The following is a 139991-nucleotide window of genomic DNA, read 5'->3' as shown; positions in this document are numbered from 1 at the left end:
CTGGCTTGGGACTGCCCTGCTTGCTGGCCGTGGAACAGCTGACTGTGCTGAGGCAGCCACATCCCTTCACTAACGCTTTCCAGCTCCATTCTCCACTCCACGTGCAGGACGAGAAAAGTAGACTGTGTGCCTATGGTAAAAAAAAAATCAGAAAATACCTTCCAAGTTCTCGCAAAAAAAAAAGAAAAAAAAATCTCGAGAAGTTGGAAGTAGTCCCACAAACTACTTTTCTTGCCCTGCACGTGACAGTGGAGAATGGAGCAGGAAAGCAGGTTAGTGGAGGGATGTGGCTGCCTTGGGGGGGGGGGGGCGGTAGGGATCTCTCTCTTACACACCCACACACCATCCTTTCCTTGGGGACTCTGGACAGAAGCAGAGAAGGCTTCGGATAGAGCAGTGTTTCTCAACCTTGGCAACTTGAAGTCCTGTGGATTTCAATCCACAGGACTTCAAGTTGCCAAGGTTGAGAAACATTGGGATAGAGTATTTGGGGGGCTGTGCGTCTGCGCTGAGACCCCAAGGAAAGAACGATTGCCAGGAAAAGGGGGGAGGGGATTTTGCCTCTTAACCTGTTCTGAGTCTGTGCTGAGCTTCAGAGCAGGGTAAGAGAAAGTAAAATCTCCCCTCCACATTTTCAAGCCGTTTGCAAAAATGCCCCATTCCGATCCTTCAAATGCTGCAATCCTGGAATATGCTGAAGGCTCGAAATGGGGCATTTTTTTGCGAACGGCTTGAAAATGTGGAAGGGGATATTCCTGCCTCTCCCCCTGTTCTGAAGGTCAGCACAGACTGAAAACAGGATAAGAGACAAACTCTCCCCCTCTCCGTTTTCAAGCAGTTTGCAAAAACGCCCCATTCCATGCCTTCAATCCTGGAATCCTGGATTACGTGAAGGATCAGAATGGGGCGTTTTTTCAAACCGGTTGAAAATGGGGAGGGGGGATTTTGTCTCTTATCCTGTTTTCAGTCTGTGTTGACCTTCAGAACAGGGGGAGAGGGCGAGAGGCAGGAATATCCTTCTCCACATTTTCAAGCCGTTTGCAAAAACGCCCTGTTTCGAGCCTTCAGTAGTGAGAAGCCACCTCTTATAGGCATGAAAATCCATACACTTGGGACATTGGAAGAAGCCCTGCGAGGAGACGCTGCTGCCGAGTGCAGGAAATCTCCCCTCCCCCCCTGCAGATCGTCCTTTCAAAGAGGAGTTTCACCAGGACGAAGAGGTGGATGAAGGCGACGTTTGTGTTGCCTTCACCCTGGTGAAACTCCTCTTTGAAGGGACGATCTGCAGGTGTGGGGGGGGGGATTTCCTGAACATCAGCAGCAGCGTCTCCTTGCAGGGCTTCTTCCGATGTCCCAGATGTATTAATTTCCACACCTTCTTTTCCCGTTCCGTGGATGGAATTGCGAGCTGTGACTGTCACCATTATGTAAGGAGGGCATTTGGGTTGTGTTGCTTGGCCTCTGGCTTCTTTTGCAGCCCCAATTGGCTGCAAAAGCGATCGGCCTTTGCTGGAGGCAGGAGGCCTTAGCAGCACCCGTGAATCAGCTGTTTTGTGAACCAGCTGATCCTATTAAGGAGCCAAGAAGCCGTGAGGTGATGGGGAAGGGAAGGGCTGCCCCCTGTTCTGGCTAAACCCACCCCTTCACTAGGGTTTATTTTCAGGGGAAGGTTTATATTTTTGCCCACCGCGAAAATCTGGCATGGCCTTAGTTTCAGGACATGTTGCATTTTTGGGGAACACGGTATCACTCAGCTCCTGTTGTGAATCCATTTTTTAAAATTATCAGAGCAGGCTGGGGTGTCTTTTTCTTCTTTCTTTTCAGTGTAGGTACTCGTAATCTGTTCAAGAGCCTCCTAGTTATCAGCCACACCATGGAACGGCTTCACAAATTGTGGTATGCTGTAATCTGGATTAGTTTAACATGTGACACAAAGCACAGTAAAAGCAATTGTCACTTGTAATTTGTAAAGCAATTGCGCTATTGAATGCAATAGCTGACTCTCCAACTTCATGTTTTAATGTCGTGTCATTGTGATAGAATATCTCCCCCAACCCTTATCTACTTCCCTGAACATCACAAGGCCAGCGCAACGAGGGGGAGGGAAGTTGTGTCAGATGCATTCTTGATCTTTTAATCCCCCTCCCAAAACACATTCAATGTTGAAAAGCAACAATGAATTAAACACTTTATTCTGCTTGTTCCTTTTTGGCTATGCATGTAAAATAGGGCAGTAATAGCAAAGAAATACTAAACTTCAGTGTTTCTTTATCGGGAATATCATTTATTTATTTTGACTTCTGAATACACAGTATTTTAATCTTACATGAGAACAATATAATGATTTATAATATAAATTGGTGAAACAAGCATAGAAAAATGCATTTATTTTGAATGATTTAGTCTTTCCAATCACCCCATTAATTTAATGGTTGGAACTGCAATCCCAGGAAAAAACAAAATGTATCAGATTGAACAGATGCAAATAAATTTTTTAAAAATCAATTTATAATGCAATTCTATAATTAAGATTTTGTTTGAGATGTAACATTGGTAGAAAAGTAGGTACCAGAATTTGAGTTATATTTGTTCAACTACAAATTCTTGTTCTGTTTCTACTCTTCTGCAAGGGTAAAAATTGGTATTAAATTCATAGTGCTACCACATCTTCTAAGCATTTCCCCACAAGCCCAATACCCAATCTTCTCAGTCTTTTTCCACTACTGCTTTTTAAAAATGTATTTATATCTCACCTTTATTATTTTTACAAACAACTCAAAGTGGTGAACATATCCAACACATCTTTCTCTTCCTATTTTCCCCATAACAACAGCCTTATGAAGTGAGTTGGGCTGGCTTTCATGGATAAGGCAAGGCCTGAACTCATGGTCTGCTGCTCTCTAGCCTAGTGCCTTAACCACTACACCAAACTTTTGCCAATCTTCTTGATGGTCCATAACCCCAGGTTCTTAACTTTCCAGTGTCTTTAATTTCGGAATTTACAATAACTGTAAATATTGTATGTTTCGTTGAATTTGGCACAGAATGTCAACGTATGGGGGGAAATGGTACCTGTAAATTACACTGAATTTATACTCTCATCCTATACACATAACTGCAGATAATCAAGGAGACCATCATCAAATGATAAGGCACACAACTGGGTATTAGGTATCTCAATTCCCATTTCATATTCACTTACAATACAGAATGGAGGACAACAGAAACAAACAAACAAAAAATAGGGAGTCCTGCAAACATCCAGCCATAAATTTAGACTTAGACTTTCATGCAGGCCTCTGCTGCCACCTAGTAGTCATCTAAGGTTTTGCAGTCACAATCTGAAAGCCCTAAAGGAAAGACATTTGCCCTTATTGACTTCCCATTCAAGAACTTGAGCTATCACTAACATCTGATCTCCTAAAACTTTAACATAGATTGTCAAATCACTCAAGAGACAATTGAAGAACTACAAGCCTCACATACACAGTTGGGGATGCTTAGACACAGGCATTGCTCAGGAGCAAATTCATGTTCCAAAGCAGAACTCTTAAGTGGAAACTTGAGGGCCATTCATGTAATCCTTGACTTACAACCATTCATTTAGTGACCATTCAAAGTTACAGTGGCACTGAAAAACTGACTTATAATCAGGTTTCACACTTATGACCGTTGTAGCATCCCCACGGTTATGTGATCAAAATTTGGGCACTTGCCAACTGGCATGTATTTATGACAATTGCACTGTTCTAGAGTCATGTGATCACCATTTGTAATCTTCCCAGCCAGTTTTCAACAAGCAAAATCAATGAGGGAGCCAGATTCACTTAACGACCATGATTCATTTAATAATTGCAATAATTTGTTTAACAACTGTGGCAAAAGAGGTCATAAAATGGAGCAAATCTCACTTAACAACTTCCTGGTTTGTTGCTGGTTTTGGTAGCAAAGTGTCATGAACAAAAAAACACAATATCTTTCCATTTGGGGGGAAAAGAAAGATTCAGAAAGGGTTTTTGATGTTTAAACATTAAGAAACCAGAGCCTCCCAAAGCCAAGACATGCCATCCTCATTTGTTTCCACGTGATAACTCCTAGCTCAAAGTTGGAAGATTGCCTGCTGCTTATATCACTGTTGTAACTCTTCTCCATATACCCTATATACTCTTGCTGTATTTGATAACAAGTGGCCTGACCCATCAGAGAAACTTTCTTTTCTGCAATATTGCATGCATAATACCGAATCGTAGATCTCGAGAAGCAGAATAGTTTTGAGACTGATTGGAAGGACCTGTGTTCTGAAAATTGCTTCTCATTGCCAGAATATCATTAAGAAATACAAATCTTATTCAGAGACGTGAATATGGAGAAAAATTCGAAGTTAGGGGAGGATGGATAACATTCAACCCTGCCCCAATTTCTCCAACTGACATGCATGCTTCAGGTGATAGGTCTGAAAGGGAGTTCTAATGTTTACTGAAAGGCAAATACAGCTGTCAGTACAATCTGGACTCCCTTTGATTTAGGTCCTGGATTATGCAGATCTGTACTTGCATTCAAGGAAGGACAGGTTCAGTTCCCTTTCAGATCTCTTAATTAACGAGGAGGTTGGAGAGCTCTCCAGTGACACAGGAAAATGATTGAAAGGGATTTTGATCTTGTAGAACTACAGCCGAATGTGAAATGTAGAATTGTCATTATTAGGAAAAGGACAAGGATTTTTTCAGTTTCTGAACGAATGGGATCTGCTGCCAAAGTAAATTAGCAGTTAGACTTATATACCGCTTCATAGGGCTTTCAGCCCTCTCTAAGCGGTTTACAGAGTCAGCATATTGCCCCCAACAACAATCCGGGTCTTCATTTTACCCACCTCGGAAGGATGGAAGGCTGAGTGAACCCTGAGCCGGTGAGATTTGAACAGCCGAACTGCAGAACTGCAGTCAGCTGAAGTAGCCTGCAGTGCTGCATTTAACCACTGCGCCACCTCGGCTCTATCTGCTAAATTCACTGGCTGGCAGCATTATTATTTTTTCCCAGGACTCCGGAATTTAAAACAGTTCATTTAGTGACTGGATGGCATCAGGATGGTTATATTCTAGAACAGTGGTAGTCAACCTGGTCCCTACCGCCCACTTGTGGGTGTTCCAGCTTTCATGGTGGGCGGTAGGGGTTTTGTCCAATACTAAAGCACTTTCTTTTTTTAAATTTATTTGACTTCCCTACTTTATAAATCACTATTATGGTGGAACTGGGTGGGCAGTTAGAAAATTTTACTACTAGCAGAGATACAAAAGTGGGCGGTAGGTATAAAAAGGTTGACTACCCCTGCTCTAGAATCTCTAGCTCTCTATCTATTAGATTAGAAGTATAATCTTCTGTAGTCTAGCAAGATTTTTTCTATTACATGTAAGCAAATAAAGAATTGGAGTCAATTGGATTTCACTGTGGGCTTTGGGCTTGGGCCTGACACTAAAGAACAATAATGTTTTCAGATAGCAAAGAAGGCTCCAAACCACTTCTGGTGAGAAGCCCTAACAGTTTTAAACTTTGGACATTATGCACATATAACCCAGAATTATTTAATGTGCACAAAAGAAAAGGGATGATCAGTGCCACATAGCTTCTCTATTATTTTGCAACTTAAGAATTTCTTTGTGAACATTCAGCACAATAGTTTTGATTTCTGGGGCCCCTTTTCTTTTGCATATAATGACACTATTGTTAGCTAAATCACAACTATTTTCTTCCTATTCTCATAGAGTTCGTTTTGCTGCTCCTGATTCCAAGCCTTATGCTCTAGTCAATGCACTTTTACAAAAGTTCTGGCTTCCTTACTTTTATCACTCTCTTTGTATGACCAAACATTATTTCCATTGTTTGAGAAGATTTGTGCCACTGTGCTCCATGCTACCCCCTTTTTTTCCTTTTGGTGGGTAAGTAGAGCAGTGATTTTCCATCAACTCCTAGTTGGACCATTCCTGAAGACACCTTGGAGTGAAAGGCTCTGTTGTTGACGTCCTTTTTAAAATTTTGTTAGGTAGATTGAACAATGCACAAAGGTGTCTCCATCACTTCCCAATTATTACCATACAACTGCTGCTATGTAACTCATAGCTTCCAGTATGGCCATGGATGCTCGCACTTTTCCTTATTTTCCCATGGCATTCTTCCTCCTCTTTCATGTCTGTGAATGAACAGGATATGGTGCACAATATTTATCACGTAGTATAGCTCAAATACAATTGATGCATAAGACTGTTGCATCAGGTGGAAATTTTATGCTCACTGCAAACCCTATGTTCTCAGCAAATGGGCATAATTTCTGTCTCTCTGCAGTGAAGTGAAGTATCAGATGAGAGACCTCCAATGCTTTTAATTAGGTACTCATTGCCCCTTTGGAAGCCACCTATAAGAGAAACCAGTTAGTGTGTATACAATATTTAAGCAAGGTAATAGTGTACTTCTATGGTGATGGAGGGCTAAAAAGAAAGGAACTAAAAAGTAATTTGAAAAAAGCTTTTATATATGTTACTGAAGTTCTCTTTCCTTCTCTATAGCTCCAAAATCTTGCATCTCAGATAGTTTCATGAATAAAATCTTTAGTGTCAAGAAGTTCATTAATAATGGAAATCAATTGCATAATGTGTCTTTTCATTATGTTTTACTATTTACTATGTCTGCATCATAGGTTTTCTATAAACCACACATTTTTCTATTACTCTATGAAAATATAAAATAAATAATTCTATAAAGGCAACATACTAATCTAATTTTAAAATTAAAAATCATAGGAATAGCCACAGGTAGAATGATGAACTGTATAAGCTATTCATCATCATGCTAATTCTGGTGGAAAATTAAATATGTATCCAGAAAAATTATTAAAAATATATAGTAACTCTAGGTGCTGACTGGGCCATTCCAGATAAAAGAAAATTTTCTCAGCTTCTTTTGGGGCCAATATTTTATCTGGAATCATTCAGAAGACACATAATACACTCTCCAACCTATTCTCCACATGCTATTTTCATTCACATTTTTAACTCAGCAAATATTGCTACGCAGTTATGGCACCTAACACATCAAATGTGGGAACTTACAGCTTTGTCTTTATTAGCTTACATTATCTAATATGCAGATTAGTTTTCCCTAACAGGAGTTCTCTATACCAGCCATTCCAGGAGATTCTTACTACAAAATCATCAGTGGAACAAACTGAAGTTTCATGCAAGATGTAACCAGAACTCCTATGCTGTACACAGTAATTGGAAAAAGATGCTTGCTTACTTTCCTCCTCAATAGGCGATACAGATTTGGAATTGTTCAATTGTTCAAACTCAAGCTTAAAGGGTTGTTGGGCTATAATTCCCACCATGTCTAACCAAAGTGTTTGTACTCCTATAAACCCTTTTCAGGATTGTTCATCTTTATCCTGCCCTCACTTTATGAAAGCAGAAACGCTCAACGAGGTTATGAGAGAATCTCAAGCTGAGGAACATCACTGTTATGTGGCAATTTACTGTTAGTTGTGCCTAGTGAAACAATTTTTAAAAATCTCAAATCTATTGAGTTAGCAGACAGAAAAGGGCTAATCTGGCATGCCAACGTAGCCCTGATATAAATACAGGAAGTCTATACTCAAATTACCTTTTCTAGATTGTTGCTATGGAATCTACAAACCCGAAGGTAATCCAAGCAGTCTGTGAGGTGGCATACTTTGGGAAGGAAAATGTGTCGTTAGAAATATATATTTACATGATCTAACTTTATATGATTAATCTAATTTTTTTCCTTTTTAGTGCACCTTTGAGCAATTGAAAGTAATCCATATATGACTTGCTATAAGGAAACTTTTCAAAGGCTGCAAAGGCCTAACATCTGCTTAGAAAACTGAAATAAGATTGGTACAATGGAATATAACAGAACTTGCTATTCCTGAAGAGATGACTTTTGATATTTCACAACAACTTATTGTTGTTGCTCTGTGATTCTTTATGGCTAATACATACAGAAATATACCTGAACTAAAATACTGTAAAAAGGGAACAAATAGAACAAAAACTTCGAAACCAGTTTTCCTACTGTGGCAAATGCTTGACTTACGTGTGTGATGCATTAACTGGAATGGGCAGATTATGTACTTCAGATGGGAAACCTTCCAGTTGTGGGCTATGGCCAGGTTGCAGAACTAATGGCCACATGGGGAAACCACTTTGAGAAGGAATAACTGGTGCTCCTAAAGATGTATAGTGATGATGATGTACAGTTGATGGTCGTGATTTCTCCACTCTTGTTGGAATAGGAGCAGTAAGCTGCAGATAATTTTTTAAAAATAAGGAAACTATATTAAATACATCAAGTCAAACAATGCCATGATTTTGATACTGGATTGAAGCTTATGGTTTAAAATCCATTTTTCTCCTTTGTTTCAGACTCATAAAATACATTAATTAATCAGTGACAAACTCACTTCCCATCATAATAAACTCCACTGAGGGAGGGCCAACGTTTCATGTTGGAATAAGCACAAAACATTTCATTCTATAGTGCTTTCAGTTGTTTTGATTGGAAATGCTAATATACTTTTGAAGTTTGCAAAAACTACTATGCAGTTGTCTATGCAGTTTCAGTACTGAATTTTTAAAGTATTGTAAAGCTTAGGTTTCAAATTGGGGGGGGGGGGAAGGTGAAAAAAGGATCAGATACAGCAGAAATTGCCTACAGAAATTGCTACCCTCCCCCCAAATCACACAGCAGAGAGAATGGAGTGGAAGGAATTATAAAAAATGAGCAGGCACACAATGGGGAATACAGCAGGCTGTTTATGTAGTACACTCATGACTCAGTGTTGGAATTCAATTTTTTTTTACTACCAGTTCTGTGGGTGTGGCATGGCTTGGTGGGTGTGGCAGGAGAAGGATACTGTGAAATCTCTATTCCCTCCCCACTCCAGGGGAATGTTACTGCAAAATCCCCATTTCCTCCCAATCAGCTGGGACTTGGGAGGCAGAGAATAGATGGGGGTGGGGCTAGTCAGAGGTGGTATTTACTGGTTCTCTGAACTACTCAAAATTTCCACTACCTGTTCTTCAGAACTGGTGAGAACCTACTGAATACCACCTCTGTCATGACTCCTGGTGTCAGTGCATTCCTTTGGATGTATATTTCCCATAATGTGCCTTCTTACTTACTCACATGTAATCCCTTCCTCTCTAATGATTGTAACTAGAAACATGAATTCCCTTCTTGCTAATTTATCCCAGTGTCAGGCTGAGCATTTCAGAGGTGAGGGAGTGGAGAAAAGGGAAGTGTAGTGCCACTTGTGTGATTTGTCTGTTAGCCACCACTCTGCTTAATGACAGAGCTGCCAGTCCTAATTTTGATCCCTAAATGGGAACTATCTGTACACTATAATCCAGCCTTTTAAGAATCTCAATTTGAATAACACTGACCATTAAAATGATTAGCACACATAAATGTACAAATATCACTCAGACTAAATAGTTATTACTGAAAGTCCTTTAAAAAAATAGCTACCTATTTTTCTACCTACAATGATAGAAAAAGAAAGGGAGAGAGGAGGAGAGAATGAAAGGAAGGCGGGGGAAAGAAGAAAGAGGTAAGGAGAGGAGGATGGAAAGGAGAGAAAGAGGAGGAGAGAGGGTAGAAAGGGGAAGAGGAAGAGCAGGAGCAGGAGAAAGGTACGGGAAGAAGGAAGGGGAAGGAGGAAAGTAGAGAAGGGAGGGAGGGAGAAAGGAAAGGGAAAGGAAAGGAGGATGGAAGGGAGAGAAGAGAAAGGAGAGAGGGTAGGAAGGGAAAGAGGAAGAGTAGGAGCAAAGGAGAGGTAAGGGAAGAAGGAAGGGGAAGGAGAGGAGGAAGGAAGAAAGTAGAGAAGGGAGAGAGGGTGGAAAGAAAGAGGTAAGGAGAGGAGGATGGAAAGGAGAGAAAGAGGAGGAAAGAGGGTAGGAAGGGGAAGAGGAAGAGCGGGAGTAGGAGAAAGGTACAGGAAGAAGGAAGGGAAAGGAGAGGAGGAAGGAAGAAAGTAGAGGAGGGAGGGAGAAAAGAAAGGGAAAATAAGGTGGTATTATAACAGGAGGAAGGGATGGTAAACAAAGCAACCCAAACTGTGTATTATAACCTGTTAAATGAAATAATAAATATATAAGAATGATAAATGTTAAACACCTGTAACCAAACGACATGCTGTATGTGATGATGGTTTTTTTTTCTTTTTTCTTTTTTTCTTTTTTTCTTTTTGTTTTTTTATTGTTGTGTGTATGTGTTGTCTATGTAATTAAAATATTTTTTTTAAAAAAAATAGCTACCTGTTGTCCTTGTTGAAGCATAGGGACCCCGTACCCACTAGTTGGTGAATATGTTGGTGGTAATGATTTCAGCATCATGTTCTGCATAATGATTTGATGCATCTGTGCATTTTGCATTAGCATCATTTCTACCATATCTATAAAGGATAAAGAACAATTCAAGACCATCCTATGGTTATAATGGAGAACATAATGTAATCCAAAAGGTGAAGTACAGCCATTTGAACAGCATAATCTCTCACATCAACGCCTTTTTAAAAAACAAGCAGTCTAGTATTAGCTGAGCTGCAAAATTTATATTTTAAAAGCATGAACAATAACACATGTTAAGAATTTGAATATGTTACACAGTGGATGTACTACAGATGTACACAGAGTTCTTCAACAAAGAAGGAAATAATTAGTTCAACAAATCCTTTATTTTCAAAGTCTGCCCAGACAGAATCGAGGAAAGGACATCATAAATCTTTCAATTGAATGGAAAAAAAATCAAGCAGGTTCTTAGCTACTTGCCTACATTATATCAAAGTAATATATGTTTATTTAGAGTATGCAGAGTGCTCAAGTAGCATCTTTTGTAGCTCCTTAAAGCAGCCACATCTTTGGCAAAGTTTTCTCAGCTATTCTCTGCACCTGTACTGAGATCCCAGGCTGAAGACAACTGCCCCGTGCATGCCATTATGGTAGCCAATTTGGTCTAGTGGTTAAGACACCAGGTTAGAAAGTCCTGCCTTTGCCTTGAAAACCACCTCACAGGATTGTCATTGTGGGGAAATAGGAGGAGGAAGGTTTGTTTGATATGTTCATGCATCATTATGTAAAAATAATAAAGGTGGGAACTAAATAAATTCTCAATTCTGCCTTATTGCTTATGCCTGCCATTTTGAGGCTGTTGATCCTCTCTGTAGACATCCCTGCCAGTATAGTAAAGTTGTCAGGGAAAGTGCCATGAAGGGTTTTATTTCTTTTCAAAGCTACATTGGTCAATGGTGTGACTGAATCTTTTCTGTCCCTTTATTTACAGTATTTATTTGGATTGTCTGATTATAATTTAAGATTAGCACTTGTGTGCAGAATTAGATTTCTGTCACTTAGTGCCATTATCTTATTCACAAGTCCTTGTTTTGTTGCATGTATTAAATTTATCCAGTACATAACACAAACACACACAGACACAGATTAACAGTAAAGGAAAGGGTAAAGAAAGCTCCTCTTATTCAACCAGACTTTCCGTAGCTACTCTTTACTTTTTAAATTGCATCCCCAAACCTCATAAGTGAGAGAATTAAAAAAGAATATTTGGCATTCTCTAGGTCATTTTACTTAAAAGTTGAGACCCAGTTTAGTCCAGTGGTTAAGGCACCAATCTAGAAACTAGGAGACTGTGAGTTCTATTCCTGTCTTAGGCCCAAAGCCAACTAGGTGATCTTAGGCCAGTCACTCTCTCTCAGCCCTAGGAAGGAGGCAAGGGCAAACCACTTCTGAAAAACCTAGGCAAGAAAATCCAGGGGCTTGTTCAGTGTCTGAGAATCAAAAACAATTGAATGGAAGAAATAAAATCATATTCAGTCTTCCTGAATCCAACCGATCTTACTCTTAAATTTGTGTACATAGATAGCAGTCCTATCAACAATCCTGTCCAAGTTCTGTCCAGTGGGCTTAATTCTGAGTCAATTTGCATAGGGTTATAACTCTGCAGCATACTGTAATCTTAGATATATTTCCTAGGACTTGAAGTTAGTTAGAGGTGGTTTGCTCCCGGTTCGGCCTGGATCGGGCAAACCAGTAGTAGTGGTGCCGGGAGGATCCGCCCACCCACCCGGACGCTTCTGTGCATGCCCGAACCAATAGTAAAAAAAATGGCAACCCACTACTGAGTTAGTTCTACTATATTAAATGAGAGTTATTCCTACAGTGTACACATAGTTATACTTTTTGAACACAAATACCTTCTTTAATACTCCCAGATCTGGGTACTGAAAAGGACTGTGGCGATGGAATCTGTGTAATGAGTGGTGGCTGATATGAAGGTATTTGTTGAATTATGGTTGCTGGTTGCTGTGGTAACTTGCAAAAGAAAAAAAATAATAGTTAAAATGTAAACCATAGCTCCATTCCTACTGAATATCTGCAGCTGAATGAAATTAATGGACAACGTATTAAACAATTAAAATGTTATTCTTACATAGAATTCGCTGAGCAAACAAATAGTGAAAGATAGGAAGAGTTTAATGAAGAGAAGAGAGGCTAGCAAAGTTGTATGTTCTGAAGAATTGCATGTTGATTCACGAAGATTGAAAAGATCATCATAGAAGACGATAATTACAAAGAAGTGGGGAATGACCGGGACAAAAAATTAGATTAGATTTAATTTAACAATAGAGGAAGAAATACAACACAAGCATTTTAAATATAACACTTATGTTGTATTTCTTTTTCTGTTGTTTTAATATTTTGATAGCTGCCCAGCATTGTATTTGTAGCAGCCATATAAATTGATTTGATAATACAGTATGTAACATAACAATATAAATGCTTATGAGTATTATTTTCCATGTGTTTAATCAATATTCCATTAAAAATTACAGTTGTTCATGATTGGTACAATTCTAAGAGTCGTATCTAGGGTTTTGGGATCTCAGATTATGCTACTCAAATTGAACATAAAGTTTATTTAAATCTCCAATATTAAATAGATCGTACCAATGCTAAAGTGCTTTAATGTCTACACTGTTGGACCATTCACCAATTAATATGTGGTGTCATCTTCAGGGTAATTTGTTAAGGGTTAGGGTTAAGGAATTGAAATCTGCCCCCAAATTTTGTTCATCAAGAATTGTCATCTGATCAGGGCACAACAAAGTAACTCAGCCTTCTTGATATGTAGAAACCTGCATAGCCTACCGTAATATGCAGAAATTAGATAGTGAATATATTACAGATATCATTAATATCTCTAATCAAGTTGCTGGTTATAAAATCTGGAACCAGCCCAATAATACCCCAAGAGATCTTATGAAATCATGGTGTATGGAAGAAATGATGTTCCAGACTTGTCTTATAATGATTTTTTGCTGCCCACGATAGTTTTTGCTTGGATTAGTTTAGGGGGGGGGGGGTGTTTCTCCTTGAAATAAAGCAGAAAACACTTACTGTTTGCTGTATAATTCTTGGTTGTTGAGGTAGAGGGGGAGGAAGAAGAGGAGGAGGAGGAAGAGGAGGAGGAGAAGGAGGAGGCAGAGGAATTTGGTAGATATGATGTGGCTTCAAGGGTTTTTTATGAATTCTTGGTAAACATTGTGGTACTGAAATCTCTTCCAAAAGATTTTGTTCCTATAATACAAAATATAGTTTTTCTAAATTCATACATTTGCTTAAAGAAAACCAACCTGTAACAAGACAAAAACTGAAAACATTTCCAGTATATAGTCTTTTCTTGCTAAAGACATTAGCAAAAAAAAAAGAACATTAAACTTTTCATTAACTGTATTCATCATATTGGAGGGAAATAGATGTCATACTGCATAACTCCACCTCCCAATTTTATTAAACTTTAAAAGTACTATAAGAGATTTTTCTTTAAAAAAAAGAATCATGATGCAAAAATGGTTTTCTTGCCTCTCCTCCCAAATTTACCTACTCAACATTACTTTGTTTTCCCTAGAATTTTTTTAAATAGATATTTTATTGAAAAGTTTTTAAAAAAAGATAAAAAGAACAAATATTTTTTGCAATTTCCTTCTGTACAATATTTCTACCTTGGTATACATCCATTGTAAATGTACTTCTCCCCCCCCTTACTTCAGTTTCTCTTTGCCTATACATATGATGCTATTAAATTCAGTCCTTAATTTACAATCCTTCATTCCATTTATACATGTTTGTTCATCTCTATCTATACATTGTTAATTTCTAACTCCTGTGTCTTCTTTATTTAGACTTTCCTTAAGCTTTAAACCTATCCTCTAGCCATTTGTACCACTCATTCTATACCATTTAATATTCTGTTTCCTCCTGTTTCTGTTTTTCACTAGAATTTTTACTTTTCTTAAATTCCCAGTACACCTTATCTAAACTGATAATATTATCTGGCAAAGAACTAAACTACTCTGTGTTAACATTGTATTAACATAGTAAAAAGTGAGCAGAAGAAAGTGTATTTTATTCCATTTTTAAAAGAAAATGATAAGAATTAGAGATATCATACTCTGAGCTGCTGTAAAAGGTCTTTCCTTCTTCTCAGTGCGCTTTGTAAGGCGTAGCCATAATTGTCATAATTCCCTGCAAAAAATATGGGTGACATTAATATGCCATTTAAAAAGGAGTGAAGAGAAAAAAGTGGGCAAAACTGGCATATTACTCGCCATGCAAAACAACTTGAACAAACATTTGCTCCTTAGGAGGCAATGGATATCCTGAGCAGCTTGTGGAGGCTTTCTCCATTTGGCAAATACAGGTTGGAATAAGACATGAGCAAATGTGTTGCTTCTACCTGGGGGCAGAGGGATCTAAAAGGCTCCAATTCTCCTCAGGGCCCATTTAGAGTACTTTTTCATTTGTAACTTGTCACTGCTTTGTCTTGGCTGCTGGGAAAACTCCAGAGGACCTGTCATATATGGTGATGCTCTACAAACTGTAGCAAGATGGGATAATAGCATCTACAGTCACTTGCATCCATCCTTTCAAGGTGGGAAGTTCTAAACACTATAAAAATGGCTGGAAACAGGATGTTTTTTTTCTTCTTTCATCCCCACATCCTCCTTAGAATAAGTCAAAGCAGCTACTGCAAACCTGCAGAATTCAGAAACTCACCACTCCACTTAAAGAAGAAGCTGGCATTGCAAGCAAGAGAAAGAACTGGAAAAGGAGGGTCATATTTTGGGTCAGAGCTTTTGCAACTCAAGCCAATCCAGGTTTGTTATTTATTTATTTAATAATATTTGTAATCTACCCCAGATCAGATGGACTCCCAGCAGCTAATAATAAAGTATGAACACATTAAACAGATAATGAAAAGTAATAAAAACAATATACATACTTAGAAAGAGGAAAGTACTGCCATATGGAGATTTCAGGACAGCTCTGCAAGTAGATATACAGTCTACTGCAATCCTAGATTAATGCTTTTGTTAACACTGATATTTTTAACTTTCATCCTCCATAAGTGTAGCAATTTATTAGGTAACCGGATCAATAAAACTTTGTGTGATAAAATATTTTAGGCAAATATTAAATCCAGATGGGATTAGTTCTGCAGAGTTCTTTATTGCAATCCATGACGACATCATACATAATTCTAGTACAAATATGCTTTAATTGCTTACTTGTAAAGGGTGATTCAGAGTCGTCCAAGTTTTCACATTCATTTTCTAATTTCTGTGGAAAAATATAATAGAAGGATTCTTTTTTTAAAAAAGCCTGTAACTTCTCACATTAATTTTAATCCGCTAAGTTTTTATTGTAAAAAATGTAGATTCTTAAGAAAAGGAATCTGCGGGAAACAATCAAACTTTAGACAAATGTGAATTATATAAAACTCAATTTGCTATTGTACAGCATTAGAGTAGGTGTTTATCTTAGACTGATAGCATCAATGTTCTCTGACATCCATTTTCTTTCTTCACAACTTGCTTTATATCTTAACCCTAGCCAGCAATCAGTGTAAAATTGTCCTTAGCTACACCAGTGTAAAAGCAGGGTTTCCTCCTATATTCTAACATGTTTCTTGGGCAACTTTTCAAGTGCCTGTGTAATTTTGTCACTTGGTGCCTCCAAAGTAGTTTACGGAACACAGGCAATAAAAGCAGGATACGGCTTGGCAATAGGACAGTAAAGTTTATGACAGTAAGACTTTCTGATAGGCAGGTAGGAAATCAAGACAAATTTGGGAAAGGCCCAAAGTATCAGGAATGTTTGACTAAAGGTGCATACATAGCATACTTGACATGATCAGTAAGACAAAACTAACTGTAATGCAAACATCCCCATTTTAATTGCTAGATTTCCCCCACCCCCCGTCCTATTACTGGATAATTAATGCTAGGATATAATTGTAGAAAAATCAGCTTACCTTTTCAAGGAGTTTGAGCTTCAGACGAGTCATGTGATCAGCCACATCAGATTCCATCGCTGGGGGAAAATTCCAAGGTAATAAGCTACATTATTTTGAACATGGGTCAACTTTCTCTCTCTCTCTCCATGTATTTTTTCCTCAGTAAGAGCTTCAGGCTGTGGTTACAAGGAAAACAGAAACTTCTCATATTGCACCGGGTCTTTTGAAATGTACACTCAACATGGTTGCTAAGATATTGTTTTACTAGAACAATAGAAATATTCTTTAGGGCTGCTGACTCTTCCAGTGCAAGTTCAATGTGCCCAACCCTGTGCGTTGCTAACACCCTCCTCTGAATAACTCTGTTAAGCCTAAGGAACGAGTTAGCGTCACATTTGTTAGTCATAACTTAAACAATATGTATTTCCAAGGATTAGTACTCACCTGGCTCATACAATATTTGGTCATCAAAGAAAGAAAAACAAACAAAAAATATGGCTGAGGCTATCCATTGTGATTCTATAAATTAAAATTTAAAAATGTTTCCAAACTATAGTTAAAAATAATTCCTGAAATCTCATACTATGACCAATATTTGACAATATAAAGCACCAACTTATGTTCATTAAAATCATGATTTCAGAAATCAAAGAAAAATAGAATGAAGATTGTATAGTTGTGCTGAAGATTAATCTAAAGCAGACTTGATCAATAACAAATAATACCCCGTTTTCCCAAAAATAAGACCTCCCCAGATAATAAGCCCTCCCCAAAAATATTGCAACATAGCAGCAGCCATTAGGCCACTTCCTGTACCTCAAAAATAATAAGACCTCCCAAAAAATAAGTCCAAGCGCATTGTTTTGTTTTTGGGAAAACATGGTAATATATAGCTGTATATCAAGATCATTGACTTAGGTCTCCTAATTTGTTTCAATTTGTGGCCAATCAAAGATAAAATATAAAGAAATCCCAAGCAACAAAATGTACCAATTAATAATTAAGATTGTTGCTTCAAAAAAGATACTGTCTCATATGGCCTAACGTCGTGATGGCGAACCTATGGCATGCATGCCACAGGTGGCACATGGAGCCATTTGTCAGGGCAAGCAAGACTTTGAGGCCGTTTTTCACCCTCTGGAGGCTTCCCTGAAGCCTCCAAAGTAGAAAAACCGGCCCTATGGGCAAACCGGAAATTCAGGAATGGACTTCCGGTTTGTCCATAGGGCCGATTTTCACCCTCCGGAGCCTTCAGGGAAGCCTCCTGAAGGTCCTTGAAGGCGAAAAATGGACCTATGGGGAACCCGGAAGTTCGGGAATGGTCATTTCCAGTTTACTCGTAGGGTCAATTTTCGACCTCCGGAGCCTTCAGGAGGCTTTCCTAAAGGCTCTGGAGGGCAAAAACTGCCCCTAAGAACAAATCGGAAGTGCCTTCCAGTTTGTCCATAGGGGCGATTTTTGACCTCCGGAGCCTTCAGGGAAGCCTTCTGAAGGCTCCAGAGATTCGTTCTACAAACAAACCGGAAGGCAACATTCCCAAACTTCCAGGTTCCCCGTAGGTCCATTTTTCACCCTCCAGAGGCTTCAGGGAAGCTCCTGAGGCCTCTGGAGGACGTCCGTGAGGAGCTGGGGAAGCTGTTTTCGCCCTCCCCAGGGTCCTAGAAAGCCTTTGGAGCCTGGGGAAGGAGGAAAAACCGCAGCAAAAGCGGGTTTTTTTGCTTATTGCACGCATGTCCGTGCGCTGGGGGGGGTGCACACATAGCATGGGTGTGGCACACCGGCGCACAACTCCCCTGTGCTCCCCCTGCTTTTGGCACAGCAGCCAAAAATGGTTTGCCATCACTGGCCTAATGTAATTCTTTTAAGCCCAGGACTGGTTTGGCCGAATGGGTAGTAACTTGGCGGCCTTGGTCGCTGGAACCCCCAGGCCTGCCACACCCCCGAACTGGTTCTCAAAGCGGTGCCATAGGTGCCATCTTGTTTTTTGCTTCTTCACATGCACAGAGCAATTTTAATTGCACTGCACATATGCGCACAGCGCGTGGCACATCCCTGAGTGAACTAGCAGCACTCTCTGCCGGAACCCACCCCTGGTACAATACTTTATATACACGGCCAGGGAAGATATATAAGTACTGTAATTTCTCCTTAATTTCATGATGAAAGCCTACTTAAAATTCTGTTTGACAGATAAAATCAGTTTGATCACTGATTTTTTCAATAAAAAGGGGTATCAAAAATCCACAATTAAGGCCATTGAAATAGTGCAAACTATTTCAAATTGGTAGAGAAGCAGAATGCAGCTTCAGTGCAGTAAATAAAAAAGTTCACTCTTCACATGTACTATATCCAATCTCACACTTGTAATAAAAATCTATTAAAGTACTTCAACACCAAAATAATAAATGTGCAATTAATAGTTGGTTCCAGGTCTTTTCAGGGAAGAAATAAGCCATCAAAGAAACCGCAGGTGCCTTGAAGCTGCTCCACTCTATATTTCTTATCTTTTTTTGCTGATTAGCGCTTGAGAAACGTCTGTTTTTCTTAAGGTGATTTTTCTTAGTTTAACATAGGAGGAAAAGAGCTCGATTTGTAAACAGCAAAGAGTTAAAATCTATGCCACTGCCTTTTCCTCTCCCTATTGCTGGTGGCTCTTAAAAATGGAGAAAATCCATGTTTCTCTTCACTGTACTGTATTAATAGAGTTTTGAGAACGAAGGCGGGGTATGAAATTTAAAACTAAAACAGACTGCAAAGTGTTCTCTTGGATCAAATTATGAATATCAGTTTTCTTTGGGGAGCCGTCAGCATGAGCGGTAGAGAAAAATGAAGTTTTAGAATTCAATTCTTGGAAAGAAAAATTACTAACATAATTTAATGCATTGGAGGAAGGTGAAATAGGTCCATTGTAAACTAGGAAGCTTTACAGCTGATAGCGAAAAAATGTACCTCAATGCTATTCTTTCCAACTCTGGGTCTTATTTTTTGTGAAGCTACCTTTTTAAAAAGCCATGCCAGTTTCAATAATTCTTTTGTTAACACCACTAGCTTCGCTATGCTCCCCTCTCATAATGGTGATATATGTAAAGTATGTTATATATATAATAATTTGTTAAACCTGTATGCGCGAATCATAACGGAGGTGTGCATAACTTCCTGGGATTAACGCTGTGATTTAAATGAGATTTCAGATTGTTTGGGGGAATGCTGAAACTCTGAGTAAGTTTACATTTTCCACACAGAAGTTCTTGAGTTCAATCTCTACCCATCTCCAGGTAGAGCTGGGATTCTGGAAATGCCTCCTACCGGGAATTGTTGGAACTGTTTCTTAGTGTAAACAATACTGACTTTGATAGACAATGATCCAAACATTTCCTTCAATTTTCAATTTGACAACCGGGAACACAGTTTAAAGAATTTATTTTTAATATATACTTATTTAGGAAGAACGTGCAATAGTGGTAGATTTCAGATTATAAACATATTCTGTACTGCAGGGATATGTCTCTGTCTCTCTATTTCACAATAACAGAATAACAGAGTTGGAAGGGACCCTGGAGGTCTTCTAGACCAACCCCCTGCTCATGCAGGACACCCTATACCATTTCAGACAAATGGTTGTTCAATCTCTTCTTAAAAACATCCAGTGTTGGAGTATGCACAACCTCTGGAGGCAAGTAGTTCCACTGATTAATTGTTCTCGCTGTCCAGAAATTTTTCCTTAGATCTAGGTTGCTTCTCTTCTCGATTAGTTTCCATCCATTGCTTCTTGTCCTACCTTCAGGTGCTTGGGAGAATAGCTTGACTCCCTCTTCTTTATGTCAACCTCTTAGATATTGGAACACTGCTATCATGTCACCCTAGTCCTTCTTTTCATTAAACTAGCAAAGGTAAAAGTCCCCCCCCCCGCACATATGTGCTAGTGGTTCCCGACTCTAGGGGGTGGTGCTCACCTCCATTTCAAAGCCGAAGAGCCAGCACTGTCCAAAGACATCTCCTTGGTCATGTGGCCAGCATGACTAAATGCCAAAGGTGCATGGAATGTTGTTCCCTCCCCACCAAAGGTGGTTCCTATTTTTCTACTTGCATTTTTACATGCTTTTGAACTGCTAGGTTGGCAGAAGCTGGGACAAGTAACGGGAGCTCACTCTGTTATGAGGCTCTAGGGATTCGAACCACCAAACTGCTGACCTTTCTGATCGACAAACTCAGTGTCTTAGTCACTGAGCCACTGTCCCTTGTTTATTAAACTAGACATACCCAATTCCAGCAACCATTCTTTGTATGCTTTAGCCTCCAGTCCCCTATCTCTATCCTTTGTTTATCTCTATTTCTATCTCTGTCTCTATTTCTATATCTTGATTTCTGTGATCTCCCTCTCCCTCTCCATTTCTCATTATCTTTCTCATCATAGAATAGAATTAACAAAAGTAAAACAAGAACACAACTCTATATGAAATATAGAGAATAGCAAAATGTTATCACATTTTTCATTTAGATTACTTCTGCCTGCTAATATTTCTGTAGTTTAAGGTGACCAGATTTTCAGATTGGTAAAGAGGGACACCATTGACCGGGGGAGGGGGGGGGCTTGATTAAAAATTTTATATTTTGTCAAAAGGTCACCCCAGGACACTGAAACCAGCATAAATACGAATCTGTTGCCAAACAAAATTGTGATCACGTGACCATGAGGATGCTGCAACGGTTGCTAAGTGTGAAAAATGGTCGCAACCATTGACTTATAAATAGACTAATGTTCTGAAAACCTGACCTAAATTACTATATATTTTAAATAGCTGTAAAGCTATGCTGAAAAAGTTGTTCTCAAGGTATTGTGATAAATTCAATAAAAAGAAGGGAATTCTTCATGAACTTAAGGAGAAATGAGAGTATTGGATAGTAAATGGGCAAATAAAATTACCAATCAAAGAGAATATTTGCACCTCAGGGTTGAAATGAGATGTTCTCTCCTACTCTTTCCTCTTCCTCTCTTCTCTCTCTGTCTCTCTCATCCTCTTTCTCTTTGTCTCTCTTCTCTTTCTCCTTCTTTTCCATTCTTCCTTCACTTATTCTTTCTTTCTCCCTTCTCTCTCCTCTTCGTCTCTTTCTGTCTCTCATCCTCTTTCTCTTTGTCTCTCTTCTCTTTCTCTCTCCTTCTTTTCCATTCTTCTGTCAGTTTCTCTCTCCTTCTCCCTTCTCTCTCCTTTGTCTCTTTCTCTCTCTCACCCTCTTTCTCTTTGTCTCTCTTCTCTTTCTCCTCCTGTTCCATTCTTCTATCACTTTCTCTCTCCTTCTCCCTTCTCTCTCCTCTTTGTCTCTTTCTCTCTCTCTCTTACCCTTTTTCTCTTTTCCTTTCTTTCTCTCTCCTTCTTTCCCACTCTTCTGTCACTTTCTCTCTCCTTCTCTGTCTCTTTCTGTCTCTCTCCCCTCTTTTTTCTTCCTCTCTCCCACTCTTTTATCACTTTCTCTCTACCACCCAACCTGTCCCCATATTTATCTTCGACTGATCATGTTTGCAATAATTTACCTTTTCTAAATAGGTGCAGTTCCCTCGCTCAATCAAACACATACACACACACACACACACACACACACACACACACACAAAACCATTTTTCTCCAAACTTTGATCACAGCATGGTTCTGACTTCAGCTGGTGGGAACAGCTTTCTCCTTTCCCCGTCCAGTTTGGCAGCGAGTCTAGCGGAGAGCTGTCCCCATCCCCGGTGACCGGGGTGGAGCAGGGGTAGCGAGAAGGCAGGCCCGGCTCTTCTTGGCTTCTGCCTCTCCTTGCAGCATACAAGAAACGGCTCGTGGTCACAGATAAAAAGAGGAGATCGCGACGGAGAAAGAGCATCCTCCATTAGCGCTGCGCTCCCTCCTTTCCCTACTTCTGCGCTGGACTAGTTTCCCCTCCCGCCTCGGAGGCGCCCCGCTCACCATCTGCCGGTGGGCGTCTTCGGCGATCCCCCGCTGACGGCGAAAAAAAGGCCCAACACCACGCGGAGGGCGGAGAAGAGCAGTGCCATCGTCGCCTTCGCTCTTTCTCCCGCCTTTCCCTCCCGTTGGCTGCTAGCCGGAGGAGGTGGAACCGGGGCGGGGGCACAGAAAGGAGGCTGGGAAAGCCGCCCTGGACGGCTTTCTCGCACACAGGACTGGCGCAACCAGGGAGACACAGGGAAAGGCGCCCGCTCACCAGTCCACCCACCCACCCTTGTGCTCCGGAGGCAGCACCTCCCCAGTGCCTTCCTTCGCGCCCTGCGGAGTTTCTCGCACACAGGATGGGCGCGACCTGGGAGACACAGGGAAAACTCCGCAGGGTGCAAAGGAAGCAGCACGGCAGCGGCGGAGCTGGGAAGGTGCTGCCCCCGGAGCCCAAGGGTGAGCGGGCTGGCGCGGGCTGGCGAGCGGGTGCCTTTCTCGCACACAGGATGGGCGCAACCTGGGAGACACAGGGAAAGGCACATGCTCGCCAGTCCGCCCGCCCACCCTTGGGCTCCCGGGGCAGCATCTCCCCAGCGCCTTCCTTTGCGCCCTGCTTAGTTTGTCGCACACAGGACGGGCGCGACCTGGGAGACACAGGGAAAACTCCGCAGGGCGCGATGGAAGCAGCGCGGCAGCGGCGGAGCTGGGAAGGTGCTGCCCCCGGAGCCCAAGAGTGAGCGGGCTGGCGCGGGCTGGCGCGGGCTGGCGAGCGGGCGCCTTTCTTGCACACAGGATGGGCACAACCTGGGAGACACAGGGAAAGGCGCCCGCGCGCCAGTCCGCCTGCCCACCCTTGGGCTCTGGGGGCAGCACCTCCCCAGCATCTTCCTTCGTGCCCTGCGGAGTTTCTCACACACAGGACGGGCGCGACCTGGGAGACACAGGGAAAACTCCGCAGGGTGCGAAGGAAGCAGCGCGGCAACGGCAGAGCTGGGAAGGTGTTGCCCCCGGAGCCCAAGGGTGAGCGGGCTGGCGCGGGCTCGTGAGCAGGTGCCTTTTTTGCACACAGGGAAGGGGAGGAGGGCGGCAGCGGCTGTTTCACTAACCCCGCGCAGGTTACTAAAGGCCCTCAGTAGCAGCAGCAGCAGCAGCCGACGACAATGACGACCTCGCGCGATGGTCCTTGGGGGCGCTGCGGAAGTCCTGCCAAAGTGCCCCTTTCTCAGCTCGGAGCGGGATGAGCAGTGAGTGGACCCTCATTTAAAATGACGGCCGTGGCCGCTCGTTCGCTCCGCCGCTCTTGCGTGGAGGTCTGAGGAGGCAGAGGGGTGGGAGGGGTGCGAAGGAACCAGTGCGGTGGCGCTTGGCGAGCGGGCACCTTTCTCGCACACAGGGAAGGGTAGGAGGGCGGCGGCGGTTGTTTCACTAACCCCGCGCAGGTTACTAATTCCCGGTTTACTCACCAGTGAAGCAGCAAAACAAAGCAAACGGCCGCGAAAGCAAAATGAAATGGAGACTCCTGTGACTCATGCGGCGTGCTAAGCGGACTCCAGCCAATCAGTGAGCTGGCTGGGATGGAAAACTTTAAGCACGCCGCGTTTTCCATCCCAGCCAGCTCACTGATTGGCTGGAGTCCGGGCCAATCAGTGAGCGGCAGGCTGGGCTGGCTTAGATTTTTAGTGTAGATAGAATAGATGGGGGAATGGAATGAGCGAGCTAGCAGCAGCTGATGATGGGCGGGAGAGCCAGCGAGCGCCAAAATAAAGCGGGGTTTTTTGAGAACCGGGCGGGACGCGGGGAAAAATGATGAAAAGTCGTGCCTGTCCCGCCAGATGCAGGACGTCTGGTCACCCTACTCTAGTTCCACCTAACGATTTTAATATACTTGATTGATTAGATATACTTAGGAAATCTTAAAAGCCTCGTGCTCCTGCATATGCTGATCACTTTTAAATTGTTGCACATATTTGAGAAATTGTTAATTGATCTCCTTCAGGGCCTCTTCTATTGGGAACAGAAAACTTTCTAGGAAGGCCTTCTTTGTGATTGATGAAATCAGAAGAGAAGCACTTACAATGTTCGTACAATGCAACTTTCATTGACTTAAAACTCTTAGGGAAAGTAAAAATTTGGCTATGTCAACATTTTTATATATGAAATATGGATGTCCTTTCCATTCACTATAATCATGTTTTGGAGCATCAGGGAAAATCACAATGCTGATTGACTAACCCAGAAAGAGGGTTATTACTGAATATGAACAAGATAAAGAAAGAAAAAACGAATTAAGGTTAAACAATTCAAATATATTCAGACCAGTGGTCCTAATAGTCTTTTTAAAAAAAAAATATTTCCAGAACCTCTGATTCAAAGGCAAAGTTTTAGTGATAAAAAAATTGGCTGTGTTTGAGTTTTTCTCCTTAGTCTCTTGCAATATTCCAGAGCAACATGCTGGATGGGGAAATTTAGGACTTGAAATCACACATCTTAAAGTTGCTGAGAAACTCTGTACTATTTTGTTGTTATTGTTCTACATGATACTTTTGGAAGATTTTTCCCCCCCTCTAAATGAACTACAGATACACTGTACACTGTTAGAGTTTACTTCCATGGTTAAGTCTGTGGAATCTTGAAGGCCAATAAGAAGCTTGCTATTTTTGTCAAGTATTTTCTTTGGCTGTGATCCCTCTGTTGTGTTGTGTAAAAGATTTATTATTTCAGTTTTATTTTGTTATTTAATGCTTGTAAAATCTGAGCGTAATGTCAGACAAAATAAGCTTCAATTCTAAAAGAAAGGAAGGAAGATTCAAAGAAGGAAGGTAGGTAAGAGTCTTGCACATCTTTTTCTTTTAATTTACCTGTTCTCACATGCAAAAATTCATAATGGAGGTATTTGTGAAATATCTATTTCGCTTCTCTAACCCTTTATAACATTAGCCACCACGCTACAAACAGTACTATGTATAGAAATCCAGCTGAACTCCAACTCTAATTTTAAATGTTTATAACTCTTTCAAGCCAATTCTGTTTATTTTAATCAAATGTTGCAAATCTGCAAGTCACAGCACAATTGCTGTTTGCTTGAAGTGTCCTTTCTATTCTAAGGAGCAGCATAAAAATAAAGTGTTTTGAGGAACTGTGTCTGTCAAAAGATCATCTGGTTAGTAAACAGAATGGAAATGCAGTGAAATGTGTAATTGCATTAAGAAATGCATTGGCTTTCGTAGCATTTGAAAACTCTCTTTCACTCTTCAATCATTTAGTAAAACATTTTGACATCAGTTTTTTTAATTTATTTATTATTTGTGGTTCTGAATCACTTTAACTCATGTATAAGTGAGGAACAGTGACATTAATTTGTCTGAAAGCTCTTTCTTTCTGCAGAAGCTGTGGTGATTTGAATAGCCATGTAAGTGCTTAAATTAAACATTACCTCAAGGACAAATATATATGCCTTTGGCATCACTTTAATTGAGACAGTATAAGTCCTGGGAACTGTAGCATGATAGGTGCTAATGATATTTTTATGTGACATTCCTGATTCCTCTCATAAAATACACCTGAATCAAGTTAGTTAATAATATAGATAAATATTCTATTTATATACAGTATATTTTAAAGATATATTTTTATTTCTGAACAAAACATCAAAAATCTTTTCCCACAGTCCAAACTCCATACCTGAACTTACATTTCCAACAATTATATCAATTTTTAGTCAAATGGGAAACTTCATAATAATTTCTTGAATTCTTTCAGAATACTTTTTTGTCATATTTCAAAAACACCATAGGTGCTGTTGTGGCCCAGCAGGAGCCGTTGGAGCTGCCACCAGACTCCGACATCGAGGGGCCCTGTGAGTCGGCTTTGGAGGATGTGGAGGATCCTGGAGAGGGTTTTGACTCCAAGCAGGGCGCAGAGAGGCTGGTTGGCCACCAGGAGGCGCCTGAGCCTTGGACCAGTGGGGAGGAGACAAGGGAGTGTGATCCAGACATCATGCATTGGAGCAGTGGGGAGGAGACAAGGGAGTTGTTCCTGAATGCCCGGCAACTAAAACAAGAGCTAATAGGCGGAAGGAACAGTTATGCAGTTACAGGAGGTAATTGCACTCAGCTGGTGGTAATTAGGCTCCTCTCAAGACTATAAAAGGAATGATTGTGCACATGCCCTTTTGTAGGAGTCAACATATTCACTACAGTTGGGAACTTTCGTGGCTAGCTTGGCAGGCTGGATTGCTGCCATGGTTAGTCTGTGCTGGCTTGCTGCCAAGGTCCTGTCTGTGTGTTAATAAATCCTTGCAGTATCTTTGTCTCGGCATGCTTTGGTATAGGTCAAGGGGGGTCAGAACAGGTTGCTAAATTATAAATCAATTAAATTTTAGATCGTTCCAAATAAGAACAAGGTAGCAACTAACTGCTTTTGGATTGATTTTGCAATCCATTATTATATAATTTAAGGTAATGCTATACTTTTCATTATCATTTTTCCTCACAAATTACAGATTTCTGTAATTAATACTATGTCTCTGTGTATATCTTTAGAACCAGGCACCATATCCCAATAACTGGAGAAGTGCAGTTTGATTCGGGAAGAATCACATGAGTTCAGTCAACAATACAGTAGGGGAAAAAATATTCTTGAATTGCAGGGGAAAAAAATGTTTTCCTGCTCTCATATCTAATAGTAATTGGAATCTATCCTGAATCCACACTATCTTTAGAAGTGGCTGTATTAGCCACTTGTATGTATTGTGGAATGTCAGACTTTATTAGGTAAACCAGATAGGAAACATGCCCAGATGAATTAATTCTATTTTATTGCAAAGTTGGATTAATACAGTGGTGGGATTCAGCCAGTTCACACCTATCCGGGAGAACCGGTTGGTAATTTTCTAAGCAGTTTAGAGAACCAGTTGTTGGAAGAAATCTCCTTTTGTTTTTTCCCCACTTTACAGGGCTAATCCTGTAAGGAAGGCAGGAAGGAAACATTCTGGTGTTGTTTCTAGCCTAATCTTTATTGACCTGCTTACAGAAACAGCCTCTCCGATTAACCCTTACTACATTGTCACAGCTAAGGTGAAGCGTCCATCGGCGTGAGTGACCTTGAGTTGGCCACGCCCACCCAGTCACATGACCACCGAGCCCCACCTACCCAGATGGTCATTAGGGCAGAGAACCGGTTGTTAAATTATTTGAATCCCACCACTGGATTAGTACAATCTTGCAAGTCTGAAAGTACAGTTATCTTGCCATCTCTTTCGAAAGAGAAGAGAAAGTGATAATAATGCTGGATCTTCTTACCACCTATAATAGAATATGTGGCTGACCTTAGAAAATGAAGGGGAAAGATGATGCCTAGGAAACAGAGAAGAAAGGGAGAAACCCCCAAGGTCTCAGAAATGTAAGATACACCTGCCTCGATTATTGATTAGAGGGTTAAAAGTGGTGGCAGGAAGTTTGTACCTCCAAACTTCCAAGATTTTGTTTATGTCACCCAGCCAACATCTATGCCTAAGGGACAGTGGTGGGTTTCAAAAAAAATTTGAACCTACTCTGTGGGTGTGGCCTCCTTTGTGGGAGTGGCTTGCCGGCCATGTGTTCTCCCCCCCCTCTCTCTCTCCTTCCTTTTGTGTCTCTGTCCCTTTTTCCTTTATTCTTTTATCTCTCTCTCACTTTTTCTTTTTTCTTTTTTTCTTTTTTTCTTTGTTCTTTTTTCTTTTTTTCTTTTTTTCTTTATTTCTTTATTCCTTTCTTTCTCTTTCTCTTTCTCTTTCTCTCTCTGTGTGAGTCTGTGTGTGTGTGTGTGTGTGTGTGTGTGTGTGTGTGTGTGTGTGTGTGTGTGTCACTGGTGGGTTTCAAAAAAAATTTGAACCTCTTCTGTAGGTGTGGCCTGCTTTCCGGGTCCACTGGTGGAATCTCTTCTAACTGGTTCGGTAGATTTGACGAACCAGTTCTACCGAACTGGTGCGAACTGGTAGGAACCCACCTCTGCTAAAGGAGGACCAACACCTAAGTCTCCCAGTTCCTTGCCCAGTTTTCTTACCTATATCATTCTATTCTTCCTTTCCCTACATGCAAATTTGGCCAATAATAGTTTCACAGTGCAAGACCCCAAAAGGTAAACAGCTAAATATGAAGATAACAAATTTGTCAAACGAACATCTGGGAATATTTTCTTTTAAAAAAAAATGGGATTGGTATAAGATCAGTTACCTTTTATGTTGATTTTTTAAAAAATCTTCTTTAATTACATTAAAATGCAGAACTGTAAACCAGTGCAAAGGTTGCTCAATTTTGTTTTCTGTAGGAATCTTTGTGTGTATATATAAATCACTTTAAGTTTGCATTACCCATTTGTTTTTGCAATTGTATCTCTGTCCCCTTTTTGGAGGGACAAAAAACAATTTTTATAGAGATACTGTAAAACCAATATTTGAAAAAATGTTGGAAAAAAATTATTGCAGTCATTAATCAGCCCACAGAAATCAATATGCAAAAAATCCAAAACTAAATTGTCAACGCCATGGAGAAATACAAGCGAAGACTTTTGCTCCAAAATATTATCAAAAACAGAGAATGTTAAGATGCTTGCTCAGGCAGTGCATGGGCAGCAAAAGAGAAAAGGGATTAAAATTAGTGATTTGTATTATATAAACTTTAACACGGTGATGTAAAATACAAGGAAAAATTGATAAACAAAGTAATAAAATTAGCCAAAAGAGATTTGAGAGTTATAAACTTTTCTTATAGATCCCTGTCAGAACTGAGAACAATGTAGTAGGTCACATTGGTATGCATATACTTAGACTTATCATAATCTAATAAAAACAATGCCAGTTTTTTAAATCTGCTTATTCTTGGTTAATGATATATATAAAAAGGATTTATGGTGGGAATGTGCAGAGCCACTTCTCATAAACTGTTGACCATCTCTTTGGAACAGGGATCCTGTAAACATTCTGTATTGCCTTAAAGGCATTTTCGGGGCTGGTAAATAATGTCTTGAAATAAACAGCATTTCACATCACCACTGACAGCATTCCAAATATCATGCAGAATTAAATCAGAGTCCAAGGCAGAGCTATCCTTAAGATTCCAATTTAATAAGACAGACATGTTGGCATCGTGCTATGGATTCCCAATACTGGAAATGACATCAGAATTCCACCCGGTTAAAAGTTCATGATCTTGTCCCCACACCCACAAATCCATCACATGGTCCAATCTTCTTCTTCCATGCTGGCATCCACACCCAGCTGCTTCCGGTCAGGTGTAAAAGTACGGAGACAAAAGTTGACCTTGGGCTTCTAGTAAAGAATGATAATAATACATTCCACAATCCTATTCCCCCCTCCCATCAACTATACTAATGAAACAACATAATGAAATAAGAGAAAGTAAGGCAGGCCAAAATTCTAAAAGGAATATAATTGCAGGCCTGACAACCACATTTAATGGTAGTTAGGTCTGAAACATAGACCTTCATTGCTGCCAAAGAAAGAAGAGCAAAATTCAATTGATAATTCTGTGTCATATAATCAGCATTGTTACATCCATTTCTGTGTCCCTGTGAATCCTCCCTAATCACAACAGTCTTAAAGGTGCTTTTTTTTCTTCAAAAGGCAATTGGACTGCTTTTTCCTTGAGAAAGAAGAAAACATTTTGCTTCTCATCCAAGAAGCTTCATCAGATCATCAGTCCAGTTGTCTTTTGATGAAAACAGCACCTTTGAGACAACTATGACCTGGATGATTGAGAATCTCCACCGATATGGGACTTTATTTCACCTTTTTGTCCAATTCAACTAGGCTGTGATTAAAAAGAAGCCTATTTTTAAATTTATAATAAAGCTAGGATAAGTTATAACAGAATAGGCAGCTTCCACCGGTCTTATTTTTGGAGTGAAAACTCTTGAGATTGAGATTTATTAGATTTATATACCGCCCTTCTCCCAAGGACGTAAAGTTTAACACATTTCTAAAATGTTTCTTTTTCCTGGACTTCTGTAAAACCTCTGTAAATTAAACTTTAATTTAAAGTTTAAATTAATAGAACCAGCACCTCTGCTTTTAAATTAATGCATAATATTTAAATATGTTGTTTTAATGATCTGAGTTATTTAGTTTAGAAACTGCTTATTTTGTTTTTTTTTTACAACTGTTTGTAGTACATTGTCTTTTGAATTGGTTTTTTCTCCTATGTATGTAATGTCCTTAATTATAAGATCATGATAAATACATTTGTTATTCCTGCTGCTATAATATTAATGATACCTGAATACATGTTTGTGTGGAAATCCATAAGACAGAATAAATTGTTTTTTCTCAACCCAAGCAAGGCAAGGTTTGGGAGTTGCAATCCAACACTAGAAGCCATTGGGTTAAGGAACAAGGTATAGAGACGAGGGGTGGGTTTAATTTTTTTTTACTACTGGTTCTGTGGGCGTAGCTTGTTGGTCATGTGACTGGGCAGGTGGGATTCATGGTCATGTGCCTGTCTGGTCATGTGACTGGGTGGGCGTATCTGGTTGGTCATGTGATTGGTGGGTATGGCCAACTTGACATCACTCACACCAAAGAGTGCCTTGCCTGGCCTCTCCCCACCTCAAAGGCCTCAAAGAGATCAATTTCTCTATTTAGTTACTACTTCCGAACATCCAAAATATACTATTTAATCCTAGGTATATATATGCCATATGTGTATATACATATTACATAGTATAGCAATAGCAATAGCAATAGCAGTAGACTTATATACCGCTTCATAGGCCTTTCAGGCCTCTCTAAGCGGTTTACAGAGAGTCAGCATATTGCCCCCAACAATCTGGGTCCTCATTTTACCCACCTCGGAAGGATGGAAGGCTGAGTCAACCCTGAGCCGGTGAGATTTGAACCGCTGACCTGCTGATCTAGCAGTAGCCTGCAGTGCTGCATTTAACCACTGCGCCACCTTGGCTCTCTATAGTGTGTGCATAGGCACACAAAAACATACATTATCTACTATATAAACTGTATGTGTATGTACACACACAACACACACACACACACACACACACACACACACACAGCTCTTCTAAAACTATACACATTCAACCTCACTTTCTGCATTTGCAAAAATACACTCAGAGTCCACTTTGTGCCACATATTTAATGAAAACCTCTGTATACTAGAACAATACACATGCCTTCAGATGTTCTTCTCTTTTCTGCACATGACCTTTAGAGCCAGGAGATGTCCTGGATTGAGTAAAATGTGGTGAAACTCACTTAACAATGCTCTTGCTTAGCAACCAAAATGTTGGGCTCAATTGTGGTCATATGTCAAGGACTACTTTTGCCTTCCTCTGCATGGCAGTCTTGTCTTAATAAACTCCTTCTCCTTTCTGGCAATTTTCCTCTCTGTTAGAGCAGGGGTGGCTAGTAAAAAAAAATGTAGTAATAAAAAACCCCAAGATGGCAGCCCCTATGGTGCCACTGATAGAACCGATTGGGGGGGAGGGGCGGCGGAATTACTACCTACTCAACTGAACCAGTCCAAACTGGTAGGAACCCACCTCTGTGTTAAAGGCACTAAAATAATCCAGACAATATAAGGTTTCCTTCTGGGGCAAGGAGTTGGACTACATGGCCTCCAAGGTCCCTTCTAACCCTGCTATTCTATGATTCTGTAAGGATCTTCCGCTGGAGCAGAGGGTTGGACTAGATGATCTCTGTGATCCCTTTCAGCCCTGAAACAGCTGTGCTGTTTCAAAGTGTCTTCTGAAGCCACCTCTAGTGTCAGAGTTTGTGTGGTCCTTAATTCCTCTCCTTTTTTCCCCTCACTTTCCTTTCATTCCTCTCTCCTTTCATTTATCTATGTATCCATCCATCCATCCATCCATCCATCCATCCATCCATCCATCCATGCAACTGTATGTCATTCACTTTTCCCTCCCTCCCTCTTTCTCCTTTTCTTTCTCCTTCCTTCCTTCCTCCCTTCCTCCCTCCCTCCCTCCCTCCCTCCCTCCCTCCCTCCCTCCTTTCTTTCTTTCTTTCTTTCTTTCTTTCTTTCTTTCTTTCTTTCTTTCTTCCATACAGATTCCATACAGCTCGGAACCCTTAAGGCAAACCAAATACAAGTGGTCCTCGCTTAATGGCCAGTTGCTTAGCAAGTTTTCTAATTTACAACTGACCTCTCCAGAACTACTTGACCTGTTCGGCAGTCCAAAAAAACATGCCAGCAATGGCCGCGGTGACTGAGGTAACTGTTCGGGGACATGCCAACCGGGGTCGCTGCTGGTTCTGCAACCCAGGCCAGCATACCACTATCGGTTCGGCCAAAGTGTGCCAAACCAGTAGGAATCCACCTTTGGCTGTGATGCATAAGTTGGGCATTTGATACCTTTCTGGAAGTTTCTTATTATGGGGACAAAATTAATTCTTAGAAGCGTTCATGACCAGAGGTTCTACTGTATCTGCCATGACACTGAAACCTCGAGGTGTTTTGATGAAGGAGGACATGATGTTTGGGCTTGGTTTGCCTGAACGTATCTCCATGACAACAGGTTTGCGACTTCAGACTGACATTTTGTTGTTATAAGTACCCGCAAGCACAGCTGAATTGTTGAATTGGGCCCGGATCCTCGGTTTCTGCTAACTCTTTCAGACTTTCTGCCAATCCTTCCTGAAACTGGATGTTCGGGGTGAATTTCATCCTACAAAGCATGTTTTCCAAACACGAGCATGCAACAGTCAGTCCAAAGCTTAAGAGCAGAGTCAGGGTTGTCAGCAAGTCCAAGGATCGAAGGTAAAAATGTGAAATTAATACACAGGGATCACATTTGAGCTAACATTCCTTTCCTCCTAAGAGCAGAGAGGGAGCCAAGTCTGTTCTGTAGGCCGTCACTCCTCAGAATGTTGTTGCAGCAAACTGCCACTGTCTGACTCTTTACTCTGTTGTTACTAACCGAATGGAACTTTCCATATGCTCTCCTCTCTCCTTTCATGGGCCATGACTGGCTTCAGGAGACAAAATAAAACAGCCAAAGAGACAAAGCACAACCTAATCTTGCCTGCTTCTGGATATAACATGGTTTAGTTAGATCACCCTTGATCATAATTTGAACCTTCTGAGATGTATATATTGACTTAATTCCTTGAATAAAATTGTTGTCAAAGTGCATAATTTCCAGAACTTTAAACAAAAAAGACCAATTCCATTCAAAAGCTTTCTCTGCAAAACATGCCTTGTTTTTTATGTTGTAAATATCCTAAGGGATCCAATAAATAACAAAACAATAGAGCTGGAATAGGCATTGGATGACTTCTACTCCAACCCACTCTGCTCAAGAAGAAGATCCGACACCATAACTGGCTGTCCAATCTCTTCTTAAAAACCACCAGTGATAGTGCAGCCACGACTTCTGGAAACAAGGCGTTCCACTGATTAATTGATTTGGAATTTCTGAAATAGGCTGAATTCAGATCCCCCATCAAACTCAAAACCACTAAAACCATTTCTAGGGTAGGACCCTAAGCCAAAAAGCAGATGAGACCACCACGTATAGGAGGAACCATGGGGAATTTAGGGCAAAGGTTTGCCATTCACCTTTGGTATTAGAACTATGATATCCTTATTTTGGTGGCATAAGGGCACCCTTTGTCCCCCTTCATATTCAAAGGTGCCCAGTTCTTGTGAGCCATGTGAGGTTCACCCCTACAACCTATCCATAGCTAGACAAAACATGAAGTCCGTGTCATGAAACACAGATTGTGATGACTTTGACTGCTAAAAGAGACAATAAAAAAGGCTAAGAAGGAAACAAAAAGACTAGAATGAATCCTCACCAGTAGCCTACACCCTTAAAAGCAAGGATTAACACCAAACAACCAAAGAGAAAAGATTATTCTAAGCAAGGAGAAAATTATATCCTTCACCCTGACATGGCAAATTACAAGTAGCCCTCAATTTATTACCATAATTCAGACTAGAATTGCTATTGTTAAGAAAGACAGTTGTTGGGTCATTCAAACCCAATTTTATGACTTTTTTTGCCATGGTTCTTAAGTGATAACAATGTTGTTAACAAGTGAATATGGCTTCCCCCATTGACTTTGCTTGTTAGAAGCTGGAAGAATAAGTTGCAAATGGAGATCATATGACCTGGGGAACTGCAACTGCTATAAATACATGCCAATTGCCAAGCACTCAAATTTTGATCACACAACCATGGGAATCATGCGATGGTTGAGAGCGTTTTGATTATAAATCACTTTTCCCAGTGCTGTTGTAACTTTGAATGGTCATTAAACAAATGGTTATAAGTCAAGAACTAGCTGTACTGTATACGAATAGGGATCAAACCCTCATATTGATGGTGATGATGCAGTGACGTGCGGTGAGCTTTATAGCTGGTGAGGCAGCAATTTTTTTAGACTTGTAGACTTCAACTCCCAGAATTCCACAGCCAGGTATGCTCTGTTCCGATTTAAAGCGACGGCATTTTTCCATCTTGCAAAATAAGTTTTCCCATTCTTTTTCTTCTCCCTCCCCCTCCTTCCTCCCTCTCTCCCTCCCTCCCCCCTCTCTCAAACAGACACACGCACACAGAGAATTTGGATCCCTCGCTCACTCACTCACTCTCAAACAAACACAAACACAGAAGTTGGATTGGATATATTTTCCAAAGGCTTGAAAGCAACTCCTCTGCCATACCCCCCCCCATTCTCCTGCTGCCTTCCGATCCGAGCCTTTGATTGCAAGTGGAGCCACGTTGCCTTTTCAAACTTGTAATCAGTGAAGCTGGGCTTATATACTTTTATCCAGTGGTCTGTGTGTGTCTGTGTTTGTGTTTGAAAAGGCAACGTGGTTCTGCATGCAATCAAACTTTTTGAATTCCTCCCCCCTCCCCACACACGCACCTTTTCCAGCTGTTTCAGAGAGGATTTCAACTCTGCTTTTGCCTGCCCTCATGAAAAGAAAAAAAAGCCTCTAAAAATGCCCTCTACAGGAGATGAGAGAACACGTGCCTCCTTTGCATAAGAAATTTTTCGTCTTTTAACCCTTGCTTAACTCTGCTCAAGTGATCATAAAGCTAGAGTAAAGGAGGCCCGAAGTTCTCTCGCTTCCCACTGCAGTTAAGCACTAAGCAGAGTCATCCACTTTGACTCTGGCAGCAACTACCTCAGCCTTTTTCCTTTTAATTATTCTATTTCTTTTCCTCATGACGCTGGTGAGGCCCCGCCTCCCCTGACTGCATGTCCCTGTGATGATGATGTTGGGTAATGAAATGTCTGCAAGCTCAGAGAGCACCAAGGAGTCTACATTTAAACCCTGAGCTACAAAGATTCTCTTCCATTAGATCTCATCTTGCAAATTTAAACATGGGGGGAAATGTATTTTCTACAGTGTTTCCTATGTGGCAAGTTGGTGATGTTCTTTCATTTTTTTTCAACAACTGGGATGATAAAATATTGAATTAAATTGAATTCTTTGGCTAAAGGGGATACAAGGGTGGATACAATTTTCCCAGGGAAAACTTCATGTAGGAATTTTTTCTTGTTTCTGCTGTTTCAAGTTTATAAAAATGCAAAAAAAGCAGATGAGACCACCACATATATGAGGAACCATTGGGATTTTAGGGTAAAGGCTTGTCGTTTGCCTTTGGTATTAGAACTATGATATCCTTATTTTGGTGACATGAGGGCACCCCTTGTCCCTTTCATATTCAAAGGTGCCCATTTCTTATGTACCATATAAGGCTCACCCCTAGCACCTATCCACAGCTAGACAAAATATTAAGGCCATGTCATGAAACACTGATTGTGATGACTTTGACTACTACACATACATATATCCAGGATCCCAATCCTTGTGCTGAGGCGTTGAGTAGTTGAGGTGCTGAGTAGCGGAGGAGCTGAGGTGCTGAATTGTGGAAGTGTTGAGAAGCTAAGGTGCTGAAGTGCAGAGGTTCTGAAGTGCGGAGGTTCTGAGGTGCTGAAGTGCTAACGTGCGGAAGTGCTGAAGTGCTGAGGTTCTGAGGTGCTGAAGTGCTCAGGCACTGAAGTGCTGAGGAGCTGAGGTGCGGAGGTACTGAAGTGCTGAGGTGCTGAAGTGCTGAGGAGCTGAAGTGCTGAGGTGCTGAAGTGCGGAGGTGCTGAAGTGCGGAGGTGCTGAAGTGCGGAGGTGCTGAAGTGCGGAGGTGTTGAGGAGTTAAGGTGCTGAAGTGCGGAGGTTCTGAAGTGCGGAGGTTCTGAGGTGCTGAAGTGCTGAGGTTCTGAGGTGCTGAAGTGCTCAGGCACTGAAGTGCTGAGGAGCTGAGGTGCGGAGGTTCGGAAGTGCTGAGGTGCTGAAGTGCTACAGATCTGAAGTGCGGAGGTGCTGAAGTGCGGAGGTGCTGAAGTGCTGACTTCTGAGGTGCTGACGTTCTGAAGTGCGGAAGTGCTGAGGTTCTGAGGTACGGAAGTGCTGAGGAGCTCAGGTGCGGAGGTGCTGAAGTGCTGAGGAGCTGAAGTGCTGAGGAGGTGAAGTGCTAAGGTGCTGAGGTGCTAACGTGTGGAGGACCAGCGGATCCGGGTAAGGACACACTTCTGGAATTATGGTCCAGTGGGTCACAGGTCACACTTCAAGAGCTGAGATGTCATTGCCCACCTTGCACCAAGCCTTGATGACATCTTTGCTTTCAGTATTTAGTGAAATTTGGGGGGAGGGGGCAGACACCTTGGTGGACGTCTGTAAAATCCTGTTGCCAATCCCCATTTTAAAGGCAGATAAATCATAGAAAAAATATAGCGTATCAAGAAGACCGCTGCTATTTGTCGGCCTCTGACCTGATCAAACTTTGAAGAAAAAAATCTGCAAACATCAATAGCTGAGCTTGTTTTGCATATGAAGCTCTCATCACTATTGCAAATTTTGTTGATGCAATTGTGATATCATGCGACCTCCCAAAAATGGTACTGTGAGGAAGTAACTTGTTGGGATACCTTTGCAGATTGGCATTTGGGAACAAAGTGAGAACTTTTCCCACACACTAAATAAAAAAATGTACTTCTAGGAATTGTTTTGAATTGTTTCTGTCTGTTGTGGTATGAAAGAGAAAAACGTTCTTTGAATTGAAAGGCTCTTCATGGAGAATATTGACGGCCAGTTATATAGATCATTTGAGATAGTTCACAGATCCATGGCTGCATCCCAGTGGTGGGATTCAGCCAGTCTGCACCTATCCAGGAGAACCAGTTGTTAACCTGGTTAACTGAGCAATTCTGAGTACCAGTTGAATTGTCTATCCATCTGCTTTCATGAAAAAGATCATAAACTTCCCCTGCAAGTCATAGGAGATTGAAAAGCAGCTTAAGATTATGGGACCTTATCAATTGGAATAGAAATGTCCAATATTTAGTTGAAAGAAAAAAAGGAAAGGGGAAACTGCTGGGGAGGGAAGGGCAACGCTTGTCCTAAAGGATCAGAGTAGAGGAATTTGAGGGCAAAGGTAATTAACCAATCATGTCCTATTCTAGACATTGTCTCTCAAGTTTACATTCCAATTTTTGAAATAAAAATGCCAAAGCTATTCTTCCTTGTCACCTATTTCTTTACCTTCTAGTTTCCATCACTGATTTTGCGATGGAAAACGATCGGTTGAGGAAATTAAGAAAAAACATCAGGTGTCTCCAAAAAGAGGTAAGAGAAGATATTTGTTCATAGGCTGTCACAGTAAACGTGTGATGGAATCAGTGGTGGGATTCAGCCTGTCCGCACCTATTCAGGAGAACCGGTGGTTAACTTTCTAAGCAGTTCGGAGAACCGGTTGTTGGAAGAAATCTTACTTTGGTTTTTTCCGCTTTACAGGGCTAATCCTGTAAGGAAATCAGGAAGGAAACTTTCTAGTGTTGTTTCTAGCCTAATCTTTATTGCACTGCTTACAGAAACTGCCTCTCCGGTTAACCCTTATTACATTGTAACAGCTAAGGCGAAGCCTCAATCGACGTGAGTGACATTGAGTTGGCCACGCCCACCTAGACACTTGACCACTGAGCCCCGCCTACCCAGCTTGTCATTAGGACAGAGAACCGGTTGTTCAATTGTTTGAATCCCACCACTGGATGGAATGTATAGAAATTTAAGAAAGACAGACAGGCAGATTAGGTAGTTAGAGACAGACAGAAAGAATATTAATTGTGGTTTCTGTTATGCCACGGTTAAGGCATCAACCTGCAAACTCAGAGACTGACATTTCTTCACCACTTTAGAAGCAAAGCCAAGTGGGTCACCCTGAGCCAGTTAGCTTCTCTTAGCCCTAGGAAGAAAACAACACCGAATCACTTCTGAAAAACCTTGCTAGGAAAACTGCAGGGACTCATCCAGCCAGTCCTTGAGAATCATTAAAAACAGGGTCTTTGGTCATTGCAGGTGGAACGATCGAGACTTCCTTTTCTCTCATCTACCACCGAAGAACGGAGACATGCTGAGGTATATAATGTATACTTGTAGCTCACCTTAGAATATATTTATGAGAAAGAGGCTTCGGGGGGAGGAGCCTGCCGCCGTTGGGAGCTCAACGAAGCTCCTGTCAGGATTCTGGTTTGTATATCTTATAAGATCTATAGATATCTCCCCTTTCTGGCAGAAAGGGGCAGGGAGAAGGTCAGTCGTTAGGATCTCTTTGTAATTCATAGCTTTTTTTTGCTGTGAATGGAGAAGAGGTTCAACATTAGCTGAGCTTTTACTCCAGCCAGTTTTCCGCAGCTGCCTTTTTTGCAGCCCTAGGCAGATTGCCCCCCCCCCCAGGACAAAGCTAAGCTATTTAAAAATTAATCCGGGCGGGGACCATTCCTGAGGAATTTCTTCCATTACTATCTAAAATACCAGCTTCAACTTCGCAAAAGGCTCCCTTTTTTTTTAGCTGCGTCACAAGATGGCGATCTTATAGCTTTTGTGTTTGATGTGACGTACTTAGTCAGCCCTACCCTCCTGAAGGCTTCTCCGTATTAATTGTTAAAAGATTAACTGAGGGGAGCAGAGACTTTGATTCTTGGCTTGCTTGATTGCTTGTCTATTATTTTTATTCTGGAATGGCTCCCAAATCTAAGCAGAAGCACTTCCTTAATAACATATCTCAAAAAACTGCTATGAAGCCGCTACCCTTGCCTCCTACACCCTCCACGGGAGATTTGTTAACACAAGAATTTCTTCTCAAAACGCTTAATGATTTCAGACAGGAAATTAATCAACTGATATCGGATTTATATGACAATTTGATGCTAAAATTGCTCAGGCAAAGGAGGATATGATCGGAGTAATGACAGTCATGACAGATTATATTGCTGAAACGGAGGACAAATTGGAACTTTTGGAAGAAACTAACCTTAATTTGATATCCAAAACTCAAACGTTACAACAGGAAATTGAAAATGCTCAAAAACAACTTGTCATGATAAATTATAATAAGACTGCTTTCGCAATAAGAGTTAGAGGACTGCGTGAAAACCAACAGGAGAATTTGAAACAGATCTTCTTTGAGGCTCTTAGCCGCTTGGTGGGAAGTCCGGGACTTAACTTTGATTGGCAGATTCAAAAAATTTACCGCCAGAATTCGTGGGTAGCAAAACAGCGACAGCTTCCGAGGGACATAATTATATACTTTACCACAAGGGAATCCAGAAATGTGATAATACAGAGGCTTTACAACAAGAGGTTGAGAATTGATGGACAGGACTTGATTGTTTTTAAAGAGATACCATCTCAAATATTAAGAACAAGGAGAGAGTACACTTTCTTAACCGAAGAACTCAGAAATTCTCAGATTCCATACAAATGGGAAGTCCCAGCTGGCATTACAGTTACATTTGGCAACCAAAAACACCGCATTAATTCTGTCTGTGAAGCCCGAGAATTTTACTACAAGACCCTGAAGGCGGGACTTCCTGACTCATCCGGACCTGGAGAGAGACAAGGAGAAGGAGAAGACAAGCAGCGAGACACGTGGCTACAAGGCGGAGGGTGTTGCTTTCCTCTTCCGGAAGGGCAGAAGAGTAAAGAATAAAGACTTAGCGATGTTTTTAAAACTTTATGATTTCTGCCTGGGATAAAATGGAAAAGTTGTATATCGATGATGAGACATAGAGACTGAAAGAAGCGTTGCTGATTGTGGACACATATTGTATATAAGATTTGTTTGAACTCTAACTCAAACTGCGCATGAATTATTTTCCTAGGCGAGGAGAGCGGAGATTGCGATCTTTTTGAGTTGTGGTCTGGGACGAACGGAGTTGGGAGGCGCGTGGGAGAGGGAAGGGTAGCGAAAGCTTAATTAGACTACTTGGGGCTAGAATGCAAGCTGATGTTTGTTTGAGTTGCTATTTCAATATAAGGTCAAGAAAGATTGGTCGGAGAGTCTCCAGGAAGGTGGAGTAAATATGTGAGGAGCAATGGACGCGGATAAAATATATATGTGGATATGGATAAAGGCAGGGTGGAAGGTAAAAAATTTACATGTGGAGGTGGGTAAGGATAGAAAGGGAGGTGTTGGAAATGAAAAATGAAAGAAGTACTTGAGTTTAATGGTTTTATAGAAAGGTTTGGATATTCGGATAAAAAAGAGATAAATTAAAGGTCTGAATAGATAGATAAAGCAATGAGACTTTTAGTTGGGGAATCCTAATTGATTAACTTACCTGGCTCTAATACAGTTTGAAACCCTGCAAGTAGTAAAATAACCGAAATTTGGAATGAGCTACATTGTTTAAGATTTACAGATGATGGGAAGCTGTGTTAATGTAGTGGGTTTATTGACCTTTCTTGTTTTTCTTTTCTTTTTGTGTGTGTGTGTTTTTTTTTTCTTTTCTATTTTTTACTATTCCCTTTTTTTTTTTTGGCTTTTCTTTTATTTTTTTTAATTTTAAAGTTAGCTGGCTTTATTATACTCAAGTGCTTGTTAAAGAACTATGCCGGGTATGGGACCTGCGAAGCCGTAAGGGGGTTAGGGAGGGGGGATTATAGGGGGGAGGGGGGAGGGTGGAATTACAGTTTCAATTCTTAGAACAATAAGAATTCACTTGTATACTGCGGCTCGTTTTCCTTTTTTTTTCTTTTTCTCTTTTATTTTCTAAAAAACAAATTGAATAGATTAATTGTAGGGATACACCAAAGTGAGGAGAAGAGGGAAAGAAGAGGGAGAAGTAAAGAGGGAGCGAGAGGGGAATGTAAGGAGGGTGAGATGGAGGGAGGGGGAGATGTCTGAGGGGGAAGGGAAGTAGAAGAGGGGAATGCTGGAGGGGAGAAATGAAAGTTGGAGGGGGAGAAGAAAGGGTGTATGGGGGATTGAAGTGTTATGTTGGTTTTTTTTTATGGTGGATTTTTTCCTCTTTGTTTTTCGTTACGCACAGTATATAAGTGATTGTATAAAATGAAAATGAAAATGAAATAAATAAAATGTACAAAAAAAAAAAAGAATATATTTATGAGAAAAATGAAAAGAAATGATTTCTTCACAATTGGTAATTGTGAATAATGCATGTGCAGCATATTTTATAGAGTATATATGTTCTCTTTATACTTCCACTATATGGATGAAATCCATACACACAGACATCTATTCAATACAAACTAGTTTATTTGTAACTTCTATTCAAGAATGGCAATTGTCAGAGTTCATGCTCATTCTTGGTTGGTTCCTTCTTTGGCCACATACAACACCAATGACAGTGAAATAAAATGTAGATGATTCAGATTTTGTTTGAACCACCATGTTTTGCGTTTCCTAAACAAATGAACTAACACTAAATTGTTCTTTTTCTATCCCGGTGTGAATAGCCTTTATTGCCTGTATTGAACATCTACAGCAATAAATCGGGAGTTGCACATTTGTGCTCATCTTGACATGCATGATTTTAATATGCACAAATATGCTTGTCTACACATCAGACCTTTTACCTAAAGAGGATGTTTCAACGAATATCTTCTTTACACTGACATGAGAGAATTTATGGAAAACAAATTCATGTAATTCTTCTCATGATTTTTCAGACAAAAACTGAAAAACTAGAAGGAGATCTGAAGGCAGCAAGGGACCAGAGTTATACGTAAGTCTTTGCATAGTTCATCAAATTTTTGTATAACCATATTCGGTTCACACTTTCAATACAACATTCATCATTTCTCCATTGGCAATGGGACTGGCCATTTTATGAAACAAGTGATGGAAAATTATATTCTAGTAAAGCTTGGGAAAAAAGGGTGGAATGTGTTGTAATTGTATCAAAAGGTTGATAATTCAAGTAAAAAAAAAACAACCCAAGGGCCTAATTTCTCTCTGGTCTTCATAATTTGCAGAAAGACAATGGAAATCTTCAAACTTATGGGAGAAAAAGATCAGCTCAAAGTCCAAATTCAGGACCTTATACAGAAAAACCAGCAGCTGGCCGAAGAGTATAAAGATTATAAAGAAAACTTGAGCAGGTTAAAAGATTTAGATAGCCACCCTGACTTTCTCTTCCTTTCTCAGCTATTTCAATTAGTTTTAATTTTAAACAAGTTTTATAATTCAAATAAAAAACCTAAGGGAGCTAATTACACTTTGCTCTTGATATTTTACAGAAAAATCGGTTCAGAGGAACTTGGGCAGCTGGAGAAACTGAGGCAAGAGAACGAGAGACTCCGCTGCAAGGCTCAGAAAGAAGCTGCGGAGAAAGAAGAGTTCCTACGTGAGAATAATGATCTCAAAGAAGAGAAATATTTAGATAGCAATTTGAGAAATATTTAGATAGCGATTTGACTTTTTCTTTCAAATTCAGATTTATTTATTAGATCCCCTAGGCCAGATATACTGGATAAAATAATATTCCATTCATGTACGTATGTATATATGTATAACTGAGTAAGAGAAGAGCAATAGTTATAATGGAATGCAATAATAATTAGTAATTCAAGTAACAAATTAAGAGGGCTAATATCTCTCTGGTCCTCATAATTTACAGAAAGAGAGCAGTGATCTCAAAACTTGAGCGTAGAACGTGGAGATCTCCGAAACAAAACAGAGATTCTGACCTTTAAAAATATCCAACTTACCGATGAGAAAGAGGAGATCTTCAGGGCGTACGAAGAAATACTGTGCAGGTGAGAAATTTTTAGATAGACACCACAAACTATTTCTTCCAGAATTTCATATTAGGGTCTCCTTATCTTAGAAAGCTTGGAAAAACCTGACATTCTCCTTACTTTAGAAAGAAATTAACAAACTATGGCTCTTATACTTTTACATATACAAATCTAGGAGTTAAGTCTCATGGAATGGGAAGATAGGTATAGAAGAGACTTTTCAATCTCCATCCCCCGGTGCCCAACAATATTTATATACTTTTAGAGTGAGAGTTTCCTGACACCAAAGCAGTTCCCATTATTTTAACTAAGAAGACTTTGTTGTTGGCCCAGATTCACAGCTAACATTCTGATTTTTATTCAGAGAGGAACTACTGAAGATATGCCGCTGCAACTTACTGAGACACGGACAACACATGGAAGACAAGACAGAAGCTGAAGAAAAAATGAAGACTCAAATGGTGGAATATCAGTTGAATCCGAAATGGCTTAAAGCTTCGGTAGACAAAATTAAAACATCTAAGGAACTCGGGTCAAATATTCTGAGGTGGCTGCAGAAATCTCTCAAACGCCTAAAAGAGGATTTTTCTGAATGGTCAAAACACACCCTGCCAGAATGGCTTAAAGCATCTGCCGCCAACCTCCCGAAGGAATGTGCTAAGGCAGCCAGGGAGGATGTGAATGATTGGCTAGAGACATCAATAAATCATCTCCAGGAAAAAGGGCCAGGAACATGCGAGTTAGATGTGGAGGGATGGCTTCAAGCATCTATTGTAGGCATTCAACATCTACTAAAGTTCAGGTCAGAGTCTCGTGGAAGCCGGAAAAAAAAAGGGATGGCTTGCTGAATCAATAGAAAACCCGAAGAACGGGACTTCCTGTGGGGACGTCACTGTGCTTAGAGTGGAGGGAAGGAAGCTCTCCTAACTTCTAACTCTAACTCCTTTGTTTGGACTCTTTTTTGAGCACTGTTGATCCTGAAGGGGTCAACAGATTAAAGGGGATACTCTGTAGATGCTGGGGTGATAAGGCAAATCCCCCCACAGATAGGAGAAACCCCCTAAACGGACAAGGAGATATCCTACAAAAGTTCAAGTCAGAGTCTCTTGGAAGCCAAGGATAGGAAGCTTTGCTTGGTTTTCTGCCCTGTGACCTCCCTGTCTGAGGAAAGATGCTGGAGAGGAGCACAAGCCCCTTGCCACTTGGTCTGTGGGGGAAGAACCCAGGCTCTGCTCTCCCCACGTGAAACGGAGTGCATCGTCTCCATGCCAGGAGCAGCCTTCCTCCCAAGACGTTTTTCTAGAAACCAGAGTTCTGGGCTGGCTTGCTGATCCCACAGCAAAGAGAAGCTAGTATTTGGGCCCCAGGAAAGAAAGCCTTCCGTTCCTTTCATTCTAGGTTAAGCTGAAAGAAAAGAGCTCACAAAGGGCCACCTAATTCTGTACTACACCCTCTCCTGCCGAATGACTTCACCTAATGGTTTCATCTACTGTTGGGATAAAAAGGGAGCAGCAACAAACTCTGGACACTCAGACCATGCTATTCATATGCTTGCGCAGTGCTTGGAGGCTTTGAATTTCAACATAGGGAGGAACGGGGTCCACCCACCTCAACCCTGGCTCTCAGTGGGGTACACGCTCCCCAAGACACAGCCGCTAGGCAGTTTGGGTTTTCTCTGGACTCACAACTATTGTTACAGGAGCGGCTGGTAACTGCCTTTGCACAGAGCTATCTCCTGCAGCCATTCTTGGACTGAGAGGAATGCTCACAGTCTGTCATAAATTGGTCCTTTCACAGTTGGAGTAATGCAACGGGTGGTACAGCTAGTCTTGCTGTACAAACTTTCTGGTTTTTTCTTAGGCACAATACAAAGTCCTGGGCATCACTTTTCAAGCCACAAATACAGAGATCCAGGATACGTGCCTCTCTCTGAGGGTACATGCCCATCCTACCATGTCAGATAGGGTGGGTCCCTCTGGGCCCCCTCGCTTAGATGTTGTCACCCAGTGAAACCTAGTTAGCACATCTTTCCCATAGGTGCCCTGCCATGTGAAAGAGAATTACCCAAAGAAGATTCGGACCATCAAGAAATAAAAAATTATAGACCCATTTCATTATTGAATATAGACTAAAAAATATTTACATCTGTAATTGCGGAATGATTTTAAAAAATACTAAATAAAACTATTCACGTAGATCAAAATGGATTTCTACCGAAACGGCAATTGAAAAATAATATGAGAATAATTATAAACACACTAGAATATTATGAAGCACAGCCCAGGAAACAAGTTGCACTGATTTTTTTTGGACGTCCAAAAGACCTTTGGCAACTTGAATTGGCCATTCATTACTACACAATTAAAAAACAGGCAATTCGGAGGGAAATTTAGGAAGGTGGTAGAATCAATACATTCAATTCAAATGGCAAAAGTACTAATAAATGCAGAAGTTACAGAGAAATGTGTGTATGGTACAGAAGAACGTCTGGTCATGATCATAATTCATTCCATAATTTTGATTGCAACCTGATTTGGTCATGACCCAAACCTAAACAAAATTAAAGCAAAATTAATGCAAAGGCCACATGAGAATGTTGTTGTTTGGCCGTTACAAAAATATGGCCTGGAAGGGGAAATGGGCAGTGGTCATGGTGATCACAAGGTTGATCATGGCCATCAATTATCTAATATTCTCTGCCTTCACTTTAGAATCTTCTCCTAATGTCCAGCTGAAAACCTTCCATTTTTTGATTCTGTCTTCTGAAGCACCAGAGATAAAATTGACTCTCTCTCAGGTTCTTCTGGAGACAGTAATTCCCTTTTCCCTTAAACTTTATGAAACTAATCAGTAGTCTCTCAACATGTCCTCATGAAAGAGTTAAAAGCCCTACCCACAGAGAAGATAGGAAGACCTTCCCTCAGCCTCCTTGGTCATAGCTGAACTGTTCCAATAATTGAGAGAGTCACATAGATCTGTTCCACCCTTGACATGGGTCAGTTGCCACTTGAGAACATTAACCAGTGTTATGTTCCTGGCACAGATGTGTCCAAAGGATTTCCCCACAGGCAAAATAGGATGGTAAAGTTAGATGATAATTCACCAGAGGGATGAAACAAAGCAGACACATGGTGGACATTGAGAAATCCTCAATCGTTTTTGGAATCATTTGTTGAAATGGTGTGACTTCAAGGTAGCCATTGTTGCAGAAAGAACTCCACCCACTGAGATGCTCTCATGACCTGCAATGGTTCTACTCCATCACACTCTAGAGTCAAGGAACTTTTGGTATAATGAACATAGTAGAAGCATTCCTAAAGTCCAACTTGATAAACAACCAAGACGTTTTCAGGTGTTCTTGTTCTGAAATTAGTAAAAAAGGAAATAATGTTTCAATGGTGTTGTAGCCCAAGCTCCCGTATCACATCATAATGGACAGCCATTGGTTGATTTGTGCACTAGAGGGGATTGGAGGGTGTGTATGGTACAGAAGAACCTCTGGTCTTGACCATAATTTGTTCCATAATTTTGGTTGCAACCTGATTAGGTCATGACCCAAACCCAACCAAAATTAAAGCAAAATTAATGCAATGGCCACATGAGGACGTTGTTGCTTGGTGCTTACAAAAAGATGTCCTGGAAGGGGAAATTGGCAGCGTCCATGGTTGATCACCACCCAAGTATGTGTTCGTGACCAGATTGAAAACTTTTGTGAATTTCGTGGTCAGAACCCGATTTGGTCATGGTCAGAAGCGTTCATGACCAGAGGTTCTACTGTATCTGCCATGACACTGAAACCTCAAGGTGTTTTGATGAAGGAGGACATGATGTTTGGGCTTGGTTTGCCTGAACGTATCTCCATGACAACAGGTTTGTGACTTTTCAGACTGACATTTTGTTGTTATAAGTACCCGCAAGCACAGCTGAATTGTTGAATTGGGCCCGGATCCTCGGTTTCTTCTAACTCTTTCAGAATTTCTGCCAATCCTTCCTGAAACTGGATGTTCGGCGTGTTTTCCAAAGACGAGCATGCAACAGTCAGTCCAAAGCTTAAGAGCAGAGTCAGGGTTGTCAGCCAGTCCAAGGGTCGAAGGTTCAAATGTGAAATTAATACACAGGGATCACATTTGAGCTAACCCTCCTTTCCTGCTAAGAGCAGAGAGGGAGCCAAGTCTGTTCTGTAGGCCGTCACTCCTCAGAATGTTGTTGCAGCAAACTGCCACTGTCTGATTCTTTACTCTGTTGTTAGGCAACTAACCGAATGGAACTTTCCATATGCTCTCCTCTCTCCTTTCATGGGCCATGACTGGTCAATGCTTCAGGAGCCAAAATAAAACAGCCAAAGGGACAAAGCACAACCTAATCTTGCCCCCTTTTGGATATAACATGGTTTAGTTAGATCACCCTTGATCATAATTTGAACCATCTGAGATGTACATATTGACTTAATTCCTTGAATAAAATTGTTGTCAAAGTGCATAATTTCCAGAACCTTAAACAAAAAAGACCAATTCCATTCAAAAGCTTTCTCTGCAAAACATGCCTTGTTTTTTATGTTGTAAATATCCTATGGCATCCAATAAAGTTCTCTTTGATTAACAGAACAATAGAGCTGGAAGAGACATTGGATGACTTCTACTCCCACCCACCCTGCTCAAGAAGAAGACCCGACACCATAACTGGCTGTCCAATCTCTTCTTAAAAACCACCAGTGATAGTGCAGCCACGACTTCTGGAGACAAGGCGTTCCAGTGATTAATTGATTTGGAATTTCTGAAATAGGCTGAATTCAGATCCCCCAACAAATTCAAAACCACTAAAACCATTTCTGGGGTAGGACTCTCAGCCAAAAAGCAGATGAGACCACCACGTATAGGAATATCAATCCTCTCATTCCCACCATCCAATCAGAGCTGAAGGAGCTTTTTGGATGAGAAGGGAAACATCTTCTAAGACTTGATTGGTTCTTCTTTTTAATTTGCCTTCTGCAGGTACTTAATAAAGCCTGAAATCTCCTCATTAACTGGTGTGTTCATTGTGTTTGGATATCTTATCTCATTTATCCGGCCCCTGGGTCATTGCCTGATACTTGGCGAAAAACACACAGACAGACACATAAACATATCTGATTTATCATATCAAATGTATTTTCTTTCAATAACAAAGTAAATTTACAATCAAACAAAGGAGACCTGACAAACTTTCAGAAGCAATTGTGGCAATAGACCAGGATCTCTGGTAAAACAGTTTCTCACCAGAAATCAACTGTACCCATATGGTATCTGGGGCGGACCATCAGAATGGGTCTGGCCTTGTATCGGCAGCCCGAAGCAGCACTCCCGAACCATCAAGTCACACTATGGCATATGCCAAGGATAGGAAGCGTTGCTTGGTTTTCTGCCCAGTGACCTCCCTGTCTGAGGAAAGATGCTGGAGAGGAGCACAAGCCCCTTGCCACTTGATCTGTGAGGGAAGAACCCAGGCTCTGCTCTCCCCACGTGAAATGGAGTGCATCATCTCCATGCCAGGTGTAGCCTTCCTCCCAAGACCTTTTTCTAGAAAACCAGTGTTCTGTGTTTGCTTGCTGATTCCACAGAAAAGACTGCTAGTATTTGGGCACCAGTTTGGCTGAACCGGTCCGAACCATTAGGAACCCACCTCTGCTAGAGATCTATGATATGAAATCAAATGATACAGAGGAAGATTAACTTTGAAGCATAACAAGAGAGAAACATGTTTTCTCCAAAGAAGGTTTTTGCCAATGGGAAACAGTTTGGGCATTTTATTATTTTATAGGAATTGATTTTCTTTGGTGTTTATTTTTCAGTACTGTTCAAAGTATTTTTCAGTCTCCCTCTCTGGAGTATCAGATTCAATGAGTTGCTTGAGTCTTCCACTTGTGTATGTTGTTTTGCTCATCTAATCATCTCCTGCTGATGGATGACTAGACTAGACCCTGGAGAGGGAAATAAGTGAGTGCAAAATGGTAACAATTGCAAGACAAAGTTGTGATTAATTAAATAAGAGAAGGCTGTGGAGGGCTACTTGCTCAAAGATCCCTCAAAATTTAAATACACATGAGCTAAATACATTACATATCACACTACCATGAATGCGGATCACACAGATGAATCCCATCTATTTAATATAAATGAAATAAATCCTAAAATCCTAAATCCTATTTCTCAACATATAGAGCAGTGGTGGGATTCAAATAATTTAACAACCGGTTCTCTGCCCTAATGACCAGCTGGGTAGGCGTGGCTCGATGGTCATGTGACTAGGTGGGCATGGCCAGCTCAACATCATTCACGTTGATGGGCGCTTCGCCTTAGCTGTTACAATGTCATAAGGGTTAACCAGAGAGGCAGTTTCTGTAAGGAGGGCAATAAAGATTAGGCTAGAAACAACACCAGAATGTTTCCTTCCTGCCTTCCTTACATGATTAGCCCTGTAAAGCGGAAAAAAACAAAGCAAGATTTCTTCCAACAAGTGGTTCTCCGAACTGCTTAGAAAGTTAACAACCGGTTCTCCCAAATAGGTGCGAACTGGCTGAATCCCATTACTGATATACAGTAAAGTATCTCAGCCATTTACAAAAGGAAGGCAATGCATTCCTCCTGTTTAATAAAAGCTGTGGTAGCATATGGTTAGATTGAAGTATTGCAGGCTAACTCTGCTGACTGCCAGGAGTTTGATCCTGACCAGCTCAAGGTTGACTCAGTCTTCGATTTTTCCGGGGTTGGTAAAATGAGGACCTAGATTGTTAGAGGCAATATGCTGACTCTCTAAACCAGGGATGTCAAACTTGCAGCCTGCAGGCTGGATGCGTTACATGCTGGCTATGTCCATGCTAGTTTAGCGATGAGGAAAAAAGTCATGATACATCACACGATCATGTCGCAATAATATGAGTTTGACACCCCTGTTCTAACCTACTTGGAGAGGGCTATAAAAGCACTATAAAGTGGTATATAAGCATAAGTGCTATTGCAATTGTTAGTGTTATAAGCTTAAGTGTTATTGCTATAACACTGAATCAAGGTTGACTCTGCCTTCCGTCCTTCCAAGGTCAGTAAAACGAGGACCCAGATTGTTGGAGAAAATATGCTGACTTTATAAACTGCTTAGAGAGGGCTGTAAAACACCATGAAGCAGTATATAAATCTAAGTGCTATTTCTATTGATTAATCTCCCAATCCACTAGCCCTAACCTACATGTTGCCATTGATGTATGTTAGCTGTAACTGGAAGAGGAAAAGGACCATCTTCCTGTCGTGGCTCTTGTAAAATATACATCACCATCTTTAGAACTGGAAGTGAATTCTTGTACAAAACCCCTGAAGCACAGCATGATTTTATACACTGGTGCAGGCCAGGTTGCATGCTTTTATAAAGCCCTCAGTTTTGGCTGGCAGATGTTATTTAGAGACAGGTTGTTGCCCATCATTATGAGAACTTAATATTTACATATTTCCATTGTTTTGTTTTCTATTTTTTGGGAAAGGTGTTAATTTGGAAAGGGTATTTCAATCTGTCCCATAAAAATTCAGAAGGTTAATACTTTTGTGGCACATATTTTTTCATTTGTATTTACCAGTCCATTTCTTTAATAGATTGCTAACTGATGAGCTAATTTGTAGGATCCGTCATCGCAATTAATTAATACACTTAATTGTGATATAATGGATTAGACAGACAAATCTATCTCAGATGTGTGGTATGTGTTTAAGATAAAATGTGGGAGTCTCAAAATGTCTCATTCAGTTAATAAACAGACTTCTATTCTGGCTATTCAATTCAATTCAATTTATTAGATTTATAGGCCGCCCAATCCCGGAGGACTCCGGCCGGCTTACACAGAACAAGAAAAGAAAAACAAACAAAATAAAAATAAAAAAAATTAAAAATTCTCCAACACGCATATGTTCTGATTGGGGCTGGACCCTACATAATAAGATCAACAGCCCCAGGCCTGCCGGAACAGCCAGGTCTTAACAGCTTTTCTGAAGGCCATGAGGGTGGGTGAGATCCGGACCTCTGGGGGTAACTGATTCCACAGGGTCAGAGCAGCCACAGAGAAGGGTCTCCTCCGAGGCCCCACCAGCCAACACTGTCCGGTTGATGGCGTCCTAAGGAGGCCCACCCTGTGGGATTTGACATGATCAAATGTAGCATCAATATATATGGTGGTTTAGAGTTAAGTTCACTTAATTTGGCTAGTTCTTGCTTTGGAATTAGCATCTCCTTCGGGATTGGGCGGCATACAAATCCATTAAATCTTAATTGGGCGGCATACAAATCCATTAAATCTTAATCTTAAATCATTAAATCTTAAATCTCTTCCAAAGTTTTCTGTAAAAAATATTGCTTTTTGTAGAACTACAGTAGCCTAATTGTAAAATATTCATCTAGGTGGAGATCCATGTTGAAATGGTTGTGTTATGGGTATCCCCCATAAGGTTTCAACAAAGACAATTAGGGGACTGGAGGCTAAAACAAATGAAGAACGGCTGCAGGAACTGGGTATGTCTAGTTTAATGAAAAGAAGGACCAGGGCAGACATGATAGCAGTGTTCCAATATCTCAGAGGTTGCCACAAAGAACAGGGAGTCAAGCTATTTTCTCCAAAGCACCCAAGGGCAGGACAAGAAGCAGCGAGTAGAAAATTATCAAGGAGAAAAGCAACTTAGAACTAAGGCGAAATTTCCAAACAGTTTCATTAATCAGTGGAACAACTTGCCTCCAGAAGTTGTACATGCTCCAACACTGGAAGTTTTAAGAAGAGATTGGATAACCAGAAGTGGTTAAAAATGTCTGAAGTGGTGTAAGGTTTCCTGCCTAAGCAGGGGGTTGGAGTAGAAGACCTCCAGGATCCCTTCCAACTCTATTCCAATATTCCTTGGAATGTCTTTGTTGAACTTCAACACCCACAACTAATAATGCAACAATGCCTGCTAGCAAATAAGAGGTTGTTTATTGGTTGATAAGAGTATGAGCTTGCTCTGATTGTTATCATACTTCTTTCCTTACCTGCACTCAGATAAGTATTAAATACCTCCAGCTGACAAAATACCACAGAATTCTTCTTGTCTGGGAACCTTAAGGAAATCTACCTGATCTCTTGCACACTATACTATGGTAAGATGACCAGACGTCCCAATTTCAGCGGGACAGTCACGATTTCTAACAATTTGTCCCGTGTCCCGGGGCGTTTTAAAAAAGTCCTGATTTTCTGGCTTCATGTTGAAAGCCCAGAGGATTTGCTTAAGAAATCCTAACTGGGGCAAGACAAAAGACACTCTGTCTAAACCTCTCTCTGTCTCAGTACGTTCATTGAAGATATTAAAATGTTAAAGCAAGAAAACGGACCCCCGCGCCCCTTTTACCTCATTTTATAAGAAAAAATGACCAAGTACCATAGAGCTGCAGGAAATACTTGGCTAGAGAGGTAGTGAGTGTTCCTTCCTAGATTTCCCAGAGGGAAGGGGCACGGAGGTTGGAGGTCGGTTGATGTGGGAAAAATGGTGGCAAAGTTTCTTTGAAAAATATTTCCCTGGGACTAATTTCACCATTTTAATTTGCTCAGTTCTTTGTATTAACATCTATATCATTCTGGATTGACTTGGAGTGCTCACTTGTGCCTGCTGGTAAGTTAGCTGGGTTTTTTCTTTTATTTTTTAATGTATTTTAAAATAATATTTTATTTATTGTGCATAGGATTTTTTAAAATAGTTTTATTCTGTGTAGAATTGTCTTAGACTATTTAAAAAAAGATTCTATCCAAAATAAATTGAAGTGAAACCATTTTTAAAAATTCTATGCACAATACTTTGAAATATATTGTGCATAGAATTTTTAAAAATAATTTTACTTTAATTTATTCTGCGTGGAATAGTTTGAAATGTTTTACTTCAATTTATTCGGTGTGGATTCTTTTTTTAAATTGTCTTAGACTATTTAAAAAAAGATTCTATCCAAAATACCAGCTGCAGTTATTCACTTAAGAACTGTGGCAAGAAAGGTGGTATAGTGACCAAAGTTACAATGGCATTGAAAAAAGTGACTGATGACCATTTTTCACACTTAGCGGCCATTTTCACACTTAGCGATCGTTGCTGCATCCTCATGGTCATGTGATCAAAATTTTGATATTTGGCAACAGTTACAATTTATATTTGTAAATTGTAGTTATGTTGAAATAAAAAAAAATACAATACTATTTTTGCGTTATATGAAAAATTTTGTTGCTCCGTATAAAATTTTTAATCAACCCCCCCCCCTCAAAGGTGTCCCTCTTTACCAATCTGAAAATCTGGTCACGTTAGCATATACCCAATATATACACATACTGTATCTTATTTCTTCACTAGTGTACTAGATTGGAGTGTGATCGAGAAGTTATTGGACAGTAGAAATTACTAACGCTTTATTTTATTTATTTTCTTCCACAAAAGTAATACATCAACACGCCTTCCGAAAACACTCTGCAATTTCATTTTCTTTGCCCGCCCAATCGCAAACGACCTAGGATGGCTTATAAAGGTGAAAAAGAATATACACAGAAAACTACTATAGAAACGGCTGTGCCAATGACTTTGACTACACGATCGGCAGAAACAGGCTGATATGAATTCGTAGGGAATTTAATACGTAACTTTCTTTCCAGAGGCCGTTCTGACTCCATCTTTCCTATACAATACTGAAGCCTCTAGACAGGTTGTAGTTTCGAAATTTTGAGAATCGAAACCAAAATAAAGCTTTGTTTCCCCAAGGACCCCAAAAGAGCTTCGGAGTTCTAAGTGCGCCACCCCGCGGTTTTCCCCATTCGGCGATTACAGGCTCCGGAAGCTGCGCCGCAAGCTCAGTTTGGAGCATCGCGCCCTGCTATTAGCTCCCTATTGGTTCCCGGCGCTCCAATACAAGGCGCCGAGGCTGCTTCGCTTGGGCTTTGCAGGGCGCTTGGGTAGGAGGAGGGAGCCCATTGGCTGAAAGTTGGAGGCCTCCATGGGTTGCGCGACCGTTGCTGGCCGAGAGTAAGGGCGTCCGTTGGGTATGGAAGGGGAAGATCCGGCAGGGGTTCGAGAGGCTGATGGCAGCCCCGGCGCTCTTTCAAAGGTGCGTTGCTTTCCACTTGCTCTGGGCGGGGTGGCCGCAGAGTGCAGGCGCTTATTTTCCGAGCTGCCTGGGTTAGGGGGCGAAGGGCCGGACTCAATGCAGTAACAACTCCCGCCTTCTTAGGAGGTTCTCTTTCTTCAACTGGTCTTTCACCAAGGGGGTCTTGTGTGGTTTCCCTACCTCCCTTTCGCCGTTAGGAATGGCTGACAACTCTTCACCACTTAAGCGTATGCGCGGGCACACTACATCAGTCTGCCCTGCACCGATAGAAGAATACATTGATTTTGTGTGTTCTGCTGTTTTTGTGTTTTTGCGTTTCTTGTTTTCAGATGTTTTGAACAATTGTAAACTGCCCAGAGTTATGGGCCGCATATAAATAACATAAAGGTGAAGGTAAAAGGTCCCCTCGCACATATGTATGCTAGTCGTTCCCAACTCTCATCTCCGTTTCATAGCTGGCCGAAGACGTCTCCGTGGTCATGTGGCTGGCAGATTAAACGCACCTAATGCTGTTACCTTCCCACCAAAGGTGGTTCCTATTTTTCTGCTTGCAGTTTTACATGCTTTCAAACTGCTAGGTTGACAGAAGCTGGGACAAGTAACAGGAGCTCACTCCGTGGCGCTAGGGATTCGAACCACCAAACTACCGACTTTTCTGATGGACAAGCTCAGCATCTTAGCCACTGAGCTGCCATATTCCTTTTAATAACATAAATAACATTACAGTTATTTTTATTAGAGGTATTTTAGAGGGAAAAGGCCCTAAAATTGGATTAATATACTGTTAATAGTTACAGAGTACCCTATGCTGGCCATGGTGTGTTGGTCCAGCTGCTTATATTACACACATATTATATTTACATTCTCTGTCAGTATTTTAAAGCAGTAAATATAAAAAGCAAGACTTCCTTAAGTAAAAGGAATTTGCTTTAGAAGTTAATTGAGGAACTGATTTAGCAGGGATAATCCAGAAAATCAGGGAAATGAAGATGCGCATCTTAAAATTAATCTCTTTAACTAAAGAAAAAGAGAGTAGTTGAAGTCATAATAAAGATGCTGCAAGATTTCAGAATACTTCGAATTCATAGCAGAATTTTATAGTAACAGCCATGGGATAAATAACGATGCTAATCATTTAATTATAGCAAATATTAAAAACTATCTTAGTGTAGTATGCAAATGATACACAAATCAAACTGTTGTAATCTTGGAGGAAAAAAAGTAATGTACATTTTAATAATACTTTATGCTGTTATCAGAAGAATGAAGGGATATCTGGATAGCTTGGTGATTTGAAGTAGAACAGTGTGCATTCCTGATCCAATTTATTTAAAGTCAGCAGGAAAAATGACCAACCTCGAACAGTAAAGCATATTGCTGATGAAGAAAACTCATTTTTTTAAAAAGACTGTAAATTCAGTTCTAATACTTAAAGTAGTCTTGAAGTTGGAGTTACTTAATTCCAAGTATATGTTTACTGCAGCTGCTGGATCTCAGGGTTATAATAAAAAGCAAATTTTGTTTCCAACCTTGAAATCTGGTTATCATGTTTCTGATGGGTATGTGAATGTTCTAGTGTATAAATATATGTAATGCTCTTTACTTCTCCTTAGGCTCAGGAACAAGAACAAAGTTATGACATAGGTGAATGTTATAAGTGTCAAGATGAGAACAAAAACCTACATGCTAAACTGATGGAGGAACAAAAGCAGTTATTAGAAGACTTGCAACAAAAAGTGGAAACTACGTTTCAAGGGGAGCTGCAGCTAGCTGAGGTACCATATTCAATAGAATAATAAAGTCTTTGGCTATTGCAGATGTTAAATCCCCACTGATTGCAACAAATAGAGTTTTTAATTTGTGCCATTTATATTGTCGGCATGATGTTATACTAATTATGAAATCAAGCTGTGAGGAAACAGCATGCTGCCCTCAAAAACCCTAATATATAAACCTAATATATCTTCTGTTTTTAGTAGAAGCTTGATTCCAAGGAGCACAGCATTGGAACTCTAATACTGTGAGAAACTGATAGTTATAATAAAGCATATTCATTCATATGCTGTCTTCTTTAATTTTTAGGTCCCAGATAATCTTAAATTGGAAGCTATAAGACTAAGTTCAAATAACATATGCACATCTCAGATGGAGCTAATGCAAATGAATCTGATAAAGGAGAAGGAAACTGCCTTAATGGAGCTTCGTGAAATGCTCAATGATAAGCATGCTCAAGAAATTGCAGTTCTGCAAAGTCGATACCATTTTGAATTGGAGCACGTAAACAAACAGAATCAGAAAGAAAAGGAAGAAATGGTTTTGAAACATCAACTTGACATGGGTATACAACTTACAGATTCTGACTCAAGAATATGATTAATAAAACACCAGATTTTTTGATGAGCTGATTTATTATCAGAAGCAATAAATAAACAGGAAGCAAAATGAATCCCAAATACTGTAATAATGGATCATGCAGTATATTCAGAGTGATTAAATACAATGAAATAAAAAATGAGTTGCCAGTAAAAATTTAAAAAATTAAATGAAATAAAAACATATATTTCAAGCTTTGTAATATTGTGACTATTTTGTGCAAGCTGAAAGGGAATATTAACAAGAAAGATGTGCAAAAATTTATACTAACTATGAAAATTAATGAAAAATGTGCTTTCACTACCAAATTTTAAAAAAAATATTCATTTGAACCTATATGTCAGTCCCATTCTGTTCCACTTCATTTGGCAGATGAAATGAAGAAGAAAATAAGTCTGGAAATGGAGGAGAAGCATATTCACGTTTTGGAGGTATTGTATGTAATTAGTTATTTTATTAAATAACATTTTCTATCTTAAATTAAAAGATCTGTTTTAATATTGTTCTGATATGAATATGCTAATTAAAAGCAGGTTATGTATATATAATTTTCAGATGTCAATAAGGTCTGTGTGTTCTCATTTCTAATGTAGGTTAAATTTCACACTACAGAAAATACTGCAGAAACTCACTCACTCTTGGCTATTGCCTCTCCTATCTTCATCCTAGCTACTGTTTTTCAATAGTTGATAGGTTGGCGATCAGTAGCTGGGAACCATTACAATCTGCATAACTCTGGGCTCTTCTGCCTTGGAGTGAGAAAATATACTCTATTAAAGACATGGAAAAAAGGATATATGTATGAAAGAAGGATGGGGTAAGAGTGCTAAGAAGAGTGACAAATGTTGCTGTTTCAGTTCTTCCAGAATGCCCCTTATGTAAGAGGCAAGTATATGAGTGAAATTGCCAATACCAGTCTTTCTAAGGTTATCTAGTTAAGGATATATTCAGAGTTCTGTGTTTCCCATTAGGAGACAGATTTCAGAGGTGCTAAAAGAATCCTGAGATGATTAGTAAGATGTTAGTGTTCTTGGGGGAAAAAGATAGGTTGTGTTTCATGTTTTGATAGAGGCCTTGCAATATAATCCTATTCTGTTTTTGTGAAGTCTTATAATGTAGTCGCTGGAACAGAGTAGAAGAGTTACTAAAATTACAAAGAATCCAATTTGGAAAAATGTTTTGTTAAGGTAATGGAATTTTCATTATTAAATTTAATTTCTTTTTAGACTCTTAAAAAGGAATGGGCCTTGAATGTAGATGTCAGTTTAAAAAATGTATCTGAAGAGTTATCTGTAAAACATCAGGCTGAACTGAACGAGCTGAAGCAAAACTTAACAGCAGAAACTGAAGAATTAAAGAAAACAATGGAGACACTTTCTCTTGAAAAAAGAGAGGCTGCAAGTAAGCACTTTATTTTGGGAATAATTTTCTCTCCAATATTTCTGTGCTCCCCAGAGAGGTCAAGAAATCAGCAAAATAATTTTTTTTTATTGTAGCATTAAAACAAGTAGATGTCTTTTACTGTTATCAGTTTAAAATATACTTCATTTATTTTGAAGTATGTTTTTCAAAAGTTGACTGGCATACAAAATGATGTGAAATTTGGTAACTAGGAACTAAAACTAAATATCAGAATCAATACTAGATACTCTATATAGGTTGACCTCAACTTATGGCGACAATGCTGCCGAAAATTTATGTTGCTAAGTGAATCACTGAAGTCGTTAAGTTAGGGACACAATTGTTAAGTGAATCTGGTTTCCCCATTGACTTTGCTTGTCGCAAAAGGGAATAACCTGATCCCCAGAGATACTGCAACCATAAATATGAGTCAGTTGTGAAGCATCTGAATTTTGATCATGTGACCGTGGGGATGCTGCAATGGTTGTGTTAAAAATTCATAGGTCACGTTTCTCAGTGCCGTTGTATTTTTAAATGGTCAGTAAACAAATTGTTTTAAGTTGAGGACTATCTGTACTAAATAATGTTGCTTTCTTCTTTGTCCCAGATAATCAAGATTTGCTTAGTCTTCTGCACTGGTAGGAAAAGTTATAGTGTGAGGTTTAGTCCAATTCTTACACAGTCACTATCACCTTCTGCCAATAGTTCTAAAGAATCTCAGTTTTATCCATGTCTTCTCCCCAGAGTTCTAGACACTATTTACCGGTAATGATGCATCTAGATTTTAATATTAAGTGTCTTTTCCCCTGTGAAGAAACAGCAGCATTGCTTGCAATGGGGTTTCTGGAGGACGATAGTCTCCAGGGACTTGGCTTATAGCAAAGAATATGTAAGACCTCATAAGCCCCTGTGCTCAACTGAAAATAAGATATTTAATTTTTCCTGATTGTATTGTTTAAAGTATCCCATACTGATTTGAATAAGGATGATTAAATATCTATTTAGTGAAGAATATTTATGAGTTGATTAGCTCTTTATTCTTGGTATTGGGTCAAATCCTCACTTTTGTTCTGCCAATTTTGTTCCAAAGGAATGGGGAATAGTAATGTTCTTTTAAGCTTTATACCATAAAACATAGTCAATTTGAAACTCAAGTGGGGAAACAAAACATGTTTTTATTTCATGCAAATTCCTTGCTAGGATCATTTTATTTTGGTATTTTATGTGGCTTGTTTCACTGTTTTTCATTACATTTAAATGTATTCTGTCTACCAGCATATCCCTTTCATCTCCATATATATCCATTCTAGAAAAGCTATCCAAGTTTATTTTGTACCTAAACTGCTAACCACTCTCCTTTACAGCTATCCCTTTTGCCTTTTGTTGTTTTTTCCAGGTGTGATTCATCTATATGTTATATAGTACTGTATGGAGAAGATGCTTGAAATAGCAATTTCCCATTTCTTCCTATTATATCTATTATACATACACAAACATGCCTACACACCACCGACAAGCATATAATTCTTTTTGTAATAGCCTTTTCTGTTTTTTGATTGCTCCAAAAATTTCAATGATTTGTTTTTTAAAAGTTAAATAAAATTATACAAACTAAACCCATAAAATTCACTCCTATTTTCCTACATCTCTTCAGAATTCTCTAGTTCTCTACTTCTGATACTAAAAAAGATAGTTTAAATGAGTCATCCCATCTTATAATACAAGAATGTTTATAACAGAACTCAACATTATTTTGTAGCGGAACATAAAAATCTAGAAAATAAATACCATCTAACCATGAAAACACTGCAGATCAAGCATGAAAAAGAAACGCAAGATATAAAAGAACAAAACAGGAAACAAGTAGAAGAGTTGCAGCAGGAGGTAAATATGTATTATGGACACAGTATTTGATAAAGACAAATCCTCTTGGGAGTCAATATTTTAAAATGTTCTGCAGAATTGTGCCTTACTGCAACACAAAACCATAAAGGGAAAGAAGCATTCTGTCCTTTCAATGTATAAAAATCCACTGGTCTGACAACACTTAGAAATTCACTTCTCTGTTGCAATTTTTGACATTGTCCTACTTCACACTTTGAGTATCCCTATTACTGTCCATAATGTCAAGGATTTTAAGCTATTTCAGATTTTCTAGAGCTGTGGAAGAAAATACTTTAGTGCTAGTGTTCCTAATCACTATGTACATGTAAAGCTAGCTCAACTCCCAGTGTCTCAACAACAGTATATAAATCTTATTTAAAATTTCCTACTCTGGCATAATTTGGTATAACCTTGTCTGGTATATCCTGATGGTCTCCCCATGCAAGTAATCACCAGGCCTGGTCTTATTTCATAATTATATTCTATAGATACAGAAACTAAAGGCAGAATCAGAAGAAGAAATGACGCAACTTTGGTCACAATTGGATGGCGCAAGGGCAAGTCGGCAAGAATTAAGTGGTAGGTTTAAAATTGGGAAATTGTAAATTGTAATTAAAATAGATATGCTATAATTTAGTGAATATATTTTGTTTTATGTTTACCAGTGTCATATTAAAGGAATGATTGTTTTAGTATCTTATTGTATACTTAGAAAAGGAATTATTAATAGCTTCTTTTAAATTATATTTAAATTAACCACATTTTAAATTATATTTGGAAATAGATACATTTTTTTCATGTTCAAAAGTGTGGGTCATATGTATCATAAACTCACTTGTAAATTTTTAATTCCAATTCACAGTAATGGTTGTTGTTCAGTTCCTAAGTTGTATCTCATTCTTCACAATTCTCCCAGGCTCCCTGATCCTCCACTCTCCATGTTCATGTTCACTGGTTGATGATATTATCTAACCATCTCATCCTCTGTTGTACCCTTCTCCTTTGGCCTCCAATCTTTCCTAGCATCAAAGTCTTTTCCAATAAATTCTCTCTTCTCATTAGGCGGATAAAGTATTTAAGATTCAGCGTCAATATCTCTCCTCCTTATAGTAATGATATTTGATTCATATAGGCCTGAATGATCTGGAGTCAGAGAGGATTACTGTGTCTCCGAGGTGGGGCGTGGGAGGAGTCCCTGATGGGTATTGTCATGGCCCATTTGCCCGGAGACTGAGGTAAATCTGAGGACACTCCCTCTGCTCCTCCTTCTGACTCCCCAGATTAACCTCAGTCTCCAGCCCAAAAGGAGCTAATTTGGTGACTCTCCGGATTACTATCCTTATTTCACTTCCTAATTCTTCCTAAGTCTCCTACCTCTCTCTCCTGTGCTGCCCTAACCTCATCTTAGCACGAGCTGCACTCGCTGCAATCTTGCAAGGCCCGAGCCACCGGTATCCGGGGGGGGGGGGAATCTCAGGCCGCGAGCTGCGGACGATCCCACACGGTATCACCAAATCATTGAGGACACCATGTATTCTTCAGGCGACAGATCATGGCATGGGGAGAGCAACTCAGTCAGAGCTGCCTCGGGCAATCAGACTGCATGGTTGGTGGTCACCATTTTGAATTGAGGGTGCATGCGCAAAGCATAAGGAGGTGCACTGGTTTCAGTCGCCGCAAGCGCTTCTACCATCACGTTCGCCCAGGAGGGCTCGTTGGGCCTGTGCTCTGCCAGTAATCCAGGCAGTGCACCGGTCTCCCTTCGACCCGCAGATCGGCGGGCGGCTGAGAAGAGCATGGATTCGAAGGAGCACCGAATCTGCACAATAGCGGAGAGACCTGGGATCCTCGTGAGTGGAGGTAGAGAGAGACAACAAACCATGAGTACTGCGATGGCGGAGGCCACCAGGAGCAGAGGAGCGGCTGGTAGGAGGGCCAGGAGGGGAGGGCCCAGGCAGGAGGTCCCCTTAACTAGAGCGGCTGGTAGGAGGGCCAGGTATATCATCAGCCCTTCCCCAGCCAGATCACATTCCCCTCTCAGGCCCTCTCCTTTGGCTGAGGATCCTGGCTCTCAGGGCACATGGAGAGACCTTAGGGAGGGCAGGTCCTTATCCCCTCCCTTATCGCCCTCCCACTCTCCAAGGGCAAGGGATGATCCCTTTGGCCGCAGGGCAACGAGTTCCCCCAGGCAGCACTTGGCTCCTCGATCTCCTGGCATCAGAGATGACCTGGAGCCCCCAAGCCTTTCTTCTGCCTACCCAGAACTCTGTGACAGCTTCCAGAACGTGATAGCCAGAGCGATTGCGGATGGTATTGCTTTAGGCATGCAACACCAATTTCAGGGAGCCAGGCTCCACGAGAGCAGACAGTCCAGCCCAAGCCTTCAGTCCCCAGAGAGCTCAGAGCTTCTTCCCCCTCCACTGCCAGAAAGGGCTCAGAGTCAGAGGGGGAGGAGCAGAAGGATATTGGGTTCTCAGAGGATGAGCATGCCCTAACCCCAGAGGCCCCAACCATCATGGGCCTATTTCCTCCATCATTCAGTTCCTTGCTACGCAAGGCCAAGGCAGCAGCAGACCTGGATTCCACACCAATTCCTAGCCAGAACCCCACTACTCCCAGCACTAGCGGGGGAAATAAGGGTCCTTTCCACAGCCCCAGGTGGAAAAGGAGGAGATCCCCACTCCAGACCACTTCTGGAGGTTCTCAAGTCTCAGTGGTCTAGGCCCGGTTCCTTTTCCATCCCAGGGAGCAATGATTGCAGATTTTATAATTTTAATGCCTCTTTCACCCAAGCCTTACAGGTTCCTTCCGTGGATGCTCCAGTGGCTGCCTTGGCTTCCTCCTCTGCTGTGGTGACAGGGGATATATCTTAACTGCCTGAGGGCAGAGGACAGAAGAGTGGAGCTGGTCATGCGTAAGACCTTCCAGGCTGTCTCATGAGTGATCAGGGCGGTGGTCGCCACTTCTTCCTTCAACAAGTCCATCCTTCTATGGCTGGAGCAGATCCGAGACAAGACACCAGCATCGGATGTGAGGCTACTACAGGACATTACGAAATTGATGGCGGCCACTCAATTATCGGCGGATGCTACCCTGGATGTGGTAAAGTATTCTTTCAGGGCCTTCTCATCCTCAGTGGCATCCAGACGTCTACTGTGGCTATGCCACTGGCAGGCTGAGTTCCGGGCAAAGTGGCATTTGGCAGAAGCAGAGTACATAGGGGACAAACTATTTGGCCCTTCCCTGGATCCCATCCTTATCGAGGACAAGAACAACAGGGGACAAACTATTTGGCCCTTCCCTGGATCCCATCCTTGTCGAAGACAAGAACAAGCGGAAGGTCTTCCCATCCACGTCCAGACGTTCAGACCACCGGGCGGTGCCTTACTACAGAAAACACTTCTATCGACTTCCCAAGCAGGACTTCCAGAAGCAGAGGTACTCTGCTCCCAGGTATCCCAGGCAGGGGGACAGGCAATTTTCCAGGGACAGATATAGGTTCCAGCAGCCTGACAAGCAGTCCTTTCGAGGGGTGGGGAGGTCGCCACTTCCACAGAGCAAAGTGATTTGGGACCTTTCCTTGTTCGCGGACCGCTGAGAGGGCATCACCACAGATGCTTGGGTCCTCCAGACAGTCAGGTTGGGGCTCCACCTGGAGTTCCGTTTCCAACCCCCAAATAGATTCCGCATCTTTCTCTCCTCCAAGAAACCGGTCAAGCACTTCCTCATGCGCAAAGCCATTTGTCATCTGGAGATTAATGCAGTAGAACCAGTCCTGGGGGGGAGAAAGAATCAGGGTTCTATTCCCACCTGTTCCTGGTTCCCAAGAGCTCAGGGGGGTGGGGAGCCATACTGGATCTCAAGCTGTTAAATTCCAGGCTTATTTACCATAAATTTAAAATGGCTTCCCTCAAGTCTATCCTGGAGGGGATCAGATGGGGGGACTTCCTAGCCTCCATCGATCTCATGGAGGCGTATCTCCACATCATGATTGCCCTGGATCACTAGGTTCCTCAGGTTCTCTTACGGCGGCTCCCATTACCAATACAGGGCCCTCCCCTTCGGGTTGGCCTCTGCCCCCAGGACCTTCACCAAGATGCTGGCCGTGACCGCGGCCCACCTTCATTGCATCCCGGTTCGTTTACATTGTTGCCTGGATGATATCCTCGTCCTAGCCTCCTTGGCTGCTCGAGCAGAGGGGGATCTCAGTCCCACCATTAGCACCTTACGGTCCCTAAGGTTCTCTGTCAACCTCGAGAAGAGCCATCTAGTCCCTTCCACTAGATTCCAGCATCTGGCCAAGGGTTCCCTATTCAGGGAACCAGACAGGCTGGTCCTAACGACAAATGCAAGCCTGTTCAGTTGGTGGGGCTCACCTGCAGTCCCAGTTGACCCAGGGCCGGTGGACGCTGATGGACCTGCGGAGGAACATCAACTGGCTGGAGCTCAGAGCAATTCACCTAGCTCTTGGGCGGTTCAAGAAGATGGTCGCCAAAAGTCACATTCTGGTGCTAATGGACAATGTAGCAGCCAAGGCCCACTTGAACAAGCAGGGTGGCACTCACTCCGTGGCACTGCGCGACAAGGGAAGACATCTGGGGAACTGGGCGGAGCGGAACCTCCTGTCGCTTGAGCGGGAGCAACTAAGGGACGCTCAGATTTCCTCTAGAGTCATCAGGACCATTGAGGCTCTAGGAGGAGATCCACCACCCGCATCTATGATGCGACCTAGACCTTCGAGGCATGGTGTCGGATTGCTCAGGTAGATCCGTCGTCGGCTTCAGTCCCTCAGGTACTGGAATTCCTCCAGGATGGTCTGGAGAAGGGTCTGGCACACAGCACCCTCAGAAGGCAGGTCTCCACCCTAGCCACTATCCTTGGAGGGGGGGGGGTCCCAGTCCCTGTCCCAGTTCTCGGTCATTAAGAGGTTCCTCCGAGGGGCAGCTAACCTTCGGCCTCTGGTGATCCACCGTTTTCCCTCTTGTGACCTCCCCACGGTGCTCCAGGCGTACCTGGAGACACCTTTCGAACCTGTCAGAGAGGTGAGCCTACAATTCCTTACCCTCAAGGTGGTCTTCGTCGTGGCGATCACCTCTGCCAGGTGATCCGAACTTAATGCTCTATCTACCAGGGCGGACCTTTGCTCCTTCCACAGCAACAGGATCGTGCTCAGACTCGATCCAGCCTTCATGCCTAAGGTCAATTCCCCCTTCCATAGGGGCCAGGAGGTAATCGTCCTGGATTTCTGTCCTTCCCCCTCAACAGAGAGAGAGAGGTCCTGGCACCACCTGGACGTAAGAAGGGCACTGTGCATTTATCTCAAGTGCACAGCCGCCTTCAGGCGGACGGAGGCCCTCTTTGTTTCCTTCCATCCCTCGGCCCGGGGAGCCAAGGTCTCCCCGACCACCATCAGCAGATGGATAAGGTTACCCATCTCCAAGGCCTACAAGGCTCGAGGGCTGCCAGTGCCGCAGGGCATCACTGCTCATTCCACTCGGAGTGCTGCCACTTTAGGGACACCCATCGAGGACATCTGCAGGGCTGCCGCCTGGTCCTCACCTTTACCCTTCATCAGGCACTACCAGCTAGATGCGTATGCCTCGGCTGAGGCATCCTTCGGGAGGAGGGTCCTTCAGGGTGTTCTGGACACTCAAGAGACTCAAGCCCAATGATCCCTCCCATGGACATCTAGCTTTGGTATGTCCCATCAGTGACTCCTCCCATGCCCCACCTTGGAGACTGTCAGTTGGTCTTACCTGAACTGAATGTCTCGAGGGTGGCGGGGAGCAGTCACTTCCCGCCCATCAGGCACGCCTGCGCCAGGGCCTGAGTGGGTTAGCTACAGGTCAGTCAGGGACCTGGGAGTGGGTTGGGTGGTCTCTGTCCCTTCCTTCCCAGGTTCTTCTTCGACTGGACCACTGGTTAATCTGGAGAGTCAGAAGGAGGAGCAGAGGGAGTGTCCTCAGATTTACCTCAGTCTCCGGGCAAATGGGCCGTGACAATACCCATCAGTGACTGCTCCCACACCACCCTGGAGACATGCAGTTCAGCTAAGACCAACTGACATTCTCATACACATTTTTTCCCATTTACTCAAAATCAATCTTTGGTAATCTTGCTTAGTTATCTTTCACCTTTTAAAGAGCACTTGATGCTGTAATTGCACAAAGCAAAACTATTCAGTAATACTTCCATAGATAGGGAATTCTCCCAAGAAAATTAATTGGACAGATATAATACAAGATGTATTAATCATGACATTGTTTTGATTTATTTAACTTGATAGAATCAATGCAAGAATGATATTAAGCATTTGTGTCATGAGATCTCAAAATCTGGTATTTATTCAAATAATGACCTAAAGTACACCTCCAGTAACTTTCTATACAGTAATTAAAGTATACTTAGCCTTGACTTGATTTGTAGTTTTGTAGATCATGTCTACAAGTGAAACAAAGTATTGCATTTTTTTATGTAGAGAATTTAAAGAAATTCAATAAGACATTTCTTTCCTTCTTTAGGAACTCTCTTTTAAGGATCTGATAGAGCATAATGGAATTACTATACCTTTATCAATTGGAATTGCACAACTAATTCATCCTAGGTTACGAGACCCCAATCTGGTTTTCTAACTTAATGCAGAATGTGCTACTTGTAACCTTGCATTACATGTTATTCCCAAAGCCCTTCTAAAAATACGTTTTAAATAAATAGTAAAATATTATGGAGTAATATTAATTTAATTTTGCAATTTTAGTTTTTGTTCTGGTCCCCTAATTTTGTACAGTGCAATTTAGTTATACCATAGAAAGAATAAGTGTTTATTATTATTTGCCCAGAAAGCATTGCAGGCCTCTCCCCTGAGAAATGAAAAAATAACAGTTAAAAATGGGTGTCAGGTTATCATTTGGGATCTAAGATGTTTCTTTGATCTGAAAAGCTGACTTGAATCTTTGTAATCTGACAGCCATATATGTCTGATGAATAAAATAAAACTACTGTCATATCCGTTCCCTATGTAGAGTATAGATTTGAGTTGATTAAGCAATCATTGGTATCCTGTAAAATTCAAATTTGCAAGATAGAATGAGGAGGCTTTTGAAAGAAAAAACTGATGAAAAACAGTTTATTCATTTATTTATTCAGTTTATTCTCATATTATTTCTTTTCAGAGGGCCAGCTGAGAAAATCAAATTACATTACAAACTTAAGCTGAAATCATTATATATATATATATATGTTTGTGTGTGTGTGTGTGTGTGTGTGTATGTATGTATGTGTATGTATACACATACATACATACAAACATACACACACACTGTGTGTGTGTGTGTGTGTGAATGAATGTACAGTATCCTATTGAACATTCCTATTGAATGTTTTTGTAATGAGATCACCATATTCAGAATTAATTTTAAAAAATCAGCTGAATTAATATATTTAAAGTGAACAATATTTTTTACCCATCAGAACTGAAAATACAGCTGCTTGCTCGTACCTCACATGTGGAAGAACTGGAATATCTAAAAAAAGATTATCAACTTAAATGGGATAAAAAAAAGACTGAACATGAAATTGAGTTGGAACAACTAAGACTTTATTTTGAACAGAAATTAAAGTCTGTGGAAGAAAATTACAGAGAAGAATTAACAATGTTGCATCAGAGATTGCAAGAAGTAAAAGATTATTCCATAGAGGAGATGGAAAAATCACAAGAACAAGATATGGAATTTGGGTGAAGCTAATAATTTAATATTGCTATTCTGCTATTGGTTCCACCTCAGTAAGCCTTAAATCCTAGTTTAGAATGAATATAGTAATTATCTTAATTTCTTGTTAAAGAAAACTTTTTAGTTAGCCATGTTCACTAAGAATAGGAAAAGGTACTATGACTCCAGTTTATACGAGAATAGCTTTCAAGTGACACTTGAGCAATTATTCCTCTATTCTACATATATTGGAATTTTAGAATTTTACTGAGCAAAGTGTGAAATTAGCTGTATGTTACTAACTTGTGTCTTCTAACTATGATAAGTGAACATGAATTAGGAAATCCATATAGCTTTACTTGATGCTAGTAGTTTCTTATTTGATTCATCATAGGTTACAATATTGATACATATGTGAGGATTTTAAGATTCGGATTGTAATTCAGAAAGTTTAAATTATTCTGTTCTTAAAAGAATACTAGCTAAAGTTATTTTTCTGAATTATTCCATATATTTTATATAGCCCTTCTATTACACTATTGGAAGAAATGACAGAAAGAGAGAGATTGGATTTGTTTGAACAGTTAACTCAGCAATTGGAGCACTATAAGGTCAGTTACCAAGCAATAAATAGTATTTGAAAGTTATTTAGCTCCTCCATACTACCTGATTTCTATAGAGTAAAGATTTCAGGGTACGATTTGCTGAGAACATGCCCTTACAGTGGAGCTTCCCACTTGCAGGCTGCCTATTACTGAAATTAGAAAAGAGTGTTCTTGTTTCTGTTTTAAATGGTTAGGTTGAATAGTCAACAGTTCAATTACAGATAGTATTTGACTGATAACCTTGATGGAACTTCCCCATTACAGTCAGAAGTCATGACAGCCATTAAGTGAAGCATCCATGTGCTTGCGATCCCCCTCCCTACTCTTTCCAATGCAATCATTAAACATGTGCAAGGGAGGCGCTGGAGGACTAGTAAAGGACACATGCCAGGACTCCAGAGGCTTCCCCAACCCACTGAGGCATTCTGTGCTCTACTTCCCACCCCTTAGAGTCCCTACAAGTCTTGGGCCTGCTTCCCACCCCATTGGATCCCAGACCCTCCTCACCTTGCATCATCTATCACACACAGCTTTCAAAGATCTCCAAAGCTTGGAAGAAGGACAAACTATTATGTTCCTGGGCCACATGACATGGTTTCAGAAGTGGTTGCCATTTGGGGGGCGGCTGCACTGAATTGCAGGCACTCCAAAATGGCAGCTACTTCCAGGGTTGTGCCACATGACCCAGAAACGGAATGGCCTTCTCTGCTTACTCAAGCTGTGGATCGCTGCAGATCTTTCCAGAGCTCACATTAGAGAAGCAGGGCAGCCCTCTTTGTTCCTGAGCTATGTTGAATGGCTGAATTGAATTTTCTTTGAATTCTGTTTCTATTCGTTATTGGTTAGGTCTTAGCAATCCATTTTTAATTTAAATGTGATGTGAAAAATCATTTCCTTCTGCGTGGTTAAAATTTTGTAGTTTTGAACTACCCAATTCAAAGAGATGTTTTTATTCACAGGAAAAAATATTTTTTTGAAGAAAATAAATATATAATTTTACCATCTTAAAACTGCTCTAAAAACATTTTTCTCAAATTTTTAAATATGTAAAAACACAATTTTAATGCTTATGCTATTTTCATATTCTTTTTAAATCTTTTTAAAAGATAATTCACTATAAATTAATCACTTTGAATATTTTACTTGTGTTCTAAAATCATTATCATTGAATATTTTTCCTTGAAATATTTTATTCATTTCTGCCCCTTGACTTCGTTTGCAGTAATATTCCGGTTGTTAAAACCAATGCTATACTTAACACTTGTTCAGTTCTCATTTTCTTTATGAAGATTTAGTTTCCTCAACCTGATTGTCATGTTGTAAAATGTCATCTGCATATTTTAGTATAATACTGCACTTTAACCAAGAGTATATATTGTGGTAATGTATAAAATAGTGCAAAATACTTAAATTAGATTAAAAGTTAAATTTCCTAGTCTTAATACGTTTCTCTTACTTGTTCACTCTAGGAAGAACTTCGTTCTTTACAACTGCGTTTGGATAAAAAACATTTACATGAGATTGAGTTATTAAGATCTACTCTCACACTCCAGTATCAAGAGAATATTATGAAGCTGAAACTGGAGCTCTCAGATAGATATACTTCTGAAATAGAACAACTGAAAAAGAAGCATTGTTTACATCTTGAACAGCTCCATGCAAAAATTTCAGAAGAACATCTCAAAGGTAAAAGACTGTTTCACAAGAAAGCTGGGTTTTTTTAATGCCCTGATATGTTATAGATTTAAAAGAAAAACTCTACATTATAAATTGGCACATTTTACATCAAATGTCAAAGATAAATAATTGATTATCCACTTAGCCAGTAGTCATATATTGTAGAGAAAAATCTCACTTATTCACTGGCTTGTTCAGAACTAGTTGATGTTACGATGATGCTGAAGAAATAATTTTACGACCAATGCTCACACTTATGACCTTTGCAGTGTCCCTTGCTCACATGATTGCCATTATAATCATTTTGTGTTGTCTTGTGTCTGACCTGTTTTTCTATCCCCTCCTCCCCACCCTTGCAGAGTGGAGAGTCCCTGCTCTCCCTTTGTAATCCCTTCCTTTTCAATATCATCTCTGTGCAATGGGAAAAAAACAACAGGTCAAGTATAGGAAAGATTGTCTGGTGTCTCCTCCCTCCCTTCCCCGCCCGCCCTCATAGAGCAAACACATTGCTTAAAAAGGGGGCAGGGCAGTGACTTACTACTGGGAAACCTGTAGGGAAGATTGCAAATAGTGATCACATGAATGCAGCAAGCTTGGCAACATATCGTGTGTGTGGGATGCCAAATGCCCTAATTTCAATCGTGTGATCTTAGGGCTGCTGCAAGGGTTGTAACTTGAGCATAGGTTGCAAATCCCTTCATGTTTGTACCTATAGCAGTTAATTATTAAAATTAAAAATGTATTTTACAATGAGTATTTTATATGGGAGCAAATGAAGGTTCCTCATCGCAGTTTTGGGATATAGTATTTTTTATATTGAAATTTTGCTTGCTTAAAAGAAAAGAAAACCTCTTAAGAATTAAAAAGATCAAACACTAATGATTTAAGGATACAATTAATGGCTTAAGTACAGAACTGGCAGAGAATAGTTCTTCCCCATCCTCTGCTATCCTAACCCTAACCATATCCTAATATATAGAGAAATATGTATCATAATATACTCAGTCTCTAAATGTCACATTTTTTTTGTTGCTGTTGTAAATCTTGTAAACTAAAACTGCTATATAACACAGTAATTTTGTAAAAATATCTTAAAATCTAACAGTATCTACAAAGATTGGTAAACCTTATATTTAATGCAGTTACATAAATACATTGAAAGTTATATTGAAATATTTTATCATGTGTAATTTGATAAATCTGCAACTAAATGGTTGAATTACCTGGTTATATTGTTTAGAGCAATATTGTTTGAAACCTTTTATAAAATTTACTGCAATTCTTAGTAGCCAACTGAATTACCTTGGGCCAGTTATTCACTCTCAGTCCAACTCCCCTCACACGGTTGTTGTTGTGGAGGAAATAGTAGAAGAAAAGAGTATTAAGTATGTTCACTGCCTTGTGTTATTTATAAAACTAATGAAGGGACGATATTCCTGATTTATTCCTTAAATAATAAGATCTCTGTTAATCCCATCTCTAGAATTTCAACATACTTTTAGATACATATATCTTCTCTACTGACACTTTAACTTGCAGGAGTAACTTTTCTAGATTGGCTTTCATTGGGACAGAACCAATATTCTCCAGCTACTTCATGTGGCTTGACAATTGTCTCTTATCAGAGAATTAGATTTATGAATAATTTTAACTGCATCATAATAGAAGTGACAACATAGTTTCTCAGAATTCACAAGACAAAGTATCAATTACAGTCTTATCAGAAGGGCCCCCAGGCCTTTGGGAACCAGTCTGTGGGTGAGCACGTAAAGCTTTATTTGTGCATGCGCAGAATTAAGTTTCACCCATGAAGCCATTGTCTCCAATCCCAACCTCCCCACCACCCCCATCACTTCTACCAGTCCGTAGAGCCAGAAAGATTGAAGACTGTTGGTCTATTAAACCCTCTTTTCTTTGCTTTAAAACATTTCATCATTTTCAGAGATTTCTAAAATTCGTCAACAAAGTACTCAAGATGCTAGACGTCAGATAGAAACAGAAGTGGCACAGCGACTCTTGTTATTAGAGAATGAATACAAGAATGCCCTTCAGCTTGAGAAGCAATCCATTTCTAGTCAACAAGAAGAAATAGAAGAACTGAAGAAAAAAAATTCTGAATTAAAAGAAATCGGCATAGTACAAGAAAAGAATGTGAAAGAAGAATTAGAACAGGTATATACTGAGCAATGCAAAAATACTGCTTTTAGAAAATAATTTGTTTAAGCATTTAAGTTATCTTTATTATTGAAAAATAGTAATCTATGCCATTTTTTAAAAATACCAATAAGGTGTGTGTTTGCTATGCAATCAAGGGTAAACAAAAATAAGTAAAAATACTGTAATTTAATTTCAAATTTAAAAGATGGCTTTATTAAAGATGGAACTAGCTCAAAGTTATTACCATTAACCTAGCTTATAAATATTCAGATTTTTATTGGTAGTATAGAAAAAAGCAAACTGACTGTAGCAGACATTTTTCTAAAAGTCAATGACAAGGTCAGTAAATAAATATGTTTTTATCAGGACAAGAAAGAAGAGTCGGAATATATGTAGTCCTTGACTTATGACTGGTTGCTTAGCGATTGTTTAAACTTACAATGGAAACCCCCCCCCCAACTACTTATGATTCAGTTCCAAAGTTATGATATCTAGCCACACCTGGGTCACATGACTACATTTTAAGTGCTTGGCAACTGGCCAGCATTTACAACTATTTTTGGACTCCATGGTAACATGACCACAATTTATGATATTTTCCCAGAAATCGGTGTTTACTTCCAGTTTCTGGGGGAAAACCCACCCCATAGTGAACAGTGGGTTTGTTTTACAACCGTGTCATATGCTTGACTATCACTGCAAAAATGATAAAATCTGGTCTGATCACATGATGACATGGCTATGACCATAATGACTTACCACCATAATTGGCATACTCAATTACAGCTGTAAGTTGAGTTGTATGCAAAGGAAGGTGAAATAAAAAGTGGAGAAAGCAATTTCTGCCCTATGAAGATTTAATAAAAATGCTAATATGACATTTGCCTGCTGGATCTCCTGTGGGACTGCCTTCGGCATTCTTTGTTGCAATCCTAAAATCTTGAACTGGCTCTGTGTACTGGGAGATTAAGCAAGTAGCTCCAGCCCTTAGCAAATGGTAAAAGGAATGTGGGGTGTAGCCTTTGCAACCACTTGGTGTTTCCTCCAGCTGCTGAATGTGCTACAGCGGGAGCAGATTGGGGAGATGCTATTCACTGATAGTTGGCTGTGATTGTTTGTTGTGGAGATGATTATGTTAAATGGTTCCCAGGACTTGAGGGAACAATTGATGAAGGAGATAGGATGGATTGTGGTATCAGGATGGTAGGTAACGGGAGGAGGGAAAGGAGAGAAATGATGACAATCTGGACATAGACAACAAATTGATTTTTTGTAATATTTAATAGATTAAGCATAAACTAATTGAAGATGATACAGCTGAATTAAAAACTAGAAAATTGCTCCAGGAAGTGGAACAGACTCATAAAGCAGAAGCTGAAGAATGGAGACATGAAAAGGAGATATTGGTAGCAGAAGCTGAAGAACAATTATTATTACTTCGTAAAGAGCTTCAGAACAAGGCAGAATATGAGAAGCAAACATGGCAAAGACAGTTTGACTTTCAAAAAGCAGAAATGACTTGTCTTCAAGAACAGCAGGCTGCTCTAATTGTAGAATTACAGAAAACTCTAAAGGAGCAACAGAATACTATCCAGCAGTTAGAAGACAGTTTAGTGAATACACAGAGGACTTTGGCTCAATGTAACAGTGAATTATCTTCCACAAAGACCCTCATGGCCGAAGAATTAAAAAAAGCCAAACAAGTTTTAGAAGAAGAATATAAGGCTAAACATAAAGAAGCACAAAGCAGGTTTGTAATTTTTTCTATTACTTCTAATAATAGCTTCCCCAGAAAGTCAATGACAGGGAAGATTGCAAGTCATTGGGGTAAGTTTGCCCCATCTTGTGCACCCGCTGCACCCAGGCCCTCCCCATTCACACCATGCCGACACTTATATGTCATTCCCAATCTGCACAGTACCTCTCACATACCATTGTACATCCTCCCTATTCTCATGGTGCCTTTCACACGCTCTCCCTAACCTACATCCACAAGAGAGAGAGAATCAGGAAGAAAATATTCTTGTAGCCATGTTGAGATCTGATATTGACAGTTACAGGAATGAAAGGTTTGAACACTTGAAACATTCTGGAGTACATTTTGGATTTTATATAAAGTAAACAAACTGAACATGTATGCATATTTTGTATGGAGATGATGTAGTCTTGTTTGCCAAGAATCCAAATGATTTGCAGTTGATATTAGCTTGTTAGATTGTATGGGTCTGAGAATTAATATATCAAATAAACAAGTTATTTATACTGACCAAAAAATGGAATGAATAATTTCAAGTCATAAATGAAAGGAAAAAAGAACAAGTAAATTATATTTTGCTAAAATGTGTACTAAACCTGGGGAAATTTATATTGCATACAATTACTTACCGTAAGTTGAAGTGAGTTACTTAAAATATGGCGAAAGTAGACAACGTCAAGAATGAATGATAGAATGAATTAATAATCAGTATAGTAGTACTAAATCGAAGTTATTTGATCATATAGAAAAATGAATGAAGATCAAATTGCAGAACAATGAATAGCATATATAAAGGAAGAATGAGGAAGATGTCAAGAAAACCAAAAAACTTGTACCTGGATAGCATTAATGACAGTCAAGGACAGGAAATTTAAAGGAGAAAAAAAGAAACGATTTATGGATGTGCTGGAAGAGAGGATTGTTCAAGAACAGAAAGATATAGAGAGAGTTTTGAACGGTGTTGGCGTCAACTAGATCTAGTAAAAAGTGTTTTTGTTGTTATATCCATTTAATTTATTGTGCTTATTAATTGTTACCTTTTTTTCGGCACTTTGCCTAATACTGCTTACCCTGAAGGGGAATTGGGTGATGGGCAGGTATGTATGATAGAATATTAAAGATAACATTTATCAACAATAAGACCAACTTTTAAACATTTAATATTAAACATTAGTAATGTAACATAATATAATAATAATTTCAAAATCATTTCAGAATTTTAAGATAATTTGTAGGGAAATTACAATACATGTTAATATATAATATTTAATATAACTTTTGTATAAACACCATGATATAATGCAGAACTTATTAGGAGAGATTTCCTGATTATGAATATTCTGTTCCAGAATTATATGAAACTTAGAAATAAAAAAACTTCTTTACATCTTTAACTATATGGTGTAGTTGACCAATATGCCATTTTTAAAGATGGGTTGGGAAAGAGGCACTTGGAGATTACAGTATATTAGTGTTTCTTCTAATATAAATACACTGGTAGGAAGCAGAGACTACAGTAGTGAAAGTTGCAGAATCTGATTTAGCCCAAGTAAAATCATCATACCATTTTTCTGATCTCTCAGATCTTCAACATAGTGCTGTCTTGATGGTATGATGAATGGATAGCATTAAAAACTTTATTGTCAAAAAATAAAAAGGTAGATGGATAAGTTGAGTGAAGAGTCTAACAAATAAAATTGAGTTAGGTGGAAATTAATCTCATGCCTGTCAAGCAGCAAGGATAAAAATAACTGTGTGACATAGTAGTAGAATGAATAATCCACAACTATGAATACCCAAGCATTTAAAAGGTGATAGTGAAATTAGGATTTACTGTTATCAGCTCTTTGTCACTGCTAACTATGTAGCTTGCAGTTTCTTAATGATATATATCCAGCTGTTTTAAGTACAAATACCCTGAAAAAGATCCATGGTGAAAAGTATTCCTGTATATCCAGTGGTGAAATCCAAAAATTTTCCCTACTTGTTCTGTGGGTGTGGCTTGGTGGTCATGTGACTGAGTGGGCGTGGCCAACTTGTAAAATCTGGTGAAACTTGCTTAACAACGCTCTTAGCAACCAAGTTTTTTGGCTCAATTGTAGTCATCCGTTTTCTTTCTTTTTTTCTTTCTTTCTTGTCTCTCCCACTTCCTCTTTCTTTCTCTTTTTCTCTCTTGTCTCTCTCTCTTGTCTCTCTCCTTTTCTCTTTCTTTTTTTCTTTCCTTCTTTTTCTCTTTCCTTTTTTCTCTTTTTTCTCACCCTTCCTTTCTTTTTCTTTCTTTTTCTTTCTTTTTCTTTCTTTCTTTCTCTTCCTTTCTCTCTCCTCCTCTCTCTCTCGCTGATTTGTTTCCCTCTCTTTTCCCTCTCTTATTCTCATCCTCCAGCTCTTTCATTTCTCTCTCTCTGATTTGTTTTCCTCTCTTCTCATTCTCTCCTTCCAGCTCTCTTTCATTTCTCTCTCCCCCTCTCTCTCCCTTCTCTCTCTCTGATTTGTATCCCTCTCTTTTCCCTCTCTCTTATTCTTTCTCTCCATCATTTTCTCATTTCTCTTTCTCTTTTTCTACCCCTTTCAGGCTTTTATCTATTTCGCGGGCATGTATATTGCCAGCAAAATACCCTCCTGGGGATAACAGTGGTGGGGACAGCAACTCGTCCTCCCACTGCCTCCAGTGCACAGTGAGGCAAGTAGCTGGCTGCGCAGCACAGGAGAACCCTGCTGTGCAGGAGACTCCTCAGCGCCGTGGTCCCCTTCATGTTGGCTCAGGAAGGAAGGGAATGTGTAGCAGCCATCGCCAGATGCAGGAAGGAGAGCTCCAGCTTTCCTGCGCTGCGCAGGAGAGCCCTGTGGAAGCAGAGCCCTGCACAGCGCAGGAGAGCTGGAGCTCTCCTACCTGCATCCAGTGGAAGTGGCTGCTCCCTGTTCCCCATTCCCCTCTTCCTGAGCCAACACAAAGGAGACCGCGGCTGACACTCAGCTGACTGCGAAGGAGGTGGAGCAGCCAATCCCGGGCAATGCAGAGAAAATGATAGGGGCACTTCAGCCATGTGGCTCTGCGGAGAGACTCATGTCTTTTCAGGGTGGAGAGCAGATTGCACAAATGGGTCAGCAGGGAGCTGCAGGAGAGGGGTCAAAGAGCCGTATGTGGCTCTCAGGCCGCAGGTTGCCAACACCCTTCTATATCCTCCACTGGTGTATTCAGCATGCCCATCATCCCAACGGACCCTATGCATTGGTAAGGCTGACGGCGACTGGCCGTTAATGGAGACGCAGCCACTTCTCTGGGGTGAGAGGGGCGGCAGTGGCATCGATGCTCCGGGAGGGCAGGTGGTGCGCATGTGCAGCATCCCCGGGACATCTGCCTTGTGACTGCCCTCCTGGAGCACTGTCGCCGCCGCTGCCCCTCTCAGCCCCAGAGCAGCAGCTGCATCTCCACTAAGGGCCGGCCAGCCGCTCACTGGCTGGGCCAGGCTGGACACCGATCTCGGTAGACAAGCGGGCGTGGGGGACTACCGGAAAGGCCGCATGGAAGGGCAGGCAAGCATGGAAGGGCTGCGGAGAAGGGAGTGCTACCTTCCCCATGGACGGCTGTCCCCAGCATGCTTGCCTGCCTTCCACACGGTCCTCAGCTTGCCTGCTTTCATAAGCTGGCCACGGGGACACCGGGAAGTCTGCATGGAAGGCAGGCAAGCATGGCAGGGCCTCAGGGAAGGAAGTAGGGGAGACAGGCTGGAATGGTGGAAAGCAGAGAGTGGGCGGGGCAAGTGAGCCAGGCCAAATGTCTGCTACTGGTTCTCCCTGAACTGGTCCGAACAGGTAGGATTTCACCCCTGTGTATCTCTCCTCAGTCTGCTTCCAAAAGTCTTTAAGAATAAAGGATGAAGCTAATATAATTTTATTCTAATTTCCCATTGTTTGAGATCTTGTAGTTTCTGGAAACAATTAAACTAGGGAGCATAGTGTCACTCCTACATGAGAATTTTTTCCCTTGGTCCAATTTTAAAAACTTGCTCAGTGCTTTTCCAATTAATAGCCTAAACACTAAAGAGCAATAACTAATCTCTATGTGATAGTAAGCTGTTATAAATCAATTGGTTAGGTGCATAAGACTACTTTGGAAATCTTTGGCATTACAAGGAAAGGTGCACATTTTTACCAGATAGAGAAAAGGAAACTTTATGCTAAAGGATTAAGTAGTAATACAATTAAAATATACAGATTGCTTAATGGAAGTTATTAATAGGAAAGCCTGGAGCAACTTTGCTTTTTTGCTCTTATTTATTAACTGTTGCTTGCATTCTGTTCCTTGGTGTTATTCAGTAGGCTGCTGCATACCACCTTGAATTGTTTGATCTACCAATTCAGTTTCCTAAGAAAGTGACAAATATCCTTATTCACCTTTAGATCTTAGTGTCATTTGTAAAACTTAAATTTCCGTGTGTTTCTGTGTCAATTCAATGTAGAATGAGTCAACTGAATATTATGCATATCTAAACTTTTGTGTTGGTAGGAAGAATAATTTTAGCTGAAATATGACTTCTTTGCTTTTTTATGCAAAGTTGTAATTTTAGATATATAAATAAAATACAAAATTACAAATAAAGTTATAATTTTCAACTTTATTTTAGAACAGCGCTTGACTAGAAATAATTTCTGGGAGAAATGGTATAAGAATTACACCTATTTTAGCCTTTCCTGTATGGTTTCTAATAAATACATAACATGTGAACTTTTGTTTTTGTTTTAATTTGCTTCCTGTTTTCTAATAAGGAAAAAATCATTGTGGGAAGAAGACGTAATCAGTGCAAATGGCAAACGGAACAATTCAATGTATAATGTTTTGTTGTAGGGATAAACTACAAGAATCTTGTCAGATGGCTTTGAAATTACTTCTGACAATGGTGCAGTCCACAAAAGATATGGAAGATCTTATCTTCAAGAAAATTGGCCTTTGTCTTGATGACAGCTTGGCATCTGGAGTGTCGCAAGAGATCATAGCTGAAGAAACATTACTTTCACACCCATTGAAAACAATAGATCAATGGAAATTAAAGAATAACAATAGAATTTGCCAAGGTAAATAATTTGAAGGGAAAATAAAGTCTTTGACAGAATTCTGCAACCATGTTCTTGCTGTCTTCCATAGCTTTGCTATACAGATAGTCTTTGTTTTATCAACCATTTGTTCAGTGATTGATCTAAGTTATGATTGTGCTGAAAAAAAAACCTCAATTATAACCTTTGTAGTATTCCTCACTCATGTGATTACCATTATATTTAATATGCATTGTCTTATTCTTCCCAGTGCCCCCCCCCCCTTGCAGAGAGTTTAGAAGGAAAGGGATAGCAAGAAAATAAACTATTTGCTCTTCTACATATTGAAAGCAATGTGATTGGGCTATCAGCCCTGGGCACACTATACATAACAGTTTATAAGTACTCTCTTAAAATCTCTTTTGGTTCTAGTCTCTCCACTTTACAAGGTGGGGAGTAAGCAAGAGCTTTGCCTAACCCTTTCCTGCTGTTGGCATTGCTCACGATGTGTAGAAGAGCAAATAGCTTACTCTTGAAATCTCTTCCTCTCCAATCTCTGCTCTGCGAGGGGTTCCATGAAGAAAAGCAAACCATTTCTATAGGCAGCCCCTTTTCCCAGCCCAGTCATGGTCAGGTGATTTTCCACTTAGCAACCAGTTTGCTTAGTGGCAGAGCTGCCCGCCCAATTTTCCCAGTCCTTGGAGTACTAAATGTGTGTTTAATTGCTGTCAATGGAAGTGTTTAAGTTTAGACAGTTAATAATCTCTGGGTTCGTGATAAGGTCCACTAGGAACCTACTGTTGTACATTTCTGATGCTTTTGTTCTTTTGATTATTACCACTAAAATCCCTTGAGCTGCCTTTCTAAATGACAAAAAGAAAGAAAGCACCCTCATTACTTTGCAGATTTCTCTGAGCACTGTTAAGAGCCCAGATGTAGGATGCAAATGAAAAGTTAGCAAGTGAATCAAGTCAGAAAAAATATGACCTGAGAACAAAAAACAGTCTATGATATGAAGATTAGGCATTTATGTTGATTGTTTTTTCTTTCCCAGGAATATATTATAGTCTTTATTAGATCCTGTTCAAATACAGCATTACTTTTTGGGGGGTTTTATCAGGCAGGCAGCAGAACATGGAGTTACATAGTCCCATTTTTATTTCTTCTTTGCCATATTAATTTTTTTTCAGATTTATTTGAATCAGCTTTGTAGGCTTTTACAATAGTGATTAACAGGAGGGGGTATGTTATATAGATTGTAGAAAGACAAGGCCTTAAACATCAGTTTGAATTTTAGTTTGAGCTATCTATCTAATTTTATGTTTCTTTCTAGGTTTTCATGCCACCCACAGTAATTAAATAAATTAATCATTTAATTAATTAATCATTTAATTTTTTTCACGTCGAACTGGCAGTTATGCCGGCAACAACCCACCCCCAATGTACATGTTAGTCACTTAATGCTAACTCATAAATTGTCCCATTCCCATCTCATTTGCAACTTCGTTGCTATTGATCAAGTCTGATGGGAAGGGATTTCCTCCATTGAACAGGGGGAAATCATACACCGAAGCTAGAAGAGATACAGCTAATCCCTTCCTCCTAGATCCATCTTTCAATGACTAGTCAAGTGCCTTACAGTAAGTCCAGCTATCATTCTGAACTATATTTGGTCAATACTTAGAATTTTCTTTTACCAAGGATTCAGTTTATTCTCCACCTGATATTTTAAACTACAGAAAACAAGAAGAATACTCTAAATGAAATTCTTCACATGGCCATTAATTTATTTAAATTCTCTAAACCAGATTTTAAGGCATTATTGTGAAGGTCTTCATGATTGAGAATGAGAAGTATCTATAACTTATATGGGATCCTCCTGTGGGGGCATAACTGTCAAAAGGTTTACATTTGGAATGTACAGAAAGAAGCACTGTGGGGATAAAAAAGCTACCAAGTAATATAATAAATGTACAAAGAATATGCTAAAATCAATAAAATCCAGTCAACACCAGTAAAAATTAAAAACATCTGCAGATAGTTTTAAATAGTAGATATAAAAATACTAAGAATAACAAGTAGCGTAGAACAGTCAGAACAGAGTCTCTTGAATATTTTAAATGCAGGAAAATTACGGGTGAAGATACTCTTTTAAAAACTAATTCTATTATAGATGCTGAATTTTCTACACGGTGACAATTCTGTAATAATTTTAATTCAGTTGAATTGTAACTTGGCTTATAAAATTATATTAGCAAAATATAATAAAATGTTTTTCTATGTTTTTTAAACTTACATTTTAAAAATCAATTTATTGAACAGGTGAAGTTTCTGATCAAACACTACAGGAACACAGCTTTGATTCTTTGGAATTGAGTGAGCATTTATGTGAAAGTATTTTTGAAAATCCAGAACTTATATTTGAAAATGAAGAGAGGATTAAAAAAATTGGTCGTTGTTTATATATTACTGTGGAGAAACTTCTTGATATGCTTGCTGAATCAACCAAACAAGTAAAATACTTTTATTTAATTAAACAGTAATTAAATATTATATATTAATAGTATGGGAAGCCAGGTAGTGCTGAAGACCTATTCTTTTATACCCACAGAGGGAAGGAACTGGAGATCTTGAACTGATATGCTTTTGTTATGTATAGTTCAGATGTTATTGCATCTCAAAACAGTCTTCAATATAACACTTTAAATAAAGATAGTCCTCGTCTTTGTGGCCACAATTGAGCCTGAAATTACAGTGATAAATTATTCTGGTTATTAACAGGCACCAGCATGATTCTCCTGCTTCAAGACCACAATCCCTGCTCTCTCTATTGGGGTTGTTAAGCAGACTACAGGTGCCTCAGAATAGGAGTGAGTTTCTGGGAGACCCAGTATAGGCATAGGCCCACACTGCAGCATCTCTCCCAGCTCATATGCGGCATGTGCAAGGCCTCCCCAGGGCTCCCTCCCCCACTCCTTAGGCACCCTTGCACAGCTTCTCATCGCACTGGGACCCACAGGCCTTGAGCTTTTTTCCTATTCCATGACGCCTTGTTCTGCTTACCTCTTCTAAAGATCACCTTTCTTGAAACAGCATCCAGCCAATGTGACACAGGGCCTTTCTACAGAGCCACTTAGAGCCATCCCAGAAGTGGATGGCATTTGGGAAGTGGGCACCATTCTCAGGATCTCAAAAGGGTGTGACCCAGGGCCTCTGGGATATGTCAAAACAGAGGTGGCGTGGCAATAGATGAGTGGGGGCAGTTGCAGTGTCCTTATGGTTGGCCAGAATGGCAGGTGGATTGCCAAGTATCCAAATTGTCATAATGTGACCGTGGATACACTGCAGCATTCGTAAATTTGAATACAGATTGCATGTCCTATTGTTCAGCATTGTTGTAATTTTGAACAGTCGCTGAATGAATGGTCTTAAGTGAAGCAAATAACTACATGCTCAGCAATATGATTAAATAAAACAGTGAGAGAGCAATGTAGCTATATAAAACATAGCAAGTAAAAATACCCAACATTACTAATACTTTTATAGACATTCTAAAGAGTACAATTATTGCATGGCACATCAATTTAGAATTCTGAGATACATGAAACCCAACTATCATTGGTCAACATCTCAATCATTATTGAATAATGCTTTGCCATATGATTAAATATCACTTATGCTCCTTAAGAAATTGAAATAGTCCATTTCAATTGTATTAAAACTCCAGTCCACTAAATATATTAATAGCTTGATATTTAGTAGTTTAACATTTTCAAAACTACTGGCATTATAGATATAATGATAATTTAACAGATAAATTAAACATTTTGTATAATAAAAACATGTAAGTGTAAATGTTCCTTTCAAATAACATTCTATAATATAACATAGAATTTAATCTTGGTGATGGTTCATAAAACCCTAGAAATCCTTTTTCTGCTTCAAAAAGGAAGCAGGTGGATACTTATATTCTTGTCTTACAATACTCAAAAGTCCAAATATGACACCATGCCTAAAGCATTATTTTAATGGTGACATACACACCTGATTCTCAGTCTCCCAAGGATCACAACCTGCAGTTTGAAACCCCTGGTATATATAAATTTTCCTACCTAGAAATTGTTTTTGTGCAAGAAAAGTATGTTGTTTTTACCATGAGTATAGATGAAACGTCACTAAAATTTAATATCTTTCCTTTGAAGGTACCGTACTTAAATTTAAAATAGTTACAGAATGCTGATGTGTTTATGTTACTGACAGAGCTAGGATTTCTTATCCTTTGTTTCATTGGATTCTTGGGAGGGGCAGGAAGAAATCAACTTTCTAGATATATTTCCCACCAATAAGCACTAGGAATTGTGTTACTATTTAGTCATTTGCTACCAGATTTTGATAATGATGTCAGGTGACAGCTGTAAAAGGGATTTGGGGATTAGGTGCAATCTAAGACTTCATGTTGCCTCTCAGAGTGCGTACTTTCATTGTCTTTTAAATCTCTTTGTTTCGAAGCTGGAGGAAATGCACAATATCCATAGTAATATTAAAGAGGAATGCAAGAATAAGAATTGGGAAGCATGCCAAATGCTTAATGAACAGCATGGATTAATGGGCTTTTTGGATGAAGAGAGTAAAGCTCAGAATCAACTTGTGTTAGAGCTTCATAAAGCAAAAGGTAAGCAAGCTAAACTTCCCAGTAATGGATCATGGACCTGGTCACAATTACATGAAGAAAGAAAGCATATCTAACTATAGAGGAGGAAAATTGTTGGAAAGTAGAGCCATTGTACAAGTACTGGAATTTTGCTACTACAACAACATGTTTTTCCAGTTGGGGAACCCAGAGCAGGATGGAGCCCATTAAATGGCTTGTGTGATCTGCTGTCGCCAGGAGTGGGAGGTTGGGGGTGATTTTGTTATATTATACTATATTAATTTATTTGATTCTTTTTGTTAGTTTTTATTGTTTTAAATGTGGTCTTTTATTCTGTAAGCCGCCTTGAGTCACCATTGGTGAATAGGCGGCAATATAAATTAAATAAATAAATAAATATTACAGAGGGACGACAACTCTGTCATGCTATGCTGATTATTCTGTCATCTGGTACTTTAACTGTATGGTGCTTTAATGTTGATATAATTAGAATAAATGGTAAACAATTACATATTGTAAAATTAACATTTTAAATAGAGTCTCCTGGCATAGAGAATCCTACACATAGAGAATGTTAGCACTAGCTGTTATATTACTATTTTGTATACATTCTTTTAGTGTTATTCAACAACAATTCAAATGTTATTCTGTTTTGAGTTATAGGTCTCATTGAAGGTTATTTAACAGAAAGACATACTTTGGAAGAAGCTTTAAATCTTAAAGAAGAATCTGAGCGTTGTCTTGTTGCAGAATTGGAAAAGCTTAAAGCACAGATTCAGAAGTTAACCCAGCATAATGCAAGATGTGCAGAGGAACAAAAATTACTAATAAATCAAAATAGAGCTTTGGCTGCCAACGTGGGAGAAAGAGAAGTTGGTATGAAATGAAATATACATTACTATATTAAATACATGTAAATCTTGGCTGGAGAATAAGACTGCTGCCAGTGTTAGTGTAATTTTCATTGTATTTAAAAGTATACCATATTTTTCAGAGTATAAGATGCACCAGAGTATAAGATACAGCAAAATTCTGAAGAGGAACATTTTTTAAAAAAACTTTTTGCACTCTGAAAACCTCCCCAAACGACCTGTTTTTCGTGAAAACGGGCTCGTTTTTGTTGTTGTTGGTTTTTTTTTTCAAAAAAAGGGCATGAATAGCCCTTAGGAGGTTTGTAGAGTGCTCCTGGAAGGGGGAGCAAAAACATTGAAAAAGGGCACGGATAGCCTTTAGGAAGCTTATAGAGTGCTGCTAGGGGTTGGGGAGGGCAGAAATGAGCAAAAAACAGCCCGTTTTTGCCCAGCTCCCAGCAGCACTCTATAAGCTTCCTAAAAGCTATCTGTGCCTTTTTTGCTCGTTTTTGCCCCGGGAGCTCTCTGAAAGCCTTTTAAAAAGCTATGCAGAGCCATTTTGATGAAGGGGGCGGGTTTCAGGAGGCAAAAACTGCTGTATTCAGTGTATAAGACACACCTAGATTTTCAGCTCTTTTTTGAGGGAAAAAGGTGCATCTTATCCTCTGAAAAATACGGTACTTAAAACAAAAGTAGACAGTAGTATTTATGTTGCTTAAGTTGCAGTACAAGCATTTTTAACAGCATTTTCAAAGTAATATTTTTATTAATGACTTAAAAAAATGAGAGTTCATGTTTCTTAAAAGATTCTTTTGCATTGTGACCCATACTATATAGACATGATTATACATGGATCTGGGGAGATTGAGGACAACCTTTTCACAAAAACTGATTGAAATTTGGGAAAGCTGCTGAAGTTTTCTTCTTTTTTTTTTTTTTTTGTAAAAAAAATTTTTTTTATTTTCAAAACAAACATACAAATCCTCCTTCTTTACATACTGTAGAAAGTGTATCAGCTGGTTACAAAAGGCTTTTGTGCATCTCTTCCACCGTCATCAAATATAATTCATATTAATTCAAATATCTTAACTCAAATATTTATTATATTACCATCATCATACCTCCACTTTTGTTTGACTATAGTTATTTAAACGTCCTTCATCCTAAAATATACCAAGATTTAATACATAACCACATGCTGGCATTTCATTTACTTATTTATAAAATCCTCCATTAACATTAAATCCTCATATCCTATTTTAGCTAAACATCCATAATATTTAATACCAAAATTTTCTAATCCTCCAGTATATAATTTATTATCATTATCCTTTCTTTATTTAACTATATCTATATCATAACATTTCCCCTATTAGTTAAAACATGTTAACTGTGTCTAATTTTGTTCTTTTTTATTATTGTTATTAATAATCTTTATATATAGTCCAAAAATATTTCTAACCTTCCCTTCTCATATTCAATTATTACTTATCATAACATTATATACATTACTATCATTATCAATTTTTATTTAACTATACCTATTATCACTGAATTTAACTAAATTTAGCTAATTTTGAATTATACTCTTCCATCTATCAACCTGTATCTCTCCAATAGCAAAACAATCTTATATTTACTGCCATTTGTGGATCCAATTCTCCAAACATCTTTTTAAACAAGTCTGTACGGAGTCCTCTTTGCACCTCCTTGTTTGTAGTATCTCTCATATAATGTTGACGCCCTCCTTCTGTTTCCTTTGTCAGCTTGTCTTTAATTCTCAGCAGTGTTATCAAATCTATGATAGACTGGAATTTTTATTGCCAGCAAAAGACTTTTGCCTTGCTTTTCTCTGAGATTTTGCGATATCCCCGAGATCAGCAAGATGTAATCTTCCTGTTCACCGTCTCTTCGGGATGATTTAGGTCCGTTGGAACCCCTCACCAATAAAAGTGTCGAGTGCGATCTCTGAGCTTTGAGATCGCGCGTCGTCTTGTCACGGCATCAGCCCCTCCTCTCGGTGAAGTTTTCTTCTGATTAACCCACTTTTGCCCCTTGTGAGCTAACTAGCAATGATAATAGGAAACAGAGTTAGGTGGCTATGACCTCCACTTTAACTTCCCAAAATCCTCTTTGGAAAGCTTTATTACAGAATATTTTACAAAGAAAAAAGTAACTGATAGATTACTATTTCCTGTATTACATGCAGTCAATTCTGGACCTTGCCAAGACAAGTTACATGCCAATCTGAGTCATAATTCTAGTGTATTGTAAAAAAGATTAATTTATGGTGCATAACTAATTAAAATATATATGAATTTTGAAAAATATTGTGTTCTTGGTACTGCTGTTTTTCCTTTATGTATTAGAATTAATCAAAGAGATAGATCGTCTAGCAAAAACAAATTTGGAATTGCAATGTCAAGCAGACAAAGATTGTTCAAACTTGAATACACAGATGAAAATCTTGGAGATTGAACTTGAAGACCAGTTAAACAAAAATCAAAATCTAGCTGCAATGGCATCTGAAGTTATTGACCTAAGACAACAAATGGAAGCTCTTGAAAGACAGCTGAAAAATCAGAGAGATTTCATGGATGTAAGAAAAACATGTATAAAAATTTGGATATTTTTTTTTTGCTAGCATTCTGGAGTAAAGGTTTCTCTTAAAGTATAAAATTATGATAATCTATGAAAAAATAAATGTTAAAATTAGTAATTAAATGATCTTTATTTGATTTGAAATCTAAAATAGACTCATATCTGTAAAACTGACTTTCATTTTCTTAACAGAAGCAAGCTATTGAAAGGGAACATGAACGTGATGAGTTTCAAGAAGAAATTTGGAAACTAGAAATGGAATTAAAACTTACAACAAAATCTCAAGCTTCTGGAAAGTCCAGAACCGATCTGGTGAGTAAAATCATTGCATATCAAAACTATTTTTAGTGCTAACTTGTGCTTGACGCAAGAATTAAGAGAATATATCAAAATGAAGAAGAATGAATGTTAGAAATTGAATATGATCTGCTGTGATTATATGCAGGCGAAATAGGAAAACTATGCTCCATTACAATATGATATGGTGTTCCAATGAGTTCAGTATGAATGTTTTGTTTTACACTATTTTGTTGATGTACCATTGGCACCAAAAGATTTTTAAAAATTTAACAGAGAAAAAGTAAATTCAAGCTACAGGATGGTAGAATTGAAACCTTTCAAGCCACAATTTCAGTAGATTTTCCCAAATCAAAGGAAATGAATTTGAGGCACTAGGGAAGAAAGTGAAACTTTATAGGCTCACCCATTTCCTCCAATTTTCTTTGCTTCTAATCAGCAATGAATAAATGAAGTCTGATGACTGCTTACTGACAGACCCAGGAATAGAAATCAAAAGTAGTGTTCTAATGCCATAGTCTCCCAAGCTTTTTCTGGAATAATTTTATGAAATTTGGCAGTCTAGGGTATATAGGCTTTATCAAGATCAGAATCAGCTCTAAATTAACCAGTCAACTTGATTCACGTTCCTCATTATTATGGAGCATTTAAAGGTTTCTGCAATGAAATCCTTACAGGTAATCCTCACTCAATGACCCTAGTTGGGACCAGAATTTCCATCACTAAGCTATGCAATTCTCAAGCAAAACTTCATATGACTGCATCTTTTGGCAGTTTCAGTACAGAATGGGACAACTCGCTGCAGGATAAATCAACAAATACAAAAATTAAATTAATTTCAATGGAACTTTTGGTCAGTTGTTGGGTCGTTTTTCATCCTCCGGAGCTTTCAGGGAAGCCTCCGGAAGGCCCCTGAAGGCTCCGGAGGGCTTAAACCGGTCCTACGAGCAAACCGGTCAGTTCCTGAACTTCCGGTTTACCCATAGGGCATGGTTCTTTGCCCTCCGGAGGCTTCAGGGAAGTTCTTGAACCCCCCCGGAGGGCCTCCGGGGAGGGTTGGGGAAACTGTTTTTGCCCTCCCCGGGCTCCTACAAAGCCTCTGGAGCCTAGGAAGGGCAAAAAAAGCATGTAAAAATGGGGGGGAGTGCCTGTCATGCGCGCATGCATGCTGGGGAGTTCACGCATTGCATTATGGGTGCAGCACACCAACACACGACCCCCCTGCACTCCCCTTGCTTATGGCATATGAGCCAAAAAAGGTTCGCCTTTGCTGGCGTAGGAGATCAAAATAAATTAAATTTTTTTTAAAGATTATGATCCAGAGCTAACAGGTAGCTCATAAGTTGCTCCTGCTACCTTTTTTGATCTCCATGATCTCATACTCCATAATGAGGTCCTCGGGGAAGGTTGGAGGTAGCAGGAACAACTTGTGATATTCCCTTCAGCTTCTCCATTGACTTTGTTCTGGGAAACCAGCAGGGAATATCACAAATGGCAATCACATGATAGCAGCTTGCAATGTTGTAGTCATAACATCTAGCATTTCTGAATCATAATCTTTTTTAATTTTATTTTATTAAAAGTTTTCTCTTAATATAAAATAGAAATAGAAATAAAGACAATGGAGAAAGGGGATAGAGGATTATCTCCTCTATCTAGGAAGGAAGTGAGAAAATTTTTAAAAAGAAACAAAAAGCAGTAATTTCTGACTTTTCAGTGCAATGAGATATACTACATAATAGAACTGTAGAATCAACTTTTTAGATATATCAATAGTACCACTAGCCATTAAACATTAAAAAGCTAAAGATGCATAGTATAATTAATTATAATTAGGCATACTGTTGTGAAGTTCCCAGAAGACGACCTAATGAATTTACGAGCCTCGAGACAAAGTTCAAAAGAAATCCAATCATTTATTAGGATCAACATTCTTAATGTTGACAACTGTTTTATCTAAGCCTCTCCCCTATTCATTTTTGATACAAGGCAGGCCTACCTGAGACCTATATGTATCTTAGCATTTTTATGGCTGTATCATTAAAATTAGAATATGTTGAATATATAAATTGTCTACATTACAGGATGAAATATAGTGTAGTTAGACTTGACTACCACACGTGCAGTGGGACTTATCTTTTTTCTTCCTTGTAATCTCTTGGGATCTTTCAGAGCCTCCAGTTGCCTTGGAGCAAAACACTTAGAACAGAAGCATATGGGCCTTCAGGTTTTTAGTACTACCAAGGAGCAGCTTTTGATATGAAACATTAGATTAATCAAAGTAAAAATATTAGGAATATGGTGATTATTTTCTTACTGTTTGTGTTCCTTTTGTATTTGTCTTTATAGGTAGAATCTCTCCACAATGAAATAAAAGAGAGAGTGGATGATTATAACAGGCTTTTTACAGAAAAAGAGCAAATAGAGAAACTCCTTGCAGCTCGTAATGAAGAAATAGAAAAGTTGGAAGGACAAGTCATGGAGTTTCAATGTCTGAATAAAGAGGTGGCAAAGAATGTTGATAAACTCATGCAGGAACTGGAAAAAATGAAAAAAAGGGAAATTGAATTAAAAGAAGTAAGCTTAATTTTGTAATTTTAAATTTTTAGTAAGGGATTTGGAATTTATACAGGACAGCTAATAACTGAAATTGTGTGCTTTTTTCAAATATACAAACTTCTCAATGAAGATAGGAAAATGCAAACAGGTAGTAAAGAAAAATGGAGCTATTCAACTATTTTGGCTTAGTCTACTAAGAGGCATAGGCATGTATTTGGCAGCATTGTGAGGAGCAGGAAGAGGTCTAAAAGCTCAAGACTAATTGAAATATAATCAGGAAATATCTGTTTATTTTGAATAAAAGGTAAAGGGGACCCTTCAGATTTTACTCCACTAATCATTGCCAACTAAGGGAGAACTGCTCATCTCTGTTTTAAGGCCATTGAGCCAACATTGTCCAAAGACATTTTGATGGTCATGTGACCAGCGTGATGTCACAGTGTGCTGTTGCCTTCCCACCAAAGTAGGTCCTATGTATCTCGGATTTGCATGTTTTCAAAGTGCTTCGTTGGGAAGAGCTGGGGCGAGGACAGGAGCTCACCCTGACACATGGTGCTCTTGTCTCGAACCTGGGCTGTCAGCTTTCCAGCTGTCAAGCCTAGTGTCTTAATGCTGGGCCACCATGCCCTCTTACTTTGAATAGGTTTTTGTCTATTAATCTTATCTCAATTTCATTGGTAACTTTCTTGATAAGAGTGTAAGAATATATTCTCATCAAAGTTACCCAAGGTTTGACGGTCATCCCAGTTGCTCGGGTAAAGCAAGTAGGTACCTTCTGTATATTGGGTAGATGCTTGCAGTGGACAATCACTTTAGTAACAATGGCCAAAGCATAATTTCATTTTATATGGAAGAAAGTGATTACTGCAAAACCATACCTTTATTTTACCAAGAAAATCACTTGGTTAGACAATATAAAGTGATTGCCAGTATAATGCCAGTTCTCTCAGATCAGATGCACTCAGCATCATATTGAGAAAATGCTGAGGATCTAATAGTATCAATGAAGTGGTTAGATTAAAGCATTCAGGTTAGCCAGTTGCTAATATTTCTGTGAAGCTAAAGAAAACACTGGATAACGAAGATTTGCTTCCTGAACACTTTTGAGTATGTCTTACAGATTTTTGGCTGCTAATCACAAAAATAACCTATAATTTAACCTTTATGTTCTATAGAAATATTCTGTTTTTATACAGTGGCAATTTACACCTTCAGTACTTGTTGGCTGTGCTGCACACATGAAAGAAACATACAAAACATGGAACTGTTGTTGAAGCACATCCCGTTTACCAAATACAACTGGAATATCTAGGAGATCCAAAAGTAGTGGCTCTGCTGCTTGAAATGCAGCTCAGATATAACAAGTATTGTTGTTACATATGCAGATGGGACAACCGTCCAAGAGAGTCACCTTACATTAAAAAGAAAGGGCCACTCTGAAATAATTTGGTTCCAGGATAGAAAAATGTGGCACATGAACCCTTTGTTGACCCAACAAATATTTTTGCCTCCGCTTTACCTAAAATTCACTAATTAAAAAAATTGTTTCCAAGAATAACTGATGCCAAGATTAAGGAAGGCATTTGTTGGTTCACAGATCAGATACATTATTAGTGTCAAGCAATTCGAAGATCTGTTAGTCAGTTTAGAGAAAATTGCCTGGAATGCATTCAGGGATGTTGTTGAGAATTTTCTTGGCAACTACAGAGTACCAACATACATTCTCATCTGGTTGACAAATTTCTTATGACACATGTTCATGGAATTCAAAATGTCACTAAGATTCATTTTCTGTATTCACACTTAGACTCCTTTCCCCAAAATCTAGGTGCAGTCAGTGAAAAACATAGTGAAGCTTTTCATTAGGATATTGCCATAATGAAAAAGTGATATCAGGGCAACTGGAATCTATTAATCCCAGCTGGCTGGCTATTGTTAGAAATTGCAGTGAGGAGCATCGGGCACTTGAATACAAACCAAAATCAGCTACTAAACACTTCTGACTCTGTTGAACTCATGCAGCATGTCAGAAATATTAGTAATTAAATACATTATAATAACTGAAAATTAATTTCATTTTCTCAAGATTCCTATGTGTTATGTCGTTCTGAAATTGTGTTCAGTTTTAAGGAATCTATGATAACCATCAGAAGGTTTCCAGAAAGCAAATCTTTTGAAAAAAGTTGTCCAGTGAAATTAAAGCGGGAAAGAAGAATTATAGTGGGAATATGGAACATAAAGAATATGATCATGAAAAAACAGAATACAATAAAATATTATATTCATGAACTGTCCATTGACATCTTAACATCAACGAATAGAAAAGGCCTGGAATTAGACATTTTCAGTCAGAAGATCATACTGTTCATTAGCTAGGACATGAAAAACAAAAAAGTACAGCATTGCTTCAGGAAGGATTTAGCAGGAACAATGGATATAATGCAAACAATAACCAAATAATACAAATTAGACTTCTTGGACTTTATTAGGAAGATTATCCAAGTTTAAACTCAATGACTGATGTAAAAAAAAAAGAGGTTGATGAGTTTTATGGTCAAATTCAATCTGAAAGTGAACACAACATATAAGCAAAATGAATTGCATATGGTTGGAGTCTGGAATGCCAAAGATGGAGATATTGACAAAATGTAGTTGGACTCTACAGCCTAGGAAACAAAAATGAAACAAAATAATTACTTACCAACTTCTACTAATCACATTGCAAGATGACTAAGGCCTGAGGGACTGATTGCAGGGACCCATGATTCAGGAAAGAGTGCAACTAGCATGCAACACAAAATTCTACAAAGTTGCTCCTAGCGACCTAGCCACAACTGCCAACTGCTCTTCAAGTAAAAGTTGTGAGTCTAGGAAGAATCCCAAGTTGTGCATGGGGGTCTGTCTGGTGCAGTGCAACCCTATCCAGAACTAAAGAAGATCCATACAACTATAGCTACTCTGAGTTTTGTCCCCATCCAGACCCCACAGCCTCCAAGTACTGCAAGACGGTAGCAACAGTAACATGTGGGTCACCTGGATGAAGATATGAGTATTGTCAAGAAAATTAATGATGCCTTATCCCATGGTGACAGATGATGTCTCCCAGCAGCTACCTTATATATTAAAGAGAAGCGCAGAAAATACTAAGCCCTGCATATATCACAAAGGAGTGCTCATGAACTGGACCTCTCACTCTCTTTCAATACTGATTAGGAACAGCCTTAGAAAACAGCCAAACCAATGCAAAACTGCCACCTAGATCTTGCAGCCATACCAAAAGGCTGCTATGGTCAGTGGTATTGAAAACTGCAGAGAGGTTAAGGAGAGCAAGGATGGATACATGATTTCTATCACGCTTTTGCAAGATTATCAAATCACAAGTGTGATCAATACTGTTTCTCTCCCAGAACCAGGCCTGAAATATGAGTGGATTTTAAGAACATTAAATATGTTCGAAGGGTAGCAACGATAATCAAAGGAATAAGAAGCTAAGTCCACTGAAGAAAATGTTTATTATGAATTTGAGTTACAGGAAGTGAGATAGTTTCAAAAGAGAACTTCTGGAACGAAACCAATAACTCAGAACTGTGGGGGAAATTCTCTTTATTGAATGTACTCAACCACAAGATGTAAAGAGTGGTTTAAATAGAATTTCTTTATTGGGAAGGGGGGATTGGACAGGATTGCCTAAATACCATATTTTTCAGAGTATAAAATGCACCAGAGTATAAGACGCACCAAGGTTTTGAAGAGGCAAATTTTTAAAAAAGTAGGTAGGTAGGGAGAGGGATAGAGAGAGAAATACAGTAGGTAGGTAGGGAGAGAGAGAGAGAGAGAAGGTAGGGAGGGAGAGGGAGAGAAACACAGTAGGTAGGTAGGTAGGGAGAGAGAGTAGGTAGGTAGGTAAGGAGATGTTTGTTTATCCATGTGCTGCAGAAGGAAATCGCTGACAATCTGCAGCACCTAAGACTTTGTTTCTGCTGGCACAGCAATTGATCAATCTAATTCTCATCAATTACTTTAACTAAAGAGCTTTACGAAAGGGGGGGAAAAGTTTTTGCACTCTGCAAACCTCCCAAAAACAGCCCGTTTTTCTTTTTTCTTTTTCTTTTTTTTAAAAAGCATGAATAGCCTTGGTGGGGCTTGTAGAGTGCTCGGGGGGGGGAGGCAAAAACGAGCAAAAAATTGCCCATTTTTTTGTCAAAAAAGATACATGCGTAGCCTTATGGAGGCTTATAGAGTGCTGGGGGGGCAAAAACGGGTCATTTTTTGCTCATTTCTGCCATCCCCAGCCACCAGGAACTCTCTGAAAGCCTCCCTAAGGCTCTGTGTGGCCATTTTGGTGAAGGGGTGGGGCTTCAGGAAGCAAAAAATGCTGTATTCGATGTATAAGACCTAGATTTTCAGCCTCTTTGAGGAAAAAATATCTTATACTCCAAAAAATACGGTAGCTTCTTCAATTATAGGGTTTTGTGATCTTGAATTATCTTCAAATTAGACAATTAATACATATAAAATCCTTTCAAAAGATGATCACATGATTATGGACTAGAGCAGCACTTGCCTCTTGCTTTTGGTGTTTCTAGAAAGCTAAAACGTCACTAGGCTGTATAAAAAATATTTACTTACACAATTTTTTTTGATGTTTTACAGGATAAAGGAACATTGCAGCAGCAACATAACAAACATTTAATTCTGATTTCCACTTTGCAATCTAAACTAGACGAAGTTAGACATAGAGTACTTATTGATACTAATAAGGATCATATGCTAAAGGAACAACTAAAAATGCAAGAAGAACTTACTACAAAAAAAGGAGAGGTAAATCAAATATAACTCAAAACTCAGTGGGAACAAATTTCATGTTGATTCTTCTCATGTGAAAATATGATTAGCAGTGAAAATTCCTACTCCAAGAATATAATTTATACATGCATAATGTATTTTGTAAAAGTCCACAGATCCTTTTTCTTTTGTTTGCAGATATTTATACAGGTAGTCCTCATTTAAAGATTATTTTTTCAGCAACTGTTTGAAGTTACGACAGTGCTGAATGACATTGATGACTATTCTGCAGAATTGCAGCCATTGCAGTATCCCTGTGGTCACATGATTACCAATTGGGCACTTGGCAGCCAGCTGTTAATTATAATGGTCACAGCGTCCCACATTCACGTGATCACCATTTGTAACTTTCATTGTGTTAGCTCATGATAAACAGAGCCAGTCGGGACACTAGTGGAAGGTTGCAGATGGCAATCGTGTGTCACCACGTTTAATAGGCATGTTGGATTTGCTTAGCCACCACATTTGAAACTGTCCGAACTGTTGTTGAAAGTCAGTATAGTATGTAATGTCATGCTTTACTAACTGCATCACTTAGTGACCTTGCTCCCTTTCCCAATAACAGATAGTTCTTGACTTATGACCATAATGGAGCCAGGAATTTTTTTTGTATGTCATAACGGTCATAAATCAAGACATCCACATGGCCAACTTGATTTAACAACATTATTTGCAGCAGTTGAAAAGCAAACAGTGCTTCCTGGCAAAAAACATAATAAATTGTGTTCATATGATTGTGGGATGCTCTGCAAATTTGGGTTGCTTGCCGAGCACTCAAATACAATCACATGACTTTGGAGCGGGCAGCCATTGAAACTTTGAATCCAGATCGTAAGTTCTTTGGACGGGGGGGGGGGTTGGGGTTGTCATAATTTTGAATGCTTGCTAACTCATGGGTTGTAAGTTGAAGACTTGTATCATTGTTAACCAAGAACTAAATTTATAAGGAAAATTTGATTTGCCTTTTAAGTGACAGCTGCAGGGTTTATTTTATTTCCTGCAGGAAATATATTACATTTTTAAGGTGGGACTCCTAGAAACAAATAATTCCCATTTACTTTGAATTCTTTATTATGGTCTCTGTTCTGACCCCCCTCCGACCTGCAAATCACCCAGATACAGGCTTGGCTGTTTGCCACTCTTTAATCACGGATTTATCAACTCCTTTGGCTGACGGCCCAGACAAGACTCACATGCAAGAATAGTTGGCAGCAACCCAAAGTCCAACAGGCACAGATACAAGACAGACAGAGTATTCCAATACTGTTTCAAACGGTTGTGTCCTGCAAATGACCCCTCCCAACTTCTTCACTTATATACTTTCTTGGGAGGGGCCAAGCCACAACCACCTGGGCTTAATTATCGTCTCTGAGTCTGCCTCCGGAGCTGCTGCTTCCATTTCTCCGCCCGTCTTAATCTTGCATCAGGAACAAACTGCCTTGAATCCTACCCACTGCTCCATGCCTCAGGCGCCTCCTGGTGGCCAACCAGCCTCTCTGGTCCCTGCTCTCAATCTGAAACCTGCCCAGGGTCCTTCACATCTTCCCTGGCAGACTCATATGGTTCCTCACTATCCAAGTCCATCAGCAGCCCAACCGAATCCTGCTGGGCCACAACAGGTCTCTATAACCCATATACATTGAGTATCGTGTGCAGAGTATGTTCAGAATCATCTAAAGCTTACAGATTACTTGGAAATACCTGATTCAATATAGGGGCAGAGGGCAGAATTCTTCACCTCTAGCTATTTCTTACTATTCTTATAAAGTAGACTTCCTCTTCTGTACCTTTTCCCATTCATAAGCCTGCTGATCAGAGTGAAAATCTACAGAATTTAGATGCTTTCATCCTTTTTCCTGTGTAGTAGTTTTTGCACTTAAAAGAATCATCTCTGTCTTTTGAAACATCACAATTTAGTTTCTATCCATCATGGGCAGATGGAACATTTAATTCGATTTTCTCTAAAATACAAAGAATATTAGGTCTTATTTAGTTCTCAGAAGAATCTCCATGGTTAAATGGAGTATGCAATAAACATTTCCATACTTGAACAAAATGGCTTTTATTTAATTTCCACAACCCATAAGACAAATTAAGTCTCTTTTTAGCATTTTCCAAACTGTCTCTTACTTTTCTGATCTGAGGAAAGAAAGAAAAGCTGGGAGTTTCCTTGATGATTGCTTGTAAACAATAAAGCAAGCGCATTCATCACCAATTTTTGTAAGAGAGTTTATAGCTCAGGTTTGCAAACCTGGATGCATTTTTTTTCTTTTGATAGACGTTTACAGTTTAGGAGTCATTTTAATGAAATTTTATATATATATTTAGTGTCACATATATATGTGTGTGAATTTTTACAAAGATATGTTGATAGAATGATTGAAGATAGTAATACTTTGTTTAATTCCATAATTTCATTTTACTTCAGGTTGCTGATTTATTAGAACAACTTGGAAAATTTAAAGATAATTTAATGAATAAAAATGAAGAAATCTTACAGCTGAAATCAAAGTTAGAAGTGGAAAAAAATGCTAACAACAACAAACTAATCCAATTGAAAGAAGAAAATGCACATCTGAAAGTATGCCTGCAATTTAAAGGAAAAATCATTTCTTTAGAGATTGTGTTCCTAGAAACAACATATAATACCTTAATTAAGGAAAAAAACACATAATGTGTTTGTGGGAGAATTTGCTGTAACAATGCTACAAAATATTAATTAAAACTAGACCTAGAGTTTAGATGTAGTTTAGGTGCACAGCCTTTTTTAAGCAAATAAGCATGGATACAATTAGAGAAATATTGCACTAGGAGAAGATGGTATACAAATCCTAAATTTAATTCCAGTGTGTCTGTTCAAAATTGGACTTCTTAGGAGAACAGACATGTTTATATTTCATTATATGGTTTTCAGAAAGGAATACAGGGCTGTTTTTTCCATTTACATTTATTGAAGTGCTAACATTGGTGTTTTGGTAGACTTCCCATTTAATTTTTAGGAAAAATTGAAGGAACACTATTCATTTTTTAAAAAAATAAGTCTTTGTTATAGACTGAAACTAGTGTAGTATTTTACAGACTGGCTCCCTTTGAGTTAGAAATTTATCACTCAGTGTTTTTTCGGAAATAGATATAAAAATACAAACAGAGCAATTTTGCTCTATGTTTCTTGGATTAGCAACAAAATGTCTCAGATTAACAAAAATTGGTCCAGTTGCCATGATTCAACCTTTAGACACCTTTGACCTGGATGATTAAGTCCTCATTGACATACAAATAGAGCAAGGAACCTAAAAACATAAATATAAAAAAAAAATTGAGGCACTGAAGGCTGTAAATTTTAACAGGATTATCTTTATACATTATATGCTATCTGATATTTATGTTGTATATAGCACACATCAGATATATTTTGCTTTTAAAGTGCAAGTCTCATATGTATCTTCAGCTTGGGAATATAAATTTTTCCCATTTAGAAGCTATGTTTCAATCCTATTTGCAGCTTGATGTCTCAGCTCAGATACTACTAAGGCTAAAAAAAAGAATCTTGAAAACACAATCTGTTTTCTAGAAAATATGAAGATGAAATAGCTTTGTAATTTTGAACAGAATTACATAACAGTGCAAACATATTTTGTTAAATATTACCCATCTCCAAGCCAAATGTTATTTTAATCAAGGCTATGTTATCTCATATATATCCTAATAGCAGAGGCTATTTGTTCCAAATATAACATAAAAGAGAAGTTACTGATTGAATGCATATAAACTAAAAAAAAGTATTATTAATATTCCCCACAATGTGGGACATATTTGGAGTTGTCATCATGCTGTTTTATTTTTGTCAACAGTAAAGGAATAGATTGTGATAGAGTGATCTGTCTAACATAGAACTTTTTCTGTTAGGAAAACATTGAAAAATTGGCCATACAATGTCAAAATCCAGGTGAAAATGAGCTGGTTATTCTGCAGTTCCTCAAATCCTTGCTTGAAGAAAAAAATCAAGAAACTGATCACCTGAATGAACAAATTGAGAGACTGGAACAAAAAATAGAGAGTAGCAAGGAAAATGAGGTAACAAATATCACTTTTTAAAATTTGCTTGATAATGAATCTATTGATAAATGTGTGTATGTGTGTGTTTGTGCTGATAAATAAATAAAGGAAGACTAGTATAGATCTATTTCAAGCTATTTAGCTCTCATCAGTTAGCCATACCCTTACTGGGATTTGAACCTGGGCTATATTACATATTAGGCAGACGTCTTAGCCATTAAGCCACAGGCTCTGATCCGTTATCAGCTGAGCCAGGGAGAAAGGTATATATTTAAAGTCACAACCCCTGGTATGCCCCAATTAAGGGAGGAAGCTAACTGCTTCCATCATCTGTCAATCGGCTCGTCACAAGAGTCCATCACGACAGAAACCCAATATTTTTACTGTGGCTTTGTTATATTTGTGTTTTATATTTGTGCTGATAAATAAATAAAGGGAGACTAGTATAGATCTATTTCAAGCTATTTAGCTCTCATCAGCTAGCCATACCCTTACTGGGATTCGAACCTGGGCTATATTACATATTAGGCAGATATCTTAATGTGGCTTAATGGTTAAGACGTCTGATAACGGTAATAAGTGTGGAAAATGGTCATAAGTTCACTTTTTTCAGTGCCATTGTAACTTTGAATAGGCACTAAATGAACTGATGTCAGTTGAGGACTACCTGTAATGGTTTGCTTGAGTCATTATTTCTTTTCAGCCCAAATTCATGTTTTTATTTGAGTTCCTAATAAGTTTCTACTTCACAATATTAAAGACATTAAACAGAGCTCTCCACATAGATCACATAAATATGTTTATAATATATGTTTAAAATAAACAGATACATCAGAACTAATGCCTAGTAATATTTCAGGTTCTCAAAAAGCAAATGCTTGAAACCGAAGTCATGAAATCAACTATAGAAGAACTTCATAGTGAGAAGGAGCATTTGTTAAGAAATAAAGCAGAAGAAATCGAAGAACTTCATAAAATAATTAAGAAGCTTCAGAAGGAGTCAGGAGCTCTTATACCCATCCATCATGGAACTAAAAATGGGCAAGGCAACCCAAATTATTTTTCTTTGGAAGAACCAGAAGAGAATCTTAATAAATTTAAGGAAGGGTCACAAAGTGTTTTAGAAAACGAAAATGGTGATGACAACTGTGTACGGCTTAGTACCAGTCAGAATGAACTTCAGAGACAACTAGAAATGTCTTTGATGGATAAAGAAACTTCGCAGCAGCTGCTTAATGAAAACGAATCTCAGTTTAAAATGGAATTTAAAATCCTAGAACAAAATCTTGAAACTCTTCAGGAATCTCCTAGGCAACATTATTCTGAGCTAACATCTTTACAGTTGTTATACAAAGAACTACAAGAACAACACATGCTTCTGAAGGTGTATGTAATGCAAAAGGAAGATGAAATGAAAGAGATAAATTCATGTAGTCAGGATCTTGAAGTTCACCAAAGAGAGAGAGAAATGAAACTGTTAGGGACAGAACTACAACTCCAAATAGAGCAGAATGTAGAGCAGGCAGCTAAAGTTCAGCATATGACCGAAAATATTGTGAAACTTGAAAATGAACTTAAAATTATGACACAAGCAGTGCACCATAATGAGACCACTTATCAAAGAAAGATAAATGAACTTCAAGTTACTATTGCAGAACTGAAGGCTGAAATTGAGAAAAAGGTGGAAGAACTGGAATTACTAAGATCTGAAAAAGATGTGTTTCACTCACAGCTGAAGATCCCCATAGAAAATGACCAAGACAATTACCAGAAAGAAGTTGCATGCCCTAAGATCCTTGATGTTGATGTCTTTTTACCCTCTGAAGAAAAAGAGAAAGGGGGAGAAGAAAGAGATTTAAGTAATATGCTTTCAGCATCTGTTGATTTTTTTATTCCAATGGTATGTATTAATCCCCAATTATTGGTAAATCTTTAATAGGAGACTCAGAGGTTAAGATAAACATGGTTAAAAGAAACTTAGATGTATAGGGAAATTATCAATCATTTTTCAGTAAGCAGAATGTGCCTATCACCAATAATACTAGCTTGCAAAGTCATCATACCAAAACTTATATTGCTATGATGGATCTTTACAGAATTACTCTCTAAATATATTATCAAAAGAACAGGTCAGTATATCTATTGGGAAAAATTCCACAACTTTAGGAAATTTCAAACAAGTTTACTTTGAAGTATCACTGAATACTAGATGACTAGGAAAACTAAACTTTTCTGAATTCATACTGAGAAATGTAGTTGTGCTTTATTTTCTTTTATAGAAACAAGATGTTTGCACAAAATTCCCTATTTTCTGTTTTATCTCAGCTAATGTTAGGAAGTATTCAATTTACAGCTATTTTCTAAAGATTTGTATTACTTTACAGGAAGAAGATAGTGTGTCTAATCTGCAGATCTCGAGCAGAAATCCAAATATTCACAGTAAACAACTGCAAGACATCCCTTTCATTCAGAGGAAGCAAACAGATTGTAGTAAAGTACAGCAAAATCTGAAACTTTGTTTTAAAAATACGTGGCAATCAAATCAGGATTCTCAAAATTCACAAATCTCTCAAACAATACCAAATTGCTTTCAGAATATAATCATGAATAAAACTTTGTGGGATTCTCCCGAGAATATGAGAAAAGAGAACGAAAATGTAGAGTTTCAAGCAAGTCTTTCCCTAACACCCTTCTCAGAAGTTGATGTTATGCATAGTATAGCCTTTGAAAGCCTATGCTCGGAGAACTCAATCATCCAGGAAGACACTCCTAGAGTTTTAGAATATCCAGTTTCTTATTCTAATAGCAATGAGGATACAGCAGCCAATCCCCACGTCTTGTCTTCTGTGTTCTCAGAACCCACCTCTTCTGTTAACAAGTGCAGTGGTCTACAAGAAAATGTATCAGTAAGTGACTAATTATTTCCATATTCACATTGTTTTGTTGCTGAGTCATGTATCTTCAACAGTTCCCATGGAGACTAAATGAGTTATGAATGGCAATTACTTTGTCATAGTCCTTTTTGTATCATTTCACCATGAACTCTTGTCAGGAAAGCAAAGGTAATTCTCAGATAATACTGCCGTGGCCTTTTAGTAATCAATTATATGTAAGTGACTTGAAAGTAAATATAATTACTTTAGGAAGTAATAAACACAATTGCAGCAATATAATAAGAGAGCTATCATAACAGTTGAATGTAGAATTATTCTACCCGTTCACTAATGGTTCCAAGAAAGCATTACTGATTATCTCGTGCATGCTTTGAAAGTGATTGGGAAGACGTGCTTCACTTTTCATAAATGCAGCATCTCTATGTATTAAAGCAGACTTTCTCTTTTTTAGGCTTCTCTACAAGCCTAAAAGAACGCCAGTCTGCTTAAAAAATAATAATGTGATCTTGAAGCAAATACATTTATTTCAGGTTCACATGAAAACCTAAAAAGGGGTTACTTTTATGATTAGAAGTGCTATAATCACACAAGATCCAAAATATTTCTGAATAATATTTGATTATGTTGAACCATGCAAGCTATAAAAGCACATTTGTATAGATTAAGCCAAAGGTTTATCTATTCCAGTACCTTGTTTTTACCTGGGAAATTTTCAAAGGATTTCTCATGGAAACCACATAATTGGTGCATTGGTTGTTGGATGCAAAAGGTGATCAAAATGAAAAATTAGTGATGGAACAATTTGAGAGCGGGAGTCTTAAATCTACTTATGTCCAGGGATTCAGAAGAATAGGCAAAGGCATCTGATGAGTCATACCTTAGCTGGTGAATTCTCAAGGCAAGGTGAAGTTATATATGGTAGATGGAATCCAATGAAAGATGCTTAGTCAAGATGACTAGCATGCATGGTTGAATGAAGCAGATAAAATCTAGATCAGTTGCTAATTTTTGGAGGGGTCTTGACAGTTCTGGATGCTTATGTTTTTCCTAATATCGTAGAAGATTGTTGCTTTAACAAGAGAATTAAAACCATGTGAAGCTTTATGTAAGCTATCAAGAACTGTGGTATAATATTCTGACCGATGCCAAAGAATCTGATTTTCCTGAAAAAAAGCTGAGTTTTTCAATTCAGAATTCTGTATGCCTGAAGTGATGTAGTGTCTGCCCAAAGGTCATCCTCTAAGTAAGAAGAAAAATATTCTTAATCTTCTCTTATTGGAAGTCTTTAAAAGGAAAAGATTGAATTTCTCTGCAAACTTTGGTAGCCAGCACATGGGGCAATTGTAAAAATAAAAAGTATATCTAATAACTCAAGAAAATTAAGAATAAACAAAATAACTTGAGAATATAGAAACTGGAATTAAAGGACCAGGCACACCCTTCCCGTCATACCACATGATGATTTGCACTCAGATGGCCATGTGTTTTGTCTTACAATATTTTGTGGAAGGCCCTTTAATTTATATGGCATGCTCCCCTTATACTGAGGCAAAATTATTAATATTTTGCAAGATGCATGTGTGTTTTGTGAAGCCTATTAATGTATTACTGATAGGAATTATGATGGGAGCAACAGTTCCTTGCACAATGAAGCTAGAGCTCTTATCTGAGCAGGGGTACTGAGGAGACCATTCACTTTTCTTATGTTCCAGGTCTTATTATTCAGTAGAATGTTTTCCCTGTCTAAATTGATTTTTTTCCTAATAGGTTTTTTTAATAGTAAAACTAGATTCTTGCAGTATTGAGTCTGCTGCTTCCAATGCTCTGGTAAATGTTGGGGATTTTTGCAAGGCTCAGGATGGGATTGAAGTATTGGTGTATCTAAAAAAGACCTCCCTTCCGCAGAACTTCTTATGAGAACAAGAGTTTCTGTAGAAACCTAAGTTTTCCTCAGATGAGTTCTCTATGAATTGGGGTACAAATATATCATTTTAGTCGCTGATATGAGGATCATCTACTTCAGGGTTCCTTTGGGTACAGTAAAATATGTAGAATATTGCTTCAGAATATTCAGCAGTAGGGACTTGTTTAATTCTTGAGTGCAAAGATTAGCAGTGTATTTGCACAGCTAACACTGAACAATGTTAAATACCAGTTTGGTCACATTAACACATAGCAAACTATAAGTGTTTAAATTAGTATTGTGTACTTTGAAAAAATGTTCAGAAATTTATGTTTCATATTTTTTCAGCCATATGGTTACATGCAACTTTGTGACTATTGTTATAGCAGCTTCACTGGTCTACTTCATGACTGATTTAGATCTGTATAATTTGGGAACAGGCTTTATGAAAGATAGGAAGATAATTTGGGGACAATGTGAAAAAGGACCTTCTGGGAATTTATTTTCAGAGATAGAAGTTCTGGTTAAAGGAGCCCAGATGAATTTCATCTTTCCTAATTTTTGCCCAGATATCCAAAGTCAAATATTGGGGGGGGGGGGGGGGGGGCTGCTTTTAAATGAACATATTGCTGAAGCAACTTGTAATTGCTGGATACTATTAGTTATATTTATAATTGTGTTGATTTAGTTTTGATGTTAATTTGTAATTTTTTGTTTGTAACATTAGTCCATTTAAGTCTATTTTTAGAACAAAAGGATGGAAATAGAACATAAACATGGGTTATTAATTAAATAAATAAAAGCAAGAGTGGTTGTAGATCAATCTTTAACATATCTAGGAATTCATTCCATTTTTCTGTATGATATCTAATAGATAAACAACACTGAAATCTCTCTGATACCACCTGAGTTACAAGATGGTCTGAAAGTGACAATGTCCAGACTTCATCATGCAAGCACTGAATATGGAAGCAGTGAGTTCATGGATACATATTTCCTAGAATTAGCTTGGGAACATTCTATGACAATATTTTGGGCTAAACAAAGATATGGAATAATTTAAAAGAACAGAAGCTGTAAATAAAGTAGCTAAGTTAGAAGGTTCCCCCCCCCTCCAATGATCTTCTACCTGGGAAAGATGCATTTCAGTACCCATAATCTTTAGTTAGCATGGGCAAGGACTTAGCTATATGGGAGATGAAATAAAGTGTACTAGAGAGCACCAGATCAGGAAGTCATTTGAATAGAAATTAAATACAAAAAGCTAACAGCAAACTACAAGCATTAGAAAATCATGCTACCATTTGGTGCACTTTAGCCCTCACAGAGAACAATAAACATTTTGCCTTTTGTTGCACTATATACTTTATTATTTTAATTAATATTATTTTAACAAGTTGCTTCAAAAATACAAAATGGAAAAAATAACATAAAAGTAATAAAAAACAACGAAGGAGGAAGGGGAAGGAATCCATTTATAGATATCCCATATCAATGAAATGTTAAATATTATTTAAATGTTTCTAAATAAAAGAATAACTGATAATATACTAAAATATGAAATCTTTGCCAAATGGAAACATATTGCATTATATTTTGATTAGTAGATAAAATTGCTTTTTCAAAAACAGATAAATTACTTATCTCTTGAATCCACTTCTTAATTTAGAAAATTTATGCAATTTTTCCAGTTTTTCAAAATAATTCTTTTAGTAACACTCCAGGCCTGGCATAATTATAATTCCTCATTATCAGATTCCTAATTTAAGGACCTAATTTAACACAATATTATTATCTTTAACATTAAAGAATTTCCTCATAAATCTACTGTTATAAGTGAAAGTGAACACAGAGCCAGCAAATAGCCGAACATTTTTCTGAAACTCCAAATCCATGCTATTCCTAGTGCAATAAACTCACCCCTTTATAAAAGAGGGTGAGTTAACACTGTATAAAAGTGATAAACATGGCTAGGTACACAATTTAAATGAAATTCAGATTGTTAGACTACTGATTCATTTGCACAATTTGCTCTATTTTAATAACGTATTTAATATTCTTTTTCAGATACTAGTTTAGATTTGATACTTCAGCTTAATCAGGCAGAGCCAAAAAATAAGGTATGCCAAAACAGCAATGTCATGGCTCCTCTGCAGTGTTTTGGAATGACTCCAGATGTCACTGCACCAACTTTACAAGAAACAGAAATGATGTCACAACAATTGAAGGTAATGTCTTATAAATAAATGGGTGAGCTACTATCTATATGAAATAGCAATATTTTAAATAAGGTATTTATTGATTTCAACAGAAGGCAGGATTTTAAGAAAAATTTTCCATTTACTCTCTCTTCTTTTAGTGTTTTTCTGAACATATAAACAGCAACTGTTACTGGAATTTAAATTTATGCTTCCTCCATCACAAAAGCCTTGACATGGAGATGAATAATAATAATAATTAAAGATCTCCTTCAATGGCACAGCCTGTAGGAATCTTAATTTATAAATTGCAACATAGCAGAAAGTAAAACTTTCAAATGGTAAATGCTTTGTTAAGTGTTGACCTTTTGTACTCATTAAGTAACATATTTAATTTCTTTTCAGACTGTGCTGAAGATGGTATATGATGAGAGTTACAAAATGCTTGTTCTATCAGAAAAATCACTACCTCTTGATGATGGTGATAAGATTCAACAAGGTCCATCAGTGGAGGGTTGGCAAAGAGAGAGACTAATATTGGTTGATATAATACAATCACTGAAGAACAATCTCAAACAATCTAATAAAGAGAACAAGGTACAAAGATATTATAAAATTTTTGTTTACAGTCACTGTAATTATTAATGTGTAAAATTAATATGTAATTATTACATACAAAATGATGTGAAAATTACAATTGCCAGTTCTTTAACTAGTGTTTGCTTTCATATGCATCAAGTTCTTCCGAAGAACCTAGGATGTCATCATGTATCAATATAGGTCTGCATAGAAAAGCAAATTCTAGAACTAAAGAAAAAAATGCTATAATTGCCTGAAAACTGGTCAGATTGACAGGATATAACAAACCACTAATGACCTCTTGGAAATTTAGCTCTCACTGGAGTAGTTAATCCCACTTGGGATTAAACGATTATGATCTGCATGGGCAAGTTGTCAGAAATAAATTCTTTCTCCAACCTTTTCATAAGTCATTATTTAAACCATACAAAAATCTTGATAAACCTGGATGTTTTCTGAACAAGTTGCTTTGGATTGAGAAAAACTGAACTGTTCCTCCAGTACACTTTGCCAACCATTGAGCATGGAGTTGCTGTAGCAGTGGCATGGCAGTGGTATGGCACAGGAAATACTATGCAATGGAAGGAAGAATGAATTCAGTTAAATACCAAGGATTAGGGTTATGGCCCACAAACAATGAAGGAAATAAAGTTGAAAAAGGATGGTTTTTCAGCAGGACAACAATCTGAAGCACACCTTAAAGTCAGCAATTATGAAGTACTAAAAAGAAAGAAAGATAAAGGTTGGTATGATGTTTATCGTCACCAGATTTGAATATTATTGGAAGGAATATTATTGTAAGGAAGTCTCAAACATGCAGCACAAAGGAGACTTTAAGAATATTTCTCAAGTAAGCGTTTTGCAAAGAAGAATGGGGAAACAATCTAAAAACACTTATAGAAAGCTGGCTATGGGAAATATTTGGAATAAGGATGTGATAAAAAGTACTGATTGAAATCAGTATCTTGCATCTGTCATGTTCACTATTTTCCTATTCTGAATCTATAAAACATAACTAGTAAATACATTAAAATTTGCAAAGAAATTTCAATATTAACTTTGTATAATGAATAGGTTGTACCAAGTTCCATTTTTTAAGGATGAATTGAAACATACAATTAGACTAAATGTCTAAACTTTTGCCCGCAACAGTAAAGTAAAATGATAATTTTCAACTGCCACATTCTATTCACTAATATTACAGAAGCAAATGGCTGTGTATTGCTATTTTTTTCCAGTGTTTTATTTCTAAAAAAAAATAGTCTGGAAATCACATCATATTAGGAACAGAACAATTATATATTACTTGTCTCAAATTACTATTTATACATACACTATTTATACATACATACACATTTATACACTGAAATATGCATGCATGTACAGATGCAAATCAAAAACAGTGCCAATATAAACAATTCACATTAAATGTTTTATTTTTTCCCTAAGGAATCAGAAAAAAACCTTACATATAAATTCAAATAGCCTAAAAATGTAAATGATATGTAATTCATAGTTTGAATTAGTTTTAAATTCTGTGCTATAAAAAATAGGCATGTGAATTTACATCTTTTAAAAATTGCCATATATTGTTTCAGTGTATGAAATGAACTTTCTTTTCAGGAGGAGCAGCAACCAAAGAGAGTCATGGAACATCTTTCATCCTCAGATAGGAACAGCTTGCTGTCTGATATGCAGGATCTTGAAGTTCAGTTGAGACTTACACAACTTCAAAGCCAAGAGAAGTTACAGGAACTCCAAGAAACACTTACAAATACAGAGAATCGTGGGAAAAAGCAAGAACAACAGCTTCAAAGACAGGGTAATGTAGTTTTCTTCTCATTGTTCATTTTAATAAATAAATATTAAACATAAAAATCAATTACAAGCACAATTGAGCCTAAACTTTCTGTAGCTAAGCAAGACAGTTGTTAAGTGGGTTTTGCACTGTTTTATGACAATTCTTGTTGTACATTGCAGTTGTTAAGTTAGTAACACAATTATTAAGTGAATCTGGTGTCTCCATTAACTTCACTTATCAGTAGGTTGCAAAATGTGATCACATGATCCAGGATATTGCAACAATCAAAATGAGTTAGGTTAGTGTCTGAATTTTGATCACGTGACTAAGGGAATGCTGCAATGGTTGTGTGAAAAAATGTCATAAGTTTCAGTGTCACTTTAACTTTAAATGGTCACTAAATGAAGTGTGGTGAGGACTATTGTATTATCCTCATTGGCCTTCCATCTAAATTGAAACTTTATTTTTAAAAATGGTAAAGGGACTATATTGGGAAAATATTTTTGGGGAAAATATACAAAGCTTAGAAATAGATTTATGTATTTACATTTTGCAATGTTTAAATTTATTCTCAGTTGAACTTCTGGAATACAAACTTCAGCAACAACAATCCATTGCAAATGACTTGCAGGCTTCCCTAAAACATGAACAAGAGAAAGCTTCTGAAATGCACGAATTGCTGAAACAGGAACATACTGCAATATTGAATTTGAAATCAGATCTTTGTGAGAGCAAACAAACAAATGAGAGATTAGAAAAATCTTTACAAAAAAACCAAAATGAAGTAATTAAATACAGGTAAAGATTTTCAAATGGATTCCGCCTTACATTTTTGTTAATTCATTGCTATATTATGAAATCTGTCTCTTTTCTTCCACAAGGATTTTTAAACAAGAAGTTTGCAGTCTCCTGGAGAGCGGGATCATAGGCAAAGTTTAGGCATGGGAGTTGTAGCCAGTTTGTCTGCAAAAGGGACTTCTGCCAAAGAACTCTGCAACCAGGGTCACTAGGATTCTCTTAAGTCTTATCTTTCTTTTTTATTCCTATATACAGGTAGTTCTCGAGTTATGAATGTAATGGAGCCTGCCAATTACATTTGTAACCCCTAGGATTCGTAAGAATGAATCATGTAACTTAAAGGTGATCACTCCATGCTTTCGCCCACATGGGTGAAAGTGCACAAGGTATCTCAGGGTATGGGAAGGCTCAGGGGAAGGCCATGGCGGGAGCTGGTACTTCTAACTACCCAAGGTCCCATTGGGATATCTCCTGCCCCACTGAGATATCTCATGCTTCCTCCCTCCACCCATCCTGCCTGACCGGGTCACTTACCTTAGTAGATCTTGATGATCAATGGAGCTGTCTCCTGTGCAGCCTCTTTGCTATGGTTTTGCCTTGAGTAAAGGCTTGCCGAGGCCTACAGGGAAGAAAGACTGTGTTCCTAGTTGATTTTGCAAAAAGCCTTTGCCAGTGAGAGTGGAGGCCAGGAGGGGTGCATGCATCCTGCCGAACCTCCATTTTCGCCAGCAAAGGCCTCCTGAAGCACTTTGCTTGCAAAAATGGAGGCCGGGAGGGGCATTTGCAAGCCCTAAGGAAGTGGGATAAATGAGGTTTCATGTCCTCTTCCCTTTCTGTAGTATAGTTTGGCAGCTATTTTGCAAGCAGAGATGGTGGTGAGCCAATGTCAGCCTGGCAACCTCAGTTGACTGAGAACCACTGTCTCTGGAACCTATGTATCTTCAGACATGTGCTCTGTGGTGTGGGGAAGCTGCCTTGTAAGAATAACAGAACAGAATAACAAAATAGAACAGAATAATAGAGTTGGAAGGGACCTTAGAGATCTTCTAGTCCAATTCCCTCCTCAAGTAGGAGACCCTGTTTCATTTCAGACAAATGACTGTCCAGTTTCTTCTTAAAAGCCTCCTGTGATGGAGCACCCACAATTTCTGAAGGCAAGCCATTATACTGGTTAATTGTTCTGACTGTCAGGGAATTTCTCCTTAGTTTTATTAGTTGTATTGTATTAGAAATGCAGCTATTTGAATCTTACCCATGGGTGACCAAACCACAGTAAACAATGGTTGATGTGGGGAGGGATGTAGTACATCAGTGGTGGGTTTCTACCGGTTTGGACAGGTTCAGATGAACTAGTAGTAGCTTGGTGGCCTGGGTCGCTGGAACCGGCAGTGACCCAGGCCTGCCACGCCCCCGAACCGGTTCTCCCAGCAGCACCATAGGTGCCGCCATCTTGTTTTTTGTTTCTGTGCATGCACAGAGCAATTTTAGTTGCATTGCACATACGCACATCAAGCATGCATACAGAGCGCGTCCCTGAGCGAACCAGCAGTAGTTTCTGCCAGAACCCACCCCTGTGGTACGTCCCCTGACTTGGCACCTTATCAGTACTCATATTCATTTGTTTATGTGGGATCAGTGTGACACTTTAGGGTCTGTTAACAGGCAAGCCAAGAAAGGATAAGAGAAAAACAGTAGAAAGGCACAATGAGAAAGGAGATTCACTCCTATCTTTACTCCTACCCTTTCAAGTGCTTTGCACAACCATGCAAAATATCACAATTCCATACAGGAACAGTCTGGAATCAACCACCATTCCCAATAGACTCAACTGGAAAACAAAGTGCCAAGTGGGAGAAGGAGCTTTTGGGTGGTGCTTTGATCCAGAGGTTTGTTTCCTCCCTTTTCAGGTGAAGGACACACCAATATGTACTTTTGGAAAGACCTCAGTAACCACCTTCTCTGCGAAGGAGCAGGAGAACTAGGAAATCTCCCTTGTGTATAGAAGAGGGTAGAGAAGGGGGAAAAAGAGAGGTATATCCTGGAGTGGAAAAGGAAGAAAAATGGGGAGAATGCCAGCCTACATATCAGCAAAATATAAATGCATCAGGAGAAGATGTACACTATTGTGTTTGAATGTTCATTCATACAGATATTAGTTTGATTGTGTGTGCAGCATGTTCTTATTTATCATATGTATAAGTTACTCCAAAGTAAATTGCATGTGGAAAGCCTTCCCAGTAACATACTATATTTCTGGCATAGGGTTGATGTATATTTGTTCTTCAAATTTGCATAAGAAAAAAGGAAAAAGTAGGATTTTTATGGGCCCTTCAGTAGGATTATCTCACTCATAAAAATCATTCGTTCTATTCATGGGAATTTGAACAGAAAGGAGTAGTCCACACCAATTCACAGATCATTTTAGAGTATATAGCATCAATCCCTACTGTATAGTATAAAGGCTCACTTCTGAGATTCTAATTTATAGATGCTCAAATTCTCTTTGGCTGTTTACAACTTTGCTAATAAAATGCCTGCTTCCTGCATAAAGAAGCATTTTTGTTAATTTTATTGTGGTAATTAACTTCATTATTGTTATGATTTCTTATTTTAGTTGTCCTTTTCACATAGCCCTAATTTTGTAATGATATATATCATTCCTAGTTTACGTTTTCACCTATGTGTACACAGATAGAGAAATCATTTTATATTCTGTATTTGTTGCCAGGATGAAAAGATTCACAAAAAGTATTTGATTTATTTTTACCACTGTAATTAAAATCTATAATGTGAAAAATATATTGATTTTATTTTTGTTCAGTCATTAAAGATCTAATTTGCTGAAAAACAATAGTTAAATTTTTATAAATAATATTTTAAAATGCTATGTTATAGTTCTGCATTGGAAAATAAAGAGAGAAGTATTACAGCAGCACTTGAGAATTTACAGAGAGAATATCTTAAAAACAAAGAATTACAGATTAAGTTGGATGAACAGCAAAAACAGCATAAAATAAAAGAGGATGAAAAATCAAAAGCTATAGAGGTAAAAGATCTCATGAAAATGATAACTGCTATTGTTACACTGTTTTTATATTCTTGTCTTCAAATCCTGCTCCAAGAAAATTAAGCATTCATTGTGTTCAGAACAAATCTAAATAAACATAAATTAATTTATGTAGTAATTTTAAATGCCGTGTTTGAAAAATAAAGGAATACTGTAGTTAGATTAAATGTTAGTCCTGTATCCAAATCAAAGAAATTGGTACATAATGTATGGAAGTGTTTTAGGTTCTCTAACTCAATAAGCATTCATTTAGGCCAGTCAGTTAACTACTTGTTTCTATAGCACAGTTTTGGACAAGCAAATAATACTAGGTAAAATGTCAAGTTGAAATTAATTTAACCATGAATATATCAAAGTTCAATCTACATTCATTTTTAGTTAGCTCAGTTCCATGTAGTGTTGTTAATACTTCTTAAATATAAAAGAGGATAAAATCATCCAATTGTTTTATTTATTTGCCTCCAAATATACTAAGATACAAACTTGCCAGGTCAGTTACTTAGGAAAAATAAAACTCAAATACTTAAAGGACTCCTTTCAATAGTTATCTTGCAAAGATCACCTAATATTCAATTTTACAGTAAAGAAAGATATGTGTCAATGAAAAGATAGCTATAACCAATTCAGTATAGCAATTTCATTTTTCCACAAACAATAGAGAATTTGCCCTAGTTTTTTTTATAATAAATATAAATGTATATAAAATTTATGTCAATACCTGACACCTCAATATGTAGAGATGGCATTTATTTTTGTATCTCCTATTTTATTGTATTTCTTGATACATGTAATAAATCTGGGGTAGATAGTCATGGGAACAATTCAGTCTATGACTAGAATTTGTCAAAAATGTCTGTCAGCAGTCCCAACCTGATCAATTAGGAAAGAAAGACTCCTAGTCCATGATTAGGCAAAAGTGTACTTTAGTAAAGCCAAAGTAGTTACAGAAAAGGTAAAGCTGGATCTGAGATTTTTGTGTACAAAAGATACAGTTAACTTTCCCTTGCTCCTGGCCAATCCCTGGTTATGTTATCAGTCATTATCCAATTAGGTGTCAACAAATTATTTGGGAAACAGTCCCTGTCTTCACGCATTTGCTTCTCTCAGGACACTACGGCTTGGTTTTGATTCCTCCTGGTTCCCTCCCTGCATCCCTACCCCCACTGCTCCCTTCCCCTGTTACTGATGTCAGGCTGCCAGCTTGCGATGCGTAGCTTAGCAGAATGGCAGCCATGACATGATCAAAGATGCTGAAAAATAAGACAGAAATCAAATGTGAAAATTCAAAATATTTTCAAGTTTGATAAGATACACCGCTCACCAGTTAAAATCTTCTCTGAGGACTTTAACAAATTCAATACCTCTGAATTGAAGGTTAGATCTACTGGATATTGCACAATGTTTATGTCCTGACAGATTCAGTCCAAATTCCCAATAGTTATAAAGAAAAGCTTAATAGCAGTAAATCCACCTCCAAAATATTTTAAAATTTAGATCATCAAATTACTTTCAGTTAACCAGCAAAAGCACACTTTAGATTTGTATAGCTATAAATGGCTAGTTTGGCAAGCTTCAATCAACTAAAGCACTTCAAATAGGTTCACTCTTTCAACATCAATTGAAATGATAAAAATATATTTACTATTCATGTTTCATTAATTTACTTAATTTTTTAAGATATTTTTTGGGGTAAGTGCTTGTTAGGACAGACCCATTCTCTGATTGTATGCTGCTGTTTTATAAATCAATTTATCTTCGGGAGGGTGTAGCACATAGCTGAAAACATAGGTACAAAGGGTAGACTTTCTTTCACTGGCGAAATTGTTTCTTTGCATTTCTTAAAGACTATATTTCTGTCTGTTTTTCTTTGAGCTGTTTGGACTCAAATCTTAATTTCCATGAAATTGCACTGACAACAGTATTAGACTTCATACATATTCAAGTTTGAATTTTAGTTTAATTAACGTAAATATATCTTTGTGTTGTACAGGAGTTGCAAGCTGCCTTGGAGTTACAGTGTATTCAGAACAATCAATTAACTGTGGCTTTAGAGCATGAACAGTCAGCAAACAGTAATCTCCATAAAGAACTCCAAATTGAACATTCTCGGTGCGAGGCTTTATTATCCAAGGATCAGAATAAACTGTTGGAACTGCAGAAAAATTTAGATATTGAGAAAAAACAAAATGCAGACATGTTAACTGCCTTGAACCATGAACGTGTTTTGACAGAACAACTGACTATGAGATTAAATGAATGTGGATCTTGTAAACATAAAGATTCAATGCAGGAATTGCAAGAACAATTGCATTTAGAAAAGTCCAATTCTATGAAACTTTTGGCTATAATTGAGAAATCACAGCAGCAGATATTTGATTCAAAAAAACACATGGAAGAAATGCATCTGCATTGTAAAGACTTTCAACAAGAACAAGCTCTCCAAAACACTATTCAAGTTACAGGATCAATGATGCAAAATAAAAAACAAGATGTTGTTCATACTTTGGAGGTACAAAGAGAGAAAGAAGTAGAAACAAAACTGGGGTGGAAACAATTGCAGTCTGCTGTCAAATCAATGAGAGATCAAGAGAGCAGGACAGTACAAGGAGAAAGAAAAATGGCACAGGAGCAACAAACTGAATGTCACTGTCTAAGGGCACTTCTAGAAGCTCAAGAAAATCAAGTAAGAATATCCTATTTGGGGGGGGGGGTCTTGCCTTAGTAGTATAATACATTTTGCATATAAAAGAATCTACATGGAGCTGTAATTTTGTGGTCCAGCCTATAGATCATCTGTGCAAGGACTGCCGAAAGGTTTGGACAGATTGCTGTGTTTGAAGCCTTTGAGTAAAGAACATTGATTGATTAATTGATTTGTTTTGAGTTGAATTGAGTCCTACTTTTATTATTTTTATAAACAACTCAAAGCAGAAAACACACCTAATACATATTGCTCTTATTTTCCCCACAACAATCCTGTGGGGTGAGTTGGATGAAGAGAATGACTGTCCCAAGGTCATCCGGCTGGCTGACTCTCTTATATAATCAATACAATAAATGTATTTTATACATATGCACATACATAAAATTAAAAATGGTGAGTCCAAAATAGAACCCTCTCCCTTTGTTCCTTCCACTTTCTGCGAAAGAGTTTATCAGCAAGAGATGACTATAATTGTTAGATTTCCTGTAGATATCACATTAATTAAAATATCCCATTGTCAAGTTTTCAGTGTGGCACAGAAGAATTTCTTCTATTTTTTTATTATTATTAAAGTTTTTATTTTTAATTTTCAAAACAAACAACACATAAAATCTTCCTTTTTTACATACTGTAGAAAGTGTATCAGTTGGTTACAAAAGACTTTCGTGTATCTCTTCCACAGTCATCAAGCATAATTCATATTAACTCAAGTATTTTAGCTCAGATATTTATATGTTACCGTCATCATACCTCCATTTTCATTTGACTATAGTTGTTTAAACGTCCTTCATTATAAAATATACCAAGATTTAATACATAACCACATACTGGCATTTCATTTACTATTTCTAAAATCCTCCAATGACCCTAAATCCTTATATCCTATTCTAGCTAAACATCCATAATATTTAATAACAAAGTTTTCTATCCTTCTTTCCAAATCATTGTTGACAATTTACATCTCATTTCCTTATATTGTACGTACGTACGTACGTACGTACGTACATACATACATATATATATATATATGTGTTATTATCTTTATCCCTCCTTTATTTGACTATATCCTGCATCATATAATTTTCCCCCTAGTAATCAAGACTTAATTGAATCTAACTTAATTCTTTTTTTATTATTATTATCATTAACCTTTATATATAATCCAAAAGATTTTCTAATCTTCCTTTCATGGGTGCCATTCAATATTCATATTCAGTTATTACTTATCATAACACTACACATTGTATACATTATTATCATTATCAATTATTTATTTAACTATATCTATTATCACTAAGTTTAGCTAGTTTTAAATTATACTCTTCCATCTATCAATCAGTATCTTTCCAATAACAAAACCATGTCACATCTTCTGCCATTTGTGGCATCAGTCCTCTAATCATCTCTTTAATCAGCTTTGTATGAACTCCTCTTAGCAATTCTTTGCTTATAAGATCTCTCATGTAATTTTGAGGCCCTTCTTCTGTTTCCTTAATCTGCTTATCTTTGATTGTCGGTAGTGTTATCAAAACTATTGCTAATAAGGTTTCTCTCTTTAAGTCCATAAATTCTTTTATTTTTTCCTCTTCTGTATCTTCCCATCTGGGGTAAGTTTCCCCTCCATTTAATTCCTCTTTCAGTATTCCACTCTTTCCATTTTCAGAAACAAACCAATCACCATAAGTATCAGCATTTTTAATTTCTTTATATTCATTTTCCTCTTCAATTTTTTGGATTTTAACTGCTACTTTTTCCATTTGATGAACATCTTCAACTTCTCCATCATATTTTACTGTTAGATGCACTAAGTAATCAACTTCTTCTCTATCCTCTCATTTGTATTTGATAATTTCTGTATTTCTGAGAATATCTTTTGCAGATTTAAAACTTCTTTCTGGTGTTGAAATTGCGCGATGATTTCCAGCTGACAAACACTGCTACTGTAGCTTAGAAGGTTTTAGCAGAATTAAGCATCACAATAACATTTCACCTTTCTCTGATTAAGAATCTATTTCAAAGGAACAGTCTCTGTGTTTTTCTTCTTCTTATCACTCTATATAAACAAACTGTGAGTCCTTGAAGTGCCAAGCCAGGATAATCAGTGAAAGAAGTATTTCATTTCCAATACACAAACATCTAGCTTCCGAGTAGCAGTGTTACAATGTTAGAATGTTACCACTTATTTGTTTCTTTTTGTATCTTTTTGTATTTCAAATTTTAAAAAAAGGTCCGATTCTTAAATGAGTTAGAAAAACACCCACAGTAATGAAAGAGGAAAGTTTTAGTCCATAGATTACGGAGAATACTGAAAGAAAGAAAAATAGAAGAAGGACACTTAATCCGTTCATTTTAAAACGTTTGCATAAATTCCATCTGTAAAGATAGCATTTAAAAAATAAGATAACCCACTGTTCAAAACCAGTCCAAATTTAATTCCGCCGCTTATTTCTTCTGTTCAATTTAAATTAATTTTAAGGTTTTTTTATAGGCAGTAATTTTTAAAACAGTAAAAATTCCTCACCAGCTTAAAACACTTTCTCGTTCCGTATCCTTCTGTTTTGGAACCACCCCGACCTCATCAGCCATTTGGCTGGATTTTTTGTCACCAGCTTGAAGAACTTCAATCAGGGACTTTGCGATGTCCCTGTGATCAGCAAGATGTATTCTTCCTGTTCACCGTCTCTATGGGACAGTTTAGGTCCGTTTGGACCACTCAGAGACAAAAGTGTCGGCTGCAATCTCAGAGCATTGAGATCGCACATCGTGTCGTTGCGACTTCGGCTCTTCCCATCTGGATTTCTTCCATTTATTATTCCTGTCTAAAGTAATCGAGTAAACTCACTATAATATCATGTTTAAAATAATGACTCCTATTGTTCTCCTGTGTGCTGCTCCGGGAATCCAATCATGGGTTAACTTAGCCCTCTAGTCTTGAGACTGAGTTATGCAAATTTCAAAGCCACGCCTCCTCTGACTGGATTTCCGTTTCCCTCCAGTTCTCTTTACTCAGTTCCAAGCCTACGAGACCTATTTTCAATTCTCTCTTGACCGATCCTTTCATAGATACCGTTGACTCGCAGGAGGTAGGGCCCATAGGAGGACGTCTCTTGGCCTTCGCCCACCAATGGGCGGAGCTCACATCGGACGCCTGGGCCCTTCAAGTGGTGAGCTTGGGTCTCACTCTAGAATTTCTATCCATCCCCCCGAGAAGGTTCATCAGGTGCCCTGTGCCCAGGTGCCCGTCGAAGCGGCGCCTTATGGACGCCGAGATATTCCATCTTCTCACCATACTTCCCATCTTTTTTAATGAGTTCTTTGTGTAAAAGATCCATGATCAAGTAACTCAAAGATAGCAGCACAATCTATATAGCTAATTTTTGACTTCTAGAGTCCTGTTCCTCTTACAACACGTGAAAGGGTTTTATGGTAAGTGGAAAGATTACCAAAAAATATTTATATTCCCATTTTTTTTTGCCCAATACCTTGTAACCTTTGAAATCTTTTTTGAATTATCATTCAGAGTGATAGATACCACATTTTGCAGCCTCAGCAACCTATTCATCATATTCTGGTTGTCCCTGTGATATAATACCAGCTTGGCACACTCAGTCCTTAATTCTCTTAGCACAACTACCACAAAGTGCCTCTTGTACCCCAAAAGGTTCTGTGGTTTCTCTGTATAAGACTGCAGAAGGATTAATGCAATTTTAAAAAATCTGAGGATACTCGGATGTTGAGGTATATTTCAAATAATATTTTTGTCAATTAAAAATTAATAACACTGATAAGTTCCCTCTGTTTATGAATATTATGCATATGCATTATTTGATATAATACAAATTACTGTATTTTTTATTCCAATAGACTGAGTCCACATTACAATATTTGCATAACTCTGTGAGATTCAAGGAATTGCAACAAATGCTAGAAGATCTGAAGAATCAAGAAAAACTACTAAAAAGATATAACCAATTTCCATCAAAAAATAATTACACTAACTTAACTTTTACAACTGATACTGTAAGATTGCATGTTGAACAACAGATATTGGAAAACATCAGAGAACAGCTGGTTCTTGTTGCTGCATATCTTTCTGAGTTCATATATAAAACTATAGACAAGTGAGTATTTTAAGAATTATCTTTGTTTTAGAAACGTCTTATAGAAATTGGAGAAATAAGGGGGAACTCATCCATTCTAACAATTGGACATGCTGTGTATATCTTTCAAGAAATATCTGTTTCCCCGGGAAAAATGTTAATGGCAATATATGATATTACATTTAGATTAGCGATACTTAATCAGAAAGCTTTAATTTAATGATACATATAACTCTGCTTTCTGTACTGAATTTTAACTGCTTTCCAGATTTTAGGCTGTAGAAAGATTCTGAGTAGCAGAAATTGTCTCCTGGCCAAAATTATTTTTGAGGTTGGCTGGTGAATATTAATTTCATATGACAGCAAAGTACTATGTAAGATTAGTTACCGTATTTTATAAGATGCACCTTTTTCCCTCAAAAAATAGGCTGAAAATCTGGGTGCATCTTGTACACTGAATACAGCATTTTTTGCCTCTGAAACCCTGCCGCTTCACCAAAATGGCCATGCATAGCCTTTAGGAGGCTTATAGAGTGCTCCTGGGGGCTGGGGATGGCCAAAATGAGCAAAAAAATGGGCCATTACTCCCCCAGCAACACTCTATAAGCCTCTTAAAGGCTATGCATGCCTTTTTTGACCAAAAAGTGGGCTCATTTTCATAAAAAGGGGCTGTTTTTTGCTCGTTTTTGGGCTCCCCCCCCCCAGGAGCACTCTACAAGCCTCCTAAAGGCTATTTGTGCCCTTTTTAAAAAGGGGGGGGGCTGTTTTTGCGAAAAATGGGCCGTTTTTGGGAGGTCTGCAGAGTGTAAAAACCTTGTTTTTTTAATTTGCCTCTTCAAAATCTTGGTGCGTCTTATACTCCAAAAAATATAGCAATTATTTTTACACAAACTTATTGTCTTTAGCTAAGTTGCTCAAGACTATATACCAAGTTTAAATTTTTCTGTCTTGTCCTTAATAGAACAGTAAATTGGTCTGCATCAAATGACAAGATAGTTGCAGCCTTACTTCATATACTTGAAATCAAAGAATTACTGGCTTCTTCCAAACCTGTGGTAAGAGAGTACATTTTCTTTTCATAAATATTTAGACTTTAGTTACAGATTTTAATTTACACAAAACAGCTAATATCTCATGTCTTCCAATAGGATAGAAATATTTTATTTTAATTATTTATATCCTGCTTTTATTATTTTTACAAAACTCAAGGCAGCAAACATATCCAACACACTTTCCTCTTCCTATTTTCTCCACAATGATAAAGCTATGAAATATCACATCAGTTTTGAATTAGTATACCAGGTACAGGCAAATCAAAACACAATTTGACATTCTCTGCTCAGATTTCAGTGTATCGCAGGCTAGATCCATCTTAAAAATGGCAAGAAAACTCTCACAGTAGCAATCTACTGTATTTTTCAAAGCTTTGTGGTTTGAGAAACCTCTGCTTCAGTATCTTGGCATAAAACTATGATCTTGTCCTTTAAAACAGTAGATTGTCTAAAATAAATTAACTATTCTTATATAACATTTTATATTATTTTATGTGTCTGTGTATAAAATAATATAATATTTTAATATATTTATATTATTATAAACAAATCATAATAAACATCTCTCCCCCCCCCAAAAAAAATATTTCCCTGGGAAATTATGTTTGTGTGTGTGTATAAAAATTATTGACTTACGGTGGCAATTGGCCTACAAATTTCTGTCGCTAAACAATGCAGTTCTAAAGCGCAACTACATTACTTATCCCTGCAGTCCTTGTTGCCTGTTAACTGAATCCTACAGTTAGACAGGACAACCTCCTCCCAACTTCCCATAACCTAGTTTCTGGGAAGCCCACAAAAGTTGCAAGTCCCAGGAAGTTGCAAGTCCCAGGTGGCTTGCAAGTAGATTGGCAGGTAGCTATGCAATGGCTGCCAGGTGAGAGAGTTCACAATGGGTGTGAGGGAAATATCACAAAGGATGGGGAGGGTGCACAAGTGTATAAGGAAAGCTTAGGGATGGTGTGATGGAGGCAGAGAGAGAATCAGGTTGGGGTGCAAGGATGCAAAGAAGCAATGCTTGGGAAGGGTGCGCAAGGATGTGTGTGTGGCTGGCACCGGTCTAGAGCTGGAGGAGGGTGCACAGGTGCAAGACACTTAGGCCAGTAACTTGAACATTCCTTACTGCCTTCCCCATTGACTTTCTGGAGAAGCCAAAAAAGAAGGTCACAAGGGGTGATCAAGTGGTAATGAGGCATTGCAACTGTTCATAAGTGTGAGACAGTTACCAAGCGCCTAGATCAGGGGTTTCAAACTCAAGGCCCATGGGCCGGATCAGGCCTGCAGGGTGCTTAGATCTGGCCCGCGGGCCTGCCCTGGAAACAGCAAAGGACCAGCCCTTGGTGGCTCTGTTTTTGCTGGCAGAGAGCCACAGGAGGTCATCCAGGCCAAAAATGGTGAATGCAGCTCCCCCCGGCTCCATATTTGCTGGCAGAGAGCTAGCAAAACTAAAAGCAAAAGAAAAGGAGAAATGTTTCCCCTTTTGCATTTGAGCATCCAAGAAGGGACAGGAAAGGAGAAAGAGAAAGAAGAAAGACAAAGAAAAAGAAGGGAAGATGGGAAGAGAGCAAGGAAGGAAAAAGAAGGAAAGAGGGGAAGGAAGAAGAAAGGAGAATGTAGAGGGAAGGAAAAAGAAGAGAGGGAGGCCTTCTTCTGCTGGAGGCAATGGATTCCCCCAGCCCCGCCTGGGCCATCACAGGTGCCTCTGACACAAGTTATGTCAAGCTGGCCATGGCCACCCCCACCCTGAGGTCAAACACAACCCTGATGCGGCCCTTAATTAAATCAAGTTTGACACACCTGGCCTAGATCATAACCACATGATCGCAGAGATGCTGGGACAGCCAAAACTTAGGCCTAGTTGTAACCACCAATTGTTCAGCACTATCATAACATCAGCAGTCACTGAACAAATGGCTGTAAGTCGGGGGCTACCTATTTGTTTTTCCCTTTATATATTCTTTGAATGTAGTTTGTAATCCAATTTTGTTCTTCACAATAATCTAACATTTAAAATGTTAAATAATCTAACATTTAAAATCATTTAGATTCTGATGGAAAATATGCACGTGTTCTGTAGATCAGATATGGCCTTCCCGTGGTTTATTGCATAACTGAAATTCAACAGTAATGTCCAATAAGTGTAGGAACAACTTCTGGGAGGCTGTGCTCCCATTCTCATATTGATCCCCACTTCTTCCACTTCTGCCTCCCACAGTACTGATTGAAAAATGAGTCAGTGTTGCTCCATCTAAATTTGAAATGTGCTGGTGAGATTCTATACCAGTGATGGCGAACCTTTTCAGCACTGAGTGCCCAAGCTGGAATGTGTGCACATATATGTGCATGTGCCAGACCACTGAAAACCCAAAGACCAGCTGGCTGGCATGCGAATGCCTGGTCATTTTGGAGGCTGTTTTCAGGCTGTTTGGGGGCTGTTTTCAGGCCGTTTATGACCCGAAAAACGGCCTGGTTTTTTGGCTCTTTCAGGGCATTTTCAGGATGTTCTTCAGGGTTGCTTTTGGTCCAGAAAACGGCCTGAAAAACTTGCATGCCAGAAACCAGAAGAGCAGCTGGTGAAGACGTGTGCCCACAGAGAGGGCTTTGCGTGCTACCTCTGGCAAGTGTGCCACAGGTTCGCCATCACGGTTCTATATCGTACAAGGCATATACAAAAACAGGAGAACATGAGGTAGACCTAGCAGAGACATGGAGACACAACATCAAAGATACATTGCCACAACATCAATCAACAACAAGAAGCTATTGAATTTCAGCAAAGCAATTATTTAGGTTTTTCCACAATTTTTGGGAAGATTAAAAATAGTGAGCATTTTGTTTCTTTGGAGAAGTCCCACCATTCAGTTAATTAAGAACCATCAAGGCAGTGTGACCTGTGTCGACTATATGGTCACACGTTTGGTCTCTATCTTGTCTTTAGTAACTTGTAACTTTTCCAAAGACATTCCCGTAACCTTTTTGATCCTCTCCACCAGTAAATCACTTCTAAAAACTTGCCAAGAAAACTGCAGGATCTAGTCCAGACTGTTGCCAGAAGTCACTCCTGACTTAAAGGTGCAAATAGATATCCTCAGAAAGTTATCCAGTCTTCTTTTAATGTAGTAGCAGGTTGATTTGTCACAGTGGATTTAATTTTTTTAACATATATTTATATTGTTGAATTAAAGCAGTTTCATTGTAATGAAGTTTGTATCACATTATTAAAATGTTACATCTAGGTTATCCCTACAAGTATAATTCACTCTATGCAAGAATCAGAAGGATTTAATCATCAGGATAAGTGTGTTTTACAGAATGGTTTGAAAGCAACAAACTATGCAGCAACCAAAACAAATGTGCCAGAAAATAAGCAAACTCTGATGTCTACCCCAAAGGTAAACAACACTGCAACTATATTTAAGTTAAGTTTACTTTATTGCCATTGCACCTCATACAATGAAACTAAATGCCATCTTCAGTTTTTCTATTATTTTTGTTCATTGTCTGTCTGGGAATGGGTAAGGAAAGCAGGCTGGGATCTAGTTGCTTGGCAAGAGAAAGGGGAGTTTTATTTTAATAGCTGAAATCTCAAGATAAATAGTGTCTGATTCATGTAGTTTTTAGAATTAGGAACATACAAAATAGCCAAAGTAAATTTTCTTTATGACATGAATATTTTGAGTGTTCTGGCTAAAGGAAAAAAAATAAGAATTGGGATCAGCTGCTGCTCCATTTTTCCCCACGCTAGATTCCTAGATTGGATATCATCTACCAAGTATATTGGATTGTTGTCCACCATCCAAAATACAATTAATTTGGCAGAAGGGAAGATTTTTAAAATATTTTTGAAAAATGATCCCCAAAACAATTGAAACAGACCCGCTTTGTTTTAATCCTTTTAAATTCTTCAGATGTGATGGTTAACTCTTTCAACTCCCAGTTACTGAAAAAAAATCCATAATAAATCTAAACTTCATTCTGTATAAGAATGATACAAAAGCTTAATTCTTAGCATTTAATCAGAATTTGCATAACTATGAACATTAACAAAGCATGGATATACAGTAAGTTTACTTCCTTAAACAAAAGAACATTCAGCTAATTGATATTGTTAGATCCAGCCCTTATTTTGTATGTCTAATGCAACTTCTTCGATGCAAATAATTTTTCACTCATTAAGCTATAGGTAGTTCTTGGTTAACGATCATTTGTTCAACAACTGCTTGAAGTTATGACAGTGCTGAATGAAACTAGTTCTTTAAGTTCTGGCATCCCAGCACTTCTGTGATCATGTGATCGTGATCTGGTGCTTGGTAATTGACTTGCATTTACCACAGTTGCAATATCCTATATCACATCATCATCACTTGAAACCTTTACTTTTGGCTTCCCCTAACCTGGACGGCCTTCCGGGATACGTGGTTGGCCCCGTTCCAGTTGTGCCCTGGGTAGTGGCTCTGGCCTCGGCATCGGGGTTGGGGTCATGCACGCAGATGCCATGTGCCCCAGCCCCCTGCATCTGTAGCATTTCAGCGGACTTTGAGGGGGGGCTGGTTTTAGGACCCACTGTGTTGCTGTGGGTTCCCGTCGGCCGGGCGTTTTCAGGTCGAGGTGACCTCTCTTTCATGTCCGGTGGCTTTCTCATGTTGTTAGCGTGCAATCCGCCATCAACTTTTATTGCTACTCGGAACCACTAAGAGAGTCAGTTTGGGATGTTGCGGTAGGCAGTTACTTGGGCAATCTGCTGGTGCAGACTTGTTCTGAAAAAATACACTAACAGACGCTCTGCTAAAGGGGGTAGCCTTCCAATGACTCTCCCAAATTCACGGATGTGCTCTTTGATGGGGTGGCCCCTCTGCTTTAGGTCACTGAGCTCATCTTCTGCATACAGGTCCTCCTCCATCTCCTCAAATCTGGCCTCTAGCAGTCGTAGGAAATTATCTACACCTTCCAGTTGGAGGGTTCTCCTCTTGTGGAGGGCTGCTAGCCATTCCCTTGCTTCTCCCTCTAGTCCCTCTGTGATAATATTCACTATGGCTCTAGGGGATGAGTAGAGTAGAGATGTCCATAGCTTTCCAGGTGGATCTCAGCTGAGTCAAGGCTAACTGGTCTGAGTTCCCATCAAACTTTCCTCTGAATCGGGATGGTTCAATCAGCAGTGCCCTTCCCTCCTCCTGTCGGCTTCTGTATGCTTGCGTTTGATATGTCTGAAGTTACTCCTCAGTTCTAGTTCAGAGGGAGGGAGAAGATTGTCTGCCCTGGGCAGCCTGCCTGCTATGTGGGAGAGCCACTGGCTTCATCTTCATCTTCCTTCTAATGGGTGGAGAAGGGGGGCTGCATTCCCGTGTGCTTCTTGTCACCTCAAGAAGATACACTGCTCCTCCCCTCTCTTTTGGCATGCCTTTCTTCACGGAGGGTGACCCAGTCAAATTCCTCCCTCCGTTGCTCTATGGAACTTCCCAGGGCCTCCATTTGGGGTTTTGGGGGCCTGGCTTGATTCCAGTCCAACATCTCCTCCACTCTTCCCAGCTCGCTTAGGGCCTTTTCCTTTTTCTGGGCATAGAGGTGGGGTGGGGGCTCAGCTTTAGCTGCTTTTAGGGGTTGAATACTTATCTCATCTTGCTTCGTCCATCTCGGCTTTGATGTCTGATGTCAGGCTGCACTCCAGCTGCAGTCGGGCTCTCTCTGGATAGCTGGCCTTTTGCCATGATCTTCTGAGTTCCCCCTTGGCACCCCCGATATTTAAGAGCAAGAAATGGCTTTCTGTAAAGTTTCTTAGCGATGCCTGATTCATAATAAGTGAACCAATATTGTAATACAAAAACCAGTGTTTTATTAACAGCTTCATTAGGCATTCTTCATTAGGCAATTCTTATTCACAGCCATTTCTTTGCTTTCTTTATCTGCTTCTGAACTTTGCCCCTGTTCCTTTCTTCCCTTCAGTCTGTGTAATAAATCACATTACCCAATAAATACACCCATCTCAACCCAGCTGTTGTAATCTGAGACCTGGTATGTGTGGAATGTGAACACGGAGAGTTGACAACAGCACCCAAACCACATCCCCAGCAGTCCACGGAAAAACCTCTCCATGGAACGATTCCTGTTGCCCAAAAGATTGGAGGAGGCTGGTCTGGTAAATTGCTGAGACTCCCATAGCTTTTTCCTCTCAGAATTCTGGGGATCTTACACTCCATATTCATGTGGAACTGCTGCACCCCCCCACCCCCTCCAGGGCAACCACCTATGTAGCTTCCCCTATATCGCAGCAGACATCCCTAGGCCCACCGTGCTTATACCACATGTACACAACCTTGTGCCTCCAGCAGCAGTTACCTCATGGCAGCAGCCACTCCCTAGTCCTGCTCACACTAGGCATCCCTGTACCCTCCTACATTCTTGCAAACCCAGAAACAGCCAGCCCTGGCCACACCATACCACACACACCACTCCCCAAAGGCTGCCAGTGTACCACCTTCAGCTGGCAGCAGCCACTTGTGGCCCTCATTTGCTTGCACTGTACCAACCACTTGCCCTTGTGCACCCTTCCAACTCGGCAGCAGCTGGCCTCACCATGCTCAGCCTGCATCTCAACTACCGTTAATCTCCTCCCCCTCCCCTAGGATTGATAAAAATAAATGTTTTTTTAAAAAGAAATAAAAAATATTGGATTTTTTAAAATTTAAATTGGATTTTTTTTTAAATCAAATTTATTTTAATAAAATGCTTTTGGAGTAAAATCTATCTAAAAATAGTTTTTTTTTAATTTAAGATACATTAATAATTTAGTTTATTCAGCATGAAATGGAGCTTAGTTATATATTCTGCAATATTTACATTTTTGGTAAAGTCATTCAATGAATCCAAGCTCTGCAAGCTGAGATAACATGCACTGCATTGATGCACTCACACAATTTCACAGTAACTATGAGATAAATCATAAAACAAAGTTCAGAAATATTCCTTTATTCCATTGTTTTGCAAATCTATATACACTACAAACTGTATAATTGTTTGAAGAGAAATGCATCTGTACCACCAGGCTCTAAGAGTGAGGAGGAAGGACAAGCAGTAAAAAAAAGTGAAACCTTCTAAGCAGCTTATAAATATAATATTAAAGAGTCATTTCAGATCCATCATAGCACCGCCTGTTAGCGGGCATCCACTCACCTGCTGTTTGCCACATCTCTCACCTTGTGTCACTGCTGCATCAGCAGCTGTCCCGTTAAAGTGTTGGTGAGTCAACAGTGGTTCAGAGGAGGAGTCCCTGCGGGGCATAAATGACAGTTGCTCTTTAAAAATTATGATTTAAATCTAGTTGATTTAAATTAAGACTTTTTACTAAATCAAATCCAACCTGCCCTTCCCCCCCTTGGTAGCAGCCATTTTTCTGGGTGTGTACTGCCTGACACTTCATTGTGACTTTCTACTGTATATACATGTGTGTAGCCGTTTTCGTATCTTTTTCGCTGACAGGGTTGCAGGAAGCCATTGCAGCCAGAAACAGAGCTCGGCAGCCCGTTTTTGTTGACAGAGCACTCGGGCCACCAAAGGTGTCCCAAATATGAGTGACGTCAAGTTGGCCATGCCTACCCCAGCCCCTTGAGGTCAAACAACCCTGATGCAGCCCTCAATGAAATCGAGTTTGACACGCCTGGTAGATATAATATGTAATAAAGTAGGATAAAAATCATATATATATATTATTTTTATCCCACCTTTATTACTTTGTATGTAACTCAAGCTGGCAAACATAGCTAATATTTCTTCTTCCTCCATTTTCCCCCCACAACAATAATCCTTTACTTGTTGAAGAGTAGCAGAAAGTCCAAGGAAGTCATCAGGTAACATCCTGAAATTTATGCTTAATGACAGCCATCAGGAGTGGAAGGATTGCTAGTGCTAAGAGATGCAGTTGATGCAATCACTGACTTGATGTTTTATGACTCACTTAACAAGGGAAATTCCAGTCCCAATGACTGTTGTTAAGGCCTTGTAATTAGTTCTAGTAATTACAGTATCTTAACAACAGCCGTTGGGATGGAATTTCTTTGCTTTGTCCAGTATAAAAGAACTTCCATGGATGGAAACAAATGATTATGGAAATATAAGCAGTTCGCAAGAAGTATTTTTGAATAGTTTCTTTACTTCCCATAAGAATTATTATTTTACTTTTTTATTTTTATTTAGATACAGAAGCTATATCGTAAGTATTTGAGAGCTGAGAGTTTTAGGAAGGCCCTGGTTTATCAGAAAAAATACCTTCTTCTGCTTTTGGGTGGATTTCAAGAATGTGAACAAGCAACATTGTCCCTGATAGCACGCATGGGCATTTATCCTTCTCCTCCTGATATGAATGTTTCTGAAACACGAAGCCATTTTTTTACCAAGTTCAGATCTGCAGTTCGTGTGGTCATTGCGATATTAAGGTAACTAATCTTTAGTACTTTTTTCCCCAAAGGGTTTACATTAATTATTTCCTGATACTAGTTGGTAAATAAAAATTCTTGCAAATCCAATGGAACTAATGGGATTTAAATGGTTGGTTAACTATTAAAGCTTTAATCCATTGGTTCTTTCTTTATTTAAACAAGGCAAATATAAGAAAGCAAAATATTGTGGTTGGACAGCACGTAAACTTGATAATTAATAGTTAATATAGAAATATAGTGTGTTGTTTCAAGTTGTTCATTAATGTTTGTCTTTTTCTATCTCCACAGATTAAAGTTTCTAGTGAGAAAATGGCATAAAGTAAATAAGAAAGAAATGCCACTGGAAGCCATTTCTTCTAGCCTTGGACGCAATTCATGTGAGAGTTTTTTATGATGAATCCTATAGCTTTGGTGTAATTATTAGTAAATCATCTCTATTAAGTAAACTGAAAAGTAAAGTAATGATATATACATATGTTTCTGTTTGATTTATTCTGAGTAAACAAAATAAGATTTGATTATGCTGCAGAAATTGAAAAAGTGTAATTATCAACAGCATATTCTTACTTTTTGGAAATGATATGAGACAGAGTTTGTTAGAGAGCAATAGAGAAATTCAATGGATGCCTTAAGTTGGGAGTATTTATATAACAAAATTATATCTATATGAAGATCTTGTTTTGGGAAATTTGTCACTTGCCTATAACAAATAGGTACATATATTTCTTTTCTGTATGATATTTTGATACAATAATTGGATATTTGCTCCAATTACAATTTTAATTCAGTTTTATTAATTTGAATAATGTAAAAAGAACAGTTGACTGTTATAAGCAAATTAGCATTTGTATCAGAGGGGGGTTCCTACCGGTTCGGCTGAATCAGTAATGGTATGCCGGCCTGGGTCAAAGAACCAGCAGCAATGCAGGCTGGCCACGCCCCTGAACCAGTTCCCCAGTCACCGTCACCACCATCTTTTTTTTTAGTTCTGCACATGCACAGAACAATTTCCATTGAACTGTGCATGACGAGCAAACCGGCAATAACACCGGCTGAAACCCACCCCTGATTTGTATGCAAATATATGCTATATTCTCAAAAATTATTGTAACTAGCAATATTAAAATCTTAAGCCATTGTTTATTTCTTACATTAAAACATTCTAAATTAATATATATCTTAATTCAGAGGTTTTCAAATACCTTCCTCATAATAAAATTAGTAAAAGAAATAAATACACTACTTTTAATACTTTATTTATTTATATTTACATTTCATTCAGCCATTGCCATCAAAGAGGAACTCTGGGCAAGTAGCATTGTATAATAAGACATCAAAATATAAATCAATATATTAAAAAATTAAAATGCTAGTTAAAATTTTGAGATAAAAATTTAAGATTATACATTTTTAAGGAGGCAGAAAGAATCCTGTTAAAAGTTGGTTGACAAAGACAAAAAGATGGTTCTCATGGTGCAAACCAATCCCATGACTATGCACTCCTTTGGGCTCCCCACACAAGGTCACAGTCACATTTTAATCCCTTTCCAGAAAGCCAGGAGAGTGGGGGCTGCCTTACCTCCAGAGAATGAATATTCCATCGCATAGGGGCAGCAGCAGAAAAGGCTCTCTTCCTAGACTCAGTCAAAATTCTTTAACTGATGTCCACAACATACCTTCCCTACTTGATTGTGTGGGATGGGATGATGTGATGGGACGAAGCAGTTTCCGTAGGTAGCCTGGCTCTAGCCATGTAGGGGTTTATAGGTAATAACCAATCCCTTGAATTGGATCCAGAAGCAAACTGGTACCCAATGCAGTTCGCGGAGTAGAGGTGTTACATTAGAGATGTACAGTAGAGGTGCTTTTCTTTGGGCATGTAGTATACTATACCAGTAGTATAGCTCACAGAGCTGCACTTTGCACCAGTTGAAGCTTACAGATACTTTTCAAGAGTAGCCTCATGTAGTTGCAGGATACCAAATGGGAGGTGACAAGGGCATGACTGATCAAACCGAGAGCCTCCCTGTCCAGGAAAGGGAGTAACTGGCGCACAACATGAAGTTGGCCAAAGACCACCCTAGCCACAGCTTCCATCTGTTCTTTGAGCAAGAGCCATTAGTCCAAGAGGACTTCCCAGTTTCGCACCAGGTCCATCTGGCATAGGGCAACCTTATCCAAGACTAAGGATCTGAATATACAGCCACTCCATCTTACCAGAGTTCAGCTGCCATCTGTTGTTCCTGTTCCAGGTACCACAAAATAACATCTGCTGCATCATTCACTTGTCCCAGGATAGAGATATATAACTGAGTATCATCAGCAAACTGTTGATAGCTCATCCCATGGTGGCAGATAATCTCACTCAGCAGTTTCCTGTTTCATTCCACAGGGCTCGGTGTGGATACTAAAAAGGAGTAGAGAGAGCCCCATGGTACCCCATAAAGAAGGGGCTGTGAGCTGGACCTGTCACTTCCTATTAACACTGACTGGGACTGGAGAAAGGAGGTGAACAAGCACAACACTGTGCTACCCACCTCCAATTCCTTAAATGAGTGCCAAAGGATACCATGGTTGATAGTTGCAAAACTGTTAGCTGCCCCAGTATTAGCTGTGCCAATGCTAGCGAGGACAAGAAATCCTGCCAATTTTCCTCTCATTCCTAGACAGTTTTAGCTTCCTCAGTGGTAGCATATATAAGACTAGTGATGATAAAAGGGTTTCCCCTTTCAAAACAGGATTTCTTCTCAATTGTGCCACATGGCCCATCAACAGAGCAGCCTGTCCTTCTTCCCTACCCTGATCTCCTTGAGCTCTGAAGATCTCAAAACATGTGTGCAATTGTGATGGTAGAGTATGGAAGAGCCCCATGGGGCGGTGGGCAGGAAGGAGATATGAAGTATCTCACAGGGTGGGGGGAAATCTTGGGAAGCCCAAAACAGGTGGTCTTGGTTTGCATTAGGTCTCCCAAGGCCTCTCCCTCCACAAGGCATCCCATGCTCCACTTAATGCATTTATTTAACAAATGCATTAGGGACAGCAGTGATGGGGCAGTTGTTAATGTGGTGGTTCACTTGACAGCTCTTCTGACTGCAATGGGCAGGCTCTGTTATGGTCATAACTTGAGGATTACCTATACACACCTTTTTATTGCACAATAGAATGTACTGTATTAGTCATCCTTATTTTTCTTCATTTGTGAGGGAACAGCTATAACCTGAAATTTTCACAATTCAGATTAAATTTTTACATTGCTTAAAACAGATCCTGTAGCTAGTTTAGAAGTACAAAAGCAGCCACAGCCCTTCCCGAGTTATGCTGCTCCAGAAGGTGAATACTGCAACAGAAATAATCTCATGAGACTTGCAAGCTGCACAGTTAAATCCTTACAACATTTACATAACAGGTTAGTGCACACCTTACTTCACTATATGTGTCTTCTGCAGAATTATTTTTACTAACAATATTATAAAAATATTTATATTATGCTTAACTAGACTTTTTCAGCTCCATAGATCAATAAAATTTGTGTTTATTTATATCAAAATTACTTTATCTACTTGTACTTGTTGTTTTATATCCGTATTTATGAATATCATAGCTTCAATGGTATGATTCAAGTACTTGTTGATAAAAATACAATGTGAATAAAATTTCATATCAAACTTTAACTAGGAAAACAAGTCTTCTCTTTAAATGTTTGTAATTGCTATGAATTTAATAAAGCCATCTTTGTCCTATCCTATATTATCTATCTTACTGGTTACATTCCTTTTTTAGTTTCTAGAATTTCTTTCAGTCATGCAATTTGAAAATAGCAGTAGACTTATATACCGCTTCATAGGCCTTTCAGGCCTCTCTAAGCGGTTTACAGAGAGTCAGCATATTGCCCCCAACAATCCGGGTCCTCATTTTACCCACCTCGGAAGGATGGAAGGCTGAGTCAACCCTGAGCCGGTGAGATTTGAACCGCTGACCTGCTGATCTAGCAGTAGCCTGCAGTGCTGCATTTAACAGCATGGCTTCAACAGTGCCATTGTTTTATCTTAGGCCACATACTCACAAGCACATAGAAAGGTTTGCAAATTTTACTAGGAAATAAATTTTTCAAGTCGCAAATCTCATACATAAACACACACAAACAAACTCAATTCCCCAAAGGTCTAGCAAGGTTCCCTTGAGAGAGAGTTCAAATCCAAAGCAATAGGCACAAGAGAGATCAGGAAAAGTTCAAGAGTCCAAATTTCATAGCAGGCTTGTCAGCCAGTCCAGGTCCAGAATCAGTCACAAATTTTAAACTGTTGTCTCTAACAGAAGGGTTTGAGCTTACTGCACTTTTTAAATAGAAGCAACCCTGGGGTTCATTTAGAAGGACAAGGTTCCCTTTCTTGGAAGTAGTCTTAAAGAATACTTTTGCTCACCTCTGCTCTCCACACAGCAAGTCCTTGAATTGGGAGAACTGCAGCCTCATTTGTTCTCACTACCTTCTGTCCAGGGCACCTACTGTCTGTGTTCTGCTGCACCAGCTGACTTTCACTGTCTTTGATTTTGCTGCTGACAAGATGTGTCCAGCATAGAATGGTCCTTCCCAAGGAAGCCATGTTTTTCCCCAAGTCTCACAAAGAAACCACCTCGTTCGTCCTTGCCTAGTGCAGCCAACAGCTGCTTGAAAGAGGGTGAACTGGGTATGCTTTGGAAGGCAAGGCAACAGGGATCCTGAACTACAGGGGGGGGGGGCATAGATGTGAGGAGATAGGCAAAGCCTCCCTGCTATTCTAAATGTGAGTGGGCGACCAGGCACCCACATTTTTTATCGTGATGGGGGGGACTGCAATTGTTACAACTTCTGGGTAAGTCCTTCATTATAATATGCAACTGAAAGCATCTGACTTAGAAATCAAACAAGTCAAGATTTACACAAAGACTGTATAATTAAATGGATTTAAGATGCAGTAATATATCTATATGCAGCAATGGGAATTTCAAGAAAAAAATATTATACTTAGAGAAAATTGGTATAAGTTGTATTGCTGTTACTCTAGTTCTGATTGCTAAAACGGATAGTTCATTTGCTTAAAATTGCTGGAAATGTAATGTAGAATGTCAGGTTATTTTTTCATATTTACTGGCAGTTTTACAAAGCTCAACAATTTTGAAAATGATGCACATTGGAATAAACAGATCTGAAAAGTTCAATTTCCATTTCAACCTGTGATATTTTTACCAAGGTTTACTAAACCATGTATTCCATCAAAATATGCTAAATTAACTAATTGCTGTAGAGATACTGTTTTATTGATCTATGGACAAAGTACATTGTAGGACTATGCTTCAATGTTTAAAATAATTTCATATTTTAAGAATAATCTGGCAACACAATTTAATTCATATTGTAACCTATTCCTAGACCCCAGTTCATAGATTTGTACATGGATTTGTAACACATTCAGAATTTTGACTTTCTCTCTGCCTAAAGTCCGTATTTCGATTTCACAGGATTTTAAAATTAGAATGGACTTTTAGTACTATGGACATATTTTATTGTATTTCATAGTTTCCATTTTGTGATCCATATGTATTTATCATGGTTCTTGATATAATATATACCTGTGATGTTTGCTGTAGTAGCTAATGTCTCAGGTTAGAAATCAGGAGATCGTGAGTTCTGGTGTTACTATAAGCACAAAGCTAGCTAAGTGACCTTGAACTATTCACACTATCAGCCATAGAAATGAGAGCAGGCAATGTCAAACCACTTCAAAAAAAATTGCAAAGAAAAATCCAGGGTCTTGCAGACAATTGCCAGGAGACATCACAAACTCAAAGGCATGTACATAAATAAAATTATACTGTCTATGACAGTTGTCACATCCTTTTGTATTTTTCTACTTATATATTTTCTAAGATATGTAATATTTTTTAAGGAAAAATATAATTTCTGTTGAACAGGTCTACCAGTTTTACTTCACAAACTTCATCAAAAGATACTGAAGATTCATTAACTGAATACATTGCACACTTGGAGGCAATTCAGGAAAGACTAGGAATTCTTCTGCCAGGTAACTTCATATCAATAAATTCTGAATCAAAGCCTTAACCTGTTTTAAATCATAATTGATAATCTTATATTGACATAAAGTCCAATCTTAACGAGATTCAATTTACTGACTTTGGAATGAACACTACAGAAGTTTAATTCAATTTCCTATTCTCCTTTATCATCTGGAGAACATATAAAAGCTCTTCTGTCTGCATGACAGGCAAATTCCAGGCAAATTATTCAACCAAGTTTGGACGAAACTAGTACAGGTTTTCTCCATGAAACAGAAATTACAAGTATTTCTTGCTTATTACTATTCAGTCAGCAACTGTTGAAAGTTATGATAGTACTAAGTGATTGGTAGTTACAGCTGGTCATCAAAGTTGACCAGCTGTGGTTACAGGATCAAAATTTAAGCACTTGGGAGCCTGCCCACATTTATGATCACAAGGTATACTTCAACTTACCCAACCCACCTATCTCCCTAACCCTAACCCTATCTTTGCTCTTTTAGCTGTCCTCAGCTCAGTTGCCCCTGCTGTCCCCAGCTGACCTTTGTTATCAAGGCCTTAGGAAGGCTGTGTGTGATCAGCAGCTTCCTCATGAAGTGCCAGGCTGGAGACACCTCAGCGGCAGCAGGAGGGAAGTCAGGGAAATCCACTGGTAGGGGCAACAGGAAAATAAGTGCAGGGTGGCTAAAACGGGGGGGGGGGAGTGATAGGGAATGGGTGGGAGTTCAGGCAGAAGTGAGTGCAGCAAGATAGAAGAAGTGTGAGGTCCTGACCTAATGACTGCAACCAGGATTGCCAAAAAGTATCACTACTAAGTGGTGCAGTTACATGATATTTGGCCTAATGACTGCATCACTAAATAATGGAAATCCCAATCCCAATTAGAGTCATTAAGTGTGTACATTCCTAGGTACCTAAGTAATATCACAATATCAGTAATTCACTTTCATTTAAGAGTACAATAAAAAGCTTGTTCTTTTATGCTACTTAAAAGTGCAATTATATACATTTTTGGTCAGATAGAGCTACGAACATAATTTTCTAGCAGCTTAACCTTACATTTAGGAATTAGCATTAGAAACTTCAAGAACAAAATGTCTTAATGTACTTTGCTTTCTTGAGTGATATATTTTTTAAAAATCAAAATGCTGCTTAACCCAAATGTTAACTCTAGGATCTAAATCTGTACAAACCATGGACAGTTTAAGAACTCCTGGCTTGTCAAGGCAAAGTCTGAAGCTAAAACTGTTTGGTTGCAGTAGCTAATCAGAATGCAGCATGCACAACTAGAAAATTATTGGAGTGGGAAGAATCATGTCTCACTGTTATTTGCAAATTAGACCACAGTATATTCTTTTTATACATTATTTAAATTCCAATATTTCAATATATATTTTTATAGCATAAGATTCACTTTTAATTATAAGTTAGATTCTCCATACTGTTTTAATTCAAATCCCATTTAAAATATATTACTTTGAAACTGCAATATTATCTATTTCCAAAAGTTTGTGAAATAACAAATTTAATTTAATTTTGTATGAATTTAGGACAAGCTGCAGAAGAAAAGTGTTAAACATAGTGAGAACCCGCCTTGAATCTGAACCAGAGTGCTTTGGTCACTGCTTTGTTCACCAGTGAATGGCTTACTAGTGTTATGCCCTGCGGATCTTTCAACATTGATGTGGATTTGAATAAAGGGGTCTCTGTGTGATAAATTTTGCATCAGCTTTTATAAAAAAAAAACTTTCTGTGTTTGAATTTGCTTTCTATACTGATATTTCATATAAAACAATACTCTGTTTTTTATCAAAGTTACTGGGAAGCTTGCAACTACAGCTTTCCTTTTTTTATTAATGCTAAGTATCAATGTATGTTTTTATTAAAAACAAGTTCAATTGAATTGCAGATTCTTATTCAAAATACGTTTCTAATACTTACTTAGAATGATTTTACTTCTTTATGATTGTAGTTGCTAATTTATCCACATTTCCAAGAACAGTAAGATTAATTAATATTCTATAATAGTGGTCCTACTTGTGCTACTAATGCCAGCTTCTCTCATTGAAAATGAATGTGTGACTGGAAATCACAAGATACTTTCCCAGTCTTGTATATGGCATTAATCCAGATTATATTAATGATTTTTTTCAATATCATGCTATGAAGTATGGTTCAGTGAGATGATCTTAGCCCTCCAATGAATTTATCAGCCTTTTCTCTAAGCCAGCCACCTGCAGGGTAAGGTGTTTGAACTTTCAGTTCTGATTTTGATTACTTTGTTTTGTCATCTGAATTTAAAGAACCTAATTAAGTTTTCACCACTAACTTTGTTGCCAGTTCTTTAAAAAGCTTAGGTAATCTCATGACATTTGTTGACTTCAAGAATTGGAACAATTTACTTTTACCTCAGCTTCAGAGTATTTGAAACTATGTTAAAAACAGAGGAGGTTTTTGAAATGCTGCAGTTTTGTGGAAGTAATGGATAGTATGTGTTCGATGTGCAGTGAGTTTTGTTCCTTAACATTTGGGAGATCAGTAAGTTTTAAAATGCTTGCAGATCACCTACAAACTATTTTGGAGATAATGGAAATTGCAATAATCACCCTATGATTTGTTTCAAACTGACCAATCTAAAATGTGGATACTGGTTTGTTTAAACAAATCATAGTCTTAAACTATTCTAGTATATTCCTAGTAGATTTATTGTCATTGAATGGTATATAACGAGGAAATAGATTTTTAGAGCTCATGGATAAATAAAAATTAAGCACACTTCAGCATAATATTTTGTCAGTTTTCCCATTTTCTCTGGACACTGATCTCCTAATCAGAATGTACAAATTCTTCCATTCTGGAATCTTAGCAGATTTTCCAGTCATAGAACAGTATGACATACGTAAGTGGTGCAGTAGAGCATGAAGTATGGCTGTGATTGCCTCTGTATCATATGGGATGAAAATATGCCATTTTTCTATTGATTTTAATAGAAAGGCCTGTTCCTAATTTCCAATTCTATAAGCATAATTTTAACAATCTTAGCCAGAATTAATATAAAGCCTAGAGAAATAATTTCCTCTTTGATTTCTCAGAAACACCTTGTTGGGGGGGGGGGTGTTACCTGGTGAGAAAGGGTTTGAAATCCATTATATAGCAATACTTAAATAACTAAAGTAGAAACAATAGAAACATTAATACAAGTTTGTAATACTCTTCACTTAGATCTAACTTTTAAAAATAGCTACATTTCTATAAATTCAATTGTACTCCCAATACATGTAGATCAAACCCATAATTATATGCATATAGCAGAAACAGAGATTTTGAGGTACATCAAACTTGTAGGATACAAATAAAATTTGCTAGTGTGTCATGGCCCAGGATTCAGACTATGCATCTGATTACGACGAACCTATTCGAACTGAACCTGTGGAATGATAGTATCCAGGAATCAATCACATGAAGCTGTTCAAAAACATGCACACTTGAATAGCTGGAAAAGTCAGAGGAGGAGGAGGAGGATGTAAAGTCTGCACCCAGTCAGTAAGGAGGAAAGCAGAGCAGACACTTCTATGAAACTTTGCCAAGCAAGGAAATAATTCTTAATTAGTGACAGCTGGCTGCAGCCTGATTTAAGAGGCAGATCTGATCCAAGTTCCTTTGCTGGAAACAAATGTTTGATCTCTAACTCAAGTGACACCTGTGTGGATTATTGAATTGAATTTATTATATTTCTATGCCGCCCTTTTCCCCAAAGGGGACTCAGGGCGGCTCACAACCCAAGTCAAGGGGGGAAGGGTACAAATAAGGAATAAAAAGACAGACAAAAACAATACCATAGTTTAAAAGCACACAACAACCATACTATTCGAGGGGGGGACAAGATTCATTAGCCCCAGGCCTGTCAGAAGAGCCAGGTTTTAAGGGCTTTGCGGAAGGCCTGGAGGATGGTGAGGGTTCGAATCTCCACGGGGAGCTCATTCCAAAGGGCCGGAGCAGCCACAGAGAAGGCCCTCCTCCGGGTGGTTGCCAGACGGCATTGGCCAGCAGATGGAATACGGAGGAGGCCTAATCTGTGGGATCTAATCTGTCTATTGGAGGTGATCAGCAGCAGGCGGTCTCTCAAGTACCCAGGTCCAATCCAGTACCCAGATTCTGCCTGTGAAATTCTGACCTCTGGAATGTCTGACGACCCTGACCTATATCCTTTCATACATATACATATTATGGGTTAAACTAACAAAACCTGTATTTATTGTGCCAATGGAAGAAAACTAGCTTACCTGGAAATTCCATACAAACTTCAATCATATACTGAGAAAAGGATTATCCTAGATCAGTGATGGGTAACCTTTTCTAAATGTGTGCCAAACTGTGCGTGCGCATTCTATTTCATGTGCACGCGTGCCTTCCCACCTGCGTATATGCGTATGAGCCCCCAATGCATGCACACACGAGCCCCCCCCCCCAGTGGGGGGGAGTTTTTGTCCTCCCCAGGCTCCGGAGGCTTTCCTGAAGCCTGGGGAAGCCGTTTTCACCCTCACCAGGCTTCAGGAAAACCTCTGGAGCTTGGGGAGGACGAAAAACAGGCCCAATGGGTCAACCGGAAGTTCATTCCTGAACTTAGTTTGCCCGTTAGGCCTGTTTTTCACTCTCCCCAGGCTCCGGAGGCTTTTCTGAAGCCGGGAAAGAACAAAAACAGCTTCCTCCAGCCCTCGGAAGGCTGAAAATCAGCTGCTCAGTGTGCGCCAGAGCTGAGGGCTGCTGTGCCGGCAAATATGGCTCCGCATGCCACCTGTGGCACACATGTCATCACTGTCCTAGATCACTGATCTAAAATTAATTATAGGTTATATTTTGGATGTTTACAATAGCATATGAGATACAAGATTATCTTGGAAAAGCTGAAAGAATATGCCAATTATGTCAACTGTCCAACCAGCAAACCCAAAACAAGAAAAACACTTTCGGGAACTTTGAATTCCCAAAAGTAAAATTTTATTGGATACACCATTTTGGTACTGAAGAATCAAAACCAGCTCTAGTTTATCTGTGCAAATGCTTGCCTAGTTAAACAATAGCTTCCCTTTCTCCCCACCCTATCACATTGTCCAATTATGAGATGTCCTTTTGTTATGGTGTAGCAGAAAATGAGACAAGACCAGCTCTTTGTCAGAGGTTTATTTGCGCAAAGGTTCAGGAGCGATTGGTCAAGCAAAATCTGAACCCCGAAGGGCAGTTGTTTACAGTCTTTTATACTCTTAGCCAATTTATCGATCATCCCCAAATACCTGGCCTTCCTGTGTCATGTAGACCCCTTTCCTGTGTCATGTAGACCCCTTTCCTGTGTTATGTAGGTTTCGTACACAATCTCCCAAAACAGAGGCATGACATTCATTCCTCATTTACCTCCCCACAGGGGGTATTGATACCAATATCCTGTTTCATTTGTTTTAGTTATGTGA

General features: G+C 38.8%; 2 protein-coding genes across 5 annotated transcripts; one reads left to right on the top strand and one right to left on the bottom strand.

Moving 5' to 3' along the window:
• Positions 1-5546: 5546 nt before the first annotated feature.
• LOC148045582 (uncharacterized protein C21orf58-like) lies at positions 5547-16667 on the bottom strand. Of its 2 annotated transcripts, XM_087716652.1 has the most exons (9): positions 16396-16667; positions 15650-15701; positions 14533-14606; positions 13479-13658; positions 12275-12392; positions 10326-10462; positions 8104-8312; positions 7648-7715; positions 5547-6406 (listed from the first exon to the last, which is right to left on the bottom strand). In XM_087716652.1, the coding sequence occupies exons 1-8, from the start codon at positions 16450-16452 to the stop codon at positions 7673-7675; spliced, it is 870 nt and encodes a 289-aa protein (XP_087572778.1). In that variant the 5' UTR covers positions 16453-16667; the 3' UTR covers positions 5547-6406; positions 7648-7672. The 2 variants fall into 2 exon arrangements, with proteins under 2 accessions (XP_087572778.1, XP_013926958.2); XM_014071483.2 differs by lacking the exon at positions 7648-7715.
• A 37704-nt stretch (positions 16668-54371) lies between these two features.
• Positions 54372-136429, top strand: LOC106543699 (pericentrin). 3 transcript variants are annotated; one of them, XM_087716650.1, is made up of 39 exons: positions 54372-54497; positions 56111-56272; positions 56580-56835; positions 57243-57301; positions 58097-58271; positions 60031-60155; positions 60644-60734; positions 67626-67890; positions 68388-68475; positions 69939-70155; positions 72089-72318; positions 73590-74053; positions 78906-79132; positions 81413-81603; positions 83600-83762; positions 84405-84617; positions 86962-87191; positions 87386-87505; positions 89840-90067; positions 94703-94870; positions 97323-97475; positions 98801-98968; positions 99810-100850; positions 101335-101856; positions 104622-104721; positions 105815-105975; positions 106351-106542; positions 108148-108346; positions 108901-109123; positions 112019-112169; positions 114181-114873; positions 118759-119015; positions 119956-120049; positions 123283-123438; positions 128234-128472; positions 128764-128852; positions 131740-131881; positions 134425-134534; positions 136077-136429. In XM_087716650.1, exons 1-39 carry the CDS (start codon positions 54435-54437, stop codon positions 136100-136102), a joined length of 8451 nt encoding a protein of 2816 aa, XP_087572776.1. In that variant the 5' UTR covers positions 54372-54434; the 3' UTR covers positions 136103-136429. The 3 variants fall into 3 exon arrangements, with proteins under 3 accessions (XP_087572776.1, XP_087572775.1, XP_087572777.1); XM_087716649.1 differs by having other exon boundaries at positions 84399-84617; XM_087716651.1 differs by lacking the exons at positions 128234-128472; positions 128764-128852; positions 131740-131881; positions 134425-134534; positions 136077-136429 and adding an exon at positions 125987-127422 and having other exon boundaries at positions 84399-84617.
• Positions 136430-139991: the final 3562 nt, after the last annotated feature.

This window comes from Thamnophis sirtalis, unplaced genomic scaffold (genome assembly GCF_051295495.1).
Source record: "Thamnophis sirtalis isolate CommonGarterSnake01/CBP01778 unplaced genomic scaffold, rThaSir2_p1.2 scaffold_5, whole genome shotgun sequence".
Taxonomy (NCBI): Eukaryota; Metazoa; Chordata; class Lepidosauria; order Squamata; family Natricidae; genus Thamnophis; species Thamnophis sirtalis.
This window is presented reverse-complemented; position numbering and strand designations above follow the sequence as displayed.

Bases quoted from the DNA above. Each gene is read 5' to 3' on its own strand.
- LOC148045582 (XM_087716652.1), bottom strand. From the start codon at position 16,452: ATGGAATCTGATGTGGCTGATCACATGACTCGTCTGAAGCTCAAACTC. The intron at 15,702-16,395 runs GTAAGCTGATTT...ATTTTTCCACAG, and splicing joins AGCTCAAACTCCTTGAAAAG to AAATTAGAAAATGAATGTGA. The intron at 13,659-14,532 runs GTATGATATCTC...TTTGTATTATAG, and splicing joins ACCTTTTACAGCAGCTCAGA to GAACAAAATCTTTTGGAAGA.
- LOC106543699 (XM_087716649.1), top strand. From the start codon at position 54,435: ATGGAAGGGGAAGATCCGGCAGGGGTTCGAGAGGCTGATGGCAGCCCC. The intron at 60,735-67,625 runs GTAGGTTTAAAA...TTTACCCATCAG, and splicing joins AAGTCGGCAAGAATTAAGTG to AACTGAAAATACAGCTGCTT. The intron at 87,192-87,385 runs GTAAGAAAAACA...TTTTCTTAACAG, and splicing joins ATCAGAGAGATTTCATGGAT to AAGCAAGCTATTGAAAGGGA.